This window comes from Anabrus simplex, chromosome X (assembly GCF_040414725.1).
Source record: "Anabrus simplex isolate iqAnaSimp1 chromosome X, ASM4041472v1, whole genome shotgun sequence".
Classification (NCBI taxonomy): Eukaryota; Metazoa; Arthropoda; class Insecta; order Orthoptera; family Tettigoniidae; genus Anabrus; species Anabrus simplex.
The window spans coordinates 115468426-115590321 of record NC_090279.1 but is presented as its reverse complement, the minus strand read 5'-3'; the positions used below and the strand labels follow the sequence as shown (position 1 = coordinate 115590321).

The 121896-nt window shown below is 39.4% G+C and overlaps 1 protein-coding gene across 1 annotated transcript; it reads right to left on the bottom strand.

The window, feature by feature from the left end:
- Positions 1-343: 343 nt before the first annotated feature.
- On the bottom strand, positions 344-67415 carry mRpS29 (mitochondrial ribosomal protein S29). Its single transcript, XM_068230735.1, has 9 exons — positions 67251-67415; positions 66910-67031; positions 50116-50329; positions 49809-49901; positions 47937-48073; positions 40841-41001; positions 24439-24580; positions 13416-13508; positions 344-774 (listed from the first exon to the last, which is right to left on the bottom strand). Exons 1-9 carry the CDS (start codon positions 67264-67266, stop codon positions 574-576), a joined length of 1179 nt encoding a protein of 392 aa, XP_068086836.1. The 5' UTR covers positions 67267-67415; the 3' UTR covers positions 344-573.
- Between the last annotated feature and the right edge of the window lie 54481 nt (positions 67416-121896).

Genomic DNA, 121896 nt, shown 5'->3' with positions numbered 1-121896 from the left:
GCAAATTTCTCTGCGAAACTTAAAGAATTTCACCTTATCTTCATGACACGGCATAAGCCCCAAAGCCTATATCATGTCTATAAGTATGGGCCGTGAAAGCATCAATGGCAACATGTATAGTGCCTGTCTGCAGTACTGATGTAGAACGCTGCTCCACTAAGGAGTCAAACTGTCAATGGAGAGATGGTGTGAAATAGCATTAGCAGACGAATAAGCTTGAGTGGGTATTTTAAAAGTAGGAAAGATATGACAATAAAGTTGGAATTCAAGAAGAGAAATTGGGGTAAATATTCATTTATAGGAAGAGGAATTTACCACAGGAAATGTTCAATAAATTTTTAAGTTCTTTGAAATAATTTAAGAAAGGACTAGGTAAACAATTGATAGAGAATCTGCGATCTGCAGATCAACATCTTTCCATCTTCATCAAGGGCAGTATTGTCATCCTCAGAGTTATAGAGTTGGTTACTTTATCACTGCCTCTTATTTCCTATACCCGGTATGATTCCATTACTTACAAAGCTACTGAATGGTCTCGCCTGAAATATGTACATTATTTATTACAGTCCATCTCTACAAGGGAGCACATAAATGCATGAGGGAGTAGCCATTGCGATTACTGAGGAACGACAACTCCTTGCGGCCCTCCTCCGTCCAAGACTTCTCCAGCTGCAGCCAGCGACGATCAACGTAGTAGTCTATGCAGCTATCAAACTCCTTGTTGTCATACTCTGTCACTTGGATTGGGATGAAAGGGTCCATATGCTCAAATCCCTGCAGAAAAGATTACAACCAGTCATTACATACATACATACATACATACATACAAACATACATACATACATACATACAAGGGTTGATTAAAAAATGATACAACAATTGTTTATCTCTCCAAAATGTACTAATTAAATTTGAAAGTGTGCGACACCACATGGAGGTAGGGATGCAGGAAACTCTGGTAAAGTAAAGGGGCAAAGCAACCTGTATACAATTGTTTGTACGTATTATACAAGCTGTTTAACATCCTTCAATGTGGTATTGTCAAAACCATCTTACTCAATTCTTGACAGTTCTGTCATTCAACCTTTCCATTCCAATTTCCTTCCTGACATCTTCATTCCTCCCTAAGTCTTTTCTATCACACTTGTTAGCAATTTCATTTCACTGGTTTGAATTTTATGCTCCTCTCTTCTTCTCACTGCCTAGGTCTCCGTTACATACGTCAATATAGTTATACACTATGTGGCACAGATGACAAAAATGTAAGAATTATTGCTAATCTTTACTGGAATCAAAGAGCTAAAGTATAAATAGAGAACCAATAATCACAAACACTCACATGAGCACACTGCTTGCCTGGTGGCCATGGTCATTAAACGGTCTGACACCAGACAATCAGAATGTTGACCAGCAGGGTGGGAGTGGTGCTGGTGTACAACTAGATTATGTGCCAAAAACCTGGAATAAATTCCAAACCTCTCTGCAGTGCTCATATGGAGTGAGAGCATATGACGCTCTTGATGGTGATTTGTCCGTCGGATGGGGATGTTAAGCCTTGAGCAGACCCCTTGGTGCTATTCAACAGGAGTAGGCTATATGCCGGCACCAGGTTTCACTCTCCCCCTTCCTACCATCATATATCACATCATTCATTTCATCTCATTAACTCCTCTGATGAGGTTGTGATCAGAAAGGGCATTAGGTCATAAAAACCCGTCACGACAGATTCATCTCGCCTCTTACCCGACCCCGTAGAGAAATGGGACAAGGGTTGGACAAACAAACAGTTGTATCAGCACACTAGTTTAATCCAAAATCGGTTTTTGGACTCTACGGTTCATCATCAGTGTTAAAATTATTTACAACATTTAAGTCCACATGAGTGTCTCATCAAAATGAGTTAAAATGAGTTTAAAAAAGTTTAAATGGAGCCCTGTTGAGATCAACTGTAAAATAAGAAAAAGAAAGAACAAGTGTAAGAGTGTGCAAACAATACATATAAACTTACAATGTTGTTGCTTTAAAAATTAATTTCATGTCCTTTTCGATCCCTAAAAAGCTATGATTATTGTTATAAACTTTTTCCGCAAAAGCTGAGTATCTGGTGTACTTTACTGCCTTGAAATGTTCTTGGTATCTTTGATTTAAGGTTTATCCAAGCCTTCCTACATAAAACATTTTGCAGTCGTCACAAGTGAGTTCATATACTCCTGCATTGGTGTAGATGTCTTTGTTGTTGATACTATGTATATGTTCTGATAAATAAATAAATAAATAAATAAATAAATAAATGAAAATAAATAAATAAAATAAATAAAATATATAAATAAATAAATAAAGAAGCAAACAAACAAACAAACAAACAAACAAACAAACAAACAAATAAATAAATACATTTTATACCATACTGCAGTAGTTCAGTTGCACAATTTCAAGGTTCTGGCCTCCAATATTTATCAATCAAATCCCTACTCTTTCACCTCTGGTTATCACCACCACCTCTTCTCCACACTGAATTTCATACCATAGTCGATAATTTCTCATGCAGTAAGTTCAGTTATTCTTGCACTTCGTAAAGTGTCCATTCCCCACCAAAATGTAATCTCTCTTTTATACCCAACGCTTCACAGTTTCATCCATAACCATTATAAAGGAAAGTGTTGACAGGACACTTCCCTGTCTTAGTCCAGTAACATTCCTAAACCATTACATCCTCCCAACTTGCCTCTAGACACAGCTAAAACAGAACTTCCTTTCTTCTTTTCCCCTTGTTATAGTGGAACTTATATCAACTTATCTAATTCCATCTCCTAGCATTCCTTCCTTTCTTCAATTTCTTGAACCTCAGATAGCAGAGAACAGGAGGTTTAGGAAATCAAAGAGGAATTTGGAAAGGGAATCACAATCCAAGGAGAGGAAATCAAAACCTTGATATTTGCTGATGATATTGTTATTTTATCTGAGTCTGAAGGAGAACGGGAGAAACTGCTGAATGGTATGGACAGATTCTTGCGAAATGAGTACAATACAAAAGTAATGGAATGCAGTCATACAAAGTCAGGTGATGCAGGACCTGAAGTCTTAAAGTAGATGGATAGTAGAATACCTAATGGTGGCAGAAATAAAACGTACACGTAAGGAAGTATGTTCATTTCGAACAATGACATAGAAATTAGGAAGATGTTTTTGAAGACTTGTATGGAAGTGAAACATGGAGATAACTAGCTCAGAAAGAGAATAGAAGCTTTTGAAATGTGGTGTTACAAAAGAATACCAAAGGTGAGATGAGTAGATGAAATCACGAATAAAGAGATAGTGAATAAAATTTGTGGGAGCATATCGATTTAGAATGATAGGACACATCTTAAGACACACAGGACTTTTTCGGTTGGCTTTTGACAGAAGTGTAGGCAGTAAGAATGGTAGGGATAGACCAAGGTATGTATACGACAAGGAGATCAGAGCCGATGTAGGATGTAACAGTTACGAAGAAATGTGTGAGCTGGATCAAATGAGATTATGGGTTAATGACTAAAAGACAACAACAACAACAGTGGAAGCCATTTCTTTTCAATTCTGATTCACAGTTATAGAGGTAGTTTGTCAACTTCCCTGCGTATAATACCATAAAGGGTCTGTCGTATAAACCCAGGCCGAGCGCACACTGTTCGTACTCTGCGCTACAACAGCTGCCTCAGCCCAACTTAAATCGTGCGTGGTCGCCCTACTTTAAGCGTGTATACGATCTTGTATGAAATCTTACCTTATAAGACATGCTGAAACTGTAATTCTTTATAATGAGGGACTTCTTAAAGAGCATTAGGATTTTCTCCACACCAATAGCAAGAGTTACGATTGTCCACATGACCATTACGATGAAACTAGGCCTCGTCTGAAAAGAACACAAGCTGCGGGTCGAATAAACGATCATTCAATGATGCAAGATACCACTCACAATATCTCACTCTTGTGACTGGATCAGCAGGCCCGTGTAAACCTGCATGGTTTGATGTGTAACAGCTCTGTGTGCAGAAGAAACCAAAACCCCTCCTTGCTGTGCTAATTTTGTGAGTGATTTATTTGGTGACCGTTCAAGATTCACACCAATGTCGTCTAACTTTTCCTCTGTTAAAACTACATGAATCTCTGCTTCACCAGGCAATTGTTCAACAGATGAATCGCATCCCCGTTGAGCCAACTCGTCCATCAAATAACTTTTACATACGAAAATACGGTGTTGCAATGATAAGTGTGCGAGAATGGCGGCTGATGGTAGGCAGACGCTGCTTAGGTCTCCAAGAGTAGAAACGCTGTTGCACTACGAGTATAGTGAGATGGCGCCCAAACAGTGCTCCTCTTCCTCTCTCTCTTTTACAATTGGCTTTACGTCACACTGACACAGATAGCTCTTATGGCAATGATGGGACAGGAAAGGGCTAGGAGTGGGAAGGAAGCGGCCGTGCCCTTAATTAAGGTACGGCCCCAGCATCTGCCTGATGTGAAAATGGGAAACAATAGAAAACCATCTTCAGGGCTGCTGACAGGGGGGTTTGAACCCACTATCTCCCGGATGCAAGCTCACAGCTGCGCACCTAAGCTCCTCTTCTAACCATGCTTTTATCTTTCCTACCAATCTCCTTTCCATTATTTTTGGAATATGTGATATGAGTGCAATTCCTTGATAGTTATAGGTTCCTCCTTCTTTGTATTATTACTTCCCTTCCCCTCTCTTCTGGCACATATTTCCCTGCCTTTCCAATTTCATTCTTCCAACTGCCGGCTCCTTGGCTGAATGATCAGCGTAGTGCTCTTCGGTTCAGAGGGCCCTGGGTTCAATTACTGGCCAGGTCAGATATTTTAACCTTAAATGGTTAATTCCCTTGGCTCATACACCGGGTATTTGTGCCGTCCCTAACGTCCCTGCAACTCACACACCGTACATAACACTATCCTCCTCTACAATAACACACGGTTCCCATATAAGGCAGATGGCGACCACCCGCATCGGTGAATTGCCTTACAAGGATGGCACCAGGCTAAAAATACCCATACAAAATTACTGTATTTCTCCGAATCCAAGACAACCCTGAATGCAAGATGACCCCCATGTTTTCCTTCAAACAAATTAAATCAGGCATAAAAAGTGCTTTGTAAAATCATACGAAAGCCTTTATTGTACAGTACGCATTTCTAGACCATCTCTGTCTTCATGCTAACGCTGAACACTGACTTCTGTTGTGCCATATTTCTTTATTTCCGTGGGTTTAATAACAATTAACTTAAAATTGAAAACATAATATCAAAGAGAACCCGCTGAAAATTTGCCTGCAATACCTGTTTTACATGAGTCTGCAATACGACGATCCATCAAGAAAATATTCCTGCTGTTTATAAAACTGTCACTTTTACTCAGTATAATGTACACCCGGTTGCCGCTACACGCACGTCTTGTTTGCCGGGTTCAGTCAACTTCAGCGGCTAGTGACGTATATGCCTAATAGAGACATGAGTGTTAAGGTCAATGAATGAGTTAATTGTGCTGTGGTATGGCCATTCCGCCCTTGTGTTTTTCGCGCACATACCACACAATTTCATCTTCGACTACTTTAAAGCATCCTTCTTGCCAGCCAGTACAGTACCCATTTTGTAGGCTATCTTTGTCTTCACTCTAACAACAAATATTGGCTTTAGTTAGGCCTATGCCATAATTTCTTGTGGCTGCACAATTATTCTTCATTTTCACATGTTTAATAACCAATCACTTAAAATTGGCTACATAATACAGATTATTATTATTTATTTATTTAGCATATGATGCTACAGTTGACAACTGACTATGTACCAGTTCTTAACAGGCACGAAAATAAATGACTATATACATACAATATATATATACATACAAACTCCATATTTTTTTTTTTTTTGCTAGGGGCTTTACGTCGCACCGACACAGATAGGTCTTATGGCGACGATGGGATAGGACAGGCCTAGGAGGTGGAAGGAAGCGGCCGTGGCCTTAATTAAGGTTCAGCCCCAGCATTTGCCTGGTGTGAAAATGGGAAACCACGGAAAACCATTTTCAGGGCTGCCGATAGTGGGATTCGAACCTACTATCTCCCGGATGCAAGCTCACAGCAAACTCCACATTAAAAAGGTTAACGTGGGGGTCTTTCAGTCTCTCAGAGACGAATGTCCAGCTCTTCCAGCCAAGAGAGTGCCTCAGGGGTCACTCGGTGATTGTCCTCGATGGAACCAGCAAAAGCTCGCAGAGGGCAGTCCTTCGGAATGTACAGGATGGTTTACACTTCAGCACCACAGTCACAAGCTGGAGAGTCTTTGCAGCACTACTGACGCAGAGCAGAAGCACTTCTTCCTACTCCGCACCGTATCCTGTTGAGTGTGTCCAGGTGGAGCGAGGAAGGTTGAACCCAGGCAACTTTGCAGTTGGATCCCTGATGTTGACAATGCCATGAGGGTGTGATTGAGACCATTCGTGTTTCCATACTTCATCAGGCTTGAAATGTGAATTAACTAATTCCTTTGCCATCTTCCAGGCAGGTTTCCGTGACTTGAGTCTCGTTATGGCATTTTCATCTGTATCCTGATGTACTGGGAGGTAACTGTTCTTCGCTATCCTGGTCCACAGTCTAACAAGGGCGCTTTGCCATCTGATGTGAGGAGGTTGAATGTTGCTCAGTAATGGTAACCATTGAGGAGTAGAGCGCAATGTACCAGATATAATTCTCATTGTGTGGTGCAGTTGGACATCAACCAAACTAGTGTGGGAGCTATTGAGCCATACAGAGGAACAATATTCAGCTGGTGACTATACTACTGCTAGAGCAGTTGTTCATAGTGTGCACGCGTCTGCACCCCATGAAGTACTAGCTAGTCTACCCAGCAATTTGTTATGGCTTTTAAGCTTAGCAGCCAGTTTCTCAAGATGGCGTCGATAGGTTAAAGACCTGTCTAAAGTTACACCAAGATATGTTGGGTTGGTATTACACTGCAGTGTGTGGTTTCTGAACCTGATTGTAGATTGATAGTTTGCCAGTCTGTTATTTAGGTGGAATGCAGCTACCTCTGTCTTTGGTGGACTAGGTTTCAGGTGCCATTTTTTGAAATAATCACCCATCTCGTCAAGATCTTGGGATAGACTGTCTTCTGTCTCATTGAAGTCTGTTGTTTGTATGGTGAGGTTGATAAATTACAACCTGTTAAAAATCTGCCGGCAATATCTGTTCAACGTAGCTCTACAATATGACTATCTAACATGAAAATACTCCCGGTGTCTATAAAACTGAATTTTACTAAGCATCAGGTACAGTAGACTGGTTATAACTCTGCCACTGAGTAGCCGTGGTTTTTCTAAGAATTCGAAAGCTTGCATGTCTTGATGCTATTTTGCAGACTTGAGAAATGCTTTTGTAGAGGCTACTAGAATGTCATTCACTCTTCACTATTTCCCGCAGTACAGTGACATTACAACCGGTTGGGGGTGAAAGGAAGCAGCTGCCAGTGGTGTTCATTACAGTCAAGTCGTGAATGCAAGACGATGCTCGATTTTTCACTTGAGATTCTGAGTGGGAAAAAAGTCTTGGATGCGGAGAAATACGGATTTTCTAACAATGTCTAATAATAATAACAACAGCCAGAATAAGAAGAAGAAACTTCAAGACGACAAGACTTTCCAAGAAAAGCCGAAGCTGAAAACAAGGAAGGCATGGACCGAAGAAAGAAAGAAAGAAAGAAAGAAAGAAAGAAAGGAACAACACCAGCAATGAATGCAGGAGTAATGGGCAGATATTAAAGCCTGGGGAAGGAGACAATCGAAATGACGTGGTCCTTAGTTGCCCGAAGCAACATGAATGAGTGATAGTAATAATAATCCACGAACTTACTATGATGTCGTAGCAGAGGGAGAGGTGATACTCCCATGTGGCGCAGCTCAGGAGTTCCTAATCAGCTAACGTGAGCGAAATAAAATAGCTCTCGCGGGCCAAACACACTGTAAACAGCGGCACCTCTCGATCTCAACAACCGAGCTGTAATTATGTGATCATCTAAAGGATCACTCCAACCACTTACTTTCAACTTGTGAACCTGGCATGATGTATTATAGTCGACTTGGATGCAGACAGTTCGGGCTCTCAGGACAATTTTCGGTCCAATAGAAGAAAATGGAACTGGAGCAAAAGGTGAACTGCAGACCTCTATAACCACACAGTTTCATCAATACTGTATCGAGGAGATGTTTGACATTTTTTGGACATACAGTAGTTTTAGGATGGATAATAACAGACTTGCAAGAATATTATTTAATGTAACAAATTCCAAAACAGGAGAATAAGTTAACTGGAGGAAACAAGAGGCGACCTGAATTAATTAATGAATTAATTGAACATCGGGGAAGACATCATGAGAAATTGCAAAGTCTTCAGGACCTAAGTAAATAAACACACATTTACGGTGAAAACTAGTACCAGGACTGGTACAAAGTGGTCAGAGGCAACACAGTGAGTTCATGAAGATTTTGGAAGGCAAAAACCAATGAACAAGTTCCAACGTGCTCTATGAATGGGCACAACGAAATAATAATAATAATAATAATAATAATAATAATAATAATAATAATAATAATAATAATAATAATAATAATAATCTCTGTTGTTCAACTGCGTTCTTGAGAAAGTGATCCGTGAATGGCACAGAGAAATGAGTTATGAAGGAGTTGAAAGCAGAATCAGACTAGGCCACAAGAACAAGAACCTTTCAATTGACTGTCTAGCATTTGCAGACGATCTTGCAGTTTTTGCTGATTCCTTGGATGTGGCCACGAAACAACTTCTGGATCTCCTTTCAGAAAACGAAATTCATTACAAACATCAAACTGGAAGATAGGAAAAACTAGAAAGGGTCCATTCTCAGTTCAATACGGACCAAAAATGAAACTCTTATGTTTAAACATCAAACTGGCGCCAAGTGAGCTAGAAGACACTCACGGAAAAGTCAAGCGGGTTGAAAAATTTAAGTATCTTGGTGAATGGACAGAACTTAACATGTCAGAAAAAGAAGCCTTTGCATCACACATGAATAAAATTGAAATGCCTCACCATCTGACTAAAAATGTCTATAACAAAAGATTTATATCTCTGAATGCAAAAATCAAACACTATTGCACTGTCATCCGGCCAGAGGCTCTATATGCAGCAGAATGTCTCGCCATGAACAAAAAAAGGCATGATAGAGAAATTGGAGGCTAAGGAAAGGAAGATTTTGAGGAAAATCTTAGGCCCAGTCAAAGACAATGGTGAGTTTAAAAGATGGCACAACGAGGAGTTGTACTCGCATGTGGAGAAAATAACCGATCTGGTGCGGAAAAGGAGCATTATTTTTTATGGACACATGGCCCGAATGAAGTCAACACGGTTAACCAACTGCATTTTCACTTTCCTCCAAGAGAAAAAGACAATGGGGGCATGGTTCAGTGAGGTAAAGAAAGATCTGCAGGAGATTGGGATCTCGTTTGAAGATATCCAGGAGTGTGATCCACTAAAGAAAAAAATCCGAAAACATCACAGTTTCTAACCAAAGCCGAAGCTGAAAACCGGAAAGGCATAGACGAAAGAGCAACACCATCTACGAATGGAGGAATCAGACTGGACCAACTTTAAGGCTCAAAGGAAACAGCTGAAATTATATGGTCCTTAGTTGGTCGAAAGGAATCAAGAATAATAATAATTCTCTTTCTCTTAGTCGTTACACTCAAGACCGAGTAACGTCACCCAAGCACTTTGGTTTTACTGCCTGTAAATCTACCGGCATGAGGCTGATGTATTTGAACAGGTTCAAATAGTGAAACCTCGTTAAGAAGTTTCTGCAGGGGACAAAGAAAAAGAATGTGTTACCCAAGAAAACGTACTAATGAATATATGAACAAAAACTATCCAACAAGGATATGGAAACACTAGATACCACTTTTTCCGACATGAGGGCATTTTACGTTGTGTATCGACAGGTACAGTGAAAACTATAGGCCTATCTACCATCTCTAAAGATGAAAGTATTAGAAGGTGTGAAAAACACGAGAGAACAAATATGAAAACCTTTTCTGCTGGGTATTATAAAATACCTCTACACTGAAAGACATCAAATATGAAAACAAGTGCACAGGGGCCAACAAAAATATCTATTATTGCAGATCACACTCTTTCTAAAACAAATGTTAGTAGGAGCCTTTTTTTTCAGAGCAGTGGGTCTTCTTCTTCATAGTACCGTATCAGGCCCCCCTGACGTTGGCGATCACTGTGGCGAATGCAGAACGATCTCTAGCTAGGTGGAAAAGTCTTTCAACACTGTGAATTCCAGTCCATTCTTTGATGTTTCCAAGCCATGATGTTCGCCTCCTCCCGACACCTCTTCGAACCTGTATTTTGCCTTGTACAATCCGCTGTAAGATGAGGTAACGGTCATTTCTAAGGATGTGGCCAAGGTAAGAGATCTTCCGGAGTTTTATTGTTTGAACGAGTTCCCAACTTGCTCTTGCCCTTCTGAGTACTTCTTGGTTCGTTAGTCGTGCAACCCACGAAATCCTGAGCATCCTACGGTGGATCCACATTTCAAAGGCTTCCAAGCGTTTCACTGATATATTCTTGAGAGTCCATGTTTCCACACCATATAGCAAGGCTGACCATATATAGCACTCTGTCTAAGTTTTAAATTTAAGTAGTCATTGCAAAAGAAAGATTTCATTTTTGTAAATATTTTTCGTGCTATTGCTATCCTCTGTTTCACTTCTTTCTCGGGATCAAGTTGTTCAGTAACAATGGCACCCAGATATTTAAAAGTGGTTACTCTCTCAATCTGTCTGTTGTTTAGTTGTAAGATTGCCTCAGCATTGGCACGTCTGCTGAAGATCATGAACTTGGTCTTGTATACATTTATTTTTAGTCGCATGTCCTCACCTACTGCACTGATATTATTGAGCAGGAGCTGGAGACCTTCAAAATTGTCACACAGGATGACTGTATCATCCGCATATCTTATGTTGTTAATTATGCCGCCATTTACTTTTATTCCATATTGTTGATTTTCTAAAGCTGTTTTGAAAATTTTATCCGAGTAAAGGTTGAATAACAATGGAGACAAAACACAACCTTGTCTAACTCCTCTTTGGATGGCTATCTCGTTTGTAGTTTGATTTCCGATTCGGACAACGGCCTTTTGTCTCCAGTAAAGGTTTTCAATAATGCGGATATCTTTGCTGTCAACTCCTATATTGGAGGTTACACTCGACCTTGTGCAACTGCGAGGAATGACTTTGGCCACCATTTTGAATCAAACAAAAACTTCGACCAACCTGAGTGATCGAGTCGAAACTCAAAGGTGCGAGTTTCAACATTCACGACCTTTGCGCGCTTATGCCAGTCCACTTTCTGACAGATTTTAATTTTGTCTTCATTATTAAGGAATTTTACAACATTTTCCATGTCCATAACTAGGGTATCACAAGACAATTATGCACCACGCTGGTCTATTTCACACGAATATGTTCCTAATCCAGATATAGGCTACCGTATCACTCAACATGAAATACAAATGCAAACAGGCTCACTCCGCTGTTCAGCAATCCTGCTGCCAACTGGCAAGCAAAACTGAACATTCCTGAGGCTTGCTCCCCGAAAGTGCAACTTATCCTTTGAAAGTCAGCAAGACCTTTCCCTGTAACCACATAATTGTGGCGACGGCTTCTACCTGAGTTGGAAAACCCGTTTCTTTCAGAAGGGATGAAAAATACAGTATTGTTTTCAGGGCTAGGGATAATGTGATCGTACTAAGCGGTAATAGTGAAAACCAGTGATGTGATAAGTGAGGTAATTTTTTATATAGATTTAATACGATGAGAATCACGACTTCAAATTTACAACGTGCTAAGCGGGAAAACGTGTTAATGAGGAAAGCACTAACGGGGTTTCAGTGTACGATTGCACTGAGCCAGGATCAAACCCGCCAATTTGATACCACTTTTTTACATCTTATTTTACTTCCATGATATTTCCTCTTTCCTTCTCTTTTTTTCGCTCTGTTTCCTTCGCCTTTTCATTCTACCATGGTGTCTCCTTTTCTTTCCCTCTTACAGATGTTCTTACAAATGCCCTTTCAAACTTGGACCATTTCTCTTCCACACTTCCCAATTCTGTGCCCAGAATGTCATGTTTCAGGGCCGCCTCAAAATGAGCCTCTCCTCTTTTTAAATTTCCATACTTTGTTTTCCTTTCACTTGTCTACTTTATTCTTTCCATTTTTCCCCACTTTCATCCTTGCTACCACTACTCAAAAGCCTCCATCAAAAGCTTCTAATGGACGAGCTGTTATGTCCAATAACTGCCTACGATTAAAAAAAAAAAAAAAAAAAAAAACGATCAATTACTGCTTTTGTCCTTAACCCAATTGCTTCAGGTTTAATGGTCCTGCATGCTCACTTAGAAATCAGATTTAAATTGTCCCCAACGTGGGTTGGAACTACTGTGCATCACCATAAATGGAGCAGCAACCAGAATTTTCACGCACAGTTTTTAGTGAAGCATTCATAATTACTCAACACCAATGATGTTGGAACAAAGATTTTGTGTGGTAAATCCCAAAACATTCAGGTATATGTAGAGGCACTTCACACTATTCATTGTCTCTTGAAAAACTGGGGTCTCAATACATTAATCTTTGTTCCGATATAAATGGATGCGAGGCTTACGAACCCGGGACGTCACAATGCAGAGGGTAAAGTGGGCCGTAATTTCATCCTCATTAGTGTCACACTACTTGTCACCATCTTTCTCCATGTGGGTTCGATAATTGTCCCATAGCGTAAATATTTGTTTCCCGCGCAATCTGGGAAATGACGGGTCCATAACCTCCAAGAATACAGACAACTCCGATGCAGAATTATCCAAATATTTGTCTCACAGTTCTCCTGATTCCCCTGGAGAGCCTGTAAAGTGATGAATAATTAGTTGGTTATCCCTATTACTAACCCTCACGCAGTGACTGTTTTTGTTACACACGCAGGGCTTAGGCACGATTCCACAGTTTACGCTATGGAACATGACACCTGATGAAATGTTTGTGTTCAGAGGCCATAAACAAGCCACATTCTCATTCTATTCACAGAAGTTTGCAAAAGGGAAACCCTTGCAGGGGTGATCAAAATAAAAGCTCATACATAAGACTCAGCGTGGCACATAAAGGTCTCGTAATTTGAGTTTAACGCCTGGCCAACGCTCGCATGATCGTCACAACAAATGACTCCAGTGGGTTAAAATGATCCCGTCATATACGCAGATAACAAGCTTCAGTGCAGCAGGTGTCTTACTGAGAAGACAGAAAGGACATGAACCTAATACAAGGGAGCAACTCACCTCCTTCCCAAGCTGGTAGACAGGGAGGTCCGATTCCCAGCGGTCGTTGGGGACAGCTATTCGGTCTACGCTCACCACTACTGCTCCATTGCACTGAAACAGGAAACACTCAGGCTCAGTATATCTTTCGAAAAGACCAAAATCATGTTAACTGACCCACTACACAATCGCATTAGATGAACGGGAAATCAAAATAACAGACATATTGAAATATTTAGGAGAAATATAACTTCTACAAAAAGCAGACGTAGCATGACAGAATATATAAACTAACCAGAGCACAATGTATCACCAAGAACACACAACAGCCACAAAATTAAAACCCTATAAAACAGTTACACCACCAGAAATAACATATGCAAGTGAAACACAATTTAAAAGGAACATAGGACAATTTCTATAAAACACTTTTCTGCCTTGTCAATTTGCCTGGTTTGAAAATGGGACATTATAACTGTAAGTGTCCTGTATTTAAGTGCAGACAATGTGGCTTGACTGGTGTGTATCACAGTATCTGTCTGCGGCACAACATAATAATAATTTGAAACCGGTTAATTCAAAATGACCTTACGAGGCAAGCTCATTGGCAGCAAGCAGAGGAGCAAGGACATGTTTGTTTGGTTCAGACTATTGTAATGTTGTTTTAATTTTGACAAACTTGGTACCAACTGAAACTGAAGAATTTGATGGTTAAAATGGCTAGCATGGTCGGATGGGATTAAAAGGAGAAATTCCGATTTATGTGAAACGTCTCAAAACTATAGCAGTAAAAGTAAGGACTTAAGGAAAGGAGAAATTTCAAGAACAGAGCAAAAAGTATTTTAAATTTAACATATAGTGACTTAACTTAATAGGTTTTATTCATTTTATGAATTGAAAATTATTCTATTTTAAAGTGTTTATACTAAATGCCATAGTAAGTGTAAGTTTAGACACAAAGAAATATTTGATTTCTTTTTGAGGCGTAAATAAGGACATAAGTTTCAAGAGCAGGGCAGATTTTAAACTTTAGTACATAGAGACTAATTGAATGTTTTATTTATTTTATGATTTGGAAATTATTCTATTTTTAATGATTTTACTAAAAAGCAAAAGCAAAAGCAAAAGCAAAAGCAAAAGCAAAAGCAAAGCAAAGCAAAGCAAAGCAAAGCAAAGCAAAGCAAAGCAAAGCAAAGCAAAGCAAAGCAAAGCAAAGCAAAGCAAAGCAAAGCAAAGCAAAGCAAAGCAGTTTAGACACAAAGAATATTTTAACGATTTCAAGATTTATGTACCATTTGTTCTGTTGATGACTGTACTTGTACAAATGTTCAAGTCCAAGGATTTAGTTTGATGTTTTGGTACCGCTGAATATGTACGGTAGATTATTGTAAGAAAATGCAAAGTATTGACAAGGTGGAAAAGTGTTTCATAGAAGTTGAATATAAAACCAGTATAGACAAGATTGAACCAACATGGTTTAAATAATGAATGCTGAACATAGGGACATTCACTTCAAACCAAATTAAACAATAGATCACTACATCTGATGAAAACGAACACTTATTCAAGTTGTGACTGTCTCCTTCTAGCTACATATAAACCATTACTCATGTTACTATTCAATAAGACATAATTTATAAATCAAACGGCTCAACTATACAGATAAGGAATACTAACTCCCAGAGCGACTCAAGAATACTTGGTTACCATAAGGACGATGACATGGTTCAACACCAACCGCAGCAGTTTTCATATGTCATTTTGGTTTCAATTTTAAATGTGTAGTCAGACTTTATCAATGTTTTAGACTTAGATTTTAAATCAAGACATACGAAATTGTATGTAAACATATGTTTCTAATTATATCATGGCTGAAGATGACCCAATGTATATAGGGTCAAAACTAGTACCACTATATAGCTAATGGTATTGAATAGGTGGACCTTTCTCTACACTTTGATAGTGATCAACTGTCAATACGGACCATAATGAAATTCATACTTAAGAGTGAAATGATTTTCAAACAACTATCACTGCATAAATAGACGATTATTCAAGATTGAAAGAATAATAATAAGAACATGCATAAATAAAAACTTCCAAGAATATGAACTCTGGAGATTATCTTCTAATGAAATAGTGGGAATGGACCTCACCGCCATGTTCCTTTAATGCTCCACACGATACATATCAGGCGATTGTTGTGGCTACAGCAGTCGTTAAAATTCTCTAGAACCTTCTGGACAACCTGGGCCCGATGAAAGGGTGCATTATCCTACTGGAATATCTCGTCCTTGTCAGGAGTACGTTAAGTGGTCGTCGAGCAGTTCAACGTAAACACATCCCACACCAAACACAGAACATCACCACTGTGGCACACAGCAGTTAACCTTCAGAGTTACCAGTTCATGGAAAATCCAGGCGAAGCACTATTCAGTAGTCAATATACATCTAGTTGAAGACACTTCTAAGTGAATACATATAGAAGAATTCGACATTCTCAAACATCAGCGGAGGATTATCAACCAGATCTGAACCAGACAAGGCAGATGTGGAGATCTACTGCACAAATGGGGATGGACTACCTGTGGTGCCTCCTTGCAGTCTGTCCACCACATTATCACTGACTGCCCTCTTCATGCTTCATGCTTTCAGAGGAACGATAACAGACATTCATCATACATCAGTTGGAGCAATAGAATGGGTCACACAACTAGACCTAGAATTGTAAGATTGTACGAACTTGTGACTGTGCAAAGTTGTCCACAAACTTTGTATATAAAATGTACGTGTAAATAACTTCGATACATTATACGATAAATAAAATAAATAAATCCAGCTGCCAACAGCCTGTATGTGTCTTGTTGACAACTGGGGTCCATGACTTCATGGGGCCCGTGCCATATTCAAATCCTATTATCAGCTCAAAACAACAGGAACAGCGACTCATTACCAAACTACATGTCACCAGTCTTCCACGGTCCAATTAGCAATGAGACGGTGTTAACAAGGGCACTCTGGTAGCTTTTCTGCTCCCATATCCAATACAGAACGCTGCACTGGCCTTGCGGATGTGCGCCTGCTATCTTCTGCATTGAACGTGGATGTGATTTGAGCCAGTGTGGTATTTCTGTTAACATGAAAAATTCTAGCCAGCCGCCGCTAATTGTCATCATTAAACATTCGTGGTTTTCTACTGCGCTGTTCACTGCGGGGGTGGGGGTGTAATGCCTTACATGAGGTATTCCCGATACACACATGACACCACCAATAGAAGAATGTTAAATGTTTGCACAACTTCTTGGACAACAGAATTCCATATGAAGAGCCCTGCGCAGATAATATCCACATCCATAAATATTGTAAATATTTAACTACAGTATATTACTCGCAAGGCAATGGACCTGATGCCTAGCACCAGAACAAGTCATAGGATTATGAGAGATTTTCTCTTGCGACAACTACCAACGTATTGACCTTTGCTCCTTCCTTCCACTAACTGTGGGCAGGAGCCAGTTAGGCTTAAGTAGGATTTATGGCTTTACGGGTGCTTTATGTATCACCATTCTCCCATACCACTGTCAAGGGTCACCTAACCACAAGCAAAAATAAGAGTATACCCGAGTGAAAATCAACAAAACTTCATTACCGCATAATCTCGAATACCACCCGCCACCGAATAAGACCCGCACCCTTATTTTGAAACAACAAAACTTACAATGATTAGAAAATACAAATAAAAGTAAACAAACATTTCCAGAACGATATCCAACGAGTTCATTCATCATCATCATCAGTACCAACTTCGGAAGTTTCATCACCATCACCTTCCGACAAAATGTCGTCATCGCTGCCATCATAGCACATATTTATGAAGGTTTTTTTTTTTCAATTTCTGGAAACTGTACACTCAGTCCACGAAAAGCTCTACGATCACCACTACATGTTAATAGTACATTTTTCTTCTTTCTCCAATCACGAACACACGTCTCGTCAATATCGTATTTCCAATAATTTTGGCTTCCCAAACTACTTTCAGTTTCTCACTCGCAGTAAAAGATTGCAAACGCTTTGTGGGATTCATGTTGATACTACGAGAACATGCGTTAGACTGATGCCAAGCGCGGAAGTAGTGTACACTGAGAGTGGAGAGAGCATTGTTGCCAAGCAGCGCCGGCGGTGATGCCCGATTTACGCGCATTCAGAAAGATAAATTTCCCAAAATTTTAAATAAGACCCACACCCTATTTTACAAGCAATATTTTCGAAAAAATGGTGCGGGTGGTATTCAAGATTATACGGTACTTAGAAATTATCAGCAAAATTATCTGCACTGCCATACAGTTTGCATCCTCTAAGACACTAACTTTGCGGATATCTGTGCAGGGCTCTATCCATGTGGCCTCCACTTTCATACCCCGTATGACCAGCAGAGATGGTTTTTACACTCGCTCTCGAGATATCAGATCACACATGATACAGGTCTTGGCACTTCCAAGATATCACGGTACGGTGGCGCCACCTATAAAATCCGGTATCCCATGACTTTTGACATGTTGGTGTATTACTTTAAAAGAACTGGAACTTGTACACAGAAAACTTAGAAATGGAAAAGCATCTAGAGAAGATTCATTAAATGCAGAATTATACAAATACTCACGTAAACAATTCTTTCAAAGGTTTCTCAAATTTGTAAATTTAATATGGGATGAAGGAAGACCACCAGATAGTTGGCAAAAAGCAATTGTAATTGTCATTCATAAGAAGCATGATATAAGAGATTGTGAGGACTACAGAGGCAAGAGATTGTAAACATAGGATACAAAATTGGAAATGAACAACAGAGATTTTGAAAAGGATGATCTTGCACTGATGCCTATTTCACGATCATCAACTTCTTTGCGTTTGTCCCACAGTGGAGCAGGATCTGCTGTTTGATGTTGTTTGATGATGTTTGTTGTTTAAAGGGACCTAACATCTAAGGTCATCGGCCCAATCTGCCGTTTTCCAAGCCCAATCTCCACTTGGTTCTATTAAGGGCATCATTTGAAACAAGATGAACATAGTGCACGTCTTCTTAAAGGCGATCAAGCCAGAGTTTCTTGGGCTGACCATGTGGTGTATTTCCAGATGGTGTGATGCGAAGTGCTATCTATTTCATAATGAAAATGTTCATATTTTTAAAATTAATTTTGACCCTTAGGATCTCGAGTGACTTGTTCAGCACGTCTTCATTCTTTCACTCTTTCTATTTCTCTTGCTTCTGTGATTTAGATCTTGATCTTAGTATCGGTCCATTCGTGATTTTCAAAAATTATTAATAGTAAAACAGAGAATTTAACATAGAAATCCACATAGAATTTATTTTTAAAAAGGCCTCAGACGAAGTGAACAGAAACAGAATATTGTATATACACAAATAACCCCTGCATCTTTTTTAAAAATATGGCAGGAAGAAATTAGGATGTGGGTATTATTTGTGTCAAGGTTGGCACAGTGCTTCTGACATGCAGAAATCAGGAAGTTGGTAGTTTTCCGTCCACTCTCTTCCTACCAGAACCAAGAAGCGTGCTGGACAGCATGACAAATCACATGGTGTCAGTTTAAGTAGGAGAATATTCCCGTTGCAGATCATTCATAACTAAAAAAAAGCTCCACATTATTGAAGAGGCAGAAGAAACTGTGCAGGAAAAAAGTTTGATGTGGACAAGAGTTGCATACCTAATTGGAGGAAAAATAAAGGAAGATAATAAAAACCAGGGTGTGGAGGTGAAATGAATGAAAATGAAGTCAGCCTAATGAAGCTCTTGAGATATACAAGAGAGCTAAGATCTGACACTACCAGACAGTTGTACGACCAGAAGCTGTATATGCATCAGAAACACTGAGCTTGAGAAATTAAAAAACCTCAAAACGAGAACTCGAAGAACTAGAACAAAGGATAGGGAAAAAGAGGGTAGGACTTATTAAAAAGGAAGGAACATGGAAGCTCAGAAAAAAATGAAGAAATGCATAATAAAGTGGGCAAAGTAACTGACGTTGTCAGGAAAACGAGGCTCACTTTCTTCTATGTCTGACAGCAGACTGACGAAACAGATCCTAACACAAGTTTGGAATCTCAAAGGGAAACCCAGATGGCACCAAGGAGCGGCTGAGCGGGAGAACGGAACAAGATCCAGGATTGGAGGGAACCTGAAGATGAGGTCAAACTAGCGATATGACTTTCCTGTTCAGAGGACAGAAGAAATAGTCATATTAAGAAAATGAAGGACATGTGGGCAAAGATATGTAAACATGGTTGGAATCCTAAATAAACGTCCAGTGAAGTCGCAACAATGTTAAAAAGGAACGTTTATCTTGAACAGATAATCTAAAACAAAAGATAAAGATTTCCACCTATTCAACGTTAAAAAAATTACATATTTTTGATAAAACTAGTTTCAGTTCTTCTAGAGACCGTCATCAATCAAAATCAATGAAATTATGAATTTATGAAGCAAGTGTGTGTTGATGTTAAACACTCATCACAAGTTCTCAGTTTTCTTCCAATTTAAGGAACGCACTTCACAGAAGACCAGGTGAAACACTTGATGAATCTTCTTGAATTCAGTTCAGCCAACAATCTTATAAGCTGGTCTTTTTCTTTTAAATAACAGTCCCGTTCGTAACACTGATCAAGAGCCAATGTTGCAGTCAAACTTTGATACTGAAACACACCCTATAGAATATTTATTTATGTTATTTGAGCAGAGCATAGGTTCAACTGCTGTGACTATTCTTTGACTAATTGTTCCACTTTTGATGAACAAAGACAAAAATAGAAACCAAAACGTCATTGAAAGTAGCTTTCTGTACATACAGTGAGTGGCCAAAAGTCATGGAATGACACTGAATGTAATGCTAAAAATGAGTTACTCCTCTGCGAGCCCTCAAAACGGTGAGGCATCGCCTCTACAAGGTGTTGGAATCGTTCCCGAGGGATCTGGACCCACGCATCTTGCACTGTGTTGTATGTCCTCCGCTCTCTTCGCTCAGCGCCAGCCAGCTGCACGCACGCAAGCGTGGATCATTCGAGACTCGAAGCGCAGTCTTCAGTGCGCGTGTCTGTTACGTCGTGTGCAGTATATAAGGAGCTCCCTGTCTGTCACTCAAGAGGATTCTCCCCAGTGTCCTGCTCCAGAATACACTGAACGTCGAACACGGAGGCTACTCCTCTTAAAAATGTGTCTCGACCAGGTGGACGGAATTCTGGTAGTATGAGGTTTCACCTCAGGTCACTACTCCACTTTCCCGTTCCTTCATCCATGTCGAGCCCCAATGTTGTATGCCACACATCCCCAAGCTCACTCAAGCTCAGACACACACATTAGATTCTCTAATTGTGAACATAGCTTTCATTTAGTACAAGCTTATGAACTCAGACACTTCAAGTTAGAAGGAACTCTGTTAGCTAATCTATGCTAGTGCAAATGATAGTTTTCAACTATCACAAACTATATCTTTCCCACGAACTATCTTTTCAAGACAGCAGTGAGTGTAAATACATTCAGAGTGTACATAGTGTATAGAAACGGAAACTCTCTCAAGATTAATCATCTACTTTGCTTCAAGACAATTTTATGTTTTATTCCTGTACATACTGTAGAATTCTGTGTGAAGCAAATAAATAAGTTGTATTCTTGTACACCTTATCTTGTTTACAACACACTGCTACCTACAACTTGTCATGTGTAGTTGGTACAGGGTTCATGGAGCGTACACCAGCGACAGCATCCCATAAATCCTCGATTGGATTAAGATCGGGGAATCTGAAGGGCAAATCCAGGGTCGTAACTTCACTGGAGTGCTCCTCCAACCACCTGCATGCCACCACAGAGTGGTGACATGATGCAGTGTCCTGTTGAAACATGGCATCTCCATCAGGGTACTCTAGGGGCAAAAAGGGATGCAGACGGTCTGAAAGGATGTCTACATAATGTGTAACTATCACCGCTCCTTGCAGCTGGACAGTGGGGCCTAACTGCGACCATGAGAACGCCGCCCAGACGAGAACTGAGTCACCTCTCGCCTGGACACAACCTTGTTGAAACGCAGGATCCATAGCATCAAGGGGCATACGTCACACTCTCACCGCCCATCAGTTCGATACAACTGGAACCAGGATTCAAAGGACCATACAACATGTCACCACTGTTCCATGCTCCATTGCCAATGTTCGCGGGCCAATGCACGTCGTCGAGCTCTGTGTCAAGGTGTCAGCAAAAGGACACGAGTTGGTCGTCGGCTGGTGAAGCCTATGCGGTGCAGTTGCCTCCATACAGCCCTGGTAGAAATGGGTTCCTGACTTTCAACATTCAACAGGGCAATGATCTGACTCACAGTGGCCCATTGAGCGCCCAGTATGGTCCTGCGGAGGCGATGTAATGTCCGTTCGTTAAATACCTGTGGTCTTCCCGTGCAGCGGTTTATGCGGGTGGTCGGTTAACTCGCAACGTTTTGCCATCTTCACGACACTGGTGTCTGCTGCAGCTAGCTGTAAACACTCAGGAGTCATACACGGCACATTTTCTAATGGAACACCCCTTCCCGTGACTTTCGTATATTTCATAATACTAGACTAATGTGTTTTGAGCAGAGATGCCGCACTGCGGCTCTGCATTCGGGAGACATGCGAGTTTGATCTCCGCTGTCGGCTGTCCCGAGAATGATTTTCCGCGATTTCCCATTTTCGCCTCCAAGCAAATTGCAGAGACAGCTCCTATTTGTAGGCCAGAGCCGTTTCTTCGAAGCTACTTACCCAATTTCATTCACTATCAATCATTTCATCCTCATTAGCTCCTCAACTGAGGTGGACATCAGGAAAACCATCCGGCAGTATGAACACGCATTATAAATTCATCTCACCTCATCCCCTCCCCTTTCAGGAAATGGGAATAGCAGGCTATTTGCTTTACATCGCACCGACACAGATATGTCTTGTCTTATGGCGACGATGGGATAGGAAAGGCCTAGGATTGGGAAGGAAATGGCCGTGGCCTTCATTAAGGTACAGCCTCAGCATTTGCCTGGTGTGAAAATGGGAAACCACGGAAAACCATCTTCAGGGCTGCCGACAGTGGGGTTCGAACCCACTATCTCCCGATTACTGGATACTGGCCGCACTTAAGCGACTGCAGCTATTGAGCTTGGTGGGAATAACAGGTAGACATACAGAGGACTAATGTGTACTTAACCATTGTCAGATATATCATGGAGTGTCCCTACTGCCATTCTTCCAGCAAAAAACTGATGAAACGATATATATTTTGTCTTTAGACCACTTCAAAGTTGGGTTTCCACTCTTAAACAAGGTACGATTTTTAATTTTTTCCTCGCCTACGGCCATGGATTACCACCGCTCACATAGGGTTAAACGCAACTACAGTAAAACCTCATTGATTCGAAGTCACTGGGAAGCAAAAATCGGATTTCGAATTACGTGATTTCGAATTAACCCCAACACGTACTTTGGAAATGCCAACCCTTGTGGCGTCACAATATATTCTAAGACCCGTTACTGCATGCAGTTAACCTTGATTCACAGTTTAAAGCTCTCAAATGTCATGAAAAGAAAAAAAAAAAAAACTATTTCCAAAATGTGTCCAAGCTGCATTTACAGTATTCAAATAATGCACTTGATAACTCACCGGCAAACATAACCTCACACAATGAAATCAAAAGAAAGGAAACATGATTCAAAGACGAAGAGAAATCATACTGGCTCCCCTGTGCAAGTGCTTTATTCATTGGATTACTGTACTGTACGCATTTTAGATGCCTTGTGCTTCCACAGAAAGTACCCAATGCCCTTAAAACATCGTGGCTTATCAAACTTTCCTATGACGAGGGGAGAAAGTCTCTCGGTTCTGTCCACATTACAACAACAGTACAGTGACTATACTTGGACGATTTCCCACCATGGCACTTCTAAGACCCATTAATGCATGCAATCACCTTGATTCTCAGTTTAAACTTTTCAGAGGCTGTGAAAAACACTATTTCAGAAATGTATCCAACAAGGTGCATTTACATTATTCAAATAATGCACTTGTATAAAACAACGGCAAACATAACTTCACGCAACGAAAGGAAGAAAAACACGATTCAAAGACGAAGAAAAATAATGCTGGCTCCCCTGTGCAAATGCTTTATCTCTTGGATTAATGTACTGTTTGCATTTGTAGATGCGTTGTACTAGCAAGGAAAGTGCCCGACGTCCTTAAAACATCGTGGCTTTTCGAATTTTTCCTATGACGGGGGAAGGAAGTCTCTCACTTCCATGTGCACTACATAGCAACACAGTACGTTTCCCGGCTGGCAATTCTCTCCTTTAAAACCATAAGTCCGTTTGGCCTCAGCATTTTAAAAAATAAAACAAACAATACAATTTAATCGGCATTGACAATAATTTTTGGTGTGTACAAAGCTATGAGCCACGCTTTTTCACCAACTGTCGGCATCGCCAGTGTTTGCGGATTCTACCTCTCCACACACTGCCTGCTTGTGATATTGTGGCGTTCCTTAAAATGCCGAATAAAAAATAATTACGATTCCGCTCAAACATAGCAGATATGAAGCACACTGTAGACACGCCAAAGTAGGTGAAAGTGCGTGCGAAGTTACCCCTGCACATTCTGGAAGACGTGTTCTTTCATGACGCGGAGAAATTTTGAACTTAAATTACTCTGTGAAATACTATTTTTTTCAAAATGTAAAAGCAGTTTTGAATTAAAAGTCTGAATTTCAGTAACGGGACCGACATTGTTCTTCGAATTACAAATGATCCGTATTTCGAATAAAACAACATGCAAACCCGTACCTCATGTTTTGGGGAACGAGAACTGCTTCGAATTAGGCAAGATTTTGAATTAACCGATTTCGAATTATTGAGGTTCTACTGTATGTTTTAATGTAGGCCTTGTTCGTGACAGTAAATTATTTATTGATGAAATAATAAAAACTGCCACCAGGCAGGTTTATACGACATAATACAAACATCACATACCCAGTCAGGACGGGTTATCTCCAAGAAGCCTTCTGTCAGAGTCACTTTTGACGGAGGTATTATCGACTTATCTTCTCCCACCACTCGAGTCTTGTCGTGAAAGAAGGAGTTGAAGCCATCGATGACAACCAGCGTCTTGCACCTAGAAATATGAGAACACCAACCTTAGTAGGGATTGGTTACAATAAATCTCTGCTTATCCCTAGAACTGGCAACTGTCGAATATTTGACACTTTGGTCCCTGCTGTAGTGGTGCTGATGAACTTTCGATATGTTTGAATTTCTTCACTTAATTACCACAATTCGTTAACAGATGTCATGACACCCTGCTTTCTGCAATTTAAGAATCTCATAATTGACCCATATTGACTTTACAGGACAAAAATATGTAAATTAAAAGTCCACCCTAGTCAATACACAAATGTTATTTAGAAACACAATTAGTGATACATGTTCTGGCCCTTTTGGGCCTTCTTTAGTCTTTTCTAATTGACATTTGTGTATTGACTAAGGTGTACTTCTAATTTACATATTTCTGTATTCTCCCTTCTGTTGTTCTCAATATCCACAGTAGCCGTGAGTTCAGTTTTATTCGGAGATACAACCACTTTGGGTGTAATTTCATGGAAATAAATTAATGCAGTTTTCCATCCGTCTGTTTGAGTGCCATTCTGTTTGTAAACAAATCTTCACACACTCTGCTTTGCTGCACTATTTCATTTTATTTTGAAGTTTTCCGCTCGGTGAGAGTTATTTACTTTTGTATATATATATTTGATTGATTATATACACTTTTAGTACAGTGTGTGTCTAAATACGGCACCTTCGTTATGGATAATTAATGATGAAGTAATGCAAATTTTGTTGGAAGATGAAAGTGACAGAGATGACTTTGAGGTTAAGGACAATGAACTAACAGATTCCGAGTCGTACCAGCTGTACGCTGCCATACAGCAACGTAGTCTAAGGTTTACTATTTCCAACAATATACCTCTGAGAGAAATGAAACTTTCGCTAGAGCATTAAAAGTACGTTATTGACAATCTGTATATCTCAGTTTGTTGAATTACATTTTTTGAACTGACTGTACATTTCAGTTTTCTTATTCAAACAGCGTCACGTATCCTAACTTAACCGTACTGTGCGTATGATGAAAACACACTTACAGCGCCGGTAGAGAAATTATACCTTTCTCGCTATAAATTTTCATAATAGCCTTCCCGTAATTTAACCAGACGCGACAAAATACAAACTAACCTATGAAATCAATTAAGCACTCTGCCATATCTCGAGGTGTATCCCATTCTTACTTAATTGCAGTATTTAGCCTCAAAATTAAACGGTCGTTTAGTCACCCTTAATTTTAATGTCCATTTTTGGACACGTTATTTACGATTTTATTAAGAAAATATGTTCTCTTTCATTTCGAATTTACTTTACGGAACCAAATACACTAGAGACAATACGCGACACTTACGAATTTTGCCTTGCTAATATGGGAGACAATTCGACGGTGGCGCTCCTAGTGACTTGACCTGAAAAAATCGCGCTAAATTCAAATATCAATGGAAATGTATATACGGAAATGGATAAATAAATTACGTCTAGAAAGAAAGTGTTATTGAGATATTATCTTCGAAGTTGCTAAAGCAATTCTGGATAAATGAATGAAGAATTATTTAAAAGGTTATTATTCAAAGACTGAAATTAGACATATAAACAAGATGTGAAATAGACTGCTGTGAAATGGCTTGATCTTTCATTTATGCATTATTTTTTTTTAGCTTTAGCATTCCTGCCTGAACTCTTACGGTTGAATTTGTCTTTTTTCTCATTTAAAAACATTGTATCATCACATTAAGGCACTTGTCAATAAAAATATCGGCACATTCCTTACACATTTGATGCAATGAATTAACATTTAATAGCTGGACAATTTTCCTCTTAACATGAAGCCTACCAACAGAAAGAAAATCTATAAAATCCAGGCTTTAATCTGAGAAGAGGGATAAAAGAAAGAAAAGTATGAAAATGTTGTCGATAGTGATGCTTTGAGGAGTATTTACGTACAATTAGAGTAAAAATGTAACATACCCTTGGCTGTATAGTCGAGGATTTTTAAAAAGTCGCTGGCCTGGAAATGCTAGGGGCTTTGCATCGCACCGACACAGATAGGTCTTATGGCGACGATCGGATAGGAAAGGCCTAGGAGTTGGAAGGAAGCGGCCGTGGCCTTAATTAAGGTACAGCCCCAGCATTTGCCTGGTGTGAAAATGGGAAACCACGGAAAACCATTTTCAGGGCTGCCGATAGTGGGATTCGAACCTACTATCTCCCGGATGCAAGCTCACAGCCGCGCACCTCTACACGCACGGCCAACTCGCCCGGTGGCCTGGAAATGATCTGAACAGATCTTATAATTCTTATATAAGCGTTACGTCCATTCTTTCTTGTACACATTATCCAAATCACTTATGTGACATTTCAAAACCCACAGATCACACCTACAACAACACATCGGTATTGAAGGTTAACGGCTGCACTATACAATAAAATATGCGTATTACATTTTATGCCAGTTAAAATATGGGTCGAGCAGGTCAGAAGATTATGAAGTACTATAAAAATCTCTGTCACTGGAAAAATATATATGCAAACACAATATTACTTACATGTTCTTGTCACGAGGGAACTTGAAGAACGACCGTGCATTTTTCTCTACTTCGTAATTACTGCAGCCAAACACAGCACATACCTTTCCCCTCATGCTGAGAGGAGATATCAACTCACTGAAAATGCATAAATAGCACCAAAAACTTCACACAAAAATACACGTGCTCTTATGAGAGATTCAGTACTGTTCAGGTCTATCCGCTAGAGTGAGCTCCAGTAGCTGTCCCTTGATATCTCGCTCAGTGTCGTGTATTATCTCTACTGTATTTGACGGAACAGCTGTCGACGGATATTACTCATCGACTCCGACATCACCTTTGAATGTTGACGAGGGAAATCGCTAGTGCACATAGCGAGGAAACGATGCCGAAGGTAATCAATCGATCGCATGCAATATTATCGCTGGGGTGCATAAATATTGATAACGGAAAAAATCGTGCGCGCTTAATCTCTCGTAATAATGGATGCGCCAGTGATAGGGTTCTTGCTGTAACCGATGGACGATACAAAGGTTAATATAGGAATTTTGAAGGGACAGAAAAAAGTCATCTATATAACAGAGTTCTCGTTATATGCCGTACTCGCTATAGCGGACTTATACTGTAATTTTATTTCATACCTTGTGGATGTTTTCTATTTCACTTAGACAAGTAAAAGATACAACATTGTCAGTTCTAGGGTTAAGAATCCTAAATGAAAGACACATCACTGTCCTGGAATTGCCATGTGAAACAAATATATTGAAGAACTTAACATTTCATGAAGAACACTGTTATAATGCAGAAAGGCGTGTGGTTACTGCTTTTTTTTAAATTGTTTTTAATTTTACAACTTGCTTTACGTTACACCGACACAGATAGGTCTTATGATGACAATGGGGTAGGAAAGATCTAGGAGTGGGAAGGAGCGGCCGTGGCCTTAATTAAGGCAAAGCCCCAGCATTTGCCTGGTGTTAAAATGGGAAACCACAGAAAACCAACGACAGTGGGGTTCCAACCCACTATCTCCTGGATGCAAGCTCACAGCAGCGCGCCCCTAACCGCACAGCAAACTCACCCGGTGGTTATTGCTTTAAGGGTAAGCATTCTCAGGAGATTACTCGGAATGAAACATCTGGCACAGACTACAGATTGCCAACAAAGGTGCAGGAGGGAACTACCACAGCACAACGCAATAAATGAATGAATGAATGGTGTTCAGAAAAGCCAGCAAGGCAGCCATGGATGACACTATAATGTTAAAACAATAAACTATTTGAAATAGTAAAAAAAATTGAAATACCTGATCATCACCTTTCAAATGACCATGGCATGACCACCTTCAATAACCACCTTCTAGACAGAACGATGGCAACAATCAGGGCCATTCACGTCAAGAACTTACCTATGCTATCGCTCAGCACAGCGATGACATTATTAATGAGAAATAGGTATGCAGCACAATGTATACTTGGCACACCCTTGAAACCAGGAGGTGTGAGTCGGTGACAGGGAAGAAAATCTGTGTGTTCTTGGGGCTTGTAATGTTGATGGCGATTATGCAGAAACCCACCGTGAAGAGCTATTTCTCCTGGGATGGATTTTTAGAAGTCCTCTGCATTCTTTCAAACAATTACAAGAAACAGATTTGAACTAGTCTTGCAATATTTACATTTTGTTGACAATTCTATACGGGATATAAAAAGGTTTTTTAAGTTCAGCCTTTCCTGGAAATTATCCATGAACAAAAATATCTCTTACTTAGTTTGTAAAAATGTCTGAAATAAACAGGTAAAAACATGGAACTTATCCAAATTATATATATATATATATATATATATATTGCAGGTGGTTATGGACAACCCTGAACTGCTGTAGTCATATATATTACTTAAAAACATTGGTAAACAGTCCTAAAATTTTCATTATATTATGTTTTGTATATATAACAGCATGATTTTTTTTTTAAACTTGTTATGTCTGAACCTCTGTTGAGCTTCAATTTAAATACCACCTGGGAAGTGAGCAGTTAGGGATTCAACTGCCGGCTTGAGGGGTTAACATTGGCAAAAATACGAGCTGAATTTAAGCGTATTATTAAGCGGAAGAAAAGAAACTAACAAGCGGCGAGCGAACAGGAAAAGCCCACCAATGAATCTCGCAGTTCACCCTGCCGAGAAATGTGGCGTTTGGGAGGGTCCACTTATCTCGGGATCCTGCGACGAGTTCAAGTCCTTCTTGAATGGGGCCATACTCCGCAGAGGATGCCAGGCCCATAGAGACCACTGTGGCTTCCGGGAGGACCTCTCCTTAGAGTCAGGTTGCCCGAGAGTGCAGCCCCAAGTGGGTGGTAAACTCCATCTAAGGCTAAATATGACCATGAGACAGATAGCGAACAAGTACCGTGAGGGAAAGTTGAAAGGAAGTTTGAAGAGAGAATTCAAGAGTACACGAAACCGTTTGGGGGGTAAAGGTGAGAAATCTGAAAATACCTCAACCGGCGAGACTCAAGCCCTATCCGCACCTCTTCCCCTGCTTTGGCCAGATGGGTCCGTCCCTCTGCACGGAGAAATCACGTGTTAGGGTGGTAACGGGTTTCTACTTGGCCGGGTAGTGGTGGTAAGCTTGGTGGACCGCACTTCTCCCATCGTTGGATATCGCGACCAGTTGGGTGTCGGTCTAAGGCCGGGGTGTGTAGCCTGTTCGTTCACGGTGCAAGGCGTGTTTGTCGGACAAAACCCCAGTATTCCGGAAGATGGCTCGACGGTTGTAATTATAAATCTAACTCCCCAGCTACTTTCCACCAATATTCAGGCATGCTGTTTCACTTGGAGATGGGTGGCAATTGGAATAACTTATCAAGGGAGACGTTCAATAAATTTCCAATTTCTTTGCAATAATTTAAGAAAAGGTTAGGAAAACAACAGACAGGGAATCCACCACGTGGGCGACTGCCCTAAATGCAGATCAGTAGTGATTGATTTATGCTCAGACTATATAAGAAATGTAATATAGTGCAGTGCTGTAGAACTAGCTTTGGCAGGTGTAGTTCACTGCAGATTATGGTATAAAAGTTCACGTAAGGGAACATCGTTAGTTGCTATGATGACTAGTGGTAAAATTCAGAGTTATTGTAGATTAAGGAATTGCCAATACGTGTAGCTATTTCAAGTCTGGTGGAAAATAAGTAAGAGGATGTTCCCTCGGTTTCACGTAGACCTGTTCACAGCAGCTGTGCTTGCAGTGCACATGTTACAACCGTATATGCTACATGGCTTCCACCACAAAATATGTGCAAAGACAACCCAAGAGATAACTGTGTTTGTACACTGTGCAATGACGTGTGTGATCATTACCACCTCTTAAAGAAAACAAGCACTGACTGAGTACAACTAATTAGGACTTAATACACATTCCAGTGCTCCTCATCATTATTATTATTATAGGTGGTATGAATAGAAACAACCTGTAGTACACTGGAAGCCCGCTTAAAAACTGACCGATTCGCAGTGGATTCAGACTGAACGTGGTACAAAGTATGTACAAAAACATCAATCAATCATTTTTTTATTTTTTATTTTTTTTAAATCTTGCAACAAACTGCAAATGGGGATTCTGCATTACCAATTCTGCACTAAATAAAACTTGACTGGATGGGATTTTAGAGACTGCATATCTGTCCATTCACAGAAATAATGGGACTTGAACAATTGGCCAAGCTTTTGTGTACACAGGGAAAAGTTAACAAGGACCCTCCTCCGTCCCCCTCAACACATTAAACTTGTTTGTCTCTACCCATGCTAACAAAACAAGCGACCGTGTCAATTTTTAGCTTTTGTCAAACAATCTCCTAGTTAAGTCTTTTTCTGTTGGTGGTTTAACGTGTCGCACTAAAACACTGGAGGTCTTCAGTGACGCAAGGATGGGAAAGGGCTAGGACTGGGAAGGAAGTGGCCGTGTACTTAATTAAGGTGTAAAATGGTAAACCACAGAAAACCATCTTCAGGATTGCTGGTGGTGGGATTCGAATCAACCATCCATGGAATGCAAGCTCACAGCTAAGTGACTCTAACCGTACGGTCAACTCGCACACTTAGTTAAGTGTTCAGTTCGGTGAATGATAAATTGAACAGGATCGATCGTGTGAAGAAGCTTTTGCAACCCTTCCGTCCCTTGCTTTTTCTCCAATCTTCTGTCACCCTGCAGGTAAGTTTGAGCTATAGCGCAGAGTAAAGCACGTTCCCCAACAGCCGTGTCAATCGACCCTATTTTAATAGCTGGATGTAGAAATGTAATAAAGGTTAAAGGATGGCACTGCAGGTCTCAGACAAGGTGGCTGCTTTTCAATGTGGCTCTAGATTACATCATGAAAATTTGGCAACAAAAAAAAAAAAAAAAACTAAAATCAAAATTGGAGCAAAACCCTCAATAAGGACAAATTGCCTAGGGTTCGCAAATGATTTAGCTTTCTTAGCCCTTGACATGGAAGAAATCCGTGCCAATGAAACCCCTTGACATAAACAAAGGCATCATAAATTATAAAAAATTGATATAGTCCTACAATTTAAATACCTTGGAGAAATCATTACGCACAACTTAAGCGAGAAAGCAACATGGTAAATACAACCAACAAAATGAAAAAAGCACAATTTCTAACCTGGTCAACTTATAACAAAAAATGCTTGTCAAAAGACACTAGGATCCAACACTGCAAAACTGTAACTTTGCCTAAAGCCACTTACACTTGCGAAACCTTGTTCCAAATCAGAAATGAAAGAAGACATGATCAGCTCCTCAAAACTGAAAGAAGAATTATAAGAACTTGCATAAATAAAAAGTACCAGGTTGAAAGAGTCTGGAGAATACTCCCCAGTGAAACTGTCTATCGAGAAACTGGCCCAGTTACCAGCACGATGAAGAAGAAAAGAATCTCTTATTTCTTTCACATCTTACGATTACCAGAAGACAGGATTTTACGAGAACTAGTGATGACATATCTGGGAAAGAAGACAGGAGGGCATTGGATAAAAGAAATTCAAGAGGATCTCAACACAGTTGGACTAGAAATTACAGATGCAGAGAACAAGTATAAAATTACCACCCTTCTTAAGAATCATAAATTTCCAACTGAAATGATACACAGAAGGCCTGTAGAGATTTTGGACGAATTAAGAACAGTGCGATCAGAACGAATGGCGGTCCAAAGTGGATGATGATGATGATAATAATAATAATAATAATAATAATAATAATAATAATAATACAGGTTTACCATCAGATATCAAGATAAACAAGGAAGTTAACAATGTGGTGGATAGTTTCTGTCTGGTGGATCAACTATCAGTCCTAACTGCTCTAGTGGTCCAGAAATTCAACAAAGAGTAGCACTTGGCAAGACAGCATTCAACATACATACATACATTGTCATTATAGACTGTTATGCCTTAAAGCGTTCAGTCTGCAAGCCTCTGTAAATTTACTAAACATCACCACAATCCTCTATTTGCAGCTAGTGCTGTGGCCTCATTTAGTTCTATACCTCTCATCTATAAATCGTTAGATATTGAGTATAACTATCGTTGCCTTCGTCTCCCTCACTTCTCTTACCCTCCATAACACAGTCCATTATTCTCCTAGGTAACCTATCCTCCTCCATTTCTCTGACATGACCCCACAACCAAAGCCGGTTTATGCATACAGCTTCATCCGTCGAGTTCATTCCTAACTTAGCCTTTATCTCCTCATCCCGCGTACACAATTGCTATTGTTTCCATCTGTTTGTACCAGCAATGATTCTTGTTACTTTCACGTCTATTTCTTCTAACTTATAAGATATCTTGAGTCCACCCAGCTTTCACTCCCGTAAAGCAAAGTTGGTCTGAAAACAGACCGATGTAAAGATAGTTTTTCCGGGAGCTGACTTCCTTCTTACAGAATACTGTTGATCGCAACTGCGAGCTCACTGCATTAGCTTTACTACACCTTGATTCAATCTCACTTACTATATTACCATCCTGGGAGAACACACAACTTAAATACATGAAATTATCTACCTGTTGCAGCTTTGTATCATCAATCTGACATTCAATTCTGTTGAATTTCTTTCCTACTGACATCAATTTAGTCTTAAAAAGTTAATTTTCATATCATAGACATTGCACCTATTTTAAAGTTCCGAGATATTAGACTGCAGGCTTTCGGCACAACCTGCCATTAAGAACAAGTCGTCAGCATAGGCCAAACTGCTTACTACCCACCCAACTGAATCCCTCTCTGCCACTTTATACCTTTCAGCAGATGATCCATGTAAACTACGAACAGCAAAGGTGAAAGATTACAGCCTTGTCTAACCCCTGTAAGTACCCTGAACCAAGAACTCATTCTACCATCAATTCTCACTGAAGCCCAATTGTCAACATAAATGCCTTTGATTGATTTTAATAATCTACCTTTAATTTCATAGCTCCTGAATATGGCGAACATCTTTTCCCTCGGTACCCTGTCATATGCTTTCTCCAGATCTACGAAACATAAACACAGCTGTCTATTCCTCTTGTAGCATTTTTCAATTACCTGGCGCATACTGAAAATCTGATCCTGACAGCCCCTTTGTGGTCTGAAACCACACTGGTTTTCATCCAACTTCTTCTCATCCACTGACCGCACCCTCCCTTCCATGATAGCAGTGAATACCTTGTCTGGTATACTAATCAATGAGATACCTCGATAGTTGATATTTAGAAATTTCATGATCCGTATTGAAGTGGGATTACAATAATTGAAATTAATTAATAGGGGTCCTCCTATTCAATACACAGACATTTATTAATGTAAATCAATCACATGTCGTTCAGATGAGTTACTAGTTTCAGCACTAAACTTGTGCCATCATCAGCCAAGGAGTCAAATCAGGCAAACACTATAACTAGAAACAACGATAAAACACACTATAACACCTACAAAGATGAATATTAAATAAAATATGGTGATATTGCACTTCAGTATAAAATACTTTTAAAATGATGATGACTCCGTTGTTTTGTACACATGGTGGTTTGTCCAGCTTGTATATGTCTTTAGTTCTTTGATCTTGTTGAAATTACGTTGCCGAGTTTAAAGTCGTGTGAAGTTAACACTTTGTTTGATCTGTGGTTTGGTTCCGAAAATAAACATGCATATGATGGACTTGGTTAGATCCAAAGAATTAATTCTCACTTCAGTATGGGGTTTTTGGAACCTGGAGAAGAAATTAAAAGCCGAATTAGGCAAAAGATAGAAAGGAAAAAAATATATATATATATATCAAAATGACGAGAAACGACTACAAACGAACTCACCTTCAGCAGCCTGTTTGATCAGCGGATGGAGCTGGACTGATGGATGGAATCATGAGGTTAAGGGCCATGGTGGAGGGGAGGAGAGGGGTAGAGGCGGAGCAACTGGCAGAGAGCTAAGGTGGAGCAGAGGGATGTGGTAGTGGGGGTAACTGATGAGGATATATATTACATATGGTTTTAAATATCGAGTTGTTTTTAGGCGGTCTAATATTTTTTAACCATTTAATTAAGAGATCAAAAAGAATATTAGATTTCTCGGAAATTTCATTTAAATTATAGGTAGGGTTGAAATACTGATCGCAATGAATGAAACAATTTTCGACAATATTCATAATCGGCCCTTTGTTTGCTATTTGAAGTATCTCAAAGTCATGTTCTATGTCAGCGAACTTATGATTAGCATCGTGAATGTGTTGGCCTACAGCAGAAAACTTGTTGTATCTTACTGCGTTGACGTGCTCTGAATATCTAGGAGTGAAGCTGCATCATGTTTGTCTCACATTAGAGGCGCTGTAGTCAATACACTTGAATTTATAGATTCCAGATTTAGAAAATCTGTTAGAGGTATTGACAGATGCTGAATTGTGTATAATTTCTGAAGTCCTGTTATTAGTTCTGAAGAAAATTTTTACGTTATGTTTCTGAAAGAGATTGGTGTTTGATGGACATCGTCATTGAATGTAAAATTAGATGAAATGGTAGTTTTAAGTTTTTCTTTTGTGAGAGTAGTGTTAGGCCGGAATCTGTATTTATTGATTATCTGTTCTATAAATGATCTGTTGTAACCGTTAAATTTGGCGATTGCACTTATAGTGTTGAGTTCGTTATTGAGGTCTTTCTTAGTCATAGGTATCGTGAATGCACGATGAACCATGCTATTGTACGCTGCACGTTTGTGTGTTTGAGGGTGTATGGAATCTTGGCAAATAGTATTGGCAGTTTGTGTCTGTTTTCTGAAGATTCTATATGAGAGAGCAAAAGGGTTTCTGAGAATAGTTAAATCCAGAAAATTAATTACTTTATTATTTTTGGACTCAAGTGTAAATTTGATGTGGGGGTCAATGCAGGGTAGAGGTCGCATTCTTGATTTCTTCATTCATTATAACAAATGTGTCGTCGACATACCTGGCCCACACGAGGATGTTTGTCCGCTAGAACTCCCGTGGCGTCCATTTTGTTGATAAATGGTTTCATCAAACCTAAAGAAATTATTGTTGATGACCAGTTTCAGAAGGGAAATAAAATTTTGTATTTCTAATTTGCTGAGAGAACTCTGTTTGTTTAAGTTATTTTCAATAATGGAGGAGAGTTTGGTTATGGGTATGCTTGGATACATATTCACTATGTTGATAGAATGAAGGGTATAGTTGGGCTGCACATTAAATGACTTAATTTTTTTAATTCGTTCGGTGGTGTTTTTGCTGGATTTTTTTAGAGAGAAATTGATAGTTTTTAGTTAAAAAACGTTGAATAAATTGAGAAACTTTATATAGAGGGCTGGGTTTGTAGTTAATAATGGGCCGGATTGGAATGTTAACTTTATGTATTTTAGGGAGGGCTTTAACTGTGGGTAAGCCTGGGTTCATATTTAATAGTTTAGATTTTTCTTGATCCGTAAAATGAAAGGATATATTCTTTAATGTTTGTTTTAATTGTCGCTGTATTTTCTGTGTAGGAACTTTATTGATTATTGTAAACGTACTATTGTTAAAAAATTATTTGGACTTTGATACGTAATTAGTTTTGTCCATGATAACTGTATCCGCTTTTGTGATAATTAGATCGTTATTTTTAATTTTCTTTTTTGAGTTCTGCGATTTGTTTATGTTCAGAGGTAAAACTATTGACATTAGAATTGTTAGCGGGGGGGGTGTGTCTTTATTTACGTTATTAGAATTGAACATCTTATCTAATTTTCTTTTCACTTCAAATCTAATTTCATCTTGATCTTCTAGCGGCATTTTATTGATCGTAGCTTCCGACTCAATAACCAAGTTAATGGCGGTGTTTATTTTATTCATATTGGGCCAATTATGCTTTGGGCCTTTTGCTAAGATGGTGGTTTCTTCCTTGGTTAAAATTACATTCGAAAGATTGACTACCGGAAGCTGGAAATTCTCAATTAAATTTCTTTGTAAACTGGTCTCTTTGGGCTGATTTTTTGATGCAGTTCTTTTCATTTTTAATGCAGCTAATTTTTTCTCTAAAGTAAGGTGATTTTGTGAGAGTATATCAAAAAGTTTATTATTAATCTGATTTAGAAATAAATTCCATTGAATGCTAGGAAGCAGACTGGCTGCTTCAAGGTAAGTCTCGTAAAGTTCATTATTTAAAAACGATTCTTTCTTATATAAAGAAACAAAGTTCGTTTTTCAACTGAAGTTTGTTCGTTTTTCGTTGTGTCTGGACTTGGTTAGACCCAAAGAATTAATTCTCACTGGAGGCGTCAAGTACACTTTGTAATCTCCTATCTCTTCCTCATTATCTCCCCTTACCCGAAAAGCACTTACTCCTAGCACATCCAGATGCATCCTCTTTGCTGACTCAGCCAGTTCTACTTTCTTCCATAAGCCCCATTAATATTGATAGCTCCCCTTCAAATTCCATTTCACTCCCCAAGTTGTTTGCAAGGAGTCCCGCGCCTGTCAAATGGGAGTGGGACTCCATTACTCCCTTAGGTCCGAGGCTTGCTTAAAATACTCTGAGATTGGTAAATTCATGAAGCAAGATGCTACCCTACTTGCACATAGTCCAAGTGAGGATCTCTCCTCTAACGAGTTAGGGACCACCGGTGGATTGTATAGTCCTAGCTTTCTGAGCACAAAGAGGGCCATGACTCAGAATATGTCCGAGATGCCCACTCCTATTCCATAGCAACTGGTATCCCGACTCTCAGGACGACTTACTAGGTCACTCGGCCGTTGCCCATGGTTCACGAACTAGGACGTGACTACAGTAACCCACACCATGATTGATAAAATCTCTGCACGCTCAGCTGTGTCTCTCAGAATGGCTGAGGCATCTGCACAATAAAAAGAGAAGAGGGAAAGTACAATGACACATTTGACCTATGGTGCCCAGACGGTCAAGTGGATCATTCCCCGAGGTATTTATCAAAACATTACACACAGCTGTCATACTTCAGACACATCAGAAAATGGTTCGATTACTTGGAAAAGTGGAGGGGACTTGGAGATGAGAGCAGCCGCGACAGAGATGGTATGACGAATTAAATAAATGTTCCATTCGTGGACAGCTGCCTCTTTAGCAGAATGTAGAAAAAAAATATTAAATCAATAAATAATAGACACAATCCACAAAAAACAGACACAGGTTGACCAAAAAGATCTTTCCTTTTTCTTTTTTATTCATTCAACATCATTTCCAGCTTCCCAGGTGTGGTGTATAAGCGCTCATCACTTCTTCCTGTCCAAGTGAAGCCTCTGTTCCTCTATATCCGCCCACTTGACATTCCTCTTGCTGACCTCCAATTTCACTGCATCTAACCATCAATTCTTTGGCCTTATTTTAAAATTTAAAACCCAACAACATGATGCCATGGTTTATAAACACCAAAGAAGACCTCCAAATGCTACAAATCGAACCTGAAGGCGCCTCTGACAGATATCTATTACGAAAAAAAAAGATCGTGACCAACAGGCTAAACCAAGATGAACAACCAAAAAGAAGACAAGGTGTCTTTTGGACAGAGGAACCTAAGCACGCCTGATCACAAAGAATGCAAAGAAGGAGGAGATTCTTGGTTCAAACGAAAGAAAAGTTCACTGTCAAATGTAACAAGACTTAATGTGGTACTCAATGGCCCCAGCAAATAAATAATAAAAAAATAATATTAATAATAATTAGCAGAACAATCATTATAAAAAGCACCAGGTAGATGGACAATGGAGATTGTTGCCTAATGCAGTGGTATACTGGGAAAGCGAGTCAATAATAGACACAATGAGAAAAGGTAGAATTGCCTTTTTCTGTCACATATCAAGACAGTAGATTTGTCTCCTCATCCTGAGGTGGTACAACTCTATTTCAGGTTCACCCCCAATGGACGTGAGCTGCATGTATCATTTCAACCATATATCTGCCCTCCTGCCATTCTTAAATTTCTGGCAGTACCGGGAATCAAACCCGGGCCCCTGAGGACGGCAGCTACGGAGGTGGACATATAGATGTAACCAGGTTATTGAAACAACTACTTTTAGAAAAGTAAAACGAAACATAATTGGTTCAAAGAAGTCCAAGAAGATTCAGAAGAGTTGAATATTACAATACAACAAATAGAAAGAAAAGGATTCTGAAGAACAAACATATAAGGCATTAACTAAAAACTCTGAAATGAAAACAATATGTCATATCTGATGGTGAAAGGGCAGCCAGGTTAGAAAGAATGAAGAGGTTTTGGGACAGGAGGGAGATGATGAAAGCTAAATTCCCACTTAATTATTCTAAGACTTAGAGGTATATGGTTTGATTTAAGTCCTTCAAAGTGGGCATAAAATATATAAATAATAATAACAATAATACCAAGCAACTAGCCGTGCAGTTTGGGACACATAACTATCAGCTTGCATTCGGGAGATAGTGGGTTTGAATCCCAATGTCTGCAGCATTTTCACACCAGCCAAATGCTAGGACTGTACCTTAATTAAGGCTATGGTCGTTTCTTTCCCACTCCTAGCCCTTTTCTATCCCACCGTTGCCAAAAGCTTCATCTGTAATGGTGTGACATAAAGCAAATTGTAAATAATAATAATAATAATAATAATAATAATAATAATAATAATAATAATAATAATAATAATAATAATAATAATAATAATCATAATAATACATACATTATCATTATAGACTGTTATGCCTTTCAGCGTTCAGTCTGCAAGCCTCTGTGAATTTACTAAACGTCGCCACAATCCTCGATTCGCAACTAGTGTTGTGGCCTCATTTAGTTCTATACCTCTTGTCTTCAATAATAATAATAATAATAATAATAATAATAATAATAATAATAATAATAATAATAATACATACATTATCATTATAGACTGTTATGCCTTTCAGCGTTCAGTCTGCAAGCCTCTGTGAATTTACTAAACGTCGCCACAATCCTCGATTCGCAACTAGTGTTGTGGCCTCATTTAGTTCTATACCTCTTGTCTTCAAATCGTTAGACACCGAATCTAACCATCGTCGTCTTGGTCTCCCTCTACTTCTCTTACCCTCCATAGCAGAGTCCATTATTCTCCTAGGTAACCTATCCTTCTCCATTCGCCTCACATGACCCCACCACCGAAGCCGGTTTATGCGTACAGATTCATCCATTGAGTTCATTCCTAAATTAGCCTTTATCTCCTCATTCCGAGTACCCTCCTGCCATTGTTCCCACATGTTTGTACCAGCAATCATTCTCGCTACTTTCATGTCTGTTACTTCTAACTTATGAATAAGATATCCTGAGTCCACCCAGCTTTCGCTCCCGTAAAGCAAAGTTGGTCTGAAAACAGACCGATGTAAAGATAGTTTCGTCTGGGAGCTGACTTCCTTCATGGTTCATGTTTGTGGGTTACTGTAGTCACGTCCTAGTTCGTGAACCATGGGCAACGGCTGAGTGGCCTAGTAAGTGGTCCTGAGAGTCGGGATACCAGTTGCTATGGAATGGGAGTGGGCATCTCGGACATATTCTGAGTTGTGGCCTCCTTGTGCTCAGGCGGCTAGGACTATACAATTCACCGGTGGTCCATAACCCGTTAGAGGAGAGATCCTCACTTGGACTATATGCAAGTAGGGTAGCATCCTGCTTCATGAATTTACCGAGCTCAGAACATTTTAAGCAAGCCTCGGACCTATGGGAGTAATGGAGTCCCACTCCCATTTGACAGGTGAGAGACTCCTTGGAAACAACTTGAAGAAACATAATAATAATAATAATAATAATAATAATAATAATAATAATAATAATAATAATAATAATAATAATAATAATAATAAAAACACGTCAACTCAAAATAATATTTAAATAATGTTTCAAAAACTCATTATGAGCTGTATCTCTATGGTAAACCTTATTCAAGGGCAGCTATCTTTTATGGGTTCTCTCTTTATCGCTATCAGTTTTACGTCGCACAAACTCAGACAGGTCTTTTGGCAACAGTGAAACAGGACTGGGAAGGAAGCAACCATGGACTTAATTAAGCTACAACCCCAGCATCTGCCTGAAATGAAAATGGGAAAAATAACAAAAACCAATCTTCAAGGCTGCCGACAGTGGGGAAGCTAACAGCTCCACGGTCTGAACAGCATAGTAAACTTGCTTGGTTGAGAAATACAATGAACCTGGAAGGTTTCAAAGTCTTTGTGGGAAGTAGGAACCCTTAGTTTCATCCAATGGAGGTAGCCTACCTGCCAGCAGTAGAGAGACCCTTCAGCTCCCTACACAGCGCTACGATGATACTCGATGCATACTTGACACGGCTGATCCCCAGCTCTACAAGCTCCAGGAGGGGAGCTCCTTCAGGTGTCGACTCGCGCTTGCTCCATGTGTACTCTTTGGAAACCCGAAGCTGAAACCGGAACAAACATCACAGTAATGTCTCTCGTGGGGACAAAGTCACATACTCAACGTACAAAATTTTGAAACCACATCTGCAGAGCGAAGACTGAGAATAAACTGTGCAGTGAAGGAAGATGACGGCGATGGCAAGAGGAAAGTACAGATGCTATTTGTTAAATAACTGATTTGATGCCAGGCTGCAGTGTAGTGGTTGCACTAAGAATGCCAAGAAAGTTTTAATGAAAATGCATACACTAAGGAAAAATATTCTCCTACTCACATTTCTGGAGGTGAATCCCTGTTCTTTGTTTTGTCCTATAACACACAGTGCTTAGAGAACATGCGGGTGTGACTATAATTGCAATAGTTTCATTTTCTTCGTTTAAAAATGTACAACTTTTTTATTAAATTTCAAAAGACCTAATTTTTACATTTATAGTGTTTTTTTTATCATGGGTATAATAACTCTACGAGAATATTCAGTTAATTTTGAATACGAAACTGAGGTTTTACACAATTCCTGATAGTACTTTTGAGAATTACAAATTTTTACCAAATTATGCATGCGCAAGTTAAAAACACAATAACCTCTTCTTTACTTTGAACATTTGTCAGTCAATAAATTACCTCTAATGAATCACTTAATGTTAAAAAATTGCGTTGTTTAATCATCTTTCATATACTTATCCATCTTTACACTGTTGGAAGTAATTAAACAGACATATTGATAAGCGAGATAACAAGCAACACGAAGTGGCAGAGTGCAGGCCTAGCACACACAAAACTTACAATGCATCAAAAGAAAGCTTTTGTAAAACTTAAATTATATCGATATAGCATGTTATTGATATTTCCAGAGAGTAAAAGCTTCAATCTTTCTGGCGGTATTACTTACGCTGCCATCGTGCAGCAAGAATTGAAGATACAGGTGAAATAAAAATGTGGCCAGGCACTATAAGATTTAAGGGCCAGTTGTCCATATCTTTTAAAATCCCACAAATTCATTCCTTTGCACAAGCGCACTCACTCTGGTATCCCTTGCACACCAACACATGCTTGTTGGGACACTGATATTGTATTCTTGCTTCACAGTGTCCAGTGGACTCATTAAGATGATCAAGCAGCTCGCTGCATGCGAGATACGGTCAGTTATCCGGTTCTCATCAGCAAGGAATTCACCACCAACAGAGATTCATCGCAGTGTTCTGTGAAGTGTGTAGCCTCAATGCAATGAGTGATAGAAAAGTAGGTAAGTGGGTAAAAGAAAAGTTGGGAGAATGATCATGACGACGCATGCTCCGGTTGGCCATCTCAGATCTCCGACGATTTTAAGCGTGAGGTTGGCACCGACTGTTCACAATATCCTCTCAGCCACTTCACTTTCACACACTTCAAGGTCAATTCTCTACAAAACACCCTGTGGGTGGGGGTGGTACAATAACACCCACAGTATCCCTTACCTGTCGTAAGAGGCTATTATAAAGGCCCTAGGGGCTCTTAACTTGGGAGTGTGGAGTAGTGACCATGGACCCCTCAGCTGAGTCCTGGAATTGCTTTCCCTTACTTGCGCCAGGCTCCTCCCTTTCATCAATCTTATCTGACCTTCCTTGGTCAACTCTTGTTCCTTTCTGAGCCTGACGATATCCAAGCATTCAAGGCCTAGGGAGTCTTATTTTCACACCCTTCATCGCACTTGTCTTTCTTTGGCCGATACCTTCATTTTTTTCAAAGTTTTGGATCCCTTCTATTTTTTCTCTCTGATTAGTGTTATGTAGAGGATGGTTGCCCAGTTGTTCTTCTTCTTCATTTTGCCTCATGACTTAGGCGTCGTGACTATCATAATATTCAGCCCTCTAGCCGATGAACCATACTCCGCCATTCTTCCCTACCTAAAGCTTTCAATGTGGTTACTCTGAGAGAACACTGTAGGGGGCCGTTCACCACGTCAATCCATCGCGTTGGTATTCGTCCTCGTTGCCTGGTTCCCTGGACTTTGCCCTCAACAATCAGCTTTTGAAGACTACCATCTCGGCGCATTGTACGTCCAAAGTAGTGTACAATCCGCTGAGAGACCTTACACGATAGACAAACTTTTATCTGAAGTTGGTTCAGGATTGATGTGTTCGTGCGATGAGCTGTCCAAGGAATCCTTAACATTTTCCTCCAGCACCACATTTCAAAGCTTTCTATCCGTTCACGATCACGTTTGAGGACGGTCCACGTCTCTGCACCATACAAGAAGACTGAGAAGACTAGAGATTCAACGAGCCTCTTTTTTGTCTTAATGGTGACGTCGTTATCTTTCCAGATCTTCCGCAGACGGATCATTGCTACCTTTGCTATTTCAATTCTTCGCTTTATTTCATCTTTGGAAGCACCAGAATTGGATAGTAAGGAGCCTCCAATCTGTTTGATATGTTGTTGTACTTTCACCACGACCATCTCTACAAAACTGTGTCAGAAAGTTGTGCAACCATTGGATTATGAAGATGGTGACCAAGGAATACAAAATGTAGAGATGTCCCACTGCTTTAATATTTTTGACCGGGTACCAAGTGTGTCTCTTGACAGTGATCATAGGCTCCTTGTTAGTTGTTTCAGGTTTAAAAAGTTGAAGGAAATACGAACCATCCACAACAAGAAATTAAAGGTATGGCAATTGAAGGATAAAAAGAAGGCCACAGAATATCAAGAAAAAATCCAGCAGCGAATACCAAGAACAGACACTGGAACAGTAGAAGAAGAATGGAAAAATATCAAGGAATGCTTGGTCAAGACAACAGAGGCGACATGTGGAAGAACAAATGGCAAAAGGAAATGGAAAGAGACCCCATGGTGGAATGATAAAACAAGAGACACAGTCCTTAAAAAGAACAATGCCTACAGAAAATACTTCAAAAGTCGAACAGACAAGGACAAAGAACTCTATAAGTTGGCGAAAAAAGAATCTAAGCAGGTTGTCAGAGCAGAATGAGAAAAATGGTTGAAGGAATGGAGTGATAAACTAAATGAAGATGTAGATGGCAACAGAAAAATGTATGGAATGAAGAAGAATAGGAGGAGAGACAAAGAGACTAATTATCTGACTAGTAATAGTGGGTATCTCATTACATATGACAGAGAGATCAAAGAAGAATGGAAGAATTATTTTGATAAGCTGTTAAATGTGAATGATATCACAAACATTCCATTAGCTAGATTAGTTAATGACAGAAGGATAGAAGACACTATAACAGATCTAACATGGAATGATATATAGAATACAGGAAAATCTCCAGGCATTGATGAAGCCTTTATAACACAGTACAAAGTGACGAGGCAGAAAACTAGAAGTCAAATAAAGAAGAAGCACACTTCAGCAAAAAACATTTATTCAGGATCACTACACAAAAAGTTTTTAGTTTTTTAAACAAGTGATTTTATCAAGTCTTCGGGGCCAAAATGATACCAAAGACATTTTAGCTCATAGATAGTATTTTTCATTTATTTTAAGTTTAACGTCCTTGTAACACCCCCCTCCAACCCATACGTCCTTTACTAACATTAGTTTTTTAAAGTTAACAAAGATTTACCTATGTGATTGTTTAATGCTGTTTTATCTAAGCTTTTGTGTATACAGCTGATGATGATCGCAAAGCGATCGAAACATGTCCTGTTATACTTAATGTTTTTATAAGTAGCCAAAGTCTAAATAAAAGAAAGGTATCAATTAGGTAGAAATATTTTTCTTATATTGATTAGATTACATTATCAATACGGCAATGAAGTGGATAGTTTCTAATACCTACAATGAAACCTAAAAGTGCCGTTGAAATGCAAGCAAGCAATTTATCTGACTTATAACATGCCAATTTTGACATATGGGAGTGAGACCTGGACCATGAGGAAAAAGGATGAAGCAAGAATTCAGGCAGCTGAAATGAGATACATCCGAGCGATGGTTGCCAAAACAAGACGAGATAAAATTTGTAATGGACATGGCTCAGGTTGGCAGAATGCAGAATAACATAAGTCTGCGCAGACTCAAATGGTACGGTCACATCCGAAGGATGGATCCTGATCACATACCCAGAAAAATGTATGATCTGCAGTTAAAATATTCAAGACCAAGAGGGCGGCCAAGAATGCGATATACAGACATGGTGAAAAACGGCATTCAGCAATGAGTACACGTAGTCCTACAGTTAGAGAAATTACATTTGCATCAATCGGTGTAGTTTTCTTTTACAGTTATTTAATAAATTCAATGCACTGTATCAAATTTTAGCTATGTATATAACTGTCAAATAGACTACAACACAGAGAAAAGTTTGTACGTACAGTGAATAAGTTTTCTGAACCAAACACCTCATGGGCGGAAGGTTTGCAAGCCTTAAACATTCTTTGTGAAATTTGCAGACAGGAGCTAGCAATACAACGTTGCTGAAGTTATGAATCTTCATAGTATACATAATATTGTAATAATTGAAAAGTTATTTGCCTTACGTCTCACCAACTACTTTAACAGTGTTCGGAGACACTCGGGTGCTGAAATTTTTCTCCTGCACAAGTTCCTTTACGTGCCAGTAAATCTACCAACACGTGGCTGACGTATTTGAGCACCTTCAAATATCGCCGGACTAAGCCAGGATCGAACCTGCCAAGTTAGGCCACTCAGCCCGGTACACAAAATAACTTTTGTCAAAAAAAAAGTCCAAGATATAATTAAACATCTCTACAATGTTTAAAAGGGCTCAAAAGAAAATTTAACTTCTCCCATTAGTGGCAGATACCAGTCCGACATGTTCCATGCCCTCTACATCATCACATACCTATTCTATGCCTATAGACAGTGGTTCAGATTGAACTGTACAAACTTCTTGGTATTTAACCATTTTTATTTGATTAATTTGTTCTTGTTTCTTAAGGCTATGGTGCTTTTTTATTTCATAATAGGCCTACAGAAATGATTTATACTGAACATTGCTATTAATAAATAGCAATTATTTGCTATTGAATGTTAAAACTGTAGTTTTTATTTACATCCCATTATTTAAACCAGGTTCTTAAAAATGACCTTGATAATCTGGCATATCTGATAATCCAGCATTGGCACATCCCTAAGCATTCACTTCCTAACAGGAGTGCTTTGCTATCTGGAGCAAATGGATTCGTTTAAGCCTAAAAGAACATGGATGCTACAGCAACACCACACAATTGGCTGACTGCCAGATTTCCCCAGCCTTGAACTCTGTTCCCTGACTCCACAAGGAAACAAATCCAGTACCCTTGTGAACACAGACGAACACCACTTTCACCAGTAGCATCAACAAGAAGTCTACCCCCATACAAGATATCACCTACCAGCTTCAATGCAGACATTGTCCACCAACGAACACTGGCTTTATAGCGTTCATACAGTATTTTACAAGATCGACTCATCAGTGGAGGTGTGTACATTTGTATAACGAACAAACAATCAAACTTACTTTTGATTTTATGGATACAAATTTATGTTTTACAACATTAGACCTACAGTGAGTTTCTCTCATTGCTTGGCCGGCAGGCGCGTCCAGCTTATCTGCCTCCTGTTGCTCTGCAGCATAGCAACAAAAACAACACTTCGCTCACTTTATCTGTGCATCACATAACAATTAAAATTAAGAATATTAGTAATTAAGAATTAAGAAAATAAGCTCGTACCGTATGACAGGAGACGTTGAAAATGTTTCAATTTTAACATTTTTGCACCCCGCCATGATTACCTAACGAATTCCCTGCAGGACTCTGTTTTCATATAATTACCCCTCATAAATACCCTTTCCTCTACCGTGTAGTGATGTGGAGGCATTATAAGATTTATACCCCGAAGTAACACTTCACAACTCGAGAACAGTTGAACAGACAGATCAACACTTAATGCATGGACCTGAACTGCGAAGTGCGCTGTGTAACGGGAAGTGATGAGTAAACGGGAGACAGATAAGCTGCTCAACTGATGAGAGAAACTCACATAATCCTAAAACCTCCCTCATTATTCATAGCTTGTCTAATTCATGAATCTAAACTATAAATACAATATGAGATGTGCAGGGACCAGAGCAAAAGTGCCTACTGACACATTGGTGACTATTTTCTATACCATTTAATTGTTGATTTGCACTCATTGTTCTTAATGCTGATGATGGGATGTCTAATGAATCAGAGTTGTTGAGTTTTCAATTGGTGACAAACCCCGAGAATTCTTGTAGTTTCTCAACGACCGTAAATGACGGGCTACGAGAATTCTCGTCTTCGTGGACCTTGTGTTTCCTTCATCGCTGCTACAATCTGGTGGCAAAATTATAAGCTTTAAATGGTGTAGTAATGGAATAATTACTATAAGGCAACTATTGCTCCATTATCTTCTTTTCTTTAAACCTTTATAACAAAATAATATCGGAAATATCGACCTATTCCTTGGAGCTTTAGTGCAGCTGTCAACATGGTGCGGCGCTGGATATTTGTGAAGAATTATGTGCAGATGAAACTAGATACACTGAATTAAATATTTCTAATTATGCGAGTGATTCTGACAGTGATTTTGGTCCTTCTATGTTATATCGTGGACAACAGTCTCATGTGTTGGAATACAGCAGACTCAGATGCACACAAGTCAAGTACAGATAGCACTTGTAGTATGCAGTAGGTATAGATACAGACAGCAAATTCTCAAAAGATAACCCAGTTTGCAATTCAGAAGTTTGAGGTTAATATCTGGAATACTTTCTGCAATACACGTGTTCGAGTGCAGCAGTGTAAATCTGTTCTTGAAGGCTTGAACTATCCGGTCAACAGGGGGTAGCAGCCTCCATTCGGACCCAGGTCACCAATGTGTTAACGACTTAATAATTAATGCACATTTCCCAAACTTCAACAACTACTCCTTCAAAGATCTGTGAGAAAAGGAGAGAGCTCGCAACTAACGTCTAACTCCTGGATAAGACTGAGGTTCTGGTTCTTGAAGTGCACCAACCACGCCGCAGCATCAATGGGCAGGTCGACACAGCCCTCCTTGAAGACTGCGTTGGCCACCTCCTTGCACCTCCTCAGCCAATCTGGAACTGGTCAATCACACTGCATTTACCTCTACAGAAATGTGCATGGAAACTTCAGATTGCTCAAGATGGATAAACTCACAGAGTTAAAAACAGCTGCTGGCCAGACTGTATCAGATTATATTGAAACAAAAAAGTGTGCCAGAAGACTGCGCGAAGGGAATAATAATTCCAGAAGGAGACGAAAAAGTGACAACTGTCCCAAGTGGCAAAAATACTGGGAGGAGAGTGAAAGACAGGCAGAAGAAGAGTTGCAAGAGGAGCAGTATGGCTTTAGAAGCAGAAGATCTACAGTGGACCAAATCTTCAGTATGAGGCAATTAATGGAAAAGAATTGGATAGGATCTGTGCATGACATTCATAGATATAACAAAGGCATACTATAGTGTTTCCAGGGAGAAGGTTTGGGAAGCCATGGTCACAAAGAGAATGGGTACACAAACTGTAGAAATGCTGCAAGCAATGAATTTTTTTTCTTCTTGCTATTTGCTTTACATTGCACTGACACAGATAGGTTTTATGGCGACGATGGGACAGGAAAGGCCTAGGAATTGGAAGGAAGCGGCCGTGCCCTTAATTAAGGTACAGCCCCAGCATTTGCCTGGTGCAAAAATGGGAAACCACGGAAAAGCATCTTCAGGGCTGCTGACAGTGGGGTTCGAACCCACTATCTCCCGGATGCGAGCTCACAGCTGCACGCCCCTAACCGCACGGCCAACTCGCCCGGTGCACGCAATGTATGATGACTACATCAGCCGTGTACAGAGTCTGGTTGGAAAGGTAGAACGGTTCAGAAATGGGAGTGTGCTGTTGCCTCTTTTCTTTCCAACAGTTATGAATAAAATTGCAAAGAAGACAAAGGAACCACATGGGAACATGTTGATGAAATTATTACTATCTGCAGATGGTATTGTGGTCCGGGCAATGAACAGCAAAGAGGTATAAGAACAACTTGATGAATTGAACCAGACAATTGAAAAGTATGGTATGAAAATCAGCGTAGAGGAAAGCAAGACCATGCTGATATCAAGAGGAGAAAAACAAGGGAAAGTTGTTGTGAAAACTGGTGATGAAAGCCTTGAAATAGTAGACAGTTTCAAATACCTAGGGAGTGAAGGCTGGACATGGAGATTAATGTCTTCACCAGAGTGTAAGAAACCTTGTCTGGAATAAGGAAGTGTACAAAATGTATTATGCACCCATAATGCCCTATGCGGCTGAGACCTGGACAATGACAAGTAGGAGGAGAGTAGAATTCAAGCCAGTGAAATGAAATACCTAAGAAGTATGATAGGAAAGACAGACTGAGAAACAAAGGTAATGGTAAGGAGCTCGGAATGGAAAACTAAATGTGAGAACTGATAGGAGTAAACTACAATAGTTTGAAAATATAAAGAGGATGGAGGAGAAAAGAATACCAAAACAGATGATGGAGATGAAGTTTGGGGGAAAGAGAGAGAGAGAAGGAATCACAGAACAAGGTTGATCAATTTAATAAAGAGTGCAAGAAGAAGAAACCTGGAGTGGGACAAAATTATGCAAGAGGAATGGTGGAAGGAGAGAGGAAGGTGGATAAGGAGAAAGGATGAGGATGATATTTGTACTGGATTGCAAAATATCTAAATAAATAATGAAATATTCTACATGATCAAACTGACATTACCAAGTGACCTGAGAATTGTAAGATATGTAATGCTCCGCATCAGAAGGGAGTATTGTTATGAACAGAGAAAGTACTCACCCCAAGGGACATGAAGTAGCACAAAGCCAGAGTTCATTCCATAATGAACAATGTGTGCCAAGGTGAGGCTCTTACCGCAGCCTGCACGACCATCTGAGCAGCTGTCAAGGAAAAGGTTTCCCACATTTTAAACAAAGGAAAATGTCATGTTTATCACTAACGTCATCATAATGATCATCATAGAACCCCTCCAGCGTGCCGGGAGGGCGATAAGGACCGTGGCCTGGTGTGAAAAGGAAAAACCATTTTCAGGGCTGCCAACAGTCTTGAACTGTACAGCTGATGATAAGTTAGATACAAAGGATACAAACAACATATCTCACAGCCGGTCGAGAGTAGTCGGCAGCTTTCAGGTAGCGCATTACTTCCAGTGCTGGCTCTCGGACCATCAGCGCTGCTTCCCCAAACGTCTTCACCTGTTTCGCAAATGACTTGGGAAGACCTCCGTGTTCGAACAGCCGCTTCTTGACCTCGGGAGGGACGGTGTAGAAGAGCCCTCTGTGTTCAGGACCATGATTCACCTGAAACATTATAGTTTCCATCACAGAGACATTCCTCACACCTACAAGAAGAAGACCACTGACCAGAATTCAAAACATGATGATGAAGAATGAATGGATAAATATGAATTTAAAATAATCAGCGGATCCAACTCACAATACTGAAAGTTAAAAATAATTCCAAAATTGAACTACTGACTAGAATTCAAAAAAGATGACGACGAACAATGATTATGAACTTCAAGCAATCAGTGGATTTGACTCGCAATGCAATAGTATTACTGACCAAGGGGCTGCTTCCAAAGCAGTCGATGGTGCTTGTTGTCTAAAGGGATCCAAAATCCAGGTCAATCACCCCTGATAATGGTACTTATTGCTAGTAAGTAGCGGAACTACTCACAAGTACTGTACGTCGCACAGGTAACTCAGACCTACGGTGTTTCTCATATAATGGCACCACTCATAAGCAAAGAAAACCCATGGTGCTCCTCACATGGTGGGTACTAATTGTGGTGGCCTCTAGTATTTTTTTTTTTTTTTTTTTGCTAGTTGCTTTACGTCGCACCGACACAGATAGGTCTTATGGCGACGATGGAACAGGGAAGGGCTAGGAGTGGGAAGGAAGCATCCGTGGCCTTAATTAAGGTACAGCCCCAGCATTTGCCTGGTGTGAAAATGGGAAACCACGGAAAACCATTTTCAGGGCTGCCGACAGTGGGATTCGAACCTACTATCTCCCGAATACTGGATACTGGCCGCACTTAAGCGACTGCAGCTATCAAGCTCGGTGGCCTCTAGTATTAATATATGTGTATAAACTCATATGTTTTATAAACTCCTTGAACTTTGTTTATGTTTCGAAGACTTTTATATATTGATGTTCTGTGCTTCTAATATTATCTTTATTCTCTCTGATTATTATTCATGTTTTTACTTTCGTCCCCACGATAGTTGGAGTGTTAATTAAACACATTAATACACCATCCCTGTTCTATTATTCAAGTACATAATCATCATCAATAACTACATTGGTGACTCCCGACGTGATATTAAAATACGGCGCGGAACACATTTTGTGGTTAGTCAAGTGTGAAAATGACCAATGCCAGCAACGAAACAAATTCACCGCCAACAACAGTATGGAACGAAGTGGGTATTGCTCGCATTTTAGTGAAGATTCCGCCCATCTGGAAGAAAAACATAAAGGTATGGTTTCTTCAAGTTGAAACACAGCTTACTATGTTGGGTACCACTAACGAAACCACGAAATTTAATCACGTTATTGCGTCATTAGAAGTGGATATTGTAGAATTAATTTCCGACTTTTTATCTCGACCACTATCTACCACTCCGTTCACAGAGCTTAAAGCACGACTAATTCAGGAATTTGAAGAGTCAGAGAATAGGAAAGTGATGAAATTATTAACAGAATTAGAATTAGGTGATAAGAAGCCAACTCAGCTCTTGCGTGAGATGCAAACTTTAGCCGGTACGCAAGTCAAGGACGATTTCTTGAAAACCATATTTATGCAGCAGCTTCCTGTTACCGCACGTTCTATATTAGCTACGAGTAGAGATAATCTGGACACCATAACTACTATGGCTGACAAAATTGTTGGAATTTCACAACTGAGATTGTGCTCAAACCGCGCAGGCACCACCCACCATTGCAGTCAATAAAACAAATGATGTCAGTAATGATCGTATCTCAAGACTAGAAATGCAGATCGCTGAATTAACACTTGAAAATCAATGAATTGAAAACGTCACGTTCTTCAAGAAGTAGCTCACGATCATCTCGTTCCTCACCAAGGAGGTCACGAGACAGGTCCCGATCAGCCCACTCTTTTAATCCTAATGGAGCACTATGTTGGTATCACTTTAAATATCGCAGCAGGGCAAAGAAATGTCAGAGCCCATGCTCATATCAACCACCTTCCGCTCAGAATTCTAACATGCAGTCAAACTAAAACGCTCCACAGTAGCGGCGGCAGGTGATCGGAGTCATTTTTCACGCCGCCTATTTCTCACAGACAGAAGTAGCGAAAGTCGTTTCCTAGTCGATACCAGAGCTGACATTTCTGTGATTCCACCTTCGGACAGTGATCGCCCCCAAAAAAACAGATCGTAAACTTTATGCAGCAAACGGCACTGGTATTAACATTTACGGAGAGCGTCTACTAGTACTCAGTTTGGGCTTACGGCGCAATTTCACATGGAATTTCGTAGTTGCAGATGTGCAATCACCGATTATCGGAGCCGACTTCATTCACCATTACAACCTTATCGTAGATGTAAAGAACAGGCGACTCATTGACCCATTAACGTCAGCAGAGACACCTGGCACATTGATTAAAGTCTCGGGCATAGAAACAGTTTATGTAATGCCACCAGATCAAAAACATGCCGAGATTCTAAAGAAATTTCCAAACTTGCTCCATGAAAACGTCCATTTCGACATCCCAGATACCTCTGTTTTTCATACCATTGTCACAGAAGGACATCCTGTAGCAGCAAGGCACGACGACTACCACCAGATAAACTCAAAGCAGCTAAAGCAGAGTTCCAACAAATGATCGATATGAAAATCTGCCAGCCGTCAAAGAGCGCCTGGGCAAGTCCCCTCCATTTAGTTCCCAAGAAAGACGGATCCTGGAGACCTTGCGGAGACTACCGTGCTCTCAACAACATCACGAAGCCTGACAGATATCCTATTCCTAACCTTCAAGATTTTAACAGCCAACTACATGGAAAACGAATATTTTCAAAAATAGATCTGATCAGAGCTTATCATCACATCCCTGTACATCCGGACGATGTACCTTAGACAGCAGTGATAACTCCATTTGGTTTGTTCGAATTTTTGCGCACCCCGTTTGGACTCCATAATGCGGCTCAAACTTTTCAAAGATATATCGACAGTATACTCAAGAGACCTCGATTTCGTGTACTGTTATATAGATGACATCCTAGTGGCATCACAAGATGAAGAAGAGCACAAGAAGCATCTTCAAATGCTTTTCGAACGACTCAGTAAGTTCAACATCAGAATCAATCTGAACAAGTGCATTTCAGTTCAACAGAAGTACCTTTCCTGGGATATGTGATATCTGCAGAAGGAATCAGACCACTACCAGAGCGAGTACAAACCATTGTTGACTATCCGCTACCCACAACAGTAAAAGAACTGCTGCTATTAATCACAAACCTATTGAGTATCTATCACAGTGGTACTACTCGCAAGTAAAGGTGACCATGGTGTTCCCTGCATGATGGTACTAATCACAAGTAGTTTTATAGTTCTGATTCAATCAGCCCTTGTTTCCACCTTTCAGTCACCTCTTGCAGCAGGCAAGGCATTCTTCCCCTGCATCCCCTACCCACAATTCTACATAGCACATTTATCATGAGAAACGTTCACGTATAGAACATACCACATGAAACTCTTTCTAACAAGAAGAAATGTTCAAAATACTTCCTGTTAGCAATCAACCCACCGTCGCATTGAAGCCTGTATGCGCTGGAATATTGCATATTCAAATACTGAAATATACAAATTAGCTGATTTACTTGACCGTATGTCAACAGAGGAATATTTGAAATTAACAGCTGCAATCATCATCATCCGTTCATGTATTAGTCTTACAGAAGAACTGTTACAGTCTACACAAAAGATTTGCATTTGCACGCAATCTCTTCCTGGGGCGTCCCAGAGATTTCTTCCCACCGGGACAGTAGATTTCTTTTTTTGTTTTTTGCTAGTCGTCTTATGACGACGATGGGATGGGAAAGGCCTAGGAGTTGGAAGCAAGCGGCCATGGCCTTAATTAAGGTACAGCCCCAGCATTTGCCTGGCATGAAAATGGGAAACCACGGAAAACCATCTTCAGGGTTGCTGACAGTGGGATTCGAACCCACTATATCCCAGATGCAAGCTCACAGCCGCGTGCTCCTAACCGCATGGCCAACTCGCCTGGTGGACAGTAATTTATGACTGCTTTGGGGATCCTGCTTCTGTCCATCCTGTTTAAGTGTTCTAGACAATTTCTCTGGTATTCATAGATGTATTCCAATACAGGTCTGCTTTTAAGATCATTCAGCACATCTGTATTTCTTTTGTGTTCCCACTTAGTATCTCCTGCTGTTCACCGCATGTATTTCATTTCAGCTGTAGTTATTCTTCTCTCATCGCATTTCTTCAGGGTCCACGCTTCAGTTCCATAGCAAAGTACAGGTCTTGCCAAGGTTTTGTAGATTCTTGTATGGGTGTGTGATGGTCTCAAAATTTTATTGATGATTCCCAAACATCTGTTGAATTTTTTCATGGGTATGTCCAGTTCTTCAAAGAAAGACAGTTTGTAGCTGAGGTATTTAAAATCATTTAATCTTTCCAAAATGTTATTATTTAATCAGATCCTGCTTCTTACTGATTCCTTGCCAAAGAAAGCCGTTATCTTAGTTTTCTCAGGGGATATTTTAATTGAGTACTTTTCTGGGACTAGGTTTAGGTTATACATTGAATGCTGTAAATCATCTTCTGAAGTGGCGACCAGCACTAAGTCATATTGTGTCCAGCTGTGGATTTCTGTTAATGTGGATGGAACCATGTCTTGTTTCTCTAAATTATCGTATGCACCAGCAATGCAAAGCCTGTTTTCAACAGTAAGAAAGTTCATAAAATGAAGATAATGTTGAAACTCAAGAGGACATTCCAGGGATCATTAATGAACAAAAGTAAGTAAGTAAGTGAGTGAGTAAGCAAGCAAGCAAGTTAATTAATTAATTTGCCTTTATTCGTGGCAAAGTTAGGGCTCAAGGCCCTCTCTTACACTTAACACAACATTTAAAATAATTTTTCTTTTTTTGCTATTTGCTTTACGTCGCATCGTCACAGATAGGTGTTGTGACAATGGGATAGGAAAGGCCCAGGAATGAGAAGGAAGCGGCCGTGGCCTTCACTAAGTTACAGCCTGGCATGAAAATTGGAAACCACAGAAAACCATCTTCAGGGCAGCCGACAGTGGGGTTCGAACCCACTATCTAACCGCACGGCCAACTCGCCCGGTTTTAAAACAATTAACAGACATATAAGTATTTTAATACAACAGATCTTTTTCAAAATATTATATTACTAATAGCAAATATGGAGATAGTAATAAAAGAAATAATTATAGAATGTACAACATGACAATATAAATGAACATGATAACAATTATCAAACTATCACTGGTAATAATAAAAGAAGGAAACACAGTAATCGGATGTAAGGAGAATATCCAGGTAGAGCAGGGGTTTCGAAAGGGCGGCCCACAAAGCCATATTTAATGGCCCGCAAGGGGTTTAACAAACAAATATTTTAAGAAATGTGAGGAAAATTTACAAAATAAAAAACCTTCATAGCTCATTCAGAAATGTATTAATTTTATACCCTTTATACACCCAAGTGAGAACTAATACATTCTTTAACATCATTTTCTTTTTTTTTTTAAGTTATCACTTGATCTGAACAGATTATTTTTGACTTTAAAAAATGTAAAATATGAACTTTGGCAGAAAATGAGCGCTCACAAATGCCAGTGCTTAACCATTATTAAAACTGGCTATGGAATTCGTACCAAATGTTGAACTCCATGCATTTTATGCAGTGCATACCAAGAGATACTTTAACTGCCACTGGTGTTCTCATTGGTATAGAGTACTGCACACTCTGGGATGTACTTCCACTAAACTGTCCTCCTTTAAGTGTTGTTTTCACTACATTTCAGTTTGTGTTTAGGTACTCCCCCCCTTTTGTTAGTTGTCAAATATTACTTCAAATGAAATGACATTGTTTGGTGCTCTCCTTCCAAATTCAATTGCCCTGGGTATAATAGTGTTCATTTTTAATGTCACTCTTCAATGTAAAATAGTGTTTTCAGTAACTAAAATTATCAAACCTTCATTTCAATTGAACTATGCATGTTATTTCATACTGGTACTTCTATTTGTGGAATTTTATAAAAATTGGCCTATTATTAAATCGTGCCCCGCGACCATGTCTAAGGTTTCCAGTGTGGCCCTCGAGCCCTAACTACTGACTGGAAACCCCTGAGGTAGAGCAAGTTACAAATATTCGTGAAGTACTGAAATGTACCTGTGATAATATAGTTATTTCCCTCAAAACATGTAAAAGATTAAAGCTAGAAAAGCAGGTGGGATTGAAAAGACATTTTGGGATATTCTAAAGGCAATGAGTTGGGATATAGTGCTGTATCTGAAATACATATTAGATTACTGTCTGCAAGAAGAAGCTAAACTTAATGAATGGAGAGTTGCGATAGCAGCCGCAGTGTACAAGGGAAAGGGTGATAAACATGAAGTACAAAATTACAGGCCAGTCAGCCTGACATGTACGCTCTGGGAAAAGATTCCAGATATAACAGATATTTCATATCGAGGAGGTCAAATGGACTGTATTGCTATTGAATTATCCAAGGCTTTTGATAGGGTAAATTAAGGGACTACACATGAAAATGAGGAAAAGAGTGGTTGAATGGGTGGCTAACTTTCAAGAAGATGGACTTCAGAGAATTACAAATTCATCCTGTAACGATCCCGGCAGGGCAGTATTCTTACGTGAGTAAAGAACTGGAATCACAGATAAGGCTTTTTGAAGATGACGGTAATAGAGTAAGTTACAAGATTGTGAGCAACTTGACAACGCTGTGAGATGGGCAGCAGGTAAACGGGATGAAAAGTCATCTCAGTTTAAATTACTGTACTCCAGGATGTATAGAAAGTGATGCAACCTTATGGAAGAATTTATTTATTCATTTATTTATTTATTTATTTTTAATTCTTTAGCCAACATAGGACTATTTTAGTCAATTCATGGAAGTTGTTATTTTTGTCAGACCAATACTGTTTCATCCTTCTGAACGTAATTTTCTTCCTGCTTCTGCAATCAGTCTTCTTATTCTGTGCTTGTTGATGTTCGTCTGTAGTCTGGTGTGTTTATCTTTCAATATCTTAAGTGTATTTGTTATGTATTTTAAATCTTCTATTGTAATATGAAACTCTCCCATGTCTTCTTCAAGTTCTGTGATCCATCTAATATTCTTACTCTTGAAAATGAAAAGAAAAAAAGAAAATCCACAGCCTGTTTCCAGTCATCCGACCGGGTCAGGATTGGAATGAATGAAGCCCCCCTCTAGCAGTGAGTATCGGAATTGTGTCGGCTGCCGAAGCTTGTCGCACCCCTCTGGGGCAATGATTAATGAAATTGGAGAGTGTTGCTGCAATGAAAGATGACAGGGAAAACCAGAGTACCTGGAGAAAAACTTGTCCCGCCTCCGCTTTGGCCAGCACAAATTTCAGATGGAATGACCGGGATTTGAACCATGGAATCTGGTGGTGAGAGGCCGGTGCACTGCCCCCTGAGCCACGGAGGCTATTATTCTTACTTATGGAAGAACATATACAGCAGGTGGAAATCTTGTTCAATTGAGGAAAACTGGGTTGCACATTACAGCAGAGAGTACATTAGATGTGCCAGGTTTGCCTTCACACAAATGTATGAAAGGATGCACCAAACACATCTACCATCAAGCGGCTGTACGACAAGTTCCATGGTTGAAATAGTTCCATGGTTGACTGAAAGTGCCAACACCAGAAAATTTGATCTATATCCAAGCTCCTGTTGAATAACAACCAAGGGGTCTGTTCAAGACTTAACATCTTCATACAACAGACGAATCATCATATGTCCTCATTCCATATGAACACTGCAGAGAGGTTTGGAATTCAATTCAGGCTTTTACAATGCAATCTAGTGACAATTGTATACGAACACCTCTCTTTCCCTGCCGGGCAACATTCTGATGGGGGTTTTTTTCCTACCAATAGAACTTGAACCAGCTAACTGCAGTGTCAGACCACATAGACTTGACACATTGACGATCCTGGCCACCATGTGAGCTTCATTTCGCCACGTGAAAACTGCCTATCGCTATCTTTTAACCAGTTAGCAGATATCTGAGTTAGCTGGGTACATGCAGAGAGACCATGTCACATGTTTCAGCAAAGGCTTTCCATTGCTGATGTTACAATGAATAAAGAGATTTTTTCCGTATCACAATTGGGTTTCTAGCTACCAATATTTCGCCAAATAATGTGGCCGTCATTTTCAAGAGTCTACTTTTTCTGAAGGTCAGTTAGAAGCTACAAAGGCCATAATGAAATAAGAAGAACATATTAGGATAAATCCAATAACAGGTCAATGTGGAAAGACAGAGAAGCAGAAAGAGGAGACAAGGACAATCCTTCTCATCGATAGTCACTACGGCTTTTGGATCCTCAGCTGGTAGCTTTTGAGTTATGGCAAAACACATGCTTTTTGCCCCTGGCTTTTATGAGGGCGGATCAAATATAAACAGGAATGATTTTTTAAAAATTTATTGCATCAAGCAAAATAAAGATAATACATAGTGTCCTGCCTTCAATACACATTTTCTCCATCGGATTGTTAAGTTTTGATGCTGTCCTGATAGAAAGAAGAGGGACGTGTACAGAGCCAGTTGCACACAAACTCTTCTGCACTTGCATAATCATCGAACTACTGCCCCTCCCCCCAGATCTTATTTGAGTGGTCCAAACAAATAGAGGGCAATAAATATGAACTGTACGGAGTGTGTTCCAGAGGTGTCTGATGAATTTCCTCCAGTTTTCCCCACATTGAAGTTAAAGCGGCCGTATGCGGTCTTGCATTGTCATGGAGAAGAATGTGTTTTCGGATCGGTTGCCAGCGCCGCTTGTTGCGATACGCAGCTGTTGCTTCATCCGAAAGGTGACAATAATAGGCTGCATTAATTGTCCTTTGTTCATGAAGAAAATCCACCAGCAAAACGCTCAGCACCACATTTCCAGCAGATGGGCATGTTTTCGCCTCGACTGGACCTCCTTCGTATCTTCACCGCCACTCTATGCTTGCTTGCTTGCTTGGATTCAGGGGTGTAATGATGCACCCAAGTTTCATCACAAGTCACAATACGACACAAGAAATCCTCTCCTTCATCCTCATAGCGACGCACGAGTCTCTGACAAACTTCCTGATGTACATTTTTTTGTTCCTGGTTGAGGAGACAAGGAACCCATCTGGCAGACAATTTTTTGAAATGGAGTTCATCGCAGATGGTGGTCTGAATAGTTCTGTAACTTATTCTTATGGCTCAAACAATTTGCAAAATTCTTATTTGTCGAACTTCACCAAAAATGTCACAAATGGCAACAATGATGTCTGCAGTGATGCTTGTCCGTGGTCTCCTTTCACAGCTTCTCTTCTTGCAATGTAGATGTTGATTCCCATACGGAACCTTTGTCCTGAATGAGTAAATTTATAATACCAATATAATGGTCCATTATTGGACATTATAAATTTTTCAGCTAACTCATTCTTGGTTGCCTGCATTTCGCCCTCGTGTGCTAAGTTAGGCTCGTCAGTTGGGACTTAGCACACCACCCAAGACGCAAGGCTAGTGCATACCGTGGAGGCCACTGCATAGGCTATTTGAAGCCACCAGCAGTGCCAATGCACTATGAGAGCTATGTCTCATTTCCAAAAATAGATGCCTGCCTGGCCATCAAATGATGTAGATGTTGATTCCCACAGGGAACCTAAAATATTTGTCCTGAATGAGTAAATTTATAATACCAATATAATGGTCCGTTATTGGACATTATAAATTTTCCAGCTAACTCATTCTCGGTTGCCTGCGTTTCGCCCTCATGTGCTAAGTTAGGCTCGTCAGTTGGGACTTAGCACACCACCCAAGTGGCCTCCACGGTATGCACTAGCCTTGCGTCTTGGGTGGTGTGCTAAGTCCCAACTGACGAGCCTAACTTAGCACACGAGGGCGAAACGCAGGCAACCAAGAATGAGTTAGCTGGAAAATTTATAATGTCCAATAACGGACCATTATATTGGTATTATTTCTCTTCTTGCCACAAATTTTTTAGCCCACTCATAAACTCTAGTCCGCGAAACTGTTTCTTCCCCAAACTGTGTGAAGAGCAGTCTCAAAATTTCAGAAGGTTTGGTGCCCTCTTTTGCGAGAAATTTGACAATGATGCATTGCGCAACAGACGTGTGCACCTCTTGCTCACTCGTGGCGTACTGAAGCAGCCCAGCTCTCCACCGCCGTTCGCATGCAAATCCCTTCTCCAGACATACAGCCACCACCATCCTGGCAAAGCCCCACCTCAGAATTATTACTAACAACAGAGGTGCATTCAAATTCCCGTTTATATTTGATCCGCCTTCGTAGTATGATGTTGCCAAGCTGGCTTTTGACACAGATATACTACAAGTTATCCTTGATATCTATGCCTAACAGATATACTATCCAAGTACAACACCACTGTAAATGCAATAAAAATTCTTCAAATAAACAATCTAGCTAATGTTATATCCGATAAACATGATTGGATCATTGATGAGTTTATCAGATCATTTCAACCAACAAGAAACCACAACGTATCCCCGTTTACTCATTACATTAGGAATGTTTCCAAAGCATACCCCTCTTAAAATATGATAGTGAAAACTGTAATTCATCGCGTAAAGTACACAAAATAGATATAAATTTATCCCGTACTACCTTATGTTTGTAACATTCCATGGAAGTAGAAATTAACAAAATCTTACTTGGAAAGAGTGTCAGAGGAGAGAGGTGTTCTCTGCGATGTCCAGGAACCCACCATCCCGCCAATGAAACACATTTTTTTAAAAATAACGTACAGAAGAGCAATACACGCCATTTTCCTTTCCTGAAGTAGCAACTTCATTCCTATTGGCCAACGTAAAGTCGCACGTGGTGCCATTCCTGTCAATCGTAATAACTAGATTCTGTTACCAACCTGGGTACAATAAAAGCACAATGGTCTTGTTCAGGCTGTACCATAACCAGTACAGACAAATGGAGTTTCCACAGGAAGATAGATCCTTAACAAACCCTCTTTGTTTGTCCACATGTGACTGGCTTCCCAGCTCCATCCTATGACCTTAGTTCCTAAATAGAGAGGTTGGCAGCCTTGTGCATCTGTTGTGAGAAGGCCGGAGATGTAAAAAAAAAATAAAGGTCGTTACACGCGTACGTGAATGCGGTGAAAGTTTGATATTGCAGGTGGAAGTATTGATGAAATCACTAATTTCTTATGCCATACGTTAATTGAAAAGACCTGGATTTCTGTCTAATGGAAAGAAAAAGAAAAACCACTATTCCTTTAATTCTCAAATAAAATTCTCCATTCATTGACCTCCAGGGCCTGTGATGGAGCTACAACGTTGCTATCACAAGTGAACACACTGATCACTCACCAACAACTTATTCATTCATTCATTCATTTATTTAGCTTCCATAGACTGTACAATTACATACATACATACATTATCATTATAGACTGTTATGCCTTTCAGCGTTCAGTCTGCAAGCCTCTGAGAATTTACTAAACGTCGCCACAATCCTCGATTTGCAACTAGTGTTGTGGCCTCATTTAGTTCTATACCTCTTATCTTTAAATCGTTAGAAACAGAGTCTAACCATCGTCGTCTTGGTCTCCCTCTACTTCTCTTACCCTCCATAACAGAGTCCATTATTCTCCTAGGTAACCTATCCTCCTCCATTCGCCTCACATGACCCCACCACCGAAGCCGGTTTATGCGTACAGCTTCATCCATCGAGTTCATTCCTACATTAGCCTTTACCTCCTCATTTCGAGTTCCCTCCTGCCATTGTTCCCACCTGTTTGTACCAGCAATCATTCTTGCTACTTTCATGTCTGTTACTTCTAACTTATGAATAAGATATCCTGAGTCCACCCAGCTTTCGCTCCCATAAAGCAAAGTTGGTCTGAAAACAGACCGATGTAAAGATAGTTTTGTCTGGGAGCCGACTTCCTTCTTATAGAATACTGCTGATCGCAATTGCGAGCTCACTGCATTAGCTTTACTACACCTTGATTCAATCTCACTTACTATATTACCATCCTGGGAAAACACACAACCTAAATACTTGAAATTATCGACCTGTTCTAGCTTTGTATCACCAATCTGACATTCAATTCTGTTGGATTTCTTACCTACTGACATCAATTTAGTCTTCGAGAGGCTAATTTTCATACCATACTCATTGCACCTATTTTCAAGTTCCAAGATGTTAGACTGCAGGCTTTCGGCACAGTCTGCCATTAAGACCAAGTCGTCAGCATAGGCCAGGCTGCTTACTACATTTCCACCTAACTGAATCCCTCCCTGCCATTTTATACCTTTCAGCAGATGATCCATGTAAACTACAAACAACAAAGGTGAAAGATTACAGCCTTGTCTAACTCCTGTAAGTACCCTGAACCAAGAACTCATTCTACCATCAATTCTCACTGAAGCCCAATTGTCAACATAAATGCCTTTGATTGATTTTAATAATCTACCTTTAATTCCATAGTCCCCCAGTATAGCGAACATCTTTTCCCTCGGTACCCTGTCATATGCTTTCTCTAGATCTACGAAACATAAACACAACTGCCTATTCCTCTCGTAGCATTTTTCAATTACCTGGCGCATACTGAAAATCTGATCCTGACAGCCTCTCTGTGGTCTGAAACCACACTGGTTTTCATCCAACTTCCTCTCAACGACTGATCGCACCCTCCCTTCCAAGATGCCAGTGAATACTTTGCCTGGTATACTAATCAATGAGATACCTCGATAGTTGTTGCAATCCTTCCTGTTCCCTTGCTTATAGATAGGTGCAATTACTGCTTTTGTCCAATCTGAAGGTACCTTACCAACACTCCACGCTAATTCGACTACTCTATGAAGCCATTTCATCCCTGCCTTCCCACTATACTTCACCATTTCAGGTCTAATTTCATCTATTCCTGCTGCCTTATGACAATGGAGTTTATTTACTATCCTTTCCACTTCCTCAAGCATAATTCCACCAACATCATTTTCCTCCTCCCTATGAGCTTGACTGTTTGCAACACCACCATGATGATTTCCTTTTACATTGAGAAGATGTTCAAAATATTCCCTCCACCTCTCCAGTGATTCCCTGGGATCTGTTATGAGTTCACCTGAATTACTCAAAACACTGTTCATTTCCTTTTTCCCTCCCTTCCTAAGATTCTTTATTACTGTCCAGAAAGGTTTCCCTGCTGCTTGACCTAGCCTTTCCAGGTTATTGCCAAAATCTTCCCACGACTTCTTTTTGGATTCAACAACTATTTGTTTCGCTCTGTTTCTTTCATCTACGTACAAATCCCTGTCTGCCTCAGCCCTTGTTTGGAGCCATTTCTGATAAGCCTTCTTTTTACGTTTACAGGCTGCTCTCACTTCATCATTCCACCAAGATGTTCGCCTTTTCCCATCTTTACACACAGTTGTTCCTAGGCATTCCCTTGCTGTTTCTACTATAGCATCCCTGTATGCCACCCATTCACTTTCTATATCCTGAACCTGCTTACTGTCCACTGTTCGAAACTTCTCACTAATCATATCCATGTACTTCTGTCTAATTTCCTCATCCTGGAGATTTTCTACCCTTATTCGTTTGCAGACAGATTTCACTTTCTCTACCCTAGGCCTAGAGATACTTAGTTCACTACAGATCAGATAATGGTCTGTATCATCGAAAAATCCCCGAAAAACTCGTACATTCCTAAAAGATTTCCTGAATTCAAAGTCTGTTAAGATATAGTCTATTATGGATCTGGTACCCCTAGCCTCCCATGTGTAGCGGTGAATAGCCTTATGCTTGAAGAATGTATTTGTAACAGCTAAACCCATACTAGCACAGAAGTCCAGCAAACGCTTCCCATTCCCATTAGCTTCCATATCTTCCCCACATTTACCAATCACCCTTTCGTATCCTTCAGTTCTATTGCCAACTCTCGCATTGAAATCGCCCATTAGCACTATTCTATCCTTGCTGTTGACCCTGACCACGATGTCACTCAATGCTTCATAAAACTTGTCAACTTCATCCTCATCTGCACCCTCACATGGACACAATTCTTGTCCTAATTCCTCCCACTGACAGATCTACCCACATCATTCGCTCATTTACGTGCTTAACAGAAACTATGTTGCGTGCAATGGTATTCCTGATATAGAGCCCTACCCCAGACTCTGCCCTTCCCTTTCTAACATCCGTCAAGTACACTTTATAATCTCCTATCTCTTCCTCATTATCTCCCCTTATCCGAATATCACTTACTCCTAGCACATCCAGATGCATCCTCTTTGCTGACTCAGCCAGTTCTACCTTCTTTCTTCCATAAACCCTTTTAATATTGATAGCTCCCCATCGAATTCCATTTCGTTCGCCAAGTTGTTTCCAAGGAGTCCCTCGCCCGTCAAATGGGAGTGGGACTCCATTACTCCCATAGGTCCGAGGCTTGCTTAAAGTGTTCTGAGCTCGGTAAATTCATGAAGCGGGATGCTGCCCTACTTGCACGTAGTCCAAGTGAGGATCTCTCCTCTAACGGGTTATGGACCACCGGTGAATTGTGTAGTCCTGGCCGCCTGAGCACAAGGAGGGCCACGACTCAGAATATGTCCGAGATGCCCACTCCCATTCCATAGCAACTGGTATCCCGACTCTCAGGACCACTTACTAGGCCACTCAGCCGTTGCCCATGGTTCACGAACTAGGACGTGACTACCGTAACCCACAAACATGTACAATTACATATTTTGAAATATGCCAACAGTATAGGAGTTGTCAAGTGATTTCCTCATACTAACAATAATATATGCACAACAATGAACATTTTGAAAAAGAAGAAAAACAGAAACACCAAATACCTCAATGTTAGGACAGCACATCTTAATTTTTAAAATAATATTAATAACCAATATTTACAAGACAAAATAAAAATATATTGGTGTGGTGTTAATAATATGAACATAATCAATGTGACATTAACATATTTTTAAGGCTATATACTAGATTACAAGTTAATAAGTAGTAGCATCATTACCAGCACTTCATCATGTATTCTTCTGTACTGTAGAAGCAGCTACTCAGCAGGAGATTTTTTAAAGCTGTGGTGCCTGTAAGACTAAAAGACCTAGTGTGAGCACTCTTGTTGTGGAAGAACTGGGATAGATGAGGAAAGAGTTCACAGATTTGAAGATGTGGAGATTGTCCTTCTCTCTTCTTTCTATTGCTCCCTCCTCTCATATTGACCTGCTGTTGTGCTTAAACTATTTCATACCGGACGAGTTGACCATGTGGTTGTGAGCTTACATCCGGCAGATAGTGAGATAGTAAGTAAGGCCACAGTCGCTTCCTTCCCACCTCTAGGCCTTTCCTATCTCATCGTCGCCATAAGACCTATCTGTGTCAGTGTGATGTAAAGCAAAAGTCAAAATTCAAAAAAAGTCAAAATTAACATTTTAACAACTGACCCAAAATGCTGTATCAATAACAAAAACTCATCTTGATTAATCATATAAAATAAGTCATCCATGCCATGGTTTACCTAATTTTCATGTTCCGTATTGATTATTATGCTATCTATTTTAGTTATATGTATGGCCAATTAGTTTAAGTGTTTTAATATCTTGTGGCTAAAACTAGTACCATAATTAAAATAAACTGAAGTACTAATTTTATATTATATTGATTACGTGGATTACCTCATTTGTCTACAGCAATCTGCTTTATGTCGCACCAACCTGGATAGGTCTTATGGCGACGACCGAATAGGAAAGGCCTAGGAGTGGGAAGGAAGTGGCTGTGGCCTTATTAACGTACAGCCCCAGCATTTGCCTGGTGTAAAAATCAAAAACCTCAGAAAATCATCTTCAGGGCTGTCAACAGTGGGGTTCGAACCCACTATTTCCCAGATGTAAGCTCATAGCTGCCCACCTCTTATCACACGGTAAACTCACCCGGAGTGTTTAAATAAAAAATCACCATGGTCACCATCTCTTAAGCAGGCTACTAAAATGCAAACTGAGGAACATCATCTCCAAATGCCTCTACAATCCACTCCAGGATATGAACAACTATTGCAAGAACTACAAGTAAAAAAGGACATATGGAGAGACTTCTATGCCACTGATGCAATGGTTTATAAAGACCGGATGCACAATGGGTACGACTTAAGATATATGGTCACTAGGTTCGCTGTCCAAGGTTTCCACTCTAAACTATGTGAAACAAAACATTTTAAATAATGCCAGGACTTGATTATATATATGTGATCGCTGTGGAAATCTTTGTGAACAATAGCAGGCAATGTAGCCTACTGCAAACTCCGGAATGAATTCTGGAAGAAATTCTGCTCTGACGACTGTTAGATTGTGCAATTAAATACTGTGTTATTTACGTGCTATACTGGAATTGTATAATTCATTATTCATAATGTCCATTTGCTGCAATAAATGTTTCATTCATTTAAATACAATCTGATCAAGGAAACAGAAAACAGACGAAACAGTTAACGTTCTACGTTCTGTCGAAAAACAGAATATAATTACTTAGGCCTACTTCAGCTATCAGAAAATAATTTCAAGCAGCACTTCGTGTGTGACACAAACATAAACCAATACTTACAGCAATGGATTCCGAAGTTCGACATGCTGCAGTCGACAGTGGTTTGTAATGAAAGCTTCCAATTACAGCTGGAATGATGGGTTTTAATTTTAAAGAAGACGTAGTCCATTTAACCTGGACACCTGAAATTATCACAAAACATATAGGCTATATATATAAAATGTGGATGTATGAAACTGTTCATCCAAAAAGGAAAATAATGCTATTAAATCACCACATTACAATACTGATACAGAAATTAGATTACAAAGAATGTTTACGAAAATGAAATCTACATATCAGGAATCATAATCATGACGGCGATCAAGGCGATAGTGGGAAAATGAATAAATTAAACTCACAAGCTCTTAACGCCATAACTGCAGAAACAGGAATAGAAAAACGCTTCGAAATTACAACACTGCCATAAGATAATCGACACCGAACAGTCGCATTTACTTCTTAACCTCAAAATAAACAAAACAAACTAAATTCCTTGATTGAAGACATGCCACTGCAACCCTTCATTCGTTACTACAAAACAAAGAGAATGAGTAAGAGATGACTCTCAAAGTTATTTTTCACTTCTGTACGCAACGGCTGCGCAAAGATCGCCAGGAATTGCACACTAGCGCCTCTAGCTTATACAGGGCTGAACTAAAATTACCGGGCGGGCGATTTAAATCGTTTAGCGCGCGGAGGGTCCCCAGGTTCTCGTCCCCCCTCCTCTCTTAAACATTATATTAAATATATTTTTTCTTTTTTTATTTCTCTTATATTTTTCTTTCATTTCCTTTTCTTTCTTTCCTTCTTTCTGTTACCTTTTTCTGAAATACTGCATTCTGAACAACAATACACCTGGAGGTTGGCCTGTGCTTTATTATTATTATTAATAATTTTTTGCTGGAGAAAAGAAGCTTACCAGCTTGTGCTGCTTATTATAATTATTTGATTTATGGAGCTATATTTTATTTTTACTAATTCACAAAGCCATGAAGGATGGGAGTGACTGGCCTTGCCTGTGCTGCTTTTGTTTGTTTCTGCTGAGGAAAAAGGAAGCTAACTCACAAAGGGAGGAAGGAAGTGACCAGAAGGTGAGTGGGATTGGCAATCCTTATCTCAGATTAAGACCTATGACAGTAATAGACACTAACATCCCCTCGTACATCAGTCCTCTTTAACACTACTTAAGCCAACTCTAACAGTCAATAGTATCAAGATATGCCACTTATGCAGGAAATAAAATATAAATAAAATGTAAGAAAGAAAGCCATACACAGGAACCAAAATGATGAAAGGAAACTCATATGCTAAGGAGGGAGTTTGTAGGATTCAAAGGTAAATTGAAATGAAACATGATCTTTTGATTTATGGAGCTATATTCTACCTACTATCCATGGTGTTACAGGTATAAAATTATGTAGAAATATGCACAAACGTTTTAGTGATCATACTATATCATAATCTCATGACATTACATTCAGCAGTGTTAATTGTCAATTAATATTCATCAGCCAGAAAACTATTCAATACAACACAAATACAAAATCATTCATTTATGAAAGAAAGACTGGAACTGACAAGGTACAACATAATACTTTTCTCTCTTATTGCAGTCTAACGTTGCACTGACATTGCAAAAGTTTTCAGCAACACCATTTGTATTTTCTCAAGGAACTTACTATATGATACATCTTTCAGTCTGTCAAAAGAGGCACCTAGGGACACACACTGAGAAATATTGTGATTTGTACTTCTTTTGCATCTACTAGACGATGGCAAATCTCTGGCAGAGTAGTGTTGGAAGAAACCAAGACATGATAGCACATACTCTGTTCCTACATACTGCACCAAAACGCAACGTATCATTCAATCAGTCATCTGCATGTAGATGATAAACAATGTCAAGCTACAAAATTGTATGCATCCCTTGTATTCATTGATCTACACTATTTACAATTAAAAAATGTTCTATTTTATGTGACAGTAGGATATATCTAAATTTTTTCTGCTACATGGGAAAGGATGGAATCATGAATATATTTGAGGGTTTAAAAGACTAGAGAGTGCTTACAGATTCTGTGATTGTCCCCTCTTACAACATGCAGGAGGTACAAATAATGCTTCCTTTCAGTCCATCCGAAGGAGAGGAGTCCCAATAAATTGACAGAAATATGTAGCATCAGGATCTACATACAATAACATGGCAGCTGATCCACCACAAAACATTCCCATGCCAAGTCACAACATAGCTCCACCTATTAAGAGCTATGTCCAAGGAACTGTTTGCTAATTTAATACAGTATTATGAACAATATGCTGCTACTTCCACAACATTACGGTGTGCAAGGGACTTTGCTGTGACCTAGACGAAATGCCAGTTGAAGACAGTGGAAACTCACTTCAGACAGTGCCATTTGTACCTACTGTATATTGAAGGCAGAAATCTATGTTGGTGATTGCAGAGTAGGCTGACCTGTGGTCTGACAGCATGCACTCCAACCGGCCAATCAAGCAGAGGAGGGGTGGCCATGGCTCTACACCTCTGCATTTGGGACACAGAAACGGGCTCTTCCCCTCCCACTGGCTGTCCTGAGAATGGTTTTCCTTTCGCCTGCAGTAAGGCGAATGATGGGACAGTTCCTAGTATATGTCATGGCCACCAAACATCTTGCCCTCACCACAAATCTCCTTGCTTAAGATGATGATGCTTGTTGATTAAAAGGGCCTTACATCTAGGTCATTGTTTTAAGAGAAAGTACAACTAGGCAACCATCCCCTATATATATTAGTAATCGGAGAGAAGAAATGGAAGGGGGCTGACATTAGGAAAAATGATGGTATCAGCTAAGGAAGACCAGGGCCATGGAGGGAAAATAAGACTCCCTAGGCCACCATACGTAATACAATCGGGGGCAGAAAAGAACAGGTGGTGATCGAGGTAGATCAGATAGGATAGATGAAAGTGAGGAGCCTGGCACAAGTAAGTGGAAGCAATGCCAAAATTCAATAATGGCTCCATGGTCACCTACCCAAGCTCCCAAGTGCAGAGCCCACATGGGAACCCTTTTAGTCGTCTCTTACAGCAGGCAGAGGATGCCGTGGCTGTTATTCTACTGCCCCTACCCACAGGGGGACAACTATGATAAGTCTAGTTGCTTTACGTCGCACCGACACAGATAGGTCTTATGGCGATGATGGGACAGAAAAGGCCTAGGAATGGGAAGGAAGCAGCCGTGGCCTCAATTAAGGTACAGCCCCAGCATTTGCCTGGTGTGAAAATGGGAAACCACAGAAAACCATTTTCAGGGCTGCCGACAGCGGGGTTCGAACCCACTATCTCCCGGATGCGAACTCACAGCTGTGCGCTCCTAACCGCACGACCAACTCGTCCAGTACTATGATAAGGAAAGTTTGTACAACTATTACCATCACATCAAATGAATGGGTTACCAACATCACAAAATTCACAAATATTAATTTAGTTACTTGGACATTGCATACATACCAGTACATACTTTTGTATAGGAGGATGTGCATACAAACTGCAAATAAGAGAGGAGAGAGCATAATATACTTCCTGTGTTCTGATGAGAAATTTTCTCCAAAATACGAGATTTTCAGTGAAACCACCTTTGGTAAAAATGAATGCTTAACCAAAACTATGACTTCTTTACACAAATCATTCACACAGTATCACACGACACTTCCACTTCAGTATTTGATTATTATCATACAATTATACACAAATGATGATCTCATATAAAGGAACAGACATTCTGAGTACAGTAAACCACATGTTTGAAAGGTTCATTGCTCTTGAAAATAACTCCACATTACAGTTTTTCACTTCCCACTTAGCAGATATGCTTCATGCTGTACTTAATCTCCCTATAATAATATTAATAGTAATACTAATATTGATGATGATAATACATGTCCCATGAAGTTTAAATAAAGTGTTTGATTATATAACAACTATAGGGCAGGAATTTATAAAAGTCATTAATGCAATTAAGACAAATGGGAGTCTGAAACATGCAGATGTATGGCATATTTTGAATTACAACACTGAACATGAACTGAACATACTTGTTTTCCACCTTTATGAACAATTATAATGACGTTCTGGGCTTCATAATGATCTCATTTTTTTGCCTATGAGGCTCATATATCACAGATTCATGGCAACGATGGAATGGGCCTCAGAAGGATGCAACCGTGGCCTTACTTAAGGTATGGCCTTAGTATCTGCCTGCCTATAGCAAAGAAGGGAAACCATCTTCAAGATAGCTGACAGCGGGGTTCGAACCCACCACTGCCCAAGCGCAATTTCATGGATACATGACCACACTGCACAGCATACTTGTTGGGTGTTTTGTAATATAAAATTAAATATATTGATAAACAAATCATTAGCATTCATAAACTGAAATTGTTTAATTTGAATGTAAAATTAACATTAATAACATTAGCACCCGTGTTCTCCCCAGAAATGTTTGTCAGGCGGGTGGCAAGAATGAGTAGCCGGGCGGGGAATACTACGTAAAACTTCAATCTGAATATAAATTTCAATTTGTTCCCCTCAGGGCGTTAACAATAATATCAGACAGGTAAATATTAACTGCATAATTGAACTATTTGAATGTTATTATCACGAACAAGTTATAACAGAGTACGTTGAACTTCTAGTGTTCTATTGCTCCTTCCAAATCATGTTACAGTGGACTTAGGCCTCCAGTCGGTTGCTGTGGACATGTGGGCAGCATCTTTATACAGCATCCTTGATAGGGGTCCTGGATAGCTGGAGTGACGAAAGTGCCTTGAACACACAGTGCGGTTCCTCAGCTGCTTCGGAGGAAGCTGCCGCAAACGCTCGACCCCCACAACGTCCAACCACTCACTGCAAATGTTAGGTCTAGCAACAGGGAAATGATGAAATAAGGTTCCCTGTTGCCGGCCTTCTTCGCTATCTGTATAAATTCCACAGATCTGACACTTTTCGTGCATGATATGAGACATGAAAAGAAATGGAAGAAAATAATTAAGGACACTGTAATCAGTCTTTTTTTAATTTCAAAAGAGGCACCTGAGCCAAGGCTCATAATGGTGCAGTACAAATAATTACATTTGGCAACAAAGATGAGATTTGAGAACATCAGCTTCTAGGACAAAAATATAATATACTGTACAATGAATAATTATAATATTAATTACATTTGGCAACAAAGATGAGATTTTAGAACTTCAGCTTCTAGGACAAAAGTATAATATACTGTACAATGAATAATAATAATAATAATAATAATAATAATAATAATAATAATAATAATAATAATAATAATAATATTAAGGTATCCTAGTGATAGAAACCAAATATGAACAACAGTGATATAGTATACTAAATCAGTACTCTATAGGCTTGGCATTTTTACTTTTAGAAAATTAACAAGCTTGGTTTTAAAGATGGGTAAGTTAGCGGCTTCTCGAATATGCTTAGGAAGGCTATTGAAAAACTTTACAGAGAAATGCCATAAAGAATTAGTGCCATACTTAGTAGACTTTGATGATTTACAGTGAATTTTAGTAGATCCTCTTGTACTGTATGAATGTATGTCAGAATTCAAGTTGCAAAGTGTGTTCGAATGAGTTTGTCCATTTTTCAATTTATACAACATAATAGCTGAAGCTTTTTTACGAAGATCATCTAGTGACAGCACATTACAATAATGGTAGACCTGTATGGTTGGTGTTAAGGATGGTAAGTTGAAGAGTATTTTCAGTGCTCTTTTCTGTAAGATACTGATCTTTTCAAATTGTTCTTTACTGCAACATGCCCAGATATGAATCTAATAATTCAGGTGGCTTTCAATTAGTGCATGATAAATACTCTTCAACAGTCCACGAGAAACTTTGTATTTTAATCGGCTGAGTACACCAATAGCAGGAGTTATTCTATCACACAGCATTGTGATGTGATTCTCCCAAGTTAGCGACTCATCTATGCTAAGTCCTAGAAATTTGGTTGATTGAACACGAGGTACCACTTGGTCATAGAAACTTAAGTTGATGTCCAGAGGAAATGTACATAACGGTTTGTGAAATATGATATAGTTAGTTTTATTATGATTAATTCTTAGTCGGTTGGTAGCAAGCCAGGTCTGAATTAAAGATATGTCATGTTGCATCTTTTCTTCAAGATTATATATACAATTCCCTGTGTAGAAAATATTTGTGTCATCAGCAAATAATGACAATTTGCCGAACAGCGGCAAGTTACCAATATCATTGACAAATACAAGAAATAATATTGGTGCTAGAACAGAACCTTGAGGTACACAAGTTGTTATAGTCTGCAACGTGCTTTCTGCTCCCATACAACTAACGAACTGTACCCTGTCTCTGAGATAATCTGTAAACCAGTTAAGTGCTAAACCTCTAACCCCTGCTGCTTCCAACTTCAGTAACAAAATGTTATGGTCAACTGTGTCAAATTCTTTCTGAAGATCTATGAAAAGGCCTGATGCTACCATACATGAGTCTAAGGACTCCTGTAACTTAATAATAATGTCTTCCACAGCATTGTAGGTACTAGAGTTAGGGAAAAATCCGTACTGGTATGGATAAAAATAGTCATTACATTGTAGGTATTTTAATAGCCTATCTTTGACCACTATCTCTAGGATTTTTGACACAATGGGAAGGACTGATATAGGTATGTAGTTATTAAGATCGAATTTATCAGACCCTTTATACACAGGAATGACCTTGGCAATTTTTAACTCACGTGGAACAATACCTTCACTTAACGATTTGTTGATTAACTTTGTAATGTATGGAATTAAATGCACAGCTAGACTCTTAAGTAGGTTATTACTAATACCGTACACATCACTACAGCTGCTATTTTTTAATTTTCTTATTATTTCCGCAACTTCAAGGTCATTAGTAGGTTTCAAAAACAATGAATTACTTGACCCATTTCCAATATTAGGTGATTTGTGGGTAGGAGTATTGGTAGCTAACTTTTTTCCTATATTAATAAAGTGGTCATGAAATAATTTTGATATTTCTACTGGACAAGTCACAATATTATCTTGAACTTTGAGTTGGAAATTCCTCTTTTTGTTAAAATTTGATGTTAAGATTTCATTGACAATTTTCCAAGGATTGTTTTTGGCATTACTTAATCTATTTATGAAATGTGCATTTTCCAGCTGTCTTTTAAGCTTAGTTACCTGATTACATAATAGTTTATAGTCATTTATCAATTGCTGTGATGCATAATCACAGCCCATTTTTACTCTAAATTGTTGTCTTTTTATTTTACCGTAAAGTTTATTTTTTTGATCAATGAGGCTGGAAAGTGTATCATTCATCGATGGGCAATATTGCCTACCTATGAATGTCTTATTATTTGCTTTATAATTCTGATTTATAGGCCTACTGCTACTATTGGCTTCCTGCAGATAATTGTTAAGTTTATTTACTATCACATCACAACTATCACCTTCACTGATGATCAGAGGATTGGTAGTCATATAAGCATTCATGTTCTTCACATTACATGTTTTTGGTTTCAAGTATGAAATTTCTGTTCTCACTTTCGATAACAAATTTATATCACAGACTAATAAATTATGATCACTATAATCATTAATTATATTATACAGTTTGCACCTGTACAGCTTATTGACATAAACATGATCTAACAGACTAGCTGTACTGTTAGTAATCCTGGTTGGAAATCTGCTGTTACATGGATTTTGGTTATAGCATTCACATAACCTCTTAAGTTCAGACGCTAGTAGACTCGGCTGAAGTTTGTCAATATTGAAATCTCCTACAGTAAAACACATATAATTACTATATTTATTCCATATATCCTCAAGTACATTAAGAAACTCTTTGGAAAATTTCAAATGGGGATTATAACATCCCAAAATAAGAATATCCCTCTCCAGACCGCTGACTTTAACCAATAAAAAATTGTACGGAGTACCAGGAGTGTTAATCGAAACTAATATTTTAGCTTTATAGGGTTCTTTAATGTATATAGCAATCCCTCCCCCTCTATCTTTTGTTCTGGAACAAAAATAACATTCATAACCTTTCAGATTATAATATTTCTCATCTTGTGGGAATAACCATGTTTCTACTATAATAATGATTTCTGGCATCTGTACATCTACAATTAAACTGGTTAAGTTTAACCATTTATTACGGATACTTTGCGAGTTAGCATAAAAAATTCTCAGATGGCAATCTCTGGTCTTAAGTTGTCTTAAGTTTGTTAACTGAGCCTCTACAATTTCCATGTCAAAATTCAAGCTGATTCAAGATTAAGAACATCTTCGATATTTCGTATGCTTATCACATTAGAGTTATCACCCTTCCTAACAAAAATCTTACTTTCCCGTGTCCACACATACTTATAACCTTTCATTCTTAAATCCTTGGCCCTCTTAAGAAGACCTTTGGCTTTGGGTGTAAGATGATCATTGATGTAAATCATATGATCTGAAGCATTGAAACCCACTGCTACAGATGATATCTGCCGGACATTCTTCTTTGCTGCCATAAATTCCTGCTTTTTCCATCTGTTCACAAATTTGACAATGATGGGTCTGGGTAGTGTCTTGTTTGCCGAGGGAATTCTATGAGCAATGTCTACATCACACTTATTTAATTCAAATCCAATAGCTTTACCAATATTTGTCACGACATTATAAATGTCTTCATTCTGAAGTTCTGGTGCGCCATGGATTTCAATATTGTTTCTCCTTAGGTATTGGTTAACATTCTCCACTTCGTCATGGGAATCGGCCTTCATCTTGTGATGTTCCTGCTGAAGTTCCTTGATCCTTTCATCCCGTTTATTAATTTCCAGTTTTAAGTCTTCAATTACTTTAGTACTGAAATCAATACTTTCCTTCAGCCTGTCAATAACTCTGTCAACTAATCGATCCATAATTGAATCTAAAAATGTTGACTCACGAAGTATTTTATTCACCGCGGCCGACAGATCCTCTGAGCGACTGTTTACGTTATGTGGAGTCCTCACATTCCCATCCGCTGCGCTGCACTGCGCTGCTGTGTCTGTTGCTGCTCCAAGCTTGCCATCTTCTTGCTACCGGACTCTTTTGTTTGTTCTTGGACATAACCCCAAACAAAAATTCTGATATGAAACACTGTTTCACACTTAGTTCACGTAAAATAAATGATATTTCTTATTCACCCGTGACAATTTTCACACTCACCGGTCGTTGTTACATATAACTTAGTCACCAGGAATCAATAATATCCATCCGAACACAATAAATCTTCAGACTAACCACTAATGCTCTCGTACTCGGTTGCCATGTTTGTATACCATATATACCACATATATTTTTATATTTTTAATGCTAATATCAATACTATCAAAACAATAGTGGCCTATCAGACATAGGCCTAATAAAACATTACATCAACTGAATTTTAAGGTGTCTGTTTCAAGTAGGCTTATGTAATTATCATATCAACCACCATGCAAAAAGGTAATAAAAAGGTGACAGCCAAAAATAATAGCAACTATCAATCATTAACTTATTAACTTACTTAACCTCCTGCGGCCTAGTATCCTTTTAAAATGATTTTATTTAAAAATAGAATGGAATATCCGCAAACATTATTCAAACAATACGATAAAATAAACAGAAAATTTAGGCCTAGGCGATTATGTTTCATTTTGTTTTTACTTTTTTGCTATTGGCTTTACGTTGCACCGACACAGATATGTCTTATGGCGACTATGGGACAGGAAAGGAAGCGGCCGTGGCCTTAATTAAGGTACAGCCACAGCATTTGCCTGGTGTGAAAATGGGAAACCACGGAAAACCATCTTCAGGGCTCCCGATAGTGGGGTTCGAACCTACTATCTCCCGAATACTGGATACTGGCCGCACTTATGTTTCAAATTATCCGAAATTTATTTGCCTTGGTGTGGTATGTTTTCATGTTCTGGCCTCAGGAGATTAGTAAAACAAGAACAGTAAGGATGCTTACCTCACATATCTGGTACTTTTTCTTCAAACACGCAAACGAAGATAACAGATATACGCATGCAAATCAAAGTGAAGCAAAATGTCACAAACGTCTAAAACGTGGTCGTCCTACGTGGTCCAAGTTGTCAAACTTAAATCGACCAATAGCAATCGGGAGATGTTTCTACCAATAGGAGCTGCCGTATTTGTCACGTGTGCTTAGGGTGAGTGGCGTGATGTACAACAGCGCGCCCACACGAGTGGAGGGCGAAAGTATTCAGTCTGAGCCGGGCCCTCGGAAGGGTAGGACCTATGCCGCTGTCAAACCCTTGCCACAAAAGAACTCAAAGATACTATACCACTGCCTGCTCGATGTGCATCCGATGGCTGCTTATACTGCCTGCTCATTCCATATTCAAACGTGTAACACGACTTACATACAATCTGCCGCTAGATCGCAGCACCAGACGTACCCAGTTATCGCGTGAATACAGATAGATAAGCATACAAGCAAAATTTAAAATCTGAAAGTAACTGAAATATTAAAGAATTGTACACATAAAGTGGTGCTCTAGGGAGTGATAGCTTCAGGACTTTTCGAGAAAGAGATTTCGACGAACAAGAAAACCTGGAAACTTTGTCTGTTTGGTACTTTCCTACATTACTTGGTAGTGGTTTCACGAATTTGGCCACCACAGTTTCTGACACAAGTTCCTGGTGCTTCCTGTTACTAAAACCCTTTAAAATCTTACAGTGGCACAAAGAGGGTAGAACATAGTTTTTATAGTCTGAAGCAGACTTGCAGATTTCTTGCAGTACGGTAGAGCTGCCTCAACAAATTTCTGTAGCCCCATAATTAGGCCAAAAAATCGTTGCTGGGGATAGCGCAAGCCTCCTCTATCCGACTGTCTGATTAAGTTCATCAACGGGGATGCATTAACAGGTGGAAACGTTACTCAAGCACGTGCTGCATTGTTTTTCTTCGATTACATGCACTAAATAACCACACACTAATGCATGGGAAGCAGTTTCCAAAGTGACATACACTGACTCAGGGGGCTCACGAACATCTTCCAGTAAATCAAGTATATACTCAGCGGGCATCACTGGTTCTGTTTCGTCAAGTCCGGGAGAGGATACTGAAAACTATGAATTTTGCTTATGGATAACGTTAGCACCATCGGTGAACATTAAAATACCGTATTTTAGAATTCTCTTTATAGAATTCGGAGTAGCCCGGGAATCAGTCATGTCATTGCACCCTCCTCCCATTCTTATAGAACTCTAAACATGGCTTCAACTGGAACTCCTGAAAAAGCCCGTGTCATGGAATGAAATACCACAGCATTCAGGTTTCCCTTTCTTTGATTTGCAGAAAGGCACGCAGCAGTACATCATTTTCACTGTAAACAAATACAGTACTACCCTATTTCCCGCTATTTCATTCCGACAGTTCAGGAGCCGGTTAGTGCTGCCACCTGCTATGGGTATTTGTAAACGGAGTGTTTCATTTAGTGCCATGTTAAAATGTTGTAATGAGCAGGCAGTAAGCACCCATCGGATGCAGATCGAGCAGGCAGTGTATTATACGTTTCATTTTGTATTATAGAAAACCAACACGTCTCTCTCTCTCTCTCTCTCTCTCTCTCTCTCTCTACACCCCCTATCTCACTCGATCACATTCTATTAGCAATAAACGTGAGGTTCTTCAGTCTGTCGAAAAAAATTCATTATGTCAAAATTTCAAGGGCGTATATAAGGGGGGAGGGGCTAATGAATAAGCCTTGAAGAACCGGACCAAAATGATGGCAATTTTCGATCGTTGTTGAGATAACGAGCCAACAGTGGAGATAATATTCTTAAAGACCAATTAACGACCAGCGGTGGGAAGACGATGTACACAAGTTCTTTCATTCAAAACGAACTTATTAACACATTCGGTCACTTAATGCAATCAAAAATTGTAGAAAATGTCAGAAAGTCTGTTTTTATTCCGTTTTAGCAGACGAAACCACGGACATAAGCCAAATCAAACCGTTTTCTCTCTGTGTACGTTACGGTACGTAGAGGACCAAACTTTCAAAATCAGAGAAGATTTTCTGACATTCGTCCCCGTTTATGATGTCATCGGAGCAGGTTTGGCCAGCACAATATTGGAGACCATGTCAACATTAGGGCTTGACCTAAACAAAATGAGAGGTCAAGGGTGCGATGGTGCTGCCACGATGAGCGGGCAATTCAGAGGAGTGCAAGCTTCCATCAGAGAAAAGCTACCGTTGGCCCTGTATACACATTGTTCACACACTCTAAATTTATGTTTGTCAGGTGCGAGCAAAATACCTTCTGTAAGAAAGTGTATGGGTGTCATAAAAAGAAGTCTGTGGATTCTTTCATGTGTCAGCCAAAAGAACCGAAATATTGAAATCAATGATTTCTGAATGTTGCCCAGAACAAAAGAAAAAGAAACTTATATCAATGTGCGAAACCCAATGGGTAGAAAGGCACAACTCAGTAATTTTATTTAAAGACATTTTGGAGCCTATCTTTCTCTCACACAGTAGTGCTATTCGTCAATTTGCATTTCTTGTTAATCATTTTGTTTTGAGCTGGATGCTATCAAACACGCATAATTTATCTGAGCAATTTCAAAACAAAAATATAGATCTTCTACGGTCCTTGACTAACGTCATGAGTGACTTCCACCTTCTACCGAAGGAGAGGGCAAATGCTGATGACTCATTTAAAGCCTTGTATAATCAAGTAAAGACATTCGCTGCCAATCTTGACATTAAAGAAGAGATTCCAAGAATTTGCCACCTTCAAACAGCATGCAGAAACGTCCCTTACACCACAGAAGAAGAATACTATCGAGTAGCTGTTTATTTGCCATACTTGGACGATTTTTGTAACTCACTAAAAGAACGCTTTGAATCTCACAAGGAAACAGTTGCATCCTTACAAAACATCCTTCCACAATTTTGTATCATAACAGATTTCGGTTCCCTGGAGGCTGCTTTTAGTTCCTACGAAGATCTGTCACATAGGGAGATTGTGCAAAGTGAGTTTATGTTGTGGAAAGAATAGTGGAGTCAGGAAAATCCTTCATATCTTCTAAAAACGGCTGTAAGTTATCTAGAAGAATGTGACAAGACTTTCTTCCCCAACATTTATACCCTTCTCAAATTACTCGCAGTTCTTCCTGTTTCTAGCGCAACCGTAGAAAGAACTTTCTCTAGCCTAAGGAGACTGAAGATTTACTTAAGGAACAGCACATCTGAAAGTAGGCTTAACGGGCTTGCTTTACTCTCTATCCACAGATGCATTATAGTTAGTGACGAAGAAGTTCTTGATATAAGTTTGCAAGTGTACCAAGAAACACCTGGACTTCGTTTTGTAATCATTGGTGTATGTATGTATGTATGTATGTATGTATGTATGTATGTATGTATGTATGTACTATCTGCGCACTTTTAGTGATAGATTTACACCCTAGTGCTGAATCGGTCGACTTCGGTTATCTTCGAGATTCGTATTGGCAACCTATGAAACACAAACTAAGAATCGCATATCATCGCTGTGCGACATCTGGTGTACACTTTAGTACTCGTACTGTTGTTGTTTACACAGCAAAACCAAATTATAGAATTCATGCTAGGAACACATTTCGCATCGGGAAATATTATATAGTATTATATATTGTGTGTGTGACACAGTTGTTGGCGTTAAGATAATAAAGGTTTAGAACATTCATATCGATCGATCATATTATCGATTCAATTCAGATTTCATTTACATTCAGTTGGCAGTATTTACCGGAACCGGCAGTGCTCCCTTCTTACTCCTCGCCGAGTACAAAAATCTATCACTAAAAAGTGCGCGTACAGTATGTGTATGTATGTATGTATGTATGTATGTATGTATGTATGTATGTATGTATGTGTGTGTGTGTGTGTATGTATGTATGTATGTATGTATGTATGTATATATGTATTGAACCATACAGTTCATGTGCCAATAGTCTGGATTTTAGCATTAGATATTGGGTTTACCTGAAACCACCATGGAAGTCATTGTATAACAGTTTATTTTATAAGAGAGTCCAGAGGAAGCATTTCTCGTGGGAACATAGCAGCAGCATCATTATGAAAATTCCAGAGACTCATAAAAGGAATTTATTGCCCAAGTGAAGCTTCTTAATTGAGAGCTGGGAAGCGCACCATGTCGCGGGCGAGCTAACATTTGGAGGGAAGAAGGAATTAATTTAATATCTCTGGCTACAGAAGAGATGCATTGGATCTGATAACAGAATTGCAACCTGCATAATTTCCGCTACATTTTGATATGCAACGTGGCTATAATTATAAGTGCATACGTTAAGTGTGGTACTTGACGCTCTTTGTGCGGGAGAAACTTCGAGTCGCGGGCGCGGCTTATCCAGACCGCCACCAAGTGAGCGTGGTAACGCCAGCCTGATTATACATACTGTCCCGTTATGTAGTCAAACCCAAGATACTACGGTAACAGGCAGCAAACACATTTAAAACAGCCAAGGAGGAACACAAGAACAAGGTCATAAGGGGATTAACAACAGGAAGCGTAAAAGGCAAAACACACTCACGAACAACACAAGCAACGAGCAAAGACTTGCCTTAATAGGATGAGAAGAATCATTTTTAGGAACCGTGGAACGAAAAGGCGAAACCTGGTGTCAATTACCAATTATTCGAAAGAAAAACAACGTGTACTTCTTCAAAAGGGAAAGTAATAAGTTTTATTCAGTTAAAATATTTGAAAGGTTATCAGGGAAGCGTCAACACGAGAAAATGTAAAAGAAAAACTCAAATTTAAATGACATACTAAGGAAAAGTTTAAACAATATATTGTGGTCGACCACTGCAAAATATGAATTAACTATGATCTAAATTAATGGATGGAGGCCCCATCAAACTAGATAAAATTGGATAATTTTATTTAAAAAATTAATTTATAATATTTGACTTAAAGCAAGGACTTTAACCACGGAGTTCTAGCCAAGGTCAGGGATAACCTAGATTCCAGATAGAATAATCACGGTGCCACAACTCACAATAGAACAGAAGGAAAATAGGAAGAAGCACAAAGCAACATCAAAACAGGTTAATGGCAAGGGGCAAAATCATACAAGAAAATACAAACATCACGCAAGATAACTAGCCCAGGAAAAACAGAAAACATCATCCACCCCCACGTAACTAAAATCAACAACTCGATAATCACCGGTTGGCATGGTAACACCCCAACGCCATGTACCCACTCAACAATGGTAACCACGGAAATTAACGCCCAAACAAGGCAGGAGAAAAACAAAAATTACACGAAAAGATCAAATCACCAAGGAAAATGAAATAAGAACGCCCCAAAAATTAAATTAAACACCCATCCTCTTGGTTAGAACTTCCAATGGTTCAAAAGTCGGCCTAGTTTGGCTGACTTAGTAAAGTTAAATAATTTGAACATTGCAAGGCCCTTTTTAAAAAGAAAATACAACATGATTAATTTGTTAAATTTAACTTCACCGCAAGATAAATATTACAAAACCTTCATCACGCGCTTAAAACCATCACACTAAAAGGAACCCGAGTAAACCTTAAAATACAATTTCCCTTTTTTTAAAAAAAAAAAGGTTGAGCCGAGAACAGGAGTCCTAAATCAATATATTCAGTTCAGTTTTCAAGTTAGATCCAAATCGAATGAAGATGTTTTGCACGTTATCGTAGAATTAAAACCATACTTGAAACGACGCGAAGTCGCCATTTTAATATTCCCATAAGTGATTGAAAAGTAATAAAATATTTATAACATACAATCTGGTGACGCTCCCGAGATGAATAACACCGAAAAATGAACTGAGAGCGTGAGAGAAGGAGCCCTCTCACAGTTTTCTTTAGCCGCAGTCCATTGATCCAGGTGAAATCTTCACCTTCACGAGACACATGCAACGCGCGTCCATCTTCAACTAGTCGCAAGCACAAGAATGACTCTCTCGCCTTGCCCAAGGCTCAACAAGGCAACGTTCTCTCCGAGACGAGCTCTCATTGGTCAAGGAGCGGAGCATCGTAGTTCAAGCTCTCTGCACAGATGTCAGTACGTACAAGGAGCCCTTCTTAGATCCAGATTGCCGCTCAGACGAGAGCGACAACACAGAGTAGTACCGAAAAATAAAACTAGAAGTAGTTAGGAAAGGCGGCGAAGTGAAAACAATGAAAATCAAGGTTGTAAGGTAGCAATTTCCACGGGGATTAGCCCAGGTACAAAAACGTTAAGAGGGAGAAGACGAATGAATGTGACACCTCGGTGTCACATACATGACCGCCTGGCACGTCAGATCCAATCTTTGACGGTACGACTGCTTGAACGAGGTCGTCACGCTGCGAGTCGACATCGAGAACAGCGTCTTATCGTCGAGCTGCACACACACCTAGCACGATTGAATCTGGGAGAAATTTCCCCTACATCAACACAGTACGAGCTACTGCACACTCATAGCGAAGAAGCAGTAATGGGGGCTAAAGAAGACAAGAAGTCGGCACGACATCGGGAATCGACCCGGGAACATCTGGCGTACCTGCTCAGCACGACGTCGAAGGGGACATCTTCCAACCATCTAAGAAGCTGCAAGAAATGTTCTCGCCAGCTAGAATGTCTCCAGTCGACCGCCTGTATCTGCTGCCAGCGTCGCAGCCTGCCATGATGTGGTAATTCCAGTGGTCAATATGCGGGGCCTCTCCGCCAGTCATCGATCATTTCAGGTCAGAGCTTTCTAATTCGTAATAAGCATGTAATTTAACTTCACAAGACAGGAACAGGGTTGGCCGTCAGCCAACATGTAAATTTAGATTAGAAATATTCTTTGTACAGTATAGCTATGCCCAGGACTCGAACTCAGTATATTAGTGTAGGTTGTAGGTTGTATATTCCTTGTTTGTGTGATTACATTTCTATTCGGTAGTATCATGATAGTGTACTTGTTGTCTCCATTGTTCATGTAGGATCATCTTGGTCAAGTTAGCGATGTCAGACAGACAGATGCCGTTTATAGTGCAGCGTCAGGGCATATTTCTTTGTGGTCGTATGTTATTCATTTGATATCGGGACTTACCCCTTAAACTCACCTTGGTTAACGTGACAGGGTGGGCGTGCCATTAGGTTTGAGAAATGTGGACATTATGCAAGTAGCTGACTGTGTGTATTGATATAGAGAAAGCTCCAGCGCAGATTAAGTATGCGTTAGATGAGTTTGATACGCCTTATTATGGCCATGTGATTATAGCGCACTGGATTGTGCCCTTGTATACTTATGGATGAGCACAGTAGTGGCGGAAATTAGATTATGTTGTATTGTTTGTGACATTGACACGTTAGCGTGTAGCCCATGTATTATTACGAGAGCGCTATGGAAGCCAATTTTCGAGAGGTACGGTGAAAGCGAAATTTTGCCTGCAGTCAGCTGAGCTACTCATAAAATAAAGCATGGTCGCCGCCTGTCTCGTGCAAAGTGCTGGTGAGGGGATGGATTGTCTGGCGTCACGGTCTTGGAATACGGCAGTATAAGCTGCCTGTGGTCTGTCGAGTGTTTGAGGGGAAGGACGACCTTGATGTTACGCTGCTAGTAGAGATTGCGTTTCCGTTTGTTTTGCTTCATTCTAAATGTCTTGCCCTGTACGTGTTGACCCTAGGACAATGGAGTTGAGTTCCTATTATTTTTTGTGGATATCAGGTGCCTTGCTTTTAGCTGGACCAGGGATCTATACTCGGTCCGAGCACTGTACATAGTATGTTTATATTTGTTAGCTCCAGGGTTCGATGTTCTGAGGCATAGTATATTAATGAATAGGAGGTTGCCGTTAGACATGTATTTGTGCAGATATCCGGTTTTTTTATTTACTCCTTTACTTACTCCGTGATTCCATGCTTGTTACAGCCTTCCTGTTTCGTGAAGGCAGTGAACTGGTAGTCAACGGTTCAACATTTTATTTACCCCATTTATGTTTGGAAAGCTCATATATTTGTAACTACTCTGATTTTTATGTAATAAATCCCTTATTGTAATACTTTGAATGCAGCGAATTTTCTGTTATATAATTTTTTCTAGTATTTGCTCTTACCCTGCACTTTTTCGTAACCACTTGTCTTATTTTATTTCGCCCTTGTTTATACCCCGATACCCTGATTCACGTTCTACTGAGTTGCTGAGTGTGGATACGTATCGCAAGCTAAGCTATGTGCCATAACACACGCTTTGGTGGGCGTATTGGTCACTATAATATTCTTTGTTCAATCTCGGCGTTTGCCTGACGGGAATCAGAGCATTATGGGGCACATAGTATTTTGGCGCAAGCCAACTGTGGGGCCCGATATTCCCGTAAACGGAGCTCATACAGCCATAGTTTTCTTTGGTGAAGGCAAAATGTGGAACCCGATATTGCCGTAAAAAGGGATTACACAACTTCTATTTTTATGACGCCGTTGTTGTCCGTAAATAGGGTTATAGTTCATAAATTATGTCGATTAAAAGCAGGACGTGATAATTCGGTAAATAATGGTCATGCAAGACTTGATTTCAGGCATATGCTATGATCAGCTGCATTCAACCATGTGTAGTACAGGTATACCAAGTTTGGTCTTTGATCTGTACGGTTAGCTTCGCGATATATTAGGTGTGTCCAGTTGAGATTTGAGATGATTACGTGACTGCCAGTTCAAGATGTATTTCTTGAGCTATATGTCATTTAGGTCTTACAGTTAGGATATGGATATAGCAGTTGGTATTGCTTAGCGAGTATGTGCTGATTTATTGATTACTGTGGAGTATATGATGATATTCTTATATTATGTGTGGTGATTTGACCTATAGGGTGTTTGTTTAACAGGCGTAGAATCATATAGTTTATTTTGTGCATGTTGGAGGTTATATGCTCTATGGCATTTGGTGGAGAATTATGTGCTTGTGTTGTATATATTTTGTATTATATTGTTGTGCTGACGGTAACCTTGTGTTGGAGTGATATAAGGTTGTATTGATGTAGCTTACTTAGACTTTGGAAGCTCTAAATTTCGGCAGTTAGGAACGTTTTGGCTAAATTATAGTTGAATGAAATTGATAGAAATTGAAATCTAATCGGTGACATGCGGAGCTCTTCGCCGGACCTCATGACTAGCGAGTGTAGGATGTCGGTGGACATGGGAGAGGTGCTGAGGCACCTAAGTGAACTACTTAAGGAACAGTTAGCTCAGAATAATGAGCGTTTGAATGAACAGTTTAGCGAACAATTTAAGGAACAGTTAGCTCAAAATAATGAGCGTTTGAATGAACAGTTTAGCGAACAATGTAAGGAACAATGTGCCAAAAGCGAGGCGCAGTTTGAAGCGCTTTGAGAGGAGTTAGGAGTCATCAGAGGACAGGTGGCAGATGGGATAAGTCAACAGGGCTTAGCGGAACAGTTGGTTCAGAACAATAGCCATTTGAACGAGCAATTCAGTGAAAATTTTAAAGATCAGGAGGCTAGGAACTCTGAAAAGTTGAAAGAACTTAAAAAAAAAACATAACCGAGCAATTCACGGAGATATTCGCGGAGTGTGAGGAAAACGTGACACATACGATGACTGAACAATTAGTGCACACAGAGACACGAGTATCGAACCAGATAACTGAGCTAAGAGAACACACTAGCGTTCGTTTGGGGCAATCTAGTTGCAGTAGCCGTCAGAATGGATCACACGCAGGAAGAGGTAGAGAGGATTGAGAAAAAAATAGAACATCAAATAGAAGTCAGGGCCCAAGAAGTAGTCGAAAAGTGGGAGAAAACTACGGAGAAGAATAAGGCGAAGATCGCGGGATTGGAACTAAATCTCCGGAAGACCAGGAAGGAGGTTAGTGCCGAAGTACTGTGTTTGAAAAATAGCAGAAAGCAGGCACAGAAAGCGACAGAAAAGCGAATGCGAGGATTGGAGCATGAGATGGAGGAGATTCGTGATAAGCTGGAACAGTTAGAATTTTCTGAGGAAAGTGGGGTAAAGAAACGGAAAATGAGCCTCACACACAACCCAGTGGAAAATTAGTACGAGCGCGACAGCTTAAATGAGAGCCAAGAAAGTGACCATGGGCTGTTAGGCGAGACGTTTAGCTCCAAGCCACGAGTAGAAAAATACCACCCTATTCAGCAATTACAATGCGATCCCGGTGTATGGATGGATGAGAACGCCGGAAGACAGGCCGAAGAAATTCGAAGCAAATGGGAAGATCACCCCAAGATCATTTCTAAAGGAATTGGAGACCTACATGAACGAGTGCCAAATCCCGCAGGAAAGGAGGTTACGGACTGCAGAGAAATTTCTTGGAGGAACAGCGGGAGCGTGGTTTAAAGCATTTAGGCAGATATTTCAGAACTACGATGATTTCAAACGTGCGTTCTTAAATAAGTTTTGGAACCAAGGACATCAGCTAGCCCTACGAATGGAATTATATGCTCGCAAGTATGCAAGCACCTCACCAACGAGACTGAGCGAATATTTTATCACGCAATACCTACGTTTGCAAGAGCTGGATCATCCACCAGAAGAGGCAGAGATGGTGACGACAATTATTAAACAATTGCCTATTGAGGTACAGAGAACCCTCATAGCAGCAAACGTCGAGACGGCGGTAGAAGCAAAAGAGACGCTCAGATTATGGGACCAGACGTCCACACTACATCAACCAAGAATTCGGACCGTGGAAGCTGTGCATCATGTGTATATGTTAACGGAAGGACGGATAGGAGAAAGAGACCTACAAGAATGTCAAAATTCTGGCACGCAAACTCCAACGCTGAGGGAAAGGGAAGAAGTAAAACCGAAGTACCGAGGAGGCTTGAACTGGCGGGCCAGAAGATGGAACTCCCACCGGGATAGCACGGAAGGATGGAGAAGACAAGACAGAAGAAGAAACTGTTTTGAGAGGCGAAGAAACGATAGGCCGTATTGGAGGCAAGATAGGGATTATCGCCACTCAAGGCATACTAACTCGCCGTGGAACGGAAACAGAGCAAGTTACGTTAGGCCGAGTGAAGGACCGCCACACCCATAAGAAGCAGACAGACGGCGAGGCTCTTTCCCCACTAGAGAAAGAAGCACATCCCCCAGATGAATGGCGAGAGGCAATTCACTCTCACGCAGCTGCCAATTCGCCCGGTGCGACCAGCATCGCCTATCAGTGGTATCATAACGGTTCTAGGCCTAAAACTTTAAATCTGAATGCGACCAGCTATGCCGAGAACAATAGGGAGGATAAAAAAACTTGGAATGCAGATCGAGGAGATAGAATAAATCAAGAGGATGCGGGTTGGATGACTGTAGCCATACATAGTTGGGTCATAAAGCCAGAGGATTTACTTGAGGATCCTATCAAAAATAATTTGCCTAGGCCTAAAGAGTTGCCGGTAATTTATACTAGGGTTCATGGTTTAAACGTTCGTTCTCTGACTGATACAGGAGCTACCATAAGTGTGGTGTCACAAGCACTGGTCTCAGAGCTACAAAGCCGAGTTCGTATCCCGTCTATACCCATTTCGAAAGTAAATGTTAAAGGTATTATTCCAGATAAAGCTACAACATGTAAGGAGCAGGTGTTACTGGATATTGAAATAGGAAATCTATTTGTCTCTCATCCTTGTGTAGTACTCCCAAGCATGGAATACAATCTCATCTTAGGAGCGGATTTTCTGCCGGAGTACGAAGCTGTGATTGACATGGGCTCAAATTCAATCACGTTAAAGACGAACGGGAACCAAGAAAAATAGAATTAAACAAGAATAAGGATTACCAACCCGGTGAACGGATATGGACAGCAGACGTGCAGACGGATAACCCTAGTTCAGAGAATCGGTTACAGGGACATGAGGAGATTATACCTGAATTTGAAATTATGTTATCAGAATAGGTAGAGCAAAAAGAAAGAGAAAAATTCTTAGGTATTTTACCTGACAAGGTGGACGAAGCGAAGATTGCTAATGAAGATAAGGGTAGGCTGAAGGAACTGAAACCGCATCTGGATCTAAACCTGGGAAAATTCCTAATTGTCAGTACGAATTGTGTGTAAACAACTGGGAACCATTCCTAAGAAGATGGCACCATAGGTCCGTGAAATCATTGCAGACATGGAGAAGAACGGGATTATTCCCAAGTCCCCGAGTCCATTTTTGAATCCGTTATGTGCAGTGCCGAAACCAAACGGATCTATTCGTGTTTGCCTAGATGCTCGTTCTCTCAACCGGCGTCTAGTACCCGAATATGAAAGGCCACCCAACCTTAAAGACATCCTTAAGAAGTTTGGAGACATGGAATTCTTCAGCACCGTAGATTTAACTTCGAGTTTCCATCACATCGTTCTGGATCCGAGTACTAACATGTTAACAGGCTTTCTATTTGACAACCAGACCTATATTTTCTTACGTTTGCCCTTTGGGTTGTCGACAAGTAGTTCGGCATTAATCAGGGCCCTAGAAACGAACCTGAGTCAAGAAGTAAACGAGTTTACTATCCGTTATATCGATGATATCCTAATTTGTACCAAAACTTTGGAGGAACACTTGGAAAAATTGAATCTACTCTTTCGGGACCTAGATAGAAGCAATTTTAAGGTCAATTTCGAGAAGTCACACTTCTGCCAGCGCAGTGTATTATTTTTGGGGCATGTTGTGGACGGCCAAGGTATCAGGCCGAACCCCGCAAAGATCGCTGCGATCCAGAACTTCCCAAGACCAGTAAGGATAAAACACGTCAGACAATTCTTAGGCCTAACTAACATCTTCGCAGACCATTGTCCTGGTTACACCGACACCGTAGCACCACTTCAAGATATGCTCAAGACAAATAATAGATGGAAATGGGGAGAAGAACAGGAAAGGGCATTTTTAAACACTAAAAGACTACTAGAAAGTTCAGTAAAGTTGGGATACATCAGTTTTGATAGAAAATTTATAATTCAAGCGGATGCTTCTGCAGTCGGAGTTGGAGCTGTACTTTATCAGGAGACACCAGAGAGGGAGCACAAAATAACATACTTGGCCTTCATGAGTAGAAAATTGCGAGCGCATGAACTGAAATACACCACCACCAAGTTGGAAATGTTAGCTATAGTTGCTGCACTGGCTCACTGGAGAAAATATGTATACGGTTTCCCGGTTGTAATCAGAACAGTCCATAAAGCTCTTCCTTCATTTTGAAAACAGATATGGCGAATGTACGAGTCAGTAGATGGGCACTTTATGTGCAACAATTTGACCTGACAGTTGAGCACTGCCCAGGAAGATTAAATATTCTTGCAGATGCGTTAAGCCGGAACCCGAATCCTGAAGAGGTCACCATTCACTTAACCATGTTGAACCAGGAAGATCAGAACATACCGGATAGACTTAGAAATATTCACGAGGAACAATTGAATTTCCCAGTGACCAGGCTAATTATCCAGTACTTCCGTAAGGAATTGCAACCCGGCACTCCACAGCATACCGAGGCAGAGAGAAAAGCGGCAAATTATCATTATTTTAACAACATCCTACATAAATTCGTAGATGAGAACCATACCAAATGTAGGAACGTAGTGCCTCCCAAATTACATTTAGACCTGGTATGGGTAGCCCATCATTTCACCGGACACTCTGGAATTGATAAAGTGGTGGCTGTGCTACAGGAAACGTTCGTCTGGCCTAAGATGCGAACTATGGTGCAGAAAATATTACGTACTTATGACATCTGTCAAAGGGTAAAGCCGAAACCCTATCTTCTCAAGCAACCACCAAGACCACTAATACCCACAAAACCACGGAAGCTATACGCAATAGATTTTTTCGGCCCGATGCCCGCTGCTACTAGGATCCTAAGTTACATACTAGTATGTATGGACGTATTTAGCAAGTTTGTATCCTTATGTCCTATCCAGAAAGCAAATACTCGCTCGGCATTATCTCAAATCAAGAATAAGATTATACCCACTATGGGCAAGCCTGAGAGAATATTGAGCGACCATGGAAGCCAATTTACAGCTGCAAGGTTTAAGCGAGAGCTCAATCGACTAGGAATTAAGCATGTTTTGTCTAGCATTAGACACCCCCAAGCAACTCCCAACGAGCGCATCATGAGGGAGATTTCCAAGTATTGTCGGATATATTGTCCTAGAGAACATTACAAGTGAAACACTGTAGTACCCATAATAACTGAGTGTATAAACTCTACCAAGCATGCATCAGCAGGTATGTTTCTCTCATGGCTTCACAACAATGAACCGCCCAAGCGCCGTTGGGAGAATGTCATTCCGTGCCCTAGAGATCCTCAATTGGAGAGATTTGTATTAGAAATGTTGCAGACCACTTGAAAGCGCAGGCTGAAAAACGGCTGCGAAGAACACGGAAGAAGAGGTTTCATAGGCCACTACAAGTGGACGAGTTGGTTTCAGTTAAGACACCCACTGTCTCTTGTCCTACAGAGAGATATTACCATAAGTTTGCTGAGCTATATACCGGACCGCATAGAGTAATTCATAGTTTTGAAAATAACTCCTACAAGGTACGAAGCTTGGATGGCACGGTGACTAAGGTGTTTAACTCGGCAAATCTTAAGCCTTTTATCAGCCCAGGCCAATACCAACTAAACAATAAAGAAGAGGAAGAAGATGAAGAAGTACTTGGAGAAGAAGACGCAGAGGATATTGCAGGAGATGACGTTATCATTCCAGAAGGCGATGCACGGGACGACAGAGAGGAACAACCAGAGGTACCCAGCGGTGAGGAAGAAGAAGAAGAAGAAGAAGAAGAAGAAGAAATAAACATGATTGCACCAGGGGACAGTCAACCACAGCTATCTGAGCAGCGAGAAGAAACGGAATGTCAAGGCTGCGAGAGTAACCACCGGAAATTTCTAGCATTACTAGATGCCAATTACCAAGTTAGGAACGATAGGGAAGCCTTATTGCCTGTTGCCGAAGAAGGTCCTATTCCAGGAAATTTTGAAAACTAGCAGCATAAACAATTGTGATGAGGTGGGCTCTAGATAAAGGAAAATTAATTGTTGACGAAATTTTACTTTGTCTTTCATGGAGGGCTATGACCGTCCATGTGCCAATAGTCTGGATTTTAGCATTAGATATTGGGTTTACCTGAAACCACCATGGAAGTCATTGTATAATAGTTTATTATATAAGAGAGTCCAGATGAAGCATTTCTCGTTGGAACATAGCAGCAGCATCATTATGAAAATTCCAGAGACTCATAAAAGGAATTTATTGCCCAAGCGAAGCTTCTTAATTGAGAGCGGGGACGCGCACCATGTCGCGGGCGAGCTAACATTTGGAGGGAAGAAGGAATTAATTTAATATCTCTGGCTACAGAAGAGATGCATTGGATCTGATAAGAGAATTGCAACCTGCATAATTTCCGCTAAATTTTTATATGCAACATGGCTATAATTATAAGTGCATACGTTAAGTGTGGTACTTGACGCTCTTTGTGCGGGAGAAACTTCGAATCGCGGGCCGCGGCTTATCCAGACCGCCACCAAGTGAGCGTGGTAACGCCAGCCTGATTATAAATTCATGACCGTCTGGCACGTCAGATTCATTCTTTGACGGTACGACTGCTTGAACGAGGTCGTCACGCTGCGAGTCGGCATCGAGAACAGCGTCTTATCGTCGAGCTGCACACACACCTAGCACGATTGAATCTGGGAGAAATTTCCCCTACATCAACACAGTACGAGCTACTGCACACTCATAGCGAAGAAGCAGTAATGGGGGCTGAAGAAGACAAGAAGTCGGCACGACATCGGGAATCGACCCGGGAACATCTGGCGTACCTGCTCAGCACGACGTCGAAGGGGACATCTTCCAACCATCTAAGAAGCTGCAAGAAATGTTCTCGCCAGCTAGAATATCTCCAGTCGTCCGCCTGTATCTGCTGCCACAGTGTATGTACGAGAGATTCAAGAAATAGAAGAGGAATTACGCCGTAGGCGTATTATTGTGTAACATAATCCCTTCCCGACACTATTTTTTAAATTTATCGGCGGTTACCATAACAGCTTACTCCTCCTCCTCTGACCGGATGTATCCGTGTTCTTTCTCCTCCGCTTCACAGGTAAGCTACGCTCTTCCTCCTCCTCTCCCCCCTCGCAGTTAATGAGGTGCTCAATCCCTTCTCCTACGGAATAATCCTTTATCATCAACATTAGTGTGTGCTTCGACATAGTAAGCTATGGAACAAAACAACAAAAAAAACTGTGAATGTGCATGCTGTTCGCATTCCATAAGAAACATCTTATTTTTCTCACACGAGTAAGTGAGGCTATTAAGATGTTCTATAAACATAGAACCTCATATGAGATTCCGAAACATCTGATTCAATGTTTACCAACAGGCTTTTTATCTGCGTACGCTGCTCCTTTCGTACATGATTTTTGGGACATCCTTCCTCTACACAGTAAGATGTTAATAGATGTAGCTTTATGCAGAACTTGTCAAAGTCATTACAGGCATCGAGGGAAAAATGGCGATGATGATTGGGATAGATCAAATCCGAGGATTGAACATTGTGTACAGTGTATGGATGAACTTTTTCCAGTAACTCATGACGATGATTCAGAAAAGGAATAAACCACATGAATAACAACAAGGTAAGAATTGTATTATCTTCTTTGTAAAGAATAGCATAATTAGTATAATATAGTTCTAATGTTTTGTTTAATTTGAATGTTGCAGGAGGCATTAAAATTTCCGAAGCATGCTAGCCGTTCGCAAAACATTGCTAAGAATCATATTAACCTTGTCAGCAGCAAAACGACCGCTGTTGTAGTACAATGTATATAAATATTTCATTGCATTCAAAATGTTGCTTATTGCATTCTTTGCCACCTTACACATACTCATTCTTGAGAAAACCATCAAGTCTAAGCATGCACAACTACAATGACGTCATCGCTGGAGGTTAATAGCACGTGCTCACTCTAGCCTTCGCGATGCATTTTAAACTTGTTCGATAGAGATATGCCTTGACAAAGGAGGAGGGCATAACAGCCTATGTATAGACGCCATCTTGTGTAGTAGCCTCTGAGCTAGATTTCTCCATAACAGCAGCCGCCATCTTGTGCAGTAGCCTCTGTGCAATCACCCATAGCTGGCATCTCTAACAGTCCTTTGGTTTTAAAAACTAAGATAATAGCATGTTAAGAAGGGCAGCTCGGTAAGTATGAAGGGCAGCTTGCTTTATAACTGTGATCGTAAGAAGGGCACCTGCTTGCTTGTCCTGTTAAATTGCACGCTATAAAGTTTACTTCCGTCAAGATAGTAGTAGTAAGCCATGCGCATGTAGTAAAAGATGGCGGCTGACAGCTGTCAAAACAGCAAGTGGAAATTACCCGCCACTACATTTCAAAGGTAGTAGCTAAAGATGGCAGCACGGTGCTCTGTTGATTAAAGATGGCAGCTTGTCAAAAAAGCATGTAGAATTTCAAATTTCCGCCACCACATCTCAAAGGCAGTAGCTAAAGATGCCACCACGATGCTAAGTTGATTATAGATGGGCACTGTCAAGAAAGCACACGGATTTTTTTCAAATTGCCCACCACCAAATTTCAAACGTAGTAGCTAAAGATGGCAGCGCGATGCTTCGTTGTTTAAAGATGGAAGCTGTAAGAAAAACACGTGGAAATTGCCTCCACCACATTTCAAATGTAGTAGCTAGAGATAGCAGCACGATCCTCTGTTGATTAAAGATGACCACTAACCGTTGTCTAAAAGCACGTGGCTTTGAAGAGCACGTACAATTTCAAATTTCATTTCACCGCATGCATAAGGATGAGGTTTAGTGCCTGCAGAAGACAGCACGCTGCTGTCTTGTTTAAAGATGTTAGCTGTAAGAAAAGCACGTGGAAATTGCCGCCACAACATTTCAAAGGTAGTGCGTAAGGAGGGCAGCACTGAGGTTAGCGATGCAAGATGGTGGATGACAGATATCAAAAAGCACGTGGCTTTAAATACACGTGGAATTTCGAATTTCCCTCCACCGCATGCATAAGGATAAGGTTTAGTGCCGTATAGATGGCAGCACGATACTCTGTTGACTAAAGATGGCGGCTGTCAAAAAGCACGTAGACATTGCCGCCACCGCATTTCGAAGGTAGTGACGTAAAGAGGGCAGCTCTGTGATTAGCGAAACAAGATGTGGATGACAGCTGTCAAAAGCACGTGGATTTTAAATTACCCCCACCACGATTATGTTTAGTACCGTAAAGAAGGCAGTACGATTAAAGATGACCGCTGTCAAAAAAGCACGTGGCTGTCAGCTTGACAGCTGTCAAAGGAGCACGTGGCTGTCGAAAAGCACGTAGCTTTGTTTACAATAAAGATGGCCGTTGTCAAACAGCATGTGGCTGTCAGCTTGACAGCAGTCATAAAGCACGTGGCTGTCAAAAGGGCACGTTGGTGTCAGCTTGACAGCTGTCAAAAACACGTGGATTTGTTTACAAACAAGAGCGCGTGGCTGTCAAGAAATCACGTGGCTTTGTTTGCAAACAAGAGCACGTGGCTTTGTTTACAAACATGACCTTGCTAAAGGTCAATGCGGTGGAAGCCTCTGCGGTACGCCCCGTGGTGGCGGTGGCGCTAGAACGATCCACTTATACTACCCTTCCCAATTCTCTTATGATGTTTGACGATGTCTCAACAGAACACCAAGCGTTATTCGTGCATGCTTCAGTATGGGGCAACATAAATATGTTGATTGCATCTATTTATATCAAACTTATTCTCGTGCGCCTAAGCAGTTGATACGCGACAACGCAAATATTATTGTGCTTTTTCGGCAAGTTGAGCGCAACATGCGGCATGTTTATGATGATCATGTTAACACTAATATGGCATTCAATGACTTTAAACGTATGTGTGCTACATGTTGGTCATCACATCGTTACGGCTTTTTAGTCATTGATAGAGAAAGTTATGTTCAGTGTGGAAAATATCGCATGGGTTTCGATCATTTTATATGCATTAACACTGAATTACAGTCACATGTTAACATCTAGCAAGGAGATTTCAAAACATATAATCCGTGCCCGAAACAATATTCGACGGAAATTTAAAGAGCTTAAACGTAATCAAGCAGACACTGATTTATTTTTAAAAACGCAACTAGGTACACCACTGAAAGAAATTTTTAATTCTACAGTACTTCATTGCCGCAGTCTACTACAAGTTTTGTTTCAATGCAAACATCATATGACAAAGAGAAACATAAACAAGAAAAGCATTAAGAAGAGAAGCAGGACGAGGGTGAGGAGAAGCAGGATATGGATGAAGAAGTGGATGAGGAAGAAGAACGTAACGGTACTTCACCATCTAAGCGTGTTAAGTTTTTAACTACAGATATTACTGCTGAAACACCTACTACATCAACACAAGATCTACCTCCTTTGTCTGAGATTAAGATCACGCCTGAGTATCGTAATCAATTTAAAACTTTTATTCCAAATACCTATGGATCGCTCTTTGCTCCTTATATAGAAAAATTCTTTACAGGACAAACTGACACAAACTACGGTATTCGTAATGAAGACGACTGTTTCTGGATAGGAAATGCAAATGTTAAAATTAACAGGAACAGACTTATCGTAATAAAGCGTCTGCGACAGTAGGTGCGACGTGCGGGTTTAAATAAATCTCCTGTAAAGATAAGCATGGCACACGATATACATAAACCCGCACGTGGCACCTACTGTCGCAGACGCGTTATTACACGCGGAAAAGATTATCTCTAGCAGTAATTACTTACTGTCACCGATGTGTACCCTAAGTTTGCTTTTACACAACATGTGCGTTCTAAGACTGCAGCTCAAGTCAAAGAAGCATTTAAACATATTGTTGAAGAATCGAAACGCTGCCAAAGACTTCTTCAAACCGATCAATGTAAAGAGTTTTATAACAAGGGGTTTTCTTCTTACCTCAAGTTACTTGGCATTCACCACTACTCTACGTTCAGCAATCTCAAGGCAAGTGTTGTAGAACGCTTTAATCGTACACTCAAAATAATGATGTGGCGAGAATTTACAGCACAAGGTTTATATCGTTGTATTGATCTGCTACCTAGACTCGTGCCTACCTACAACGATACACCTCACTGCACTATTGGGACAAATCCACGTCTTGTTACAAGGAATTCACCACGCTTAGGTGCTTTCATATTGTAATCAAAACGGCTAATCCGCGCCGCCATCGCATTAAAGGCGATTTCGTTCACATAAGCAAACACAAGTCTATCTTTCCAAAAGGATACACCCGTAACTGGAGCATTGAAAATTTTCATATCAGGAGTGTTAAGCTTATTAATCTATTTACGTATCTCAGAGGACAGCCTATTAAGGGAGGATTCTACTGCGAAGAACTGCAGAAAACAAAATATCCTGATCACTATTTTAATCGAACGTGTTATTCGACGTTGTGGATATAAGCTGTATGTCAAATGGCTTGGTTTCCATAACAACTTCAATCCATGGATTGATTAAGAGGATGTACTTTAAATAATGTGTTTTTATTCTCGAACCTCTACCTCCTACTTCTACGTCATAAGACAAGATTAAACTTGCAAGACAACATTATTACTACTAGATAATTTAGAACGTGCTGTAGGATAGGTATAATATTAAAAATTAAACTACACCTGGAATATGTTTTACAATTCGTACTTCTTTTTAGAATATATACATTTTATGTCAAGTAAATTTGTTTTGTCCTTTCTTACATAGATTATTTTAATGTCTTCGCTGTTTAATGCCACTACATAGTGCAACCTTACCAAGAAGTGCACGAAAAAACACAATGCAAAGGCGCAAACATCAGAATGAAAACAAACACAATACTTACCGTAAGGGCAGCAACACAAAATATGAAGCGTGGAGGGCAAAAGCATGAATCTTGACAGGTTTCCAGGTCAATATTACTAACTACTAAATAACACACGAGATTAAATTTAAAACAACTAATATTTACTTAGTAAATAAAATTTGAAAATCAGTATAATGTAAGAACAGCTAAATATATATTCCATTGTCTTAAAAAATTAAAACGCAATTAAAATAATAGTGAGAAACAGTATGTTAAAATGAAATTTAAATTAAGATGAAATGAAGCTGACATTAACATAGGCTTCCACCAAAAATTAAAGTAGGAAAACTCATAACTAATACCATTAAATAAAATAGTCAGTTACATTACCTTAACGTACAGAATATTGAATTTTATGTTTTAAAAATTGGTTGCAACCAGAAACTTTGGACCGACAACTCTTGGAAATTATTTCATGGAAATTCATTTAAAATATAAAATAGTCAGAGTATAATCAGTATACGGGCCCGCGACTATAAATACTGTTTAAAATTGAAATTTGCTACACTACTAACGAATAAAAGAACACACGCAAAGGTACACACAATAACACACGTACAATAATAAATCAGTGGCTCCAACCGCGAATTAAAACCTACATAAATAAACGAAACCAGATTAAATTATAATAAAACAAATGTGGAAAACTATCCCAACTAAATTTAAAAAAATATCGATGGAAAAGATACTATATACGTTCCAACATAATAACAGAACACGGAAGCACACAACAGGAGTGACATTTACCGACGCCAAGCCATCATCCCATTATAATCATCAAAGCCACCAAAATTAATAACGTGTCCATCAGATAAGATAAGAAAGGGATGACCATTACGTAATTATAACAAAGGCAAGGAACTCAAACAATGAGTAGAATGTGACAAGAAAACGAAAGAGAATGGCATAATTTAAGTTCAATACCGACGAGCAAATTTCAATTTTTCCCACATTTGAAGTTATTAAAATTAATAATAATAATCATTATTTTTTATTTATGCAAGAGGTTAGGAATAACATTATCCTTTTTTTAAAGCAGTTAGCCTACGCCTTAGATAATACAGAAAGAAGGGGACTTTGGATTACGCTAGGATACGTACCTCAGGTGTCATTAATTAAAGGCTGAACAATACAAACAACAATCACGTCCAATAAATTGGCCAGCGAAGGCAATAGCAACAGCTAGAAGTTAAATACAAACGACAGGGAAAAATTTAGGGAGGAAAATCAACACCGAAATAAAATGACAGAATAATAATAATAATAATAATAATAATAATAATAATAATAATAATAATAATAATAATAATAATAATGTGCCCGTTCGCATCTCGTAGACCAACAACAAAATGGCGGCGTAGGAAGGTATGGCCCATGCGATCTACTAAGGCAATGAACTTCGTATCAATGCAACGTATAGGAGGCTATGTACGTCACGGAAAGGATAGGTTTCGAAGACAGTGCAGAACAGTAGAGGCTCATTTGAATTGTTTTAAAAAAAATATAGCAGCGGGTGAATTGTTTAACGAGACTCTCAAAAAAATTACTTCACGGAGACAAGACGCAGATGCAAGCGGATCTACATATTCGACGAATATACTTACCTATAGAAGAAGAATATTAATTATATATATTCGCGACAGCATATAATTAAAGTATTCATCGCTGTATGCAAGTAGAAGAGCCGAGAGAAAAATATAAATATATAAAATATTGGTGATATACGACGGATTTGGGCTAATAAGCAGCAACGTAACGATCGAAAGAATCGGAATTCACTTTTGTGAAATATTAAGTATCTACATACGAGAAGATTATAATTTCCGTAGCAGTAAAAAATAATAAATATTTACGGAGAAAATATTTCACAGAAAGAAAAACTTTGACGATTATTTTAAATAACAGAAAAATGCAGAATACTATGACTAATTACTGCCCACAAGGAATTCTTCTCATTGTCTACAGATACAAGATGATGACTGTCTGCTAATTCATCAAGATGGACTAAACTGGGGATATGTACCGTCGAACCAGATGACCAGCCGGAGAGTATTGGACAGACCAACCAGTGGAGATGATGACGTTGGATGAGGATCGGCCAGCCTAAAGACCGGACGATATGCAGTGGTCTGACGAGCTATATGACCAGCAGATGACCATGAACGTCCAGCCCAGCCAGATATCCAGTTCCGATCCGAGGGTCTAGCAGCAACAGAAGGACGGAGCAACCACCAGACCAGATGTAGCAACTGACGAGCTAAGTCCATACTTTTCTATAGTAGAGTAGTTTCTTGCAATCTGCACCCTCAATCTATTTTGGCATGTGCTGAGAATTTGGTGATTTATGAAGTAATTAAGAACGCGTGTGTAATATAAGTAATGTGTGAAATACTTAAGATTTTAAGATTAAATGGAAGTGTTGAGTTAGAATGATAATATGACATATACTGGATACCGCTCTAGCACATTGACAGTGGAACTAATATCCGATAAGAGAAAGGTGTGTTATTTGTGTAGAGCTAGAATCAATGAGTCTAAGTCACTAGTAAAGGTTCGATTAATCTCGTTTTACCTGAGTATAGTTTACGTCACGAAATACCTGCGCAATACGATGATCATTGACAAATTAAGTATTCCTTTCGTCAGAGAAAGAGGGCATATGAATTCGTATTACTGTTATTAAAAATAGAGGTTATCGACTGCGTATTTTGCTAAGCAATTCTTGAATATTTAGCATATGGTTTTGGAGTTATGGCTATATGCATGCGGCTAAATGGAAGCCGATAGTATGTTAATGTGACGACGGTATTGTATTGAAAAGTGATTATATATTGATGAATGGTTTAAGTGAAGAGATTTAGAAATGTTCTACGGGAAGTGTAAGAATTGCAATTTGACGTGCTAATGATTTATTAGTAATATAAGGTGAGTTTATATGCCATGTTTGAAAATATACGTCAAGAAGAGAATTCCGCGCAGATGACCATTTCAAGGTAAGGTAAATATGAATTATGTAGAATTGTGTATCGTGACAGTGATATTGTGTTTGACTTGTGTGAATAACAGGTACTGCGTAAGAGAGAGTGTTCATATATATGATGCAATAGACTCATAATTGATTATATATCTAGTATTTCGTGGAGCGGTGATCTTACAGGTTGATATGAAATACCTACATTCTATACTATCCATACACGGTCAGTAGCACGTATATAAATGAAATATTGAGACAGTGCAGATTTCAAGAGTACATTGAGCCATTAATAGATGAGTGTGTAGATTAGAAACTATTCGAAGAGTTAGTTAGATTATTTTTATTTCTACTCAGATAAATATGATTTTAACTTAGTATATAAAAATGACCAGTATTACAATGGTTAGTTAGGAGCCAGATATCGTAGGCACGAGGGTGGTATTGCTTTAGCTCGTAAGTCGTTACTTGTTCGTACTTGAAAGACGTTACCTAACACTCAGAGTTCAAACCTATGAAAGACTTTAACTTATGAATGGAAAGTCGGTGAACACTGCCACAATTTAATACACGCGAGAGTGTATACTTGTGAAACATGTCTTATATGTGGTGAGGATAACTTTAATAATTAACAGAGCTGTATTTACAATATGAAAATTTTATTTGATTCCTTGAATGCTCAATGATCGCAAAATATTATTTAAAAAAAGTAATACTTTCGGAACATGGCTACGAAGGTACAGATGTGTATTTATTGGAATTTGAACTTTATTAATGAGAGAATGTTAGCATTTTTTTAAGTTCCACTATTTTATCTTAAATGAGCCAGCGCTGACTCTAACTTATTTTCAAATGATGAGATAATACGGAATTATTACTACCCAGATTTCACTATATCTCGAACATTAATTTTTCTCAATAAATAATCTTATATATTTTTTTTAGTATGTGACTGTATAATGATTTCTGTTCTGGCAACGTTTAGAGTTAAGTTAGTTGATAAGTTTACTAGATGTAAGCAATTAATATCTTCTCACAAATGAAATGTGAGATGATTTCTTGTTATCGGTCGTCTTTCTCGTGCATACTGATACTTACATGTTGCGTACTCCAGCGGTCGGAATCTCTTCAGAAACCACGTTAAACAGTTACATATAAAATCTCAGATTTTATGGGCGGAAAAAGGATACCCTGAGAAGAAATAATGAGCTACCGGGATAATCTTGCACTGACCACTGCAAGAGCGGGTGCAAGTATTTAAAATGGCTGCCCAACTGTGGGGCGATTGAAGAGAAACACACCGTGGGAAAGGTATTAAAATGACGCCGCAATGTGTGACGATTTGAAGAGAAAGACACCGCGGGATCATTGAATATTGGTTGCCAAAGGATGTAATAAAATGCCGCAATAGTGGAGCAAGTGAAGAGAAATACACCGTGGGAGTGTATGAAAATAGTCTGATAATTTATATTACTTAATAGGCAATCATGTGACGAAGCTCGAAATGTAGGTATCGGGCATAGAAAATATGTCACTAATGTGTTGAGTAATTCATTTCATTATTACCACATGACTGAACCAGTGAAGATATATTAATAAGGAATTATTGAATTTATTAGACGATTGCTTTTCTTTAATAATAATAAGCTAGGATAAGGTGATTATAAGTCAATATGAAATGAAACTTAGTTAATTTTAATTATGGTATAGGCTGATGGCCATACATATAAATATGGAATGCAGCATAACGGAATTTTGATTTATTTATTTCGTAACATGTTCCGAAATGTGAACGAAGTCATAGGTTTGAACTCTTGGTCTGGTTGTTGTTGGTTTATCTGGTGAGATGGTGCCGATCTCCAGGAAGGTCCATCAATATTATTATTTACTGAAGAGAAAACTTCAAACTAGTGCATATAGTGCAAACCTTGAACTATTTTTAAACCTTATAGGCTAAGTTATTGTGGTGTGTGTGATATAATATTTAATATTTTGTGAACTTAGAGGACTGTTAGGCAAATAAGTGATTTTTAACAAAATAGAGAGCTTAATATAAACCTTGAGATATCGAACCGAATATATTTTAAACGACATAAAATGGCAACACAGGGTAGAGTTCAGACAAGAAGAGAACAAGAAGAGGAGATGAGAAGAGCTCAAGAGAAACAAGAGGGAGCGCCATTATGGTTTCTCGAATATTTGAAACAACAAGTAGAAGAAAAACAGAAAGAGAAACAGGAGCGGGAAGAAGAAAGACAGAAGGAGAAACAGGAGCGTGAAGAAGAAAAACAGAAGGAGAAACAGGAGCGTGAAGAGAAAGAGAGGAAGATGGAAGAAGAGAAAGAAAGAAGACGAATAGAAAAGGAACGAAAACAACAAGAATTGTTTAGAGAATTTCAGAAGGAACAAGAAAAGAAACAAGAAGAATGGCAACAGGAACAACGCGAAGAAAGAAAGAAAGAACATTATGAGTTGATGCAAGAATTGCACAAGAAACAAGAAGAATGGCAACAGAAACAGAAAGAATCTTTAGAAGAATTTGTTACGAAAATAGAAGACGAACATAAAGGGATGATCGAGGAGCTACGCAAGAAACAAGAGGAAGTGACTGAAGAAACAGCGAAGACTCGGTTAGAAGTAGGTGAAGTTAAGAACGAAATCCAAAACATGCAGATGAGGTTGACTGAAACCATGGAAAATAGAAACAGGGAAATACACGAGGAAATAAATAAAATAAATGAAATGGTAACGGAGAACCAGGAAACAATCCGAAAATTGGAGCAAGAGAAAATAGACAATATAACAGTTAGTATGCAAGGATTAAACCTAAGACAGCAAGATCTAGATGAGAAATATGACCAAGCTGCGACCAAAGTAGCACAGAAGATTGATGAATTGAAGCAGAAAATAGAAGATAACAAACTGGAATCGGAACGGAAAATTGAAAAGACAGAAGAGCAGATGAAACAGATTAGAAGAGAAATCCAAGAGATGAAGGTGGAATCCCACACGGCGAAATCAATGGCCTCAAGCGCTAGTGATAGGCAGAGAGCAGTAGAGGTACAGATTAATGAAAGAGAGAACACACCTTCAGGGATAAGCGACCCAAGTAGAAGAGATTTGGAAATATTAAACGGTAGTAATCAAAGTGAGGGAAGCACGATAATTAATATCATTAAAAATTACGACGACCGCCCAAAACATTTTGACGGTTCGGTTAAAACCTCGCCAAAACAATTCCTTAGGGACATTGAGGAATATTTTAGGGAAGGAAAAATCCAGGAGGAAAAGAAATTGAGAATTATCGAAAAACATCTGGACGGGAACCCAAATATTTGGTTCCAGGCTTTCAAATACACATTCCATAACTATGATGAGTTTAAAATAGCTTTCCTGAGGAAGTTCTGGGATCCTGAGATCCAGCAGCAGCTAAGATTAGAGCTGTACTCAAGGAAATTTTCGACTGCAAGCCAAACTCGCTTTAGTGATTTCTTCTCCCTACAATTTCATCGTTTTCAGGACTTAGATTCTACACCTAGTGAACTGGAGGCAGTTAAAACTATTCAGAGGCAATTACCACTCGAAATACAAAGATTATTAGCAGCCTCTGATATACAAACTGCTATTGACATGGAGAGACGGTTAAGACAGATCGACCTAACGTCATCCTGCTTAATAGAGAGGAACCCCAGAAATATAAGACAAATAGAAGCAGTCAATACGCTTAGCTCCGAAATCACTAACCAAGGACTAGATAAAGGTCATGAAATTAGGACAGAAGATTGTAATAGAGCCCAAAACAAAGAACCAAGAAAATGTTATTGTCAGTATAGTGGTCAACAGCACGGAAGATGTGGGCAAATTGGAAATAGAAATGGTTTCCAGTATAGGAGTAATATTCGATATGGGAACAATAGAAGTCGACCATATCAGAGGAACAGAAGGCGATACGATGAGAGGAGAAGACCGGCCCAATATAATCAAAGTGATGAGAATAGGCGATATCTTCAAGAGCTGAGAGTAGAGAGACAAAATAGGAGCCGATGGGAGGAAGCCATCAAAAATAAGGATATAAACGGCGACCTCGAAGGCGCAGAAAGTCTCGAACTTCAGAATTATAAACGAAGAAGACAGGAAGAAGGCTGGAAGGAGCATGAAAATCATGGGAACACAGAAATTTCCCAAACATCTGAGCGAAAAAAAAAACGCCGATGACGAACTAGTTAAACACGAAATTGTAAATATTAAACCGTTAATGAATATTGTCAAAATTCGTAGTTGGGTAGTAGCACAAATAGATCATTGGGACATTCAACCTGAAGATTTAATAAAGGAAGATACTTGTCACGAAATTCAACCTAAATTCAAGTTACCAGTAATAGTTGTGAGAGTGTTCAACACACGATTGTACTGTTTAGTGGACTCTGGAGCTAGCATAAGTGTAATGTCATATACCTTATTCCAAGAGCTAAATCAGAAAATACAGATACCAATCATACCTGTATCTGGTGTAAAAATCCGAGGCATAATTCCAGACAAGTCTGTTGAATGCAAGATACAAGCCTACTTAAGTATAAAGATCGGAAAATATGAATTTGAGCATCCATTCATGGTTATGAAGAAAATAAAATACAACGTCATTTTTGGAATAGACTTCATGATAAGCTCTAGGATGACAATTGATATGGATAAGGGTGAAATTCGATTTCCAGTGGTAGAAAATAATGGAAATAGAACTGTAGAAAGAGTCCAAATTAGTAGCACACTTGAAGAGAACGAATTGTTAAAGATCGAGGGAAAAGAAGTGGATCTATTGGACGAAGAGAGCCAAGAACTAGAAGAAAGAGATCTTAACACAGAATTAGAGCCGGAATTGGTCATGAGAATTGAAGAGATAGTTGCAATCGAAGAGGAAAGCTGCGAAAAACCCGAAATTTGGGAGGCTATTACTCAAGCTGCGGTATCTGCAGAAGAAAAACGAATATTGTACAACATCATAAAGAAATATATTGAAGTTTTTAGTGATAAACCAGGGCAGATTCCTAACTACAAGTACAAACTGATAGTTACTGACTGGACGCCATATAAGGGAAAAATATATGATGTGCCAGAGAAGTATTTCACTGAAGTAAAACAAATCATCGAGGAAATGTTAGCTGATGGATTGATCGTGAAAACTACCACTCCATTTCTGAACCCTATAGTAATTGTAAAGAAAAATAACGGAAAACTTCGTTTGTGCCTTGATGCACGAGTCCTAAATTCCAGACTGATTCCAGAGTATAGTCAGGCCCCTAAAATTAAGGACATTGTGAAGAGATTTCGAGGTCAGAAATATTTTACGAGTATGGACTGTACAGCTTCATTTCACCATATTGTACTTGAAGAAAAGTCACGGTTATTAACAGGTTTTATGTTTAATAACCAAACATATGCCTATTGTCGGTTGCCTTTCGGATTAAAAGTCAGTTCGGCAGTATTGATAAGGGCACTAGATAGAAGCCTAACGAGTGAAGTAAAGGACTTTGTAAATTGTTATGTTGATGATCTAGTCTTTGCGAGCACTACCTTCGAAGAACATTGTGTCAAATTGGAAAAGCTATTAAGTAATTTACAGAGAACTGGCTTCAAAATAAATTTATCAAAATCTAAATTTTGCCAAAGCCAAGTACTTTTTGTAGGTCACGTGATCGATGGAGAAGGGATAAGACCAAATCCCGTAAAAATAAAGGCAATATGCGATTTCCCTAGGCCGACTAAAGTAAAGCATATAAGGCAATTTCTTGGGTTGACTGGATTCTTCTCAGACCATTGTGAAGGTTACACAGATACGGCTGCACCGTTACAGAACTTGCTAAAAGTAAACAATAAATGGAAGTGGAATGATGAGGCAGAAGAAGCATTCATCAACATGAAAGAGCTGATGAAGAAAAGTATTAAACTGGGATATCCTGATTATCAACAGAGATTCATAATTCAAGCTGATGCATCACACGTTGGTGTAGGAGCATGCCTATATCAAGAAGATAATGAAACCAAAAGACGAACTTATTTGGCATTTACCAGTAGGAAACTTAGAAAACATGAGCAACATTATACTACTACTGAGCTTGAACTACTCGCAATAGTGCATGCATTACAACATTGGAGACGTATAATTTATGGCTACCCAGTAACAATACGGACAGACCACAAGGCGTTGACTTTTGGGTTAAAAGCCGTCATGATCAGCGAAAGGATAACGCGATGGATGTTATTCACGCAACAGTTTGACTTAAAGATTGAACATTGCAGTGGAAAGGAAAACATCTTAGCTGATGCGTTAAGTAGAAACCCACATGAAGGTGAAGAACATGTACTAGCAATCGAACTGGATACACAAGACGAACAACTACTAAGAAAGTTAGAGAATCTGAGAGAATTTCAAGAATCTGACCAGAAATTAAAGATCATTATCGATAATTTGGTTAACAGGGAACCAACGCCAGAACTCACAAAGAAATATGAAATTGTAGACGGAATACTATTGAAAGTAGTGGACAAGATCAGTAACAGCAAAAGAATTGTAATACCGGAAGAGCTACAAAGAGAATTAATCTGGCATACTCATAAGATGACAGGACATGCTGGTATAGACAAGGTTATAGGGACGATAATGGAGAAATTCACGTGGAATGGATTACGAAGATCAGTAAGAAACATAGCGAAAACATGCGATGTGTGTCAGAGAGTAAAGCATAACAATTATACATGCGGACATAAACCGATCCCAATTATACCATCTAGAGCTCAGGAAATTTATGCAATAGATATTTTTGGAAAGTTGCCCACTGCTAGGAAGGGAAAGAAATATATACTAGTGGTTATCGACGTATTCTCTAAATATATTTCATTGCAAGCCATACAGAGAGCCAATACTAAACAAGTTTTACACGGCCTCATTAATAAGACATTTCCTGAAATGGGAAAACCTGAGAGGATCCTTACTGATAGAGGAACACAATTTACTTCAGTTATGTTCCGCGAACGAATAAGAAATGAGGGCATCAAACATACGTTATGTTCAGTTCGTCATCCAGCAGCTAATCCCGTAGAGAGATATATGAAGGAGATCGCTAAATTCGGGAGAATATATTGTAGTCAACAACATTGGAAATGGATAGATATGCTAGATATCATAGCTGAAAGTTTAAACAACACGGTTAATCAATCAATAGCCCAAATTCCTAGCGTAGCCCATAAAAATGTTCATCCACAGAGAACATGGGACAGCATTTTCACTATGCAGCTAGAGAAAAAGCCAGATCCTCAAGAAATAAATCTAAAGATCCAACAGAGACTCAAGGATCAGTCTCAAAAACGGTTAAGAAGGCTGCGGAATAAGAAGTTCCATCCACATTTCAAACAAGGAGATCTAGTTCTGGTTAAGACTGCACCAATATCAAATGCACCAGCAAAAATATGTGCTAAATTTCTGCCGTTATACAATGGTCCCTACAGAATCGAACGCGTACTTGGGAATAATGCGTACGAAATAGCAAGTTTAAGTGGCAAATATCGTAACGTACATAATGCATGCAATATCAAGTTGTACTTCCAAGAGAATCAGCAAATGTAATAAGAACTTAAGAGATAAGAAAGTCTAAAGCCATTAAATGACCTACCATTGTGAAATGCGCAAAGAGGAAGGAACAAATATCTTTATTACGACCACTGGAATGAAGAAAAAGCAGTTGCCAAATACATGGTTACGGGTCATGTAAACAAATTAATGCAACTAGGACGTAATCGATATCAATCTGCTGATATTCGATAATCGAATAGATAATATCGCAATGGCAGGGAATATACGAGATGCAAAGTCACATTTGAGATTCAAGTTAACAATGAGAAAATATATCGTTACCAATATATTTTCTTCATGCCAGGGGGAGTAAATGTGCCCGTTCGCATCTCGTAGACCAACAACAAAATGGCGGCGTAGGAAGGTATGGCCCATGCGATCTACTAAGGCAATGAACTTCGTATCAATGCAACGTATAGGAGGCTATGTACGTCACGGAAAGGATAGGTTTCGAAGACAGTGCAGAACAGTAGAGGCTCATTTGAATTGTTTTAAAAAAAATATAGCAGCGGGTGAATTGTTTAACGAGACTCTCAAAAAAATTACTTCACGGAGACAAGACGCAGATGCAAGCGGATCTACATATTCGACGAATATACTTACCTATAGAAGAAGAATATTAATTATATATATTCGCGACAGCATATAATTAAAGTATTCATCGCTGTATGCAAGTAGAAGAGCCGAGAGAAAAATATAAATATATAAAATATTGGTGATATACGACGGATTTGGGCTAATAAGCAGCAACGTAACGATCGAAAGAATCGGAATTCACTTTTGTGAAATATTAAGTATCTACATACGAGAAGATTATAATTTCCGTAGCAGTAAAAAATAATAATTATTTACGGAGAAAATATTTCACAGAAAGAAAAACTTTGACGATTATTTTAAATAACAGAAAAATGCAGAATACTATGACTAATTACTGCCCACAAGGAATTCTTCTCATTGTCTACAGATACAAGATGATGACTGTCTGCTAATTCATCAAGATGGACTAAACTGGGGATATGTACCGTCGAACCAGATGACCAGCCGGAGAGTATTGGACAGACCAACCAGTGGAGATGATGACGTTGGATGAGGATCGGCCAGCCTAAAGACCGGACGATATGCAGTGGTCTGACGAGCTATATGACCAGCAGATGACCATGAACGTCCAGCCCAGCCAGATATCCAGTTCCGATCCGAGGGTCTAGCAGCAACAGAAGGACGGAGCAACCACCAGACCAGATGTAGCAACTGACGAGCTAAGTCCATACTTTTCTATAGTAGAGTAGTTTCTTGCAATCTGCACCCTCAATCTATTTTGGCATGTGCTGAGAATTTGGTGATTTATGAAGTAATTAAGAACGCGTGTGTAATATAAGTAATGTGTGAAATACTTAAGATTTTAAGATTAAATGGAAGTGTTGAGTTAGAATGATAATATGACATATACTGGATACCGCTCTAGCACATTGACAGTGGAACTAATATCCGATAAGAGAAAGGTGTGTTATTTGTGTAGAGCTAGAATCAATGAGTCTAAGTCACTAGTAAAGGTTCGATTAATCTCGTTTTACCTGAGTATAGTTTACGTCACGAAATACCTGCGCAATACGATGATCATTGACAAATTAAGTATTCCTTTCGTCAGAGAAAGAGGGCATATGAATTCGTATTACTGTTATTAAAAATAGAGGTTATCGACTGCGTATTTTGCTAAGCAATTCTTGAATATTTAGCATATGGTTTTGGAGTTATGGCTATATGCATGCGGCTAAATGGAAGCCGATAGTATGTTAATGTGACGACGGTATTGTATTGAAAAGTGATTATATATTGATGAATGGTTTAAGTGAAGAGATTTAGAAATGTTCTACGGGAAGTGTAAGAATTGCAATTTGACGTGCTAATGATTTATTAGTAATATAAGGTGAGTTTATATGCCATGTTTGAAAATATACGTCAAGAAGAGAATTCCGCGCAGATGACCATTTCAAGGTAAGGTAAATATGAATTATGTAGAATTGTGTATCGTGACAGTGATATTGTGTTTGACTTGTGTGAATAACAGGTACTGCGTAAGAGAGAGTGTTCATATATATGATGCAATAGACTCATAATTGATTATATATCTAGTATTTCGTGGAGCGGTGATCTTACAGGTTGATATGAAATACCTACATTCTATACTATCCATACACGGTCAGTAGCACGTATATAAATGAAATATTGAGACAGTGAATATTTCAAGAGTACATTGAGCCATTAATAGATGAGTGTGTAGATTAGAAACTATTCGAAGAGTTAGTTAGATTATTTTTATTTCTACTCAGATAAATATGATTTTAACTTAGTATATAAAAATGACCAGTATTACAATGGTTAGTTAGGAGCCAGATATCGTAGGCACGAGGGTGGTATTGCTTTAGCTCGTAAGTCGTTACTTGTTCGTACTTGAAAGACGTTACCTAACACTCAGAGTTCAAACCTATGAAAGACTTTAACTTATGAATGGAAAGTCGGTGAACACTGCCACAATTTAATACACGCGAGAGTGTATACTTGTGAAACATGTCTTATATGTGGTGAGGATAACTTTAATAATTAACAGAGCTGTATTTACAATATGAAAATTTTATTTGATTCCTTGAATGCTCAATGATCGCAAAATATTATTTAAAAAAAGTAATACTTTCGGAACATGGCTACGAAGGTACAGATGTGTATTTATTGGAATTTGAACTTTATTAATGAGAGAATGTTAGCATTTTTTTAAGTTCCACTATTTTATCTTAAATGAGCCAGCGCTGACTCTAACTTATTTTCAAATGATGAGATAATACGGAATTATTACTACCCAGATTTCACTATATCTCGAACATTAATTTTTCTCAATAAATAATCTTATATATTTTTTTTAGTATGTGACTGTATAATGATTTCTGTTCTGGCAACGTTTAGAGTTAAGTTAGTTGATAAGTTTACTAGATGTAAGCAATTAATATCTTCTCACAAATGAAATGTGAGATGATTTCTTGTTATCGGTCGTCTTTCTCGTGCATACTGATACTTACATGTTGCGTACTCCAGCGGTCGGAATCTCTTCAGAAACCACGTTAAACAATTACATATAAAATCTCAGATTTTATGGGCGGAAAAAGGATACCCTGAGAAGAAATAATGAGCTACCGGGATAATCTTGCACTGACCACTGCAAGAGCGGGTGCAATAATAATAATAATAATAATAATAATAATAATAATAATAATAATAATAATGGTCACGACGATGATGATAATAATAAAAATATCACTAATGGGTAGGCAAACAAAAGTACGAACCACAACACATTAAGGTTAAACAACTCACACACAATACAACCTCTTAGACGCATAACTAGCAATTCCAAAATCACACATAACAATTTAGTTACATACTTTTATCATTTTAGTGCATTACGATACAATGAATTTTGCATGCGGACGTTGACAGTTTTTAATTAATCCACGAAAGTTTCGAAGAATGTGGTCCTTGGCAGTACGAGATCATTTGTATAATATAGACTTTCCAGTACTTGAGTAGTGTTATCCAATAGCAATACTTGCTATATAATTTAACGGTAAACACACACACAAAGTTTTCTTCTTACACCAATAAAAGAATTAAGGTTGGAGCACACCTAGAAATATTTAAAAGGTGAGTTATCCACCGGAGTCAGGCTCTTTAAAAGTTCTCCTTAACGTAGCTTCAACGCAACAGGCCGACTGACTCGCTCTCCGACAGAGAAGCCGGAAATCCACAGCTGCTCCCAGCATTCAAAGTGCTCAATCTGCGCATGGCCAGCGATCAAAATCTAGCCACTCAGATTAATCCAGCAAATACGTAACAATAAGAGAATTAGTTTGAATTAAGTGTGCATGGAAAATTCCACAACTAGATGACAGTTTCAAACAATGAACGATAGATAACGTCTCGTTTCACAAGTAGTCATGCCAGAAACGTAAATAAATACTCGTAGGTGTTTTCAAGTAGTAATTCCATTATGCCAAATAAATATTAGTCCCCAATTTTCACGTCACACATAGTAACAGTTTCCCTTTCATTGCACCAACAACGACAAATGCTGCTATCTTCTCAGCAACTGAAGCACTAGGTGACGACACACGCTGCATAGCCTTACGAAGCAGATTTTGATCAGCTACACGTCTTAGTTCAGGATTGTTTTGTCGATAAGCGATGCCATGCTCTTTGCAGGCAGCATCTAACCAGGATCACCACGTACCAAGCGGACGTCAAGACTTGTTCCAGGGCTGCAGTTCTGGTAACTGGGAAGATGAAGCTCAAAGGGAAGAAGATCAATCACCTTATTGATGAGCCCATGCCCAGCATGCTTCCTCACATTTCTCCCAGCACGTTTTTTACCTTCTTCTGAGACAACTTGTTTACTCTTTCCTCAGCCATGATAAGTGTTTATAAGCGATGACAACTCGCTAGTTTTAGGTCCGTGATACAGTTTAATGAGTTGACATGTACGACACTGTCTCACTGAAGGTCTCCTAGCTAAACTCACTTGTTCATGATGTAAACTACACGTTTGAAGCACTGACAAAATAGGATCTTGAGTTCAGTCACGAGGTACCTCATCCCAGGTCTTCGTTACAGCATTCGCAGCTACATTAACAAAAAATGCCTTTGGTAATACATTCAACTCTTCTTCAGTAAAAGTTTTTAGTTTCTTTTTGTAAGCATAAAACTTCACGATTGCCATTTCAACTGCGTCAGACTTTGGATCGGATAGAAATGACATGATATCTTTACTCTACAAATGTTTCTTTAGCACTACCGTCATTTCGACACTGCAATTTACATATTATAATGTTCACCTCCCGCCATGCACTGCAACACAACCAATCAAAGAGCATGCACACATGTCGTAAAGACTGTTTAGTTGTTTCTCCACTATGCTGCTTGTAAAGAGTTTTAAATTATGGGCATCCTAATTCATGCATGCCGATAATTTCACACGATGATGGTAGATACTCACGCAACCATTCCTTCTTTTCACAACCCTTTAAAAAAGCAAAATCTGCTCCTGACAGATGTGCGTGCATGATTAAAGATAGAAAGCGATAAGGTATTATTTTTAATTTTAATTATTTTTCAATCAATTGAGTCCCTTTTTTGTCTTCATCTGTTTGCAAAGAGGAAGGGAAAGGTGGGATAAATATTAAACTAACGAGTTTTGACGCCCACAACACAACGCAAACCAACACAGCCACCTCTTGAAACACAAATTTGTTGCCGTTTTCTTTGAAGCTTTGTACATCAGCTATTAATATTCTTCTCATGGTGGAATTAAGCACTCTACTCTCTATCACAGTATCTGAGAGACTAAAGAAAAATACTCACACATATAATCTATGAAGGCATGCCCATTGCCCTACTACTCAAGATAACGTCTGGAAGTGCATCAAGACTTAAAGGTGAGGTTAGGCTCGTCCATGAGGTCAGGCTTGCTCTATTACATGAATCCACATTCCTCTACTACTTAAGATAGCGTCGCGAGAATCCCCATTGTCTTACTACTTAAGATGGCGCCGGGAAGGGCATCTAGCCGTTAAGTGAAGTTAATCCCAACCAAGTTGGGGGATGTCCACGTCGAAAAGTGTATCTGCCCGCAAAACTGAGGTTAGGCCCCTCCAAGATGGCGATTTTGAGATTAGCCATGCGCTCTTATGCAAAATCCACGACAAGAAGGGCAACTAGCCGTAAAAGTATGGTTAGGTCCCTCCAAGATGGCGTCTGTGAGGTTAGGCTCGCTCCCTTATGGAAATCCGTGAATAGCCCTACTACTATACTAGGGGTCAATGCCCTCGGGTCAGAACCCGCATAGTTATACTACAAGGGGTCAATGACCACGGGTGATAAGACAGCAAAAATGATTCACTAATGATCCAGGACCGGCCTTGCTCTCCTACTGGAGTAGATTTTCGAACTGTGTACATTGCTGTACACCTTCTTCAATTTTCGCTTCAATATAACTTAGTAACCACATTTATTGAAATAATCAAATGACTGAAACTCAAGATAACAGTGCCGAGGACAACATCGGAAGCTCAGCGCTGTTTTTGAAGAGGACAACAACTTTCTTATATAGTTCAATGAGCGAGGAAATACTGACCGCTCTTGCAATGCTCTCGTGAAGGGTCGGGGGAAAAACCAGGTAAGTCACTTTTTTCTCGAAATTGAGATATTGTTACAGTCCGCTTCAGAGTGATCATGCGCATCTATTGAGAGGTCGGAAATGGGAAAAAAACAGGCGAGTCAATGATGCCTCAGCTGGCCACAAGAGGGCAGAGCAAATATCGCGGCGCTATCTGTCTTGACTTTGTTCTCTGTGCATCCCTCCATTTACTTGATGTGTTGTTTTTAGGCAGCATCCTACTTCATGAATTTACTGAGCTCAGAACACTTTAAGCAAGCCTCGGACCTATGGGAGTAATGGACTCCCACTCCCATTTGACGGGCGAGGGACTCCTTGGAAACAACTTGGCGAACGAAATGGAATTCGATGGGGAGCTATCAATATTAAAAGGGCTTATGGAAGAAAGAAGGTAGAACTGGCTGAGTCAGCAAAGAGGATGCATCTGGATGTGCTAGGAGTAAGTGATATTCGGATAAGGAGAGATAATGAGGAAGAGATAGGAGATTATAAAGTGTACTTGACGGATGTTAGAAAGGGAAGGGCAGAGTCTGGGGTAGGGCTCTATATCAGGAATACCATTGCACGCAACATAGTTTCTGTTAAGCACGTAAATGAGCAAATGATGTGGGTAGATCTGTCAGTGGGAGGAATTAGGACAAGAATTGTGTCCGTGTATTCACCATGTGAGGGTGCAGATGAGGATGAAGTTGACAAGTTTTATGAAGCATTGAGTGACATCGTGGTCAGGGTCAACAGCAAGGATAGAATAGTGCTAATGGGCGATTTCAATGCAAGAGTTGGGAATAGAACTGAAGGATACGAAAGGGTGATTGGTAAATGTGGGGAAGATATGGAAGCTAATGGGAATGGGAAGCGTTTGCTGGACTTCTGTGCTAGTATGGGTTTAGCTGTTACGAATACATTCTTCAAGCATAAGGCTATTCACCGCTACACATGGGAGGCTAGGGGTACCAGACAAGGTCAAGCAGCAGGGAAACCTTTCTGGACAGTAATAAGGAATCTTAGGAAGGGAGGGAAAAAAGGAAATGAACAGTGTTTTCAGTAATTCAGGTGAACACGTAATAGATCCCAGGGAATCACTGGAGAGGTGGAGGAAATATTTTGAACATCTTCTCAATGTAAAAGGAAATCATCATGGTGGTGTTGCAAACAGCCAAGCTCATGGGGAGAAGGAAAAGAATGTTGGTGAAATTATGCTTGAGGAAGTGGAAAGGATAGTAAATAAACTCCATTGTCATAAGGCAGCAGGAATACATGAAATTAGATCTGAAATGGTGAAGTATAGTGGGAAGGCAGGGATGAAATGGCTTCATAGAGTAGTAAAATTAGCGTGGAGTGTTGGTAAGGTACCTTCAGATTGTACAAAAGCAGTAATTGCACCTATCTACAAGCAAGGGAACAGGAAGGATTGCAACAACTATCGAGGTATCTCATTGATTAGTATACCAGGCAAAGTATTCAGTGGCATCTTGGAAGGGCGGGAGCGATGAATCGTTGAAAGGAAGCTGGATGAAAACCAGTGTGGTTTCAGACCACAGAGAGGCTGTCAGTATCAGATTTTCAGTATGCGCCAGGTAATTGAAAAATGCTACGAGAGGAATAGGCAGTTGTGGTTATGTTTCGTAGATCTAGAGAAAGCATATGACAGAGTACCGAGGAAAAGGATGTTCGCCATACTGGGGGACTATGGAATTAAAGGTAGATTATTAAAATCAATCAGAGGCATTTATGTTGACAATTGGGCTTCAGTGAGAATTGATGGTAGAATGAGTTCTTGGTTCAGGGTACTTACAGGAGTTAGACAAGGCTGTAATCTTTCACCTTTGCTGTTCGTAGTTTACATGGATCATCTGCTGAAAGGTATAAAATGGCAGGGAGGGATTCAGTTAGGTGGAAATTTAGTAAGCAGTTTGGCCTATGCTGACGACTTGGTCTTAATGGCAGACTGTGCCGAAAGCCTGCAGTCTAATATCTTGGAACTTGAAAATAGGTGCAATGGGTATGGTATGAAAATTAGCCTCTCGAAGACTAAATTGATGTCAGTAGGTAAGAAATTCAACAGAATCGAATGTCAGATTGGTGATACAAAGCTAGAACAGGTCGATAATTTCAAGTATTTAGGCTGTGTGTTCTCCCAGGATGGTAATATAGTAAGTGATATTGAATCAAGGTGTAGTAAAGCTAATGCAGTGAGCTCGCAGTTGCGATCAGCAGTATTCTGTAAGAAGGAAGTCAGCTCCCAGACGAAACTATCATTACATAGGTCTGTTTTCAGACCAACTTTGCTTTACGGGAGCGAAAGCTGGATGGACTCAGGATATCTTATTCATAAGTTAGAAGTAACAGACATGAAAGTAGCGAGAATGATTGCTGGTACAAACAGGTGGGAACAATGGCAGGAAGGTACTCATAATGGGGAGATAAAGGCTAATTTAGGAATGAACTGGATGGATGAAGCTGTACGCATAAACAGGCTTCGGTAGTGGTGTCATATGAAGCGAATCGAGGAGATAGGTTACCTAGGAGAATAATGGACTCTGTTATAGAGGGTAAGAGAAGTAGAGGGAGACCAAGACGACGATGGTTAGACTCGGTTTCTAACGATTTAAAGATAAGAGGTATAGAACTAAACGAGTTGAAAATCGAGGATTTTGGCGACGTTCAGTAAATTCTCAGAGGCTTGCAGACTGAACGCTGAAAGGCTTAACAGTCTATAATGATAATGTATGTATGTATGTATGTATGTATGTATGTATGTAATTGTAGTTATATTTATTAGCTTCTTATTGCCTGGTTTGTAGTGCCAGATATATTTAATCTTTTGTCGCACTGTAGTTCATTACTTAACGATAATAGTTTCTTGTTATTTCTGTGAACTATAAAAATGTGACACTGAACATTTTGATGCAACACCAGCCGCCACTGATATCTTCTAGGCCCATGATAGGTCGGAACTATCACCCTCGTCGTGTCTTCTTAAGACTAACTCGAACGCACCGCAAAACTTAATGCAGTCTATTATTCTTGATAGCACATTCATATTCTTTTCCACTTGTTGAATGTGCTTTTCTTTTTCTTCGTGATAAGCATGGCTTAAAAATATTCCAATGGTGACCGTTCCTAAAGCACTTAAGTTAAAAGATTGTCAATGTATTTCTCACTGTCATGCCTCTTGATTAAAGAGTTTAGATGCCCAAGCTCTCTAACACCCACCGTTCCCCAAAAATCACTATTGCCAAAACACAAACGCGGAACATAGAAAAGGGCATTTCTAATCTCACATCCGAACACTCAATCGATTTCACACACTTTTCTATTATATTTTCGAGTCAGTTGCGTATACTGAGGGCTAACAAGGCTATCGGTGAATCCCAAGCCTCAACTGAGAATGATGGAAGTCTAAATCACATTATAATGCAAGTATCTGACAGACTGTACCATTTACAAAACTTGAAAGCAGTGAGAAAAAACGTCGCACGTATATCTGACAGTTAGGCACCGGATATTGATATCGCAGTCCAGGCTCTCGTCCCTCTCCCCTCTACTCGCCCCTCGTAGCTTGCTGCTGAATATCGGATAAGTGCAGGGACCGGGGGATAGGTGCTGAGTATTCGGGCCGTCATAAGTCTACTGCTATCAACCATGCGTTACTCATCGTATACACTTCCTCACCTCAGTCTATCTTGAGCAAGCAGAGATTGAAGACCTGCAGTGTAGTGCGTGCCTTGAAGTATGGTGGGAGTAGAACAATATCGGGACGCAATTGGGAGTGGCAGTGGAGGATAAGGAAGAATACTACGAGATATTTGCAGAGGAAGGAAGAGCTGGGAAAGATGGGAGAGGTGGTGCTGGTGGCAGCGTTGATAGGTGTGTTCCTGGTTATTGGTGGGGGATTGAACCCCGATCCGAATACAAGAGGCAATTCCACTGGGAAGACTTTGGAAGCGATTAGGGAGGTAGTGAGCGAGGTAATAAAAGAAACTTGCCCTTGGGACCAGGTCAAGAAAACGATGAAAGAACAATCGAAGGAGATAGGGAATATGAGAAAATGGTTACAAAAAAGAACTGAAGAAACTTTGACCAAAGCGGGTAACAGCGAGAGAGACATAGAGTTGCTTAGAGAGAAAGTACAAAACCTAGAAGTAGCAGTGCTGAAACTGAAGAAAGAAGCAGAAGTTAGCAACCAGGAAACGATGAAGAAATGCACATTTATATATGGTATTCAGGAAGAAGCTAAAGAAAGCCAAGTTGACATCCAAGAGGTCATCCAGAACAAGATGAAAATAAATTTTAGTGAAGTGGACATAGACGATGCGTAAAGGGTGGGTAAAGTGAAAGGGCGTCGACCAGTCAGAGTGAAGTTACTATCGTCCTTAATGGCCGACATAATAAGAAACGCGAGCAATAAGGACAAAAATGTGTGTAAGGGGAGATTTGGATAGAGAAGGGAGTGAGATTCTGAAAATACTGAAGAGGCATCTAGGGAGGGCCAGACACCAAGGCTTAAAGGCCCATATACGGGGGCAACAGCTAGCGGTGTCAAATGGAAGATCGGTCCATGTGTGGCCAGTGTCAAAAATGAAAGCAATGGACGAGAACTACAAGAAGGAGGACTTGGCGATAAGGCAAGATGAAAGGAAGGAGGCAGAGCGAGTGATGGAACCCGCTGAGGTAAGATGAGATCAACCCAGGGAAAGATTGACAGCGCGGTGCGAGAATGGGAACGAGGAGTCTAGAGGCGAGGGTGGAGGGTGAGTCTCAAGGAAATTCAAGTGAAGAGTGCAGTGGACAAGTGAATAAAAAAGGTGGAGGTGAGATGGGTGAATCGAAAGGAAGAGAAATCATTAGCAAAGGGAGAAGTATGAGTCTAAAATACTTGTGGGGTGAAAGGAAAAAAGGTGCGGAGGAAAGAGGGCGACAAAATATGTCAAGAAAGGAGTGCAGTTAGAGGGCGGGAGGGCTAGGGTAACGAGAAGCAGAAACAAGGGAGGAAATGTTATAGCAATAATGGAAGGTAGGGTTTGTCAATATTGAGGGACTGTTAGACAAATTAGGTAATAAAGAAGTAGAGGAAAGCTTTTGATATTATGGCACTCTTAGACGCGTGGCTTGAACTAGGGAAGGAAATAACATGGGGGGGGGGCTATTGGTAAACCTTTTTCTGAAGTATTTATTTATTCGTGTCAGAGGTACCAATATATAAGAAATCAATTGAAATACAATTCAAAAAATTAAGTAATAAAATATGAAGTATGTTAATTACACAAAAGGAAAGACATATGAACAAATTAATTGTAAAAAAAATAAAAGGAGAAAGGAAGTATTACATGACAATATCTACACTATATTGTACCCGCTCAAAGCTTGAGTCCCAACCAGCATTTATCTCAGGGAGTGTTACGGTCCGAATCTATCGATACTAATAAACAATAAATTTTATTTTGAGATATAAGATCTCAAACTAAATGTAAGGGCGCCATCCAATCAGTACTACAGGGTTGAACGGGACACTCTAATCTTTAACTTTAAGACTCATCATAAAACGCACAAATTATATATCTATTCAAATCAAAGGGAAATTATGAAGGCTCCATCCTAGGGATGGGGACGGATATTCAAACGGTCACCAAGGGTTTACTATTCTACAAGAACGAGAACCTGAAACTGTTTCCTTGCAAATGCTAAAGGAGCATTTTATTTAAGTAAACAAAATAATTTTTACACACAATCAAAATCTGTTGACCTTTGATTTGCCGGTAATTTGGCAAATTATTCCTGAAAAATGATTACATAATATTTATCACTTTTGACCACCCTTCCATTTGGGTGGTGGAACCGTTGATATCTGAAGGTATCAGATTTACCTTCGTTAACACCATGACCATATTTGGTCATGGACCAATTACCTGTTGGCTAAGTAGGCGCGATCACATGGACCATGTTATCGTCTCCACTTTGATTGAGATGAGACCAACCCGGAAACTACAAACTCACCCCGGGTTCCTAACCAAGATATGCTAATCGTTAGTTGAAGGAAACGACAAAGCGACTCTAACCTAATGGCCCAGATGTAGGGATTTGCCTTCATTTTACAACTATTAACTTTACTTATTATTCACAACACTTGACATTATTACGTTAATTCGCCAGCTGACTTCCCTAGTATCATTCATCATCAGCATCCTCAATAATAAAATAAAATAAAAATTAAAATATTATTATCAACATCATTATAATTAATAGTGGAAATCGTCATTATCGTAACCCGTAATCATCCTCGCTATAATACTTCAACTTCTCGCTCTTATTATTCTCATTAAAAAGTAGCTTCTTTCTTATTCTTATTCTCCTTCTTCAAATATTCTCATTATTATTATTATTATTATTATTATTATTATTATTATTATTATTAGTTAAAAATCTCAAATTTTTCATTTCAACTCCCAACATCATTATTATGTCCAAAATATAAAAAGTAAATTCTTCTTCTTAAAAAAAGTATCTTCTTTTTTTATACTTCAAATATTATCATTATTAGAGTGGTTTGAAAATTTCAATATTTTCAATTCAATTCCCACCATCATTATTGTTTTCATAAATTAAAAAAGTCTTCTTCTTCAAATATTTATTATTATTATTATTATTATTATTATTATTATTATTATTATTATTAATTTTAAAAAATTAATTTCGCTTGTTACCCGGTAGTCCACTCTTAATATGTTTAACGCATAACCCCTTTTACAATTCCGATTTATTTTGGCACTAATCAATCCAGATATGATTTACTTGGGATATTATTATTATTATTATTATTATTATTATTATTATTCTTTCGAGAATTTTTATGTTTATATCCCATCTTTATAATTTAGTCACATACGTTCTCTCCCAAACAGAAATCACCAAGATCCGAATTCACATCGGTCGGGACATAATAGTGTTCGAACCCGCAACCTTATTTTCGTACTGTCGTTAATTCATGGAGACCATATGCTCCTAAGACAATTCTCAAATCCCATAACACCTCGCAGTTGGGCAAATACCTCCAATCTCTGCAAGTGTTAAATTATTCTTTCCTTTTACATTTTGAAGTCCATTTATCCATCGGAACTCTTCAAAACATTTTCACTAATTAACCCTCGGTGTGTGGACTCTATTCTGCCACTCAATACACCGGTATATAAATACAACCTCTATGTGGGCCTTAAGATCCATCTATTTCTT

Excerpts from the sequence above, each read along its gene's own strand:
- mRpS29 (XM_068230735.1), bottom strand. Across the intron at positions 41,002-47,936 it reads GTCTTATCCAGGAGTTAGAC|CTTCGGGTTTCCAAAGAGTA; the intron begins GTTAGTTGCGAG and ends TTCCGGTTTCAG. Across the intron at positions 775-13,415 it reads TCTACCAGCTTGGGAAGGAG|GGATTTGAGCATATGGACCC; the intron begins GTGAGTTGCTCC and ends TCTTTTCTGCAG.